Here is a 144179-nt window from a genome sequence, read left to right as displayed (position 1 = left end):
GGAACTCCACACTGTTTTCCAGAGTGGCTGCACCAGTTTGCATTCCCACCAAAAGTGCAAGAGGGTTCCCGTTTCTCCACATCCTCTCCAGCATCTATAGTCTCCTGATTTGTTCATTTTGGCCACTCTGACTGGCGTGAGGTGATATCTGAGTGCACAATACATTAAAATTAATTCAAAATGGATCGAACACTTGAATATAAGCCTTGAACCCATAAAACTCCTAGAAGAAAGCATAGTCAGTGAGCTCCTGACATAGATGGTGATGATTTCATGAATCTGACACCAACAACAAAAGCAACAAAAGAAAAACAAACAAGTTGGACTACATTAAACTAAAAAGCTTTTGCACAGCAAAGGAAACCACCAACAAAATGAAAAAGCAACCTACTGAAATGGGAGAAAATATTTGCAAATCATATATCTGATAAGGGGCTAATATCCAAAATATATAAAGAATTCATACTACTCAATAAAAAAAAACAATCCAATTAAAAATGGGCAGAAGATTTGAACAGACATTTTTCTAAAGAAGGTATACAAATGGCCAACAGGTACATGAAAAAATGCTCAGCATCATTAATCACCAGAGAAATGCAAATCAAAACCACAATGAGATAACACCTCAGACCTACTAGAATGGCTACTATCAAAAAGACTAGAAATAGCAAGTGTTGGCAAGGATGTGGAAAAAAGGGAACCCTTGTGCACTGTTAGTGGGAATGTAAATTGGTGTAGGCACTATGGAAAATGGTGTGGTGTTCCTCAAAAAATCAAAAACAGAACTACCATATTATCTAATAATTTCACTTATGGGTACTTATCTACAGAAAACTAGAACACTAACTCAAAAGATATATGCATCCCCATGTTCATTGCAACACTATTTGCAGTAAACAAGGTAACAAAAACAACCTATATGTCCACTGATGGATGAATGGATAAAGAATTTGTGGTTTATATACACAATGGAGTACTACGTGGCAATGAGAAAGAATGAAATATGGCCCTTTGTAGCACATGGATGGAACTGGAGAGTGTTATGCTAAGTGAAATAAGCCATACAGAGAAAGACAGATACCATATGGTTTCAATCTTATGTGGATCCCGAGAAGCTTAACAGAAACCCATGGGGGAGGGGAAGGGAAAAAAAAAGAGGTTAGAGTGGGAGAGAGCCAAAGCATAAGAGACTCTTAAAAACTGAGAACAAACTGAGGGTTGATGGGGGGTGAGAGGAAGGGGAGGGTGGGTGATGGGTATTGCGGAGGGCATCTTTTGGGATGAGCACTGGGTGTTGTATGGAAACCAATATGACAATAAACTTCATATATTGAAAAAAAAAAGAATTTGTGGTATAGATATAAAATGGAATATTATTCAGCCATAAAATGAATGAAATATTGCCATTTGAGACAATGTGGATGGATATGTAGGGCATTATGCTAAGTGAAATAAGTCTAACAGAGAAAGACAAATACTATATGATTTCACATATATGTGGAATCTTAAAAAAATTTTTTTCAATTAAGCTCACAGATACAGACAAAAAATTGGTGGTTTCTAGAGGCAGGGCATTGGACATAGGAGAAATGGGTGAACTGTTTTGTTTTGGCTTAGTTTAGTTTAGTTCAGTTTAGCTTTAGTTTAGTTTAGTTTAGTTTAAATAAATTACATAAAAAATAAAAAATAAATAAAAGTTAAATCTTTGTGTTTCAAAGCTACTAAGCCACCTGCATCTCTATGGAAAATAACACTTTTTTTGGCTGTGTAGCCAAGAAAAGTAGTAGTATAAACAATACACCATTTAAGGGTTTAATGATGCTATCAAGGACAAGAATAGGATTCAAGAAAGATATTTTTATTTAGTTTTGAAAAAATTCTAGATGTAAGTAAAGGTTTTAAATATGCAAATATTTTGCTTCCTCAAGTTTACATCTTAAATATATACTAACTCTATCTTCTCTCTATCTCACTGCCACCACCTGGACCCAGACCCTAATCATTGCCCAACACCACCAACCAATAACCTAATTGCTTACCCAGTTTCTGGTCTGACCCCTCTGTTAACATTCTTCCACAAAACAATTTTTGTAGAAGTGCAAATCCTCCCCTTCTTAGGGCCTCCAATGTCTCTAAAATGCTATGATAGTCTTCAGCACATGGGACATCATACTGCTCCCTAGCCACTATCTGTCCAATCCCATACCTCTGTCGTTCTCCTCAAATCATAGGCTCCCGATTCCCCTGAGAGTGCAGTCATAGCCAACTAGCTCAGTCTCCATGCCCTTGCAAGCCCTCTGCATTAAGGCATCTCTACTGAATTTGATGCATTTCAGCTCACACATTGCCTCCTGGGCATTGCCTTCCCTCACCTGCAAACAGAATTCATTAGTCCCTTCTTTGTGTCACTGTGGGACTCATATTGACCTCTATAGCACTCATGCCCCTATATTGTGGTTGTTTACTTCTGCATCCTTCAGGATCTGGCATATAGAGGGGCTGAAGGCATGTTTAATGGATAAATTAATACATTAAATTCTCTGAATTTAGCCTAAGGCAGGAAGTGGTGAAAAATAATCTCAGTTGAGCAATCAGTCCACCTTAAGGACACGACTAATTCTGCAGGCAGTACAACTTTTAGGAGTATCTTGCTGTGCTTAACTCAGGAGTGTTAGCATTCAGGGAACCTGTATGAGGCCCCCAGCATTTCTGAATGGAAACAACATCCTGAGGAAGTGAATCCATTTGGGAACATTCTGATGCTTTGTTCTTTCCAGTTTTTACACATCATTGTGTATTCATGCAACAGAAATGCACCAGATAAGGAAAGCCGAGAGCAGGTTGACTTATCAAGGGGTGGAAACATGTTAGAACTTCATGACAACACATAAGATAGAATTTCAGGGGCACCTGGGTGGCTCAGTCGGTTAAGCATCCAACTTCCGCTCAGGTCATGATCTCACAGTTTGTGAGTTTGAGCCCCACATCATGCTCTGTGCTAACAGCTTGGAGCCTGCTTCAGATTCTGTGTCTCCCTCTCTCTGCCCTTCCCCAGCTTGCTCTCTGTCTCTCTCTCTGTCTCTCTCTGTCTCTCTCTCTCTGTCTCTCTCTCTCTCTCTCTTAAATAAATAATAAATAAATAAGAATTTCCAGAGTAACTTTGTATATAGAAGATCTATGCAGGCTCAATGAATTCCTCAGCTCTGCTCATGGGTATGCAAAATAAATTTTCTATACATATTCAATAAGAGGCTAAGTGATTAAACACATAGACTCTAGAGACAGACCAACCTGAGTTCCAGTCCTACTTTTACCACCTGCTGAATATATGACTTTTGATATGCAACTTCTCTAAGCCTCCATTTTTTCCCTCCTTGAAACATGGTTGTTATGAGTATTAACAAAGTGCAGGTAAGACATTAAGCATGGGGTCAGACATACTGGATATGATCAAAATATTAAAAGCAGTGATAGACATTAAGCTGAATTTTTCTTTTCTGAACAAGTCACTGATTTGAAATATGTCTCCAGATAAATGCACCATGCCTCAGTGTCACATGTATGACCAATACTAATGAAATGTTAAGAAAATAATCCCTTCTTATGAGTTGCAGTTAATTTGCCTCAGTCAATGGAATCATGTGAGTAGAATCCATTGGGTCACCTAAGTGATTGACATGCTAATTTTCCTATGTCCTGATTATCTGCTGTTACATACAAATATTGCCCACAAACCTTAAATGCATATTACTAAAGGAAAGAAGCCAGTCTAAAAAGGCTATATACTGTATGATCTTAACTACATGATGCTCTGGAAAAGGCAAAACCATGGTGACAGTAAAAAGTTCAGTGGTTGGGGCACCTGAATGGCTCAGCTGGTGAAGCCATTTGATTTGACTCTTGATTTTGGCTCAGGTCATGATCTCATTGTTCCTGAGTTCAAGCCCCATGTTGGGCTCCGCACTGACAGCACAGAGCCTGCTTGGGATTCTCTCTTTCTCTCTCTCTCTGCCACACCCCTCTCTCTCTCTCTCTCTCAAAAATAATAATAAACTTAAAAATTTTAGTGGTTGCCAGGGGTAAGAGGGTGGGGTTGGAAAGATAAATGAACGGAGCACAGAGAATTTCAGAGAATAAAATTATTCTGGATGATACTGTAATGGCAAACACATGACATTATGCATTTGTGAAAACCCATAAAATGTACACCACCAAGAGTGAATCCTAACGTAAACTATGGACCTTTGTTAATAATAATGTACCAATATTGATCCACCAATTGTAACAAATGTAGCACACTAATACAAAATGTAAATAATAGAAGAAACAGTGTGCAGAAGAGAGCAGGTATGTGAGAACTCCTCTCTGATCAATTTTTCATTAAAGCTAAAACTGCTCCTAAAAAATGAAGTCTAGAGGCACCTGGGTGGCTCAGTCAGTTATGCTTCTGATTCGTGATTTTGGCCCAGGATCGTGGGATCTAGCCATCAGGCTACATGCTGAGAATGGAACCTGCTAAAAATTCTCTCTCTGTCTCTCTTCCCGTCTGCCATTCTCCCCCACTCACACTTGCTCTTTCTTTCTCTCCCTCTCTCTGTAAAAAAATAAAATGAAATCTTATTTTAAAAAAAAAACAGAAAGAAAAAATGAAGTCTATTAATAATAACAAAAACTGCCCCAAAACTTAGTGGAAGCCGATTTTCTAAGAAAAGCCAAATGGTTTTCCCTTTTCAATATAAGAAATGGCAAAGTGTTTGTGGCCATCTTCAATTGACGATAGCAAGTTGGTTCATGTCTCTAGAAAGTAAGATAATCTACTTGAGAAGAAGGTAAAAAGATAGTTTCCATTCACAAATCTGAACAAAGCAGATTTCCCAGGATGCTTTGTAAAACGTCTGAAATGACATTTAAGAACCACTGCTGTAATCCAGACACACAACGTACAAAATGAAGGTTGATCAACATGCTCAGAAAATTAATTTGCTGGGAAACTAGAGGAAATGTCATTGTTTCCAAATAATTAACAGGACCAGGGGTTTAAATTAATGAAAATTCTGAATTATGGTCTCACAAAAGTCCAGTATTGTTATTTTTGAACAAAAGCAGTCATTACACTAGGATAACAGTATTTCTTACCAAGTCTTTAAATGCCACAGAGAATGTCTTTCCTGTAGACACTCCTGGAAAGGGACTGGTGGGCCCCTCCCCTGGCCTCAGGACGGAGAGTAGTTCCAGTGCTTCCAGTCACCACAAGGGCCTGGGAGTCTTGGAGAGGTGCCAGTGGCTTGGACGTCCTAGTGCATTGTTCCTCTCTGGGGTCCTGCTGGCTCCCTGCTGGCTCCACTGAGAACTGTGCTCATTGCCCTCCCTTTGTATCCCCAGCCTCAGGGGGTCTTTCTTCCAGTATTACCCTCCTGCTCTTGGACAGCGCATTTGCTTGTCTCCTCAATCCTTTCTTCTCTAATGACTTACATTCTTGAGTGCACAAAATCCAGAGATATTCCTAGACCATTTTTTCTTTCTCACCTGGCATTGCTTTCTCCAAAGCAGTGAAGACACCCAGACAGGTATCTGCCAGAGTTGAGGACAAGAGAGAGAAACACAAATGTCAGAGGGGAGAAACCTATAAATTAATTAGTCAAGAATGTTACACCTCCATGCACAGTTCTATAGCAAGACAGCCACAATGAGCCAGGACTCTATCATGACCGGATGAGAAGCTCATTATTTCCAAACTCTGGGAATATGCTATCAGGGAGGCGTGATTGAGAGAACAGATCATAAAGGATAGATTTGCTAATGCCCCTCTCCTAAACGATATACAAACCAAGCAGAGTGGTGAAGACTTCGGGTAGAATTTGAGGGGAGTTTGGAATATCTCATGAAGTAAAATTCAGCATCATGAAAAATAGACAAGTGAGGATGAACTAGAGGCTGAGAAAATCCGTTGGCTAGAGAAATAATGAGATCACAGGATTGGGGGAGAACCAGAATGTGCTGACCAACATGGAGGTCATTTCCGAATTGACACATGTGCTGACGCACTCTCAAGAGGAGGATGGGGAGAGGGAAAGAGGAAGAAGGCAGGGACACAGGAGGAGAGGACAAGGCAGAAAAGGAGGAAAAGAAGGACAGGAGAGAAGGAGGCATAAGAGGCTGGCAAGATAGCCAAATGCTCGATGTAATAGTTGGAGGAATTCTGGCAAATACTGCAACATGAGATAGACAGTAGGAAGTAAGGTCCAGTCCAAAAGGAGCCTCCTTTCTCTTGACTATAGTGGCCAGGAGTACATAGACACCCATTATAAAACGGCTGGGGTTTCAGTGATTGGGGCTATAGGACAAGTTAGCTGTAAGGTGAGTGACAGGGTGACCCAGCCATGCTGATTGAATTACATGAGACCAAGGCAACTTAGAAAAACCCAGGTCATTCGCATCAAATAGTGAGCTCTGCACCTACAGTGGCTCCCTAACTTTATTACAACAGACTCAATACAGTGAGAGCTGACTGGTAGAGGGAGAAGAGGAAGGACCAGAAATCACACCATAGGCCTATTTTTGGAAAGACAACCTTTTCTTATCCTTTTTCTGGATGGTAGCAGCCAATTTTATCTTAGCAAACTACTCATCCAACATGGATGAGACCCCTTACCAGTATCTGAGAAGTCAGCCAGCTGCAAAAAATTATTTAATAAGCAAAAATTTTATATTTAGTACATGAGCTACCTGCAAATGGATTTCAACTGTTTTGAGCATTTTATTGCTATTAGGCAGGCAGACTATTCTACCAGAGGTGCACTATTAACATAGCCTTTATCCTTCAAGAGAACAAAAATAAACTTTACTTAATTCTTGCAACCCAAATTGCAAATTTCATAATCTACATGCTTTTCTTCCTTTTTGTAATATTTCTGTTTGAAAGATATGCACCTATGACCTGTATCACAGAGCAATAACCACAAATGTCACATAGACATACTATATGCTTTGAAAATATGACGAATTGGTGCCAAATGGTATGTGTCACTAGCTGAAAGGGTTTTGCCTCTAAAGCACAGTTATTCGAGTTCTGAAATTATTTCCATCTGAGGAAGGTTTGGGGGCCTAATATGACAGGAGGGGATAGGGTCAGCAGTAATCTGATCTCCAAAAAAATTGTCACAATTATCACCTATGCTGGTGGTCTTGGCCCAGATTCAAACTGACCAGGAGCAAAGAAAGAATGCCCTTCTCTTTCTTGTTCTTGGAGCATGGCTATGGTAACTCCTGGGCCCTCCATAGTTAGCAAAGTATGAAAGGCATGCTAATTGTAGGTGAGGTGAGTACAGGACTTGAAGACACAGAAGACATTCACCTAAAAGGCCAATACATTTAAAAGGCCACAATAGGCCAAAATGAACAAATCAGGAGACTATAGATGCTGGAGAGGATGTGGAGAAACGGGAACCCTCTTGCACTGTTGGTGGGAATGCAAACTGGTGCAGCCACTCTGGAAAACAGTGTGGAGGTTCCTCAAAAAATTAAAAACAGACCTACCCTATGACCCAGCAGTAGCACTGCTAGGAATTTACCCAAGGGATACAGGAGTACTGATGCATAGGGGCACTTTTACCCCAATGTTTATAGCAGCACTCTCAACAATAGCCAAATTATGGAAAGAGCCTAAATGTCCATCAACTGATGAATGGATAAAGAAATTGTGGTTTATATACACAATGGAGTACTACGTGGCAATGAGAAAGAATGAAATATGGCCTTTGTAGCAACGTGAATGGAACTGGAGAGTGTGATGCTAAGTGAAATAAGCCATACAGAGAAAGACAGATACCATATGGTTTCACTCTTATGTGGATCCTGAGAAACTTAACAGAAACCCATGGGGGAGGGGAAGGGAAAAAAAAAAGAGGTTAGAGTGGGAGAGAGCCAAAGCATAAGAGACTCTTAAAAACTGAGAACAAACTGAGGGTTGATGGGGAGTGGGAGGAAGGGGAGGGTGGGTGATGGGTATTGAGGAGGGCATCTTTTGGGATGAGCACTGGGTGTTGTATGGAAACCAATTTGACAATAAATTTCAAAAAAAAAAAAAAACAAAAAATGAAAAATAAAAAAAAAATGAAAGGCCACAATAGCAGGCAGAATTCCAAGATGGCCCCATGATTTCCATTCTCTAGTGTGCAGACAACCTTCTCTCAGTCACTGGATAGACTAACCTAGATACTGCTGTGAAGGGATTTTACAGATGTAATTAATTAAGCTCCCAAATCAGCTGACCTTAAGATAGATTATCCAACAGGCCTGACCTAATCACATGAGCTCTTTAAATCTGGATGGAGAGGTCAGAGATTCAAAGCATGAGAAGGATTTGATGCACCATCACTGACTTGAAGATACAAGGAAGGCAGGTGACCTCTTAGAGCGTAAGAGTAACCCCAGCTGACAGCAAGCGGGAAACAAGAACCTCGGCCCTATAACCATGGGAACTGAATTCTGCCAACAGTGAGAATGAGCTTGGAAACATTTGTTTTCTACAAAACCTCCAGATGAGAAATAAGACAGGCCCACCCCTTGACTTAAGCCTTCACCTGAGAGAGAAGCCAGCCAGGTCAATGCTGGACTTCTGATCCACAGAAACCATGGCGTAATAAATGTGTGTTGCTTTAAATCACTCAGTTTGTGTTGTTATTCCACAGTAGAAAACACATCGAGCCACCTTTGTGTCTTTCTATATTTGTCTGTCTCCTTCTGTCTCACTTATTCTCCTTCTCCATCTATGACACACTAAGCCAGACAAGTGAGAATAATTCATCTGTCTAGATCTAAAAGAGGAAAGTCCTTTATGCAAGTAAAGTGAAAGTAATATTTCTATTACGAGATTTTGGCATGTAGAGTTTTGTCTTAAGAAAAACAAAACAGCTTGATGACTGCATAAAATGTGGATAGGTCATCCCAGTGATATGCTGGTTCTCTGCCATGGCGCCCAGCAGCCCTCAGCTTCTCAGAGTCAGGAAAGCAGGGCCAGGATGAGGGGGTGATGAGTGAGGTGCTCATTGGGTGCAAAATTTAAGGGGGTGCCAGAAATATCAGTCATTGAGATGGAAAACATTTTTAATTGCAGTGAAACACACATAGCATAAAATATACCTCTTAATCATGCTTAAGTATGTGCTTCAGTGGCAACATACATGAGCAACCATCACCACTATCCATCTCCAGAACGCTTTTCATTTTGCAAAACTGTAACTCTATACCCACACTATAGTAACTTCCCAGATAAATCACATTTTAATACGGTATTTTTTGTTAGACTTCATTCCTTAGAGCAGTTTTAGTTTCACAGCAAAATTAAGAGGAAAGTACAGAGATTTCCCACATGTCCGCATCCCTACACATGCACAGACTTCCCCACTATTAAGATCCCCACCAGTGGTACAGTTGTCATAATTGATGATTCTACACTGACACATCATCAGCACCCCAAATCGCAGCTTACATTAGGGTTCACTCTTGGCTGCTGTACATTCTTCCAGCTTAGACACACGAATGATGACATGTATCTACCGATATAGTTTTTTTGTTAATGTTTTTTAACATTTATACATTTTTGAGAGACCAAGAAAGCGTGAGCAGGGGAGGAGCAGAGACAGAGGGAGACACAGAATCTGAAGCAGGCTCCAGGCTCTGAGCCATCAGCACAGAGCCCGATGCGGGGCTCGAACTCAGGAACTGGGAGATCATGACCTGAGCCAAAGTCGGATGTTTAAGCAACTGAGTCACCCAGGCGCCCCTCTACCAGTGTAGTTCTTAACAGAGTAGTGTCGCTGTCCTTAAAAATCCTCTGTGCTCTGCCATTTCACCCCTCCCTCCCCTGCAACCCTGGCAAGAACTCATCTTTTTACTGTCTCTACCTCTTTGCCTTTTCCAGGATGTCATATAGTTGGAATCATATAGTACTGGCTTTTTTCACTCAGTAACATGCATTTAAGCTTCCTTAAAACTAGTGCAAAACAAATCCAGGATGAACAAAATATCAGAATTTAAAGACCAGATCAGTACTAGTGGCCACCCCAACCGGCTTGACACTTGAACTCAGTCTGTGGTCCCATCACATAAGGGATTCTGTCCTCTCATACAATTGGGACATTTTCGTTCAACCACTTGCTGCCAATATTTTTGCTTATTTTGAGAAAATCATCTACGTGAATTATAAGCCAGAATAGACTGGAAATGGAGTCGGCAGTTGCGTGCCCCGCCAACAGTCAGAGCATTGCCGCTCGCCACACCCCCCCCTCCCCTGCCGGACATTTCTGGGAAGTTCCTAGGTGGTGGGTGGTGTAGATTACAGCTGAGAAATTAGTTCAGATCCTGCAAATAAATAAGAGGGATGAAGAATCAGCATGGAGCATATGTCCCCGGCTTCCAGCTCAAGCCCATCACTGTTTCCAGCGCTTTTACTGGCATGACTTCAAAATAACCCCTTTCTGAATTTCAGCAGAAAAGTGCTTTCAGCAATGAGAGAATTACTTTGTGAGTGGGGAAAGGCAAAGCATGTCCCCTCACAAGCCCTCTCCCCGCCCAAAGAGTGCCGTCAGGTTGGGGTGGAGCAGCTGCAGGTGCTGGCCAGTGCTGGTCCCTCCTTAAATGAGGGGCTCGGGGGTGAGCCCTCCTGGGTGGTGGCCACAGACCCTGACACCACTGCACCGCGTGGTGTGTGATTCACTGGGCTACACGTCTCCAAAGGAGTCCAAGCTCACTGCAGTGAATAAGAAGAAAAGATGAAATTTCTTTCGAGCCTGGTCCAGGAAAGCCATCAGAACGTGCCATTTCTGATATTCCTCTGATGGAAGACAGCCTCTAGGCTTCTCAGGAGCTAGCGAGTGACTTGGCCACTGTTGATTTCTAAATAGAATATTCCTGAATAGATTCGGTCCGACAGCAATTGCACTGGAGGTGGAGAAACTTAGGTGTTGCGACAGGGTAGGATCAGGGAAAGGTGATCAGCTTTAAAGTTACTCAAAAGCCCTTCTGGATACAGTCCCCTTGCCTGGCTCCTGGCAAAGCAGGTCGATCTACCAAATGCTCTTTCCTCCCCAGAAGATTGAAAGGCGTTCTGTCCTGCTCCCAGAAGAGAATGTTCCTGAACAGATCAAGGGAAACCCATGGGCTCACAGAAAAGAAGTGCTCACTATCTTAGGTTTATTCTTCTCTGCCTACTATGAATATGGCAGTTTTCATTGTTATAAAGATATAAAGAATTTTCATTGTTAATCTCCAGGAAATGGCTCTTAGCTTCTAGAGCAGAAGCCACTTTAATTTTTAAGGATCTATAAAACAATGGCTGAAACTCTTGTCTCTTCACAACTTCTAGGAATCTTGCACAGGAGAGCAAGATCCACACCCTTCTCTAGAGTTGGAAGCTACTTCAAGCCATTGCGCAGAGGCAATGTCCTTACAAAAAAAGGAAAGGCAGGCTGGAGTGAGGGCCAAATCCCTGTTCTTGGGGATTTTCTCTGTGTTCTTTACCTCAACCTCGTACCTGCTTCAGAGAGAGGATTCAGTTTGTGATTTCCTTGATGAGGAAACAGGTTCTCAGACAATGTAAGGCACTTTCAAAGTCAAACAACTCCTGCCCTTCCTGCTGTGCCTGGAGCCCCTGGAGAGCTGGATTTTGCAGGAGTGAGGGTGGCATGTGCAGTGGGAGTGTTAAAGGGACTTTAACCCTTTTGTGTTTGTGAATGAAGTCAAGTCAGGCTGTGCATTCTTCCCCAGTAGTCTAAGAATTTCTTTTGAGAAATAAAATATTTTATGTTATGCTTTTTGATAGCCTGTGTGGGATAAAGTTCAAAGAGAAAGTTAGGCTTTACTGTTATTTTCCCAGAAATGGTCATTCTGTGATTTTCAGGATCCAAATCCAACTGGCCTTCCTTGAAAGAGAGTGAGGGCCTCAAGCACCAGTGGCTGCCACAACCCCCCTCCCCACCTTGTGAAGCACCAGGTGGCTCCATGTGACCGAATCCAGCAGGTAGAATGTTCCCCTGCTCAACAAGCTCTCTCTGTGCTCCCAGGCATGGGCAATGAGAGATGGGGCACTGTGTCTCCTTTGATGCACATGCAAAATGAGATTCAGAGAGGTTAGCAGATTCCCCCAGTACTTGGACTTTGGCCCCAGTGGCCTGATGGCAGGTTTCCATGGCAGAGAGTGGTACAGTAGGAACAGGTCACCTGTCATCTAATGGGGCCACCAGGGGGCTGGTTGAATGAGAGACCTGGGATCCCCTGGGTCTCTGTCCAAGGCCTGGCCAAGGCAAATTCTTCTTTCCTGCTTTCCAAAGAAAGGTTGAGTGCCACTTCCCTGATTTTACCATGTGACTTAAGGCTGAGGTGGGGGTCCCAAGGAGGCTGTAAAATTAGACCCTTCTGACAAGTTGAATATGATGTACTCACATTTTCTCAAGGTGAAAACTCACACCCAGGAGGCAGCGGTGGCAGTCTTTACCCCTGGAAATTCTATGAATGTTGAAGTACGAAATGCAATGAATATATACCATGGTGTCTTTTTGTTTGATAAAAAAAAAAGGCAAAAATAAATCTCAGCTCCAAACTACTCCAGCAATATAGGACTTCTCTGAAACAATCTCCAAAAAAGCATCCCCCTCACCACCAAGATCATTTCTCTTCCTGATCATGAATTGCAAAGAAAGAAGCAAATAGGAGAAAGAAGAGGGAAGCATTTCAGATTGTACAGATGGGTTTCTGGTTCAGCCTTTTTAACAAGGAAGTCCATACAAAAACAAACAAAACAAAATGCAAATTAAAATGCAACCTTGAGAGCTGTGTGTTTATTCTAAATTTGTCACGATTTGCATTACTGTTTGATATGGCTTTGCAACATCCTGAGGCTCTAATTGTGACTTTCTTTTTTCCCAGTTAGATTTTCTGCTCTTTTGAAGTTAGGAAATGTCAGTGGTTTCTTTCAAGCATCTTTGGGCAAGATTTTTTTTTTTTTTTTTTTTTTTTTTTTAGCGTCAGAGCAGGAAAGGGCCATTCAGCTTATCTTGTTCACTTCCTGAAATCCAAACAAGCTCTCAGAAAACCACATCTCACCCTATCCATTCAGCAAGAGTCTCTGCACTTGGACAGGATATTTCAGAGCCATTTCAACCTTATAAAAACTTTTAGAACTGGTTTGAAAAGTCTCCAAAGATTTTGAAAATAACTTAGAAAGTTTGAGACTAAAATTGGTGTGGTTATTTCTCTCCTAAGGAAATGATTCAGAAAAATCCTTTCTTTCCTCAGAGAATTCCATTCCAGTTGGCTGTCCAAAGCCCTCCAGTGGACTGATGGCTAATATTTTCAAACTCTTGTCTTAATTCTATTCAGCCATCCAGTGGAGGATGCCTCAAGCTATTCTTGTAACACCCCTCATCCTGACTGAGAAATGGGTTTTGAGATTTGCATGTGATAGAAATGAAGCATTTTGAATGAATCTACTTGCCCTTATCCAGTAGTATCTATCCAGTAGTATCTATTTGCAAAAAAAAAAAAAAAAAAAAAAAAAAGACTCATTTGCAGAACATAGGGGTTTTCACTATACAAGAACTCCCCCCCAAAAAAAAAAAAAAACCCACAAAAGATATGAATTCCAGTGCAAACTCTGCATCTTATTTTGCCAAAAAAAGATTTAAAACTGCCTGTTCTTAAAAAACAGTTACAGGGAGGGTCAGTGGTCAGTACAAATCAACTAAATTTCCAAACACAGCGCCACCTCTTGGCCAATAATCTGTAGTCCTCCTATTTTAATGTGGAATCAAATTACTCCTATTTTAATGTAAAAAAGCAGAAATGTCAAGTAAAATATATTACTAAGGACCAGAAGCAAGCAATGTCCAACCTTCTCAATTGAAATAACAAAGCTCCTTATAATGTACCTGGAGTGGTCTTGGGAACATGACAGCATGGGTTTGTGTGAGTGAGCTCTTAATGCCGTGGCTATTATGGCTACAATTGACTTTAAATGGTGGTGTCTCTGAATAAAAGCAGTTACTCCCAGGGGCCCATGAGGGTTATGTGTGTTTAGGGCTGGCCACCAGGAATCTGTTCGTTGTTATCAATGCAGACAGTAAATGTATTCATCCATCAACCCCAGATGCTCATGTGGAAGCCCTAAACTAACACTCATCAGAGGAGCCAGGCTGGGCTCAGGCCACAGAATGAGCCCAGCCATAGAATGCAAGTTATTATTTTTTTTAAGTTCCATTATCACACCACAAGATTTGTAATCATATTTCATTGTGAGAGTTAAAAATAAAATCCAGTCCCCAAAATCACAACATTCAATTCTATTAAAACATGATTGCTTGCTATTTTTAAACTAATCCCAGTGACATCATATACATCCAGCTTCTTTGATAAAAGAGAGACAATTCATGAGTGAATCATCAAGATAGATTTTGCTTATCCTTTTAAGCAGCACATTTTTATTTTTAATCATAACCATTTTGGTTACATTTTTTCCCAAAACATATCACAAACTTCCCAGCCTTCTTAATAACTGAGTATTTTCATTGTGGTAAAATATACACAACATAATTTGCCATTCTACCCATTTTAAGTGCAGTTCACTTTTAAGTGCACAGTATTTAAATAGTGTGAAATATATCCAAAAGGGTGTGCAACCATCACCACCACCCATAAGAACCAATTATTTTTAACATAAATGAACCTTGTTTTGATGATTCTGACATCATATAAATATCCAGCATTATTCTGTGTTGTAATATTACTCACGGGGACAAATGAAGGGTTTATGGTTGTTTACCCCATATATTAGACAACCTCCAGTTGCTAAAGTATTGAGGCCTTGAGATAGCATTTTAATTGCTTTCGTTTTTGTTGTTCTTTGTCTTTTCCCATTGGGGTGCGAACCGTCATTTGCTTGTGACACCCACTCTTCCTTAACTTTCTGCGGGGAAAGCCAATAATCACACTTGGTAACTGCTACATACACATCCTGTGAATGGACTTCATGGTGTGCATTTTTGTGCTTTGGAAAACATTTTTGTTTCTCTCAGGTTCTTAACTTTGTCTTAGATTGCATGATTGACATATATCTGACCTGTAAATAAGGAAAGACCCTTATTCTTGTGAATCTTGGTTGCCTGAAGCTCCCCTTCACATCAAAAGGCAAAATGCAATAATAACATCTGGAAGCCTAGTCCCCACTGTGAAAGCAAAAGAGAAAATTCAATTAAGGAGACAGAAAAATTTAAGCAAAACTCCCTTTTAGGTTATTATCATTTCCTGCCATAGAAATAAAAGACAGATTCTGCCTATATTTGCCCTCAATTTGTCTTGACCATACATTTTTACTTATGGAATTGTTCCTCCTAAATATAGTAAGAAAAGAAATAAACTTTGGCCAAAATCTGAAAATTTAGAGCAACCAGAAATCAGGCAACTCTGGTAAGGATAAATCAGGTGGGAAGGTGATGTTTCCAAATACCTATTTCCTTTCTGCTTCAGTATGTGCTGGGTAGATGAATAAGTACTTTCTCTGAAAGTATCTGCTACAGTTTTGTTTTTGTTTTTGTTTTTGTTTTGTTTTTGTTTTTTTCAGTTAAATCAGTGGTTCTCACCTGTTGGTGATTTTTCCCCCAGAGACATTTGGCAAGGTCTGGAGACATTTTTGGTTGTCACAGCTGGGGAGGAGATGCTACTGGCACCCAGTGGGTAGAGGCCAGGGAGGCTGCTAGACATTCTACGGTGCACAGGAGAGTTCCCATAGCACAGAATTATTCAGTCCCAGTATCAATAGTGCTGAGGCTGAGAGCCCTGAATTAAGCAAATCAGAACATAATAGAAGAGATGGTTGCCACAGGGAAAGGCCACAGAGAGGAAAGCAGTAACTATAAGTAGGTCACATAAATGCTGCACGTGTCATGAAATATTTGTGGGTTCCTAAAAATTGATTTTTAAACCTGGAGGACTATTGATTATTTGAGTTTGATCCTACAAAATGTGATAATCCTCCTAAGAAGTAGAAGCTGTCCGGGCCCCTGGGTGGCTCAGTTGGTTAGGCTACCAACTTCAGCTCAGGTCATGATCTCACAGTCTGTGGATTCGAGCCCCACATTGGGCTCTGTGCTGACAGCTCAGAGCCTGGATCCTGCTTCAGATTCTGTGTCTCCCTCTCTCTCTGCCCCTCCTCCACTCACAATGTCTCTCTTTCTCTCTCAAAAATTAATAAACATTAAGCAAAACACACACACACTTTAGTTAGAAGAAGAAGAAGAAGAAGAAGAAGAAGAAGAGAAGAAGAAGAAGACGTCAGGATGAGCCAACCTGAGCATTTGGAGAATTGTTATAATTGTATCTGCCTCTAAAGGGAGAGGACAGAAGTTGCCTCAGGTCTGGAAAAGGGACCTGACTCTAGCTTAATCTATGTGATTCTCAGAAGAAACATAATATTTAATAATAATTGAAGAAATGCTCAAACCCCTCATAATTAGGAAAATGCAAGTTAAGAAAATGGAATGCCCTCTTTCACCCTTCAAATAGCTACACTTTAAAAGTATGACAATATAGACTTTTGTTCCTTCTACTTCTATATTGTTATGCATATTTCACTAAGAGCGTGTACTTATATATTACCAAAACAATCATAATTTTTATTTAAAGAATCAAATTCATTTCACAAATATAAAATGACAGGACAAACTATATTTATTTTGTGGCCTATTTGAAGGCATTTTTTGGATGGAATTAACATTTAAATCAATAAATTTTGAGTAAAGCAGATTGTCCTCCATAATATGGATTGTGCCTATAATGTGGGTGGGCCTCATCCAATCAGTTGAAAGTCTAAGAAAAAGACTGACCTCCCTCAAGGAAGAGGGAATTCTGTCAGCCTTTGGACTTGCACTGCAACTTTTCCTTGGGTCTCCAGCCTACTGATGTACCCTGCAAATTTTGGACTTGCCAGCCTCAAAATCAGGTGAGTCAATTCCCTAAAATAATTCCCTCCCTCTTTCTCTCAATAAATATATTGAGATATATTCTATGTAACTATAGATATATCTGTATAGGTACAGATAGACATATAGAGAGTTGCTTTACACACACACACACACACACACACACACACACATCCTATTGGTTCTGTTTCTCTGAAGAACCATAACACTAACTAGTTTATAAGAAAAAAGTTTGAAGACAATTTAAATTCCCAACATTATTGGAGTCAATAGATTAAAAGCACCATATTCGTATAATGGAATTAAAAATATTCATTAAAATGAATAATTATGTTTATGTCTTTCCACTTGAACAGCTCTTGAACACAAAATGTTGAATATACAAAATAGTCTTCAGATGCCACTAATGTAAATTGTAAAAATATGAAACTACTATCCTTTTATTATGGAAAATATAAGTGTAATGAAAATATAAAAAATGTGATTGGGGAGGATATACATAAAATTACTGAGTTGTGGGTCTGTGGAGGGAGAGGATGAGGGAAGGCATCCCTGATGTGACAAGAAATGGGACTGCGAAGGGCTCAAAGAAAACTCCCATTTCATTAGTAATGTTTAGGGGGGTTTGGGTTTATTTTTTTTTTGTTTGAGAGACAGAGACAGAGTGTGAGCATCAGAGAGAGAGGGACAGAGGATCCAAAGAGGAAGTGGGCTCTGTGCTGACAGCAACAAGCCCAATGCAGGGTCTGAACTCATGAACCATGAGATCATGACCTGAGCCAAATTCAGACGCTCAACTGACTAGCCACCTAGGCATCCCATGTTTAGTTTTTTTAATAAAAAATACCTGGGGCATATGAAAAGATGTTAGATGGTGCTTGTAGGGTTTGAATTATGCCCACACACACAAGAGATAGAGATTGAGAGAGAGAGAGAGAGAGAGAGAAAGTAAAGAACATCCACCCATAACCTATTAATGTGACATTCTTTGGAAAGAAATCTTTGCAGATGTAATTGAGTTAAAGATCTTGAGATGAGATCATCCCAGAGCAGGGTGGGTCCTAAATCTAATGACAAGTTCTTACCATCACAGACTTCAATTCTGCTTCCAAAATTCTGGAACTATTATCCAAAAATATGTTGATATATCTGAAATACATACATCAGGTAAAAGTATGAAGATTAGATCTAATTAGCACAGCAGCACCTAACCAGTTCTTGTCCTTCTTGAGGTGGTACAACACTCTAATTCCAGCACTAGAATATGGTCTTAAAAGCTTCCCACCTGCCCTCTGGCCCTCTCTTCCTCACCTTGGCAATCTTGGGAGCCATGTGCTCCAGATGGCAGAGTGACAAGATGTAAGCCTGGATCCTTGCACAACTTTGGGAAGAGATCTGCCTTGAAAGCCGCGTGATCTGGATTTTGATAAGCACAAAGCAAACTTCGATTGAGTTACTAAGACCTTGGGGTTAGCTTCTGCAGCACGAGCAGTTTTCCCAACAAATACAAGCCCCAGAAGCATCAATCTCATTATTTAGTCTTTGACCTCCTTGAACAACCGCATTTACAGATCCTTCCATCACTATTATTCCATTAATTATTATGGCTCACTTAGTTCTTTTTTGGATTATTAAACCATTAGTAAACATGCATTAAAATATATGTATAGCCTGTCCCACTGGGATTTCATAAATGCCATTTAATAGCCAAATACTTTACCTCCCGCCCCATCTGACTCTGAAGAGCATATTGTAATTAGAACACTATTTGCACAATAATAAAAACAAAGCAGCTTTATGGATTGTGCTGGATACCCAATGTGGTTAAGCCATTCAACTTTGAGTTCTGACAGGCTCAGATTGTTTGTTTAGACCCTTTTCAAAAAGAAAGAGATACGCCATGTGCTATAGAAGGTGTGTATGTGCGCATATGTTTGTTACCAATTAAGCCTTGCTTAGTCTTCGTTCTTCCTGACCAAAAATTGGCATTTTCTATAGATCTCTCTCACACAAGGTGTCTCACATGTGATAGAGATGTGACTTAAGGAAGCAGTGAAATGTAGTGAACACAGGCTTTGAAGTTCAGGAGACCTGGGTTCAAATTCTGACATTTACCAGCTATGTATGCTTGAGCAACTCACTCAACTTCTTGATTTCCTCATGAAGAAAAGGGCTAACAGTATTGCCTTGTGGCATTTGTCATGAGTTTTAAAAATCCTTAACAGAGGGGAGCCTGGGTGGCTCAATCAGCTAAGCCTCCGACTTCAGCTCAGGTCATTAATGATCTCCCAGTTAGTGAGTTCGAGTCCCGCATCAGGTCTGTGCGGACAGCAGAGTGGAGCTACTTCAGATTCGTGTCTCTCTGTCCACTTGCCGCACTACCTCTCTCGCTCTCAAAAAAAAAAATATAAACTCAAAAACAAAACAAACAAAAAAAACCCTTAACAGAGAGCTTGTCCAGTCTAAGCCCAGGTTGAATGGTATCTTTTACTGTAGCCTACTGTCCAGAGGAAATTCCCAAAGGTCCCTTGCCTGGAAGATCAAGGAAGAATACAGGAGGTACCCATTGTGATCTCCACCACCATGTCCATGGAATCCTGCCCCTAGAGGCAGAAGGTGTAATATTACCTATCTTAGAAGCAGACCAAGATGCAGCCTGGTGGCTGAGGGTCCTACTCTTGGTTTCCACTCAGGTCATGATCTCTGGGTGGGTTCAAGCCCCGAGTTAGGCTCCACTCAGATGGTGTGGATTCTCTCTCTCTTGCTCTCGCTCTCTCTGCCCCTCCCTCACTCGTGAGTGTGCGCTCTCTCTCTCTCTCTCTCTCTCAAAAATAAATAAACTTAAAAAAAGAGAAGACGCTGACCAAGTTGACATTGGGGGAATTTGAGGACACCGTTAGGAGCTGATGAAGCACAGGCATTAGAACCAAGCCTTTACAGAGGTGGAGGAGCAGACACCAGGGGTTGGGGGGTGAGGAAATTCTGCAGCCAGGAAGGCACTCCCCTTGACAAAAAACAGAGGCCCACCCAGTTAGACAAATCTGAAGACCAAAAGCCACCTGCTTTGACTCAATTCATTGTGTTGTGACCAATTTTCAAGTAGGAATAGCCTGGGTATTGACAAACTTGTCTTAAAATTAAAGCAAAAGACAGATGTCTTGAAGGATACTTATTAAAATGTTTCTTCTGGTCATCCTTGGATGGTGGTACTTGAGGTGATTTCTCACACTTTATTTTACAAAACCTATAAAGCCATTTTCAATAAGAACAGCAACAACAACAATAAACATAGTGGGAATGAGGAAGAGGTACCCAGGTTCTAAGTTAAAGAACTAACTTCAGGGGCGCCTGGGTGGCGCAGTCGGTTAAGCGTCCGACTTCACCATCTCGCGGTCAGTGAGTTCGAGCCCGCGTCAGGCTCTGGGCTGATGGCTCAGAGCCTGGAGCCTGTTTCCGATTCTGTGTCTCCCTCTCTGCCCCTCCCCGTTCATGCTCTGTCTCTCTCTGTCCCAAAAATAATAAACGTTGAAAAAAAATTTAAAAAATAATAATAATAAAGAACTAACTTCAAATCCCAAATCTACCACCACCAGCTGGAACCTTGAGTGAATCACATAGAACTACCGAGGGCCTCAGTTTCCACATCTGCATGATGGGGATAATGGTATCTACCTCCTAGGATTCTTTGAAGCTTAAAGTAGGTAAGTTATGATATGCGAAACATCTAGAATAGGGCTCAGAAAGCAGTAATTTTTTTTATTTTAACACTGTAAAACAACTTGTTTGGGTCAAGTCATTTTTCATGGAAGGTGTTGACTTTATTGGAAACTGACCATCCCCTTCATCACAATTTTCCACAGGAAAGTCAGAGAAGGGGGACTTTCTACCTCACTTCTTAATGCCTCCAAGACACTGGCAGAGGGAGAAAGGGAAAGGGAAGGGGACTGTGAAAAGCACAGCTGTTGAAATCAGAGGATAATGTCAGTATCCACCCATTCAGATTTTAGCTATCACAGCCAAACTGAGATTCAGCCCCTAGAGAAGGTGTTTGAAGCCACAGCAACTCTGCAGACCCCCACCCATGCGACCTCACCCCAGGCCTGGCCATCTAGCCCACAGTGTACCAAGCCAGAGGCAGCAATGACTCAAACCCATCTCCATTTAACTTGGCATCCTGGAGCTTTTGAACAGGTTACACAAATGTGTGTGACAAAAATAGGCCAGCATGCCCTGCTCTGCCAGGGGCTCATTGTTGAGGGATGATGTTGGGGAGAGTCGAAACCAGGAACCCAGGCTCAGCACAGGACCCTCTACCTCTACAGTGGGCGTCCTCTCTTTGTTCTTTACTTGTTCCTCTTCTCCATTCGTTGTAATCCATCTTTTTCCAAAAGTTGGCAGGTTAGCTGGAGACAAATCCCCTGGTCAGCTTTTCTGTCTTTTCCATCTTTAGTTTAGATTTCTCCTGAGAGCTGGTAATCCACTCTCGGCTCATCAATAACTTCATCAGCAAATCCTTCCAGATCTTCCTCGCCTCCTTCCCCTACTCAGCTAAGCCGAGAATATGACCTGGCTGCCCTGGGGGTTCCAGCCTCTCCATCTTCCCATATCCTTCCTCCCAGGGCCTCAATCTTTCTCTCCTTGTTTGCATCCTATGCTCACCATTTACCACTGCAATGAACATGCAGTTGTTTTACCGTGACATCAACCAGTTAGGGACTTTTCCCAGGACTTACAATTCTGTAGCAGAGAGGGATTTTCTATCCGAAGCAGAATGTTGGTCTTGTTTTAAACATAACAATAATCTGAGGCGTGCCAGGGTGGCTCAGTACGTTGAGCATCTGATTCTTGATTTCAGCTCGGGTCATGGGATTGAGTCCCGAGTCAGGCTCCGAGGTAAGGGTGGAGCTTGCTTGGGTTTCTCTTCCTCTCTCTCTCTCTCTCTCACACACAATCTCTCTCTCTCTCTCTCTCTCTCTCCCTCTGCCCCTCTCCCCCACTCATGTGCACTCTCTGTATTTAAAATAAAAAAAAAAATACATTAAAAGATAAATAAATAAAAAATAACAATAAACTGAAAGAACAAGTTACTCTAAAGGTTTGGCCCAAGGCAGTCATGTCCAGAGAAGCATTTTTCCTATCTATTAATTTGTTCCCTTTCCTTAACCAAATGTGCACACTGCTGTCGGGCCTTGTGACAATAGCTTGTGACCTTCCTCCAAGGGAATGTGTACTTAAAAAGGATCTCCTCTCTGCCCCTCTGGGCTGTGGCTTCTCAAACCACCCTCCACGCCCAAAGGCAGGGTGCTGTAAGAAGGTGAAGAGTAAGCCGGAGGAGACTCGCCTGACCCAGGTCTTACCCACAGCCTGACGCCACAGTCTGCTACACTCTGAACTGTCAGAAGAGCAGCTCGGGTGCCTCTCTCCTCTCAGCCGGCAGGAACACTTGTAGGATAAAGGCAACATCTTTGAGGGTTCTGTGTGGACATGCTCGCTCACTTCTCTGGATGCACATGCATCCGGTTTTTCTTAGGAAGCCAGCAAAGTATAGCAATGGGACCTGGTCAGTCTGAGAGCTGCAGGGCTTTGCCCCGTTCTGGTATTTATCTCACTGGCCATGTGACCCTGAATATCTGACCTTCAATTTCCTCTGTAGAATGGTGAACACAATGCCTACTTTGCTAGAATGTTGGGAGAACTGCTTAAAACAAAATAGGTACCAACCAGCATATTTGATGAACCAAGAGTCTTAAAATAAGCATGTGCTCAGGCTGTCCTAGAGATGCACAGTCACCTGCCAGCTCTTGCCATTTTGCTGTGGCCCTTGCACTCCATGAGCCGTGTCATTTGTATCAAGGTTCTTTATTTTTGTTGCCATCTCATCAAACCCTCCTGTCTGAGTTGCCCCATTAATGATGTCCCCCTTTCCAATGTCCCGGTACAAGATATTTTATCGTTTCTTTCAGCTATTCTTACACCAAGGCTCCATCTGTAACCTCAGCCCTGTTCAGAGTGCTCCTCAAGGCTCAGCAGTTCCCAGAGTCTGCTCCCAGCGTCCCTGGTCCCAACTCAGGGAGTTCATCTGCATCAGTTCCCTAAACAATGAGAAGCACATTTAGCTCCCTGCAGATTGAGGCAGATTGAGCTGGGCTCTTCCGTTGTCAGTCACAGTGCTGGACTGACAACAAGGACTGATTCAGGCCCAGCAGGTCTTGGCTTGGAATGTTTTGATTGCTAATGTCCAAAGTTGGTCTTCACTCTTTTATGGGAACAAATTCATGCATGCGCCCCAGTGGATAGAGCTGTTTTCCCTGCTTGCTGTGGACACGTGTCACCCTGCTGCTGACCTCCGGCCCCCCATCCCCTGGCCAGTGCCTTTGCCACCAGGGCCCTACTGTCAACAGATTTCTTTCCAGATGTTCACCTGCGTGCCTCTATCAGACCATCTTACACTTTGCAGGGGTTGCTCTCCTTGCTCGTTAATGCTTCTGAGAGCTTTCTCTGAAGCAGGGGGTGGGAGGGGAGAATCTGCGGAGAAACGGCGCTTTATAAATCAAAAAATAATAATGGAGTGTATGCTAAGCACTGGAGGCTGGAGGAAGGTCTGGCAACCCCAGAGGGCGCGGGAGCAAAGGGGCGAGCGACTAGTGAATGACGACACTGCCCTCTGGTGGCCAGTCTGAGCTAGAACCCGGAAAGTGACTGCAATCTCTGGAGCAAGCCCGGCTGGGTTTCCACACAATGCAGATGAGTTTTCCCACTAACCCCGTAGATACCAAACCATAATTGTACAATGAAAAGAATTCCCCAGGAAACATTAAATCCAGGAGGAAGCATAGTAGAAAAACCTCATTTTTGTACTGTTTCAATTTGTGTGTGTGTGTTTTGGTTTTTTTTTTGTCCCCAGATAGTAGAACTTCTGAGTAGTTCAGAGCTCACCAAAGAAGCCCAAACTTTCTAGGGTATTTTAAAACGTTGCTTTTCATAAACAAAATATTTAAGCCATTTCTATCACTGTTGTTGAGGGTTACTACTGACCAAAAACGCTTGTGAAACCCCCTAAAAAGAATGGAAGTTTGTACCTCTTTCGCATTAAGTAAAAATGCCAGTTTTCATGTTTAATTTATTCAGACTCTGAACTTCATATATAATATAAACTCAGAATTTAGCTTCTCTCCAAGCCAGAAACCTGGCTTCTGCACTCATCCACATACTGCTTGAGAATGGCATGCTTGAAGTTGAACATATAAGCCAAGTTTGATGAAGTTGTCTTTAACAGGGCATTTCATTAAAATTTCAATCACTTGCTGTAAATATCTCCAGTCTAGACTGAGGAAAACGCTGTAGCATACTTGGAAGTTGGGGTGGAGTATTGTAGTCCAGGAAGGCATATTCCTTTTGGTATTTCCACCCCTGGCTGTGTAATCTCAAAACTTTGACTCTATTTCTTCATAACTGAAAGATCCTAGTGTTTTCATTCTACCCCATAATTGTGTGGAAAAGAGGTTAATATGATAGTTTTTATAAAGCACTTTGAACCCCAAGGGAACAGCTTTATGAAAGTTACCTTCAGTGAAGTAGAAAAAAATAGACTTACATTTAGATATGGATCCAAATTTGGAAGTTCTCAGAAGATTATAGATCAAATCTACCCCTCCCCCAAATGATGTAAACTTTGGGCAAACATTAAACTGGTTTTGTGTGTTTATGTTATGGTACTTGAGTGCCTGATGAATAGAAATATTGGTCTGAAGAAAGTGTTGTTTTCTAATAGAGTTATAAGTATCACAGTTAGGAAAACTGAAACCCAAACAAATACACAAAGAAATCATAAGCAAAGGCCTTAACCTGTGCTCTGCAAACTGGGCACTACTCCCACCTTGGATCCTACAGAATACTTACCAGAGGCCCTACCCATATGAAGAAAGATAGATCACGGTGATTAAAGGTTGGAGTGACTCTATGAAGCAGAGGAACAGTAGTAGCAGGGTACCCCAGTTCAGTGGGAAATGATCTCCACATTGGGAGCTCATCTTTCACTAGTTTTCAAGCTGCATTCTTTAAAAAAAAATTGTGGTAAATACACCAACATAAGATTTATCATCTTAAGCATTTTTAAGTGTACGGTCCAATGGCATTAAGTACATTCACATTGCTGTGCAACTATTACCACTATCCAACCACAGAATCCTTTTCATCTTGCAAATCTGAAGCTCTGTACCTATCAAACAAGCCTTTTCAGCCCCTGGCAGCCACCGTTCTCCTTCCTGTTTCTACTCTAGGAAACTCATCCAGTATTTGCCCTTTTGTGACTGGCTTATTTCACTTAGCTTGATGTCCTCAAAGTTCATCCATTGTCTGGCATGTGTCAGAATTACCTTTTTAAGCCTGAGTAACATTCCGTATGTGTATACACCACGTTTTCATCTGTCAGTGGACACTGGAGTGCTTTCACTTTTTGGCTATTGTGAATAATGCTGCTATGAGCATGACTTACAAATATCTCTTCAAGTCCTTGCTTTCAATTCTTTTGGGTGTATACCTCAAAGTGGAATTGCTAGATCATCTAGAAATACTATATTTAATTTATTTTCCATAAGAGCTGCACCATCTCCCATTCCCACCAACAGTGCACGAGGGCTCCAATTTCTCTGCCTCCTTGCCAACACTTATTTTCTGGTTTTTTGACAGAAGCCATCGTGATGGGCATATGAGGTGATAGAGCTACCTTCTTTTGGTTAGTGTGATAATTACAATCTCTGGGAGTTTTACAGAAAGATGATTTATTTTCATTTCTTAGACAAGAATAATTTAGTTAGTCAAGATCTACTCAGCACAGTCTTATAACAGGGCCTAGCCTCCATGGGGATTCTCCATTTCTCCTGGCCCACCCATCCCCCAATCTCTTAACCCTGCCCACCTAACCATACAGTAAGAATTGGTGGAGGGAGGGAAGGAGGATACCCAAGACTTGAGGAAACTTGGAGCCCATGTGACCCAGTGCCTGGGTGGCATCCGGAGGGCAGCAGCCTCCAGACAAGACCTCACAACTACCTCACACAGCCCAGACACCCTAAACTCATTAGTCTTGAGGTCCAGTGTCCGGTAGCCGCCTGGTTGGCTGGAGCTGTATGCTGATGTGCAACCACACAGTGGTTTCCAAGGGAGCCTGGGAAAAGGGCTGGACCCCAGATTATAAGGGAACAAGACCTTGATAGACAAAAATGACCAAGTGGGAAGCCGCTGTGGCCCTGACCAGGTCTGGGAATGAGTTGGGATGGAAAGTCATCTAAATATAGCCTGTTTATAGCCAGTGATCTGACTTCCTCAGGCACTGCTTATATGACAGTGGTGACTATAGCACAATTATTCTAAACTGGTCATTTTTATCACTGACTTTTTATTTGTACTTGAACTGATTTTATTGTAGGTAGCAGAGAATTATAACCCCAGACTATTGCTGTGGTTAGAAGATATGCACAGCTTCTCTGGAAAGCTTGATGTTGAGCCTGTTTTGGTGTTTGAATATTTAAAACAAGATAAAAATAATACGAAGGGATCACATCTTTTTTCACATCTCAACATTCATCTTACTTACTTAGTTTCCTACAGAAAAATCCATATTAACTCCTTACTGTGCAAAGAGTTGCAAATATAAACTTCAGTTATGGGTCCCGCTCGAGGGGCTGTGAATGAGAACTCCAGGACCAAGGATCCTGTAAGCATGGGAACTGTCTTCTTAGGGACAGTGTGGAATTCCAGATGTGGTTAGAGCTTCCCCATCTGTAAGCCATAAGAGTGGACTCAGTAAAAACCGCCTGAGTAATAAACTGAGTAATGTTACTCTGTAAAAAACCAAGTTACTCAGTAAAAAAAAACAAAAAAAAAATCCCATTCCTTCTGGCAGTGAGTAGTCCCCAACCTTGCTACATATGAGAATCGCTTGGGGAGATTTTGGAGAGCTCAGTGCCCAGGCTGCATCCCAGACAGACTGGATGGGATGGGAACCACCAGGTGGGACCTGGGAAGCATCTGTTAGCTGACTCTTGCATGCACATGAGGTACACGATCACTGCCCGGCAAATGCATGGCACCTGGCACTCCAGGGCTGATCTGATATGCAGCGGGAACAGCAACAAGACATTTCAAAAGGAAATAATGGATCAAAGATTCTTTGATTAGGTGCAGTGAGCAGCTGACCTCTGAAGAGAATTGTGACTTTTTAGGCAGTGTGAAAGTAAAGAAAAACACAAAACACATCAACAAACAACTGACACCATTACAAAGTAGAGACGTGTGAGCCCCCTTTCACCCAAATACTTCCTTCCCTCACACACTCATTAAAAATCCTCTTAAGGTATGGATTTAAATAATTTTTTTTTACATTTATTTATTTTTGAGAGACAGAGCACAAGTTGGGGAGGGGCAGAGATAGAAGGAGACACAGAATCCAAAGCAGGCTCCAGGCTCCAAACTGTCAGCACAGAACCCAATGCGGAGCTCAAACACACAAACTGCGAGATCATGACCTGAGCGGAAGTCCAACGCTTAACCAACTGAGCCACCCAGGCGCCCCTTAAGGTATGGATTTAATCAATTCTCTCCGTAGAGTAAATGTGGAAAACCAAAAGGATGCCCTTGGCTGGAGCACTCAACTTGATCCCTCCTCCCACAACCCCTAACACACAGGCACACATGTGCATCTAGACATACTTGCAAATACACATACCCACACATGCTCACACACACAAACACGCATGCATGTACGCATGACCACACCCACACGTGCAAACTAATCACTATTTTATGAATCTCCATGTTTATTCGAATCTTAGAAGATTAGGAAGTTCTTCTGCCTTTTAAAAATCTCTTTCCCAGGGCTTCTGGGTTGCTCAGTAGGTTAAGTGTCTGACTCTTGGTTTCAATTCAGGTCATGATCTCACGGCTCGTGGGTTCAAGCCCTGCATCAGGCTCTGTGCTGACAGCCCAGAGCCTGGAGCCTCCTTCAGATTCTGTGTCTCCCTCTCTCTGTTCCTCCCCGATGCATCCTCTATCTCTCTCTCCTTCAAAATAAATAAACATTTAAAAAATAGTTAAAAAGAAAACTTTCCCTAAAATTTGCTAATTCCCAGAGCCCATCTCCTACACTGCTCCTAAAATTAAATCTATACATCCTTTTGATTTTAGGGAATTTCATTTTTAAAAATAGTGAAATAGACGAGTTATAGAATTAACAAGCACAGGAGATAACAGAGAATCAAAAAATATAGAAAATTATGGAGCCATGGTTCCAACGCTCCTAATTGCCTTTTCTAGGAGATCTGGAACATTCTATCTCTAACTTCTATATGTTTTTCCCAGTGGCTGGCCAGAGAAGCCCAAGAGCTTCAGGTCTTTGCTTTTATTCCTGAGGGTAAAACCCACACCTCACCCCCACCACCATCCTCCTCCAACACTTATCCCTAAGTCCTGAAGGATTCCCCGTCACTAGATCCCCTTTATAGAATCTCTGCCAGCAGGCATATAGTAGGCATTTTCTCCCACTGGGTTCTAAGCGCTAAGTTCAAAGACCACCTCTCCCAGAGCAGAAAGTATTTGGGGCATCAAGGAACAAGGAAGGGAAAATTGAGTGACATGGGGTCTTTGCCACCTGCTCCCTAGACCCTGAGAAGATAAATGGAAGGCTTCCTTCCTGCAAACCCCAAATGGGCCAAGCTGATGGAGGAGAATACTTCACAGCAAAATAACTTTCAGCACTTACTAATTAAGCATGTGACATTGCCATTTATTAAATCTAGTAGAAATGGTTAGAAGTACAAGAGCTAAAAAGAACAAAACACTTGGCAAATGTTGAATTGCTGATGTCAGCTATTAATGTCAAAATATGACAAAATATTGTCAAAATGTGCCACTAGCCTGCCAAAATTTCAGGTTGCTAATGTATCTGCAAGGTCCTTTAATAACAGTTGTTCCAAACATTTGAGAGCATGTGGCCTAGTAGAGAATGCACAATTCTAGGAAGCCTCACTTCCAATTCTGCCAGAAGAAACTTAGGTTGTTCATGCAGCCACTATAGGCCTCAGATTCATTTGGAAATGAGTGGTAATAACATCTGCCTTAGGCTTGGTGCATCCCCTAAGAATATCTGAGCACTTGTTGAATAGCAACACTATCTGGACTATACTCACATAACAATGTGCTCAACATTATTATCCATCAAGGAAATGCAAATGTGAACCACACTGAGATAGCACTATGCTCCCACTGAAATGGCTGAAGTAAATAAGGTTGAGCACACCACAAGTTTGTGAGGATAGGGAGCATCTAGAACTTTATACACCACTAGCGGGGGTGCAAAGTGGTACAACCATTTTGAAACCCATGTGGCAGTTATGGTACTTCCATATGACCCAGCAATCCCATGCCTGGGTATTTACCCAAGGAGATGAATCACATGTCCACAAAGACTCAAATGCCAACATTCACAGCAGCATTATTCAGATAACAAAGACCTGGAACAACTTAAATACCCTTCAGTTGCTAAAAAAATAAATAAAAAGTCTGGAATATCCATAGGATAAAAATTACTGAGCAATCGAAAGGAACAAAATACTAACCCAAGGAGAAACATGAAAGGATCACAAAACATTCTGCTAAATGAAGAAAGTTGACTTCTTTCCCCAAAAATATATTATTTGATTCCATGGATATGAAAGTGTACAAAAGGCAAAACTATAGTGACATAAGGTATCAGTAGTTGTCAGGGGTTGGGATCAGGAGAGGGGATTAAATGTAAGGAGACACAAGGACATTTTGGGGGTAATAGAAATGTTCCATATCTTATTATGGTGATGGCTGCTATATGAAAGTACCAAATTCATCATACTGTAGTCTACAGTGTGTATGATGTATGCAGTGTGTGCACTTAAAATGCTTGAATTTTATTGTATGTAAATAATGCCTCATTTAAGCTAGAAAAAAATTAAGTCTTCCATGCAACATCCATTTTAATACTATCATTACAGCATTATCCTTGGGGCAAGCAAGTGTTTGCATGGCCAGTATCACCCACTTGTGGGGCAGATGGCCGAGGTTAGGGATCAGCCTTGGTTCAACTCTACCACCTCTGCACATTCTAAGGGGATAACTGTTTATTTCACTGGCCCACAGGGCAATTACATTGTGAGAACTTTCTGTTTTCAGCAGGAGAACCAAACAAGTGCAGGAGTAAGTGTGCCGCCCTTTGGGACAGGGTTCAGGGACCAGATGCTGCTGGCACAGAGGTTTCCAGATGCTCCATGCTGTTCTCAAAAAGCTCTGACCTCTACGTGGGGTGGAGGAGCCTTACAGGGAGAGTGCAGGCTGCACAAAAGGGGCAGGTCCTGGGGGCACCTGGGTGGCTCATTCAGTTAAGCAACTGACTTCAACTCAGGTCATGATCTTATGGTTTGTGAGCTCAAGCCTGAGCCCCGCATCGGGCTCCCTGCTGTTAGCACAGAGTCGGCTTTGGATCCTCTGTCCCCCACTCTCTCTCTCTGCCCCTCCCCCCCTTTCTCTCAAAAATAAATATTTAAAAAATGTGTGTGTGTGGAGGGGGGTAAGTCCTGATAAGAAAGAATCCTGGAGGAGGTTTCAAATCCAATGCAGGAACATGTAGTAGGGAAAAGCATTCCTGAGAAGCAGCATACAGGCTCCTGTTGTGTAGAAACCAAATACAATTCATTCAAAAAACCGAAAGCAATTCATTCAAGTAACCAAATAGATTGTTTATTTAAATAAACTGACCTTCTCTTCCACTTATTGAGTAGTGGAGAATTAGTTGTAATGACCTAGCCAACTAATTGGTCATTTTGTTCCCGTGTAGACTTAACTTAAGGACATTAGGGATGACAGCTGTTAGTTTGAGTTATTTTGAAAGCAGAACCTGAGAGGCGCTGGTGGTTCAGTCATGTTAAACATCTGACTTTGGCTCAGGTCATGATCTCACAGTTTGTGAGTTTCAAGCCCGTGTCAGACTCTGCACTGACAACTAGAAGCCTGGAACCTACTTCAGATTCTGTCTCCCTCTCTCTGCCCCTCCCCTGCTCTCTCCCAGAGAGATTCGTCTCTTGCTCTCTCTCTCTTTCTCTCTCAAATAAATAAATAAATAAACATTAAAAAAGAAGAAGAAGAAGAAGAAGAAGACAAGCAAGCAGAGCCTGAGACAGAGTTGGATGCAGGTATTTTATAGAGAAATAGTCAGCAGAGTGAAGGATGGAGAGAGGAAGACCAAAAGAGAAGAAAAGTCCATCAAGACTGTGTTACTGAACTGGCTAATGCAGTGGGGAAACTGGGCTCAACTCCCCTGGGGTTCTGAGGAACTGGGAAGAATGTGCCCTAGCATCCTCTCTCCAAAGGACAGAAGTTGGGGATTTCTCATGGACTTCCATCTCCCATAGGTGGAAGGTCCCCAGGGGGATTTTGCTCCAGGGCTGTGTGTACCTAGACAAAGCCACTTTCTGTGGTTTAGGAAGAGTCCTGCAGCTGAAAAGGAGCAAGCCAGCTGGAGCATACATTTGCACAGACTTGGAACTGCCCACTGCAGTTGCACTGAATTTAGGTGAGTTGCGGGATGTGGTGCCAGACAGTAAAAGTGTGGGGCAGACAGCTCACTCTGTGAGATGTGTTGGGTGATCCTTCAGTGCTGTTCAGTGGCTGGAAGGTGAATATGCAGAGGTTTTCAAGCCGCCATTGGCCTTCTGATCCTATGACCCTATAAAAGGTATGGGTGTCCCTGACTGGAAGAACTGGAGATGCAAGATTGTTACCATGTGCCCTTCATCCTAAAACTTAGACTAATCATCACAAAAAGCAAACATGTAGACAAGGTTTAATGGTTTCACTTTAATGGCATCCAATTCCTCCAAGGCAGCCAGGGGCACACTTCCTGTCCCGAGCCTTGCACTTGCAGTGAAAGCTCCAGATCTAAATGGAAGACAAGATGCACTGGAGGTAATCTGATATTCTAGCCTTATTCCTGAAGTAAGTGGACAGAATATGCACATGTGGTAATAAGAGCTCCAGGGGTGACCAGATACTTGCCAAATGACCTGGGGGATTCTCTGTGCTTTTTGAACTTTTCTTTGGAGATAAGGGATAATGAGCAGGTTTCTGCCATTTTTGAAATATCAACTGTATGTGCTCTGCCTTTTCTATGGAGGTCACTTTACCCTAAGCTTTGAGGAATGTCTCAATTCTCCAAAAAGCTTAGATCCTGAACAAACTCTTGTCCTACCAAAAGAGGAGAACCAATCCCCAAGCAGCTCAAAGATGGGGAAATCAGAAGGCAAGAGAAGTGATTTCAGATAAGCTCTTAATAACGAAACCTTTTATTAGCAATGGTGTTTCCCTATATCACAAATTCCCAGGACCTGGCTAAACACTTTGGGTAACTGAGAGGCCAGCCTATCCCCAGAGTATTTTTACACTCAATAAAAAGAGCTGCACTAATTTAAACAGTTCAGAACGGCTGACAAATATGAACAAAGCTCTAGACTAAAGAGTAAAATGTAAAGGAGCATTTTCATTTTGAGTGGCCAGATTGACTTTAAAACAGAAATAACAGATAAGAGCATCCATAAATCAAGCTCATAGACACATTACAATGAAATAATTATCTGGTAAATACTGACCTAGCCTAAGAAAAAGTCTGGGATATCAGATTATCCGAAATGTGCTTCTGTGTTTTCCACTTAGATTTATGTCTATTCATGGCAGGTGCTGTAAACAGCATGCAGGAAACTCTAAGTGTGTGTGTGTATTTTTAAACAAATTTCTATCTTAAGCCAACTCTTCTGTACCCTGATGTTTTAATATGAATTCCATGATCATTTAGTTTAACCTTTGTTAAATGTTTCCCTGAGGCTAAAACACTACATGTATATGTATGTGTGTGTATGTAAGTGTGTGTGAATTCAATAGAGAATAGAAAATAATGCCAAAAAAAAAGAAAGAAAAGAATGCCAGTGAAGATAGGCATAAAGAGAGTTTCCTTATGATACCATAGTGCTACATATGTTCTGACTACCTTTATGACCACAGCTAGTATCGCTGCAATCATATGTGTCCAAGCACCATTTCTTCTCAGTAACCCCAAAGAAGAAGATGCATTTTCACAAGGGAGAGAAATTTCAAAAGTTTTCCAGATGGGCTCTCTTACAATGTTTCTCCCCTAACCCAATGACTTGGTGCCATCCTCACCAGACCAATATCCATGTAGCCAGGACATGCTTATGAACTGGCATTAGAGACAATGTGATAGACTATTTCACTGATGCTTTTGGTTTAGAAAGACCATAGGGTAAACTCCAGCCTGGCCACTGAATGACCTTCAACAAGTTACCTAACTGTAGAAGACAGTTATATGGAAAATCAGTATTATAGCAGGACACATTTCACACTGACTACTATGGAGATTAAATTAGATAATGAGGGTAAATCTCTTGCACAGTCCGGCACAAATATCTGCTCAATTAATAATGATAGCTATCAACATGGTATGCCAGGTAACTTTCATACACGTAAGCACCAATGCTTGAAAACCTCCTTGATCTGTCTCTGTCTTAGAGCCAGTCTGCTTCTTTGGGCAGCATATTGGAAACCTTATTTACTTTATTTTATTTTACTTTATTTATTTTATTTAATTATTTTCATCTTTATTTATTTTTGAGAGAGAGAGACAGTGTGTGAGCAGGGGAGAAGCAGAGACAGAGGGAGTCACAGAATGTGAAGCAGGCTCCAGGCTCTGAGCTGCCAGCACAGAGCCTGACGCGGGGCTCAAACCCACAAAACCATGAGATCATGACCTGAGCCAAAGTCGGACGCTTAACCGACTGAGCCACCAGGCGCCCTGGAACTTCGTTTTAAAATAGCACATGACAGCATAAAACTTAGTAACCCTAATATTCCATGGATTATATCCAGGAAGCATAGCTATGAGGGAGTTATGCAGTTTTGCCTGAAAGAATATCCCATGGAATGATCCTATATACAATGCTATCAGGAGACTGCTGGATATTTTATTTTACAACACAAGCTGAGAAGCTTCTAATTTGTATCACAAACCTCTTTGGGGTTATGGCTAAAGCAGCAGATAGGGAAATTATTAATATTACGTGCCTATATTGGAAAAGAAGGAATATTTCAAATCAATGACTTAAGCTTCCTTCTCAAGAAATTGGGGGCAGAGGGAAGCAAACTGAACCCAAAGTAAAGAAAAGAAAGAAAATGATGAAGATAATAAAAGAAATAAATGAAATAGAAAATAGAAAATGAATAGAGAAAACCAATGAAACAAAAGCTGGTTCTTTGAGAGATCAATAAAATTGATAAACATCAAGTCAGTATGATCAGAAAAAAAAGAAAGAAGACACAAATCAAGAATGAGAAAGGTAAAATCATCATAGATTCCAAAGATGTTAAAAGGATCATAGGGAATATTATTACAACTTTATGCCAACAAAATTAGATGAATAGGCAAATTCTTTGAAAAACATTAACTTCCAACATTAACTCAGGAAGAAATAAAAACTCTGAATAGTCCTATATCTATTACAGAAATTGAATTGAATTTGAAGTTAAAACCTTCTCACAAAGAAAAACTCCAAGAAAGATGCTTCATTGGTGAATTCTACCAAATATTTAAGTAATATTTTATACAACTCTTCAGAATATAGAAATGAAGAAATTCCACCCAGTTTGTTCTATGAAGCCAGAATCTCTCTGAAGCCAAAAGACATTATAACAAAACTAAAGAATAATAATTCTCATAAACATATATGCAAAAATTCTAAATAAAGGTTTAAGTTTTTTATTTGAAACAGACAGACAGTGGGGGAAAGACATAGAAAGAGAGAGAGAGAGAGAGAGAGAGAGAGAGAGAATCCAAGCAGGCTCCATGCTGTCAATGCAGAGCCCAGCATGGGCTCAAACTTACGAACTGTGAGGTTATGACCAGAGCCAAAACCAGAGTTGGGCGCTTAACTGACTGAGCTACCCAAGTGCCCCTAAATAATGTTTTAACAAATTAATTCCAAGAATATTACAAGGATAATGAATTATGACCAAGTTGGGTTTTATTTGGGGAATGCATATTTGGCTAATAAATGGATCAGTGTAATTCACCTATTAATAATCTAAAAAGGAAAAGCCACATGATCATATAAATACTTGAAAGTATTTAACAAATCCAATATTCCATTCTTGATGAAAACTCTTATAAAACTAGTAGTAGAAGGAAACTTTCTTAACCTGATAAAAGGGTATATATGAAGAACTTACACCTATCATTACACTTAATATTGAAAACTTGAATGCTTTTTTTCCTAAGACCAGGAACTAGACAATGTTGTCTGCTCTCACCACTTCTATTGAATATTGTACTAGAGGTTTAGCCAGTACAATAAGATATGAAAAGAAATAAAAGATACCCAGATTGGATAGGAAGAAGTAAAATTATTTTTATTTGCAGACAGCATGATTGGTCATGCAGAAAATTCATGGATAATACAAAAATCTATGATAATTGTTGAGTTCACTAAGGTTGCAGGATATAAGATCAATATGCAAAATCAATTTTATTTTTAGAGTAGCAATAAACAATCAGAAACTAAATATTTACAAATGCATTTACAATAGCTTCAAGAAACATGAAATACTTAGGGATAAAATCTGACAAGAGTGAGACCTGAACACTGAAAACCATAAAACATTGATAAAAGAAATTAAAGAAGATATAATTACATGCATAAATACACTATATTCGTGTGTTAGAAGACTCAGTGTTTTTTTTTATTTTTAATGTTATTTATTTTTGAGAGAGAGAGAATGAGAGAGGGAGCATGAGCAGGGAAGGGAAAGAGAGAGGGGGGAAACAGAAAATCTCAAGCAGGCTCTGCACTGACAGCAGGAAGCCCAACATGGGGCTCACAAACCCTAATATCATGACCTGAACTGAAGTCAGGCACTTAACTGACTGAGCCACCCAGGTGCCCGGCTTAGTGTTATTTAAGATGTCCAATTCTCTCCAAGTTAATTTATAGGTTCAGTGAAATTTCAATTAAAATCCAAGTGGAATTTCTTTGTAGAAATTAACAAACACATTAAAAATTCTTGTGGAAATGTAAAGAATCCAGAATAACCAAAACAATTTGAGAAAGAAAAAAAAGGACAAATAATACCCAATTTTTGTACTTAATTATAAAACTCCAGTGATCAAAATAACATGGTCTTGAACTCAAGATAGACAAATAGATCAACGAGACAGAATAGAGTCCAAACTACACATATATGTTCATCTGACTTAAGAAAAGACATAAAGTCAGTCCAATGCAAAAGGGATTTTTCCTCCAACAAATAGTGCGGGAACAATTGATATCCATAGGCAATCAAACAAACTTACCCATCCTTGCACCATATGCAAAAATTAACCCCAAAGGCATTATTAACCTAATGAAAAGTTTAAAATAATAAAACTTACAGAAGAAAATAAAAAAGAAAATCTTTGTGACTTTGGGTTAGACAAAGATATATGGATATGACATTAGAAGAATGATCTATATAAGAACAAATTGATGACTACAAAATAAAATTTCTGCCATTTGAAAGACACTGTCAAGAGAATAAAAAGGCAAGTCATAGACTAAGATAAAATATTTGCAAATTGTATACTGACTGAGGACCTGCATTCAAATATACAATAACTCACAAAACTCAATGATAAGAAGACAATGACCTAATAAAAAGGGGCAAGAAATCTAATCAGATACTTCACCAAAGATATACAGATGGAACTTAAAGTGGCTAAAATTAAAAGGTCTAGCCATACCAAGCCTTAGCAAAGATGTAGAGGAACTGGTGAGAATGTCAAATGGCATAATTATGCAAAAAACAGTTGGTAGTTTCTTAGTAAGTTAAATATTCTTCTGCCATATGATTCAGCCATTCTACTCCAAGGTAGACACACATACACACACACACACACACACACACACATCACTCACACACACTCACACACACACACAAAGAAATTTGATGTCCATTGAAAAGGCTTGTACAGTACATGAGTGTTCATAGCAGCTTTATTTGTAATAGGCAAAATTTGGATATAACCCAAATGATTATCACAGATGACTGCACAAAATGGATTAGTGCTCACAATACAAATAATGAACTATTCATATAACATGGATGAATCTTAAAGTAATTGGGTTGCATGAAAAAATCCAGACAAAATGACATATACTATATTTAATGGAATTCTAAAAAATGCAAACTAATTAGCCTTTAGATATGTTAGAAAAACAGATCAAAGTTTGTATTGGAATTTGGGAGTGAGATATAAGGGGCAGGAAAGAAGTCCAACAAAAAGGCATGAGGAAATTTTGAAGAGTGATGGCTATGCTAATTATCTGATTATGGTGATAGTTTCACAGGTATAGGGCATATGTCAAAACTTATCAAAGTGTATACACTTTAGTTTTGTGGAATTGTTGTATGTTATTATATATCAATAAATCTGCTAAAATTATGAGTATATTAGCTATTTTCTATACTAATTGCCTATATATACTTTTTCAATGAAGAATGTGTATATGATTTTGTAACTGTCCTCTTTTTATTTGATTTATATTTATTAAAGTCTAATTTACATGTCTTGAGTCTAACAATGAAAATTAAGGCCTGTATTTTAATGTTTTGTTTCTATTTCATTTATTAGTAATTTTTCATTGAACTTCACAAAAGTACCAATTTTGAAATGGATTGAAAATCAGGGCGCCTGGGTGGCTCAGTGGGTTGAGTGTCCTGACTTCGGCTCAGGTCATGATTTCCCAGTCTGTGAGTTCGAGCCCCACGTCGGGCTCTGTGCTGACAGCTTGGAGCCTGGAGCCTGCTTCGGATTCTGTGTCCTCCCTCTCTCTCTCTGCTCCTCCCCTGCTCATGCTCTGTCTCTCTCTGTCTCAGAAATTTAAAAAAAGTGTTGAAATGGATTGAAATTAAACTAATAATCTAAACACCTGGTGTTTCTTGACCTGTAGATTGAGAAACACTTCTCTGGCATAATTCCTGTCTATTAATCAGGATAAGATCACATGGTCATGCCCTAACAGTAAGACAGTCCTGGGAAAGAAAGGAGAGCTACCAACTTTTGTCACATCTGAGGTCACAATATCAAAATGTGTATAGCCCAGAATGGTGGAATAGGGACCTCTGGAAATCCCTGCTCCATTAAAAACATGAAACAAAACAATAAAACAAAACAAAACTGAGCAAAAATGTCCAAATCACCTTTTTAGAACTCTAGAAATTAATCAAAGGTTTACAACAATCTGAGGAATATTTATTCAAGATGGATGAATATCATAATTACAGTTAGCTTTACAACATTTTAACTTGCCCTATTTTTGTTGCCTCCTCCCAAGTTCGGTGGTAGTCTTGAAAATCAGCAGCTTAAGCAGTCATTAGGGAGTGTATGCTAGTTTGGAAATTCCCCAAAAAGTTTCATCCTGAGAGCATTGTATATAGACCTGTGTGACAGCTTCCTGAGAATCCCCATTTTCAAGGCTTGTTTATTTAAACTGACTCAGATCTTGTTCAGTGGGAAAAGTTCTATCCCAAGGGCATGTGTCAAAAACAACCAATGAGAATTGTTTAAAATCTCAGTTGCCTCAGTCGGCATTACCAGTTGGGACAATCAGAGACTGGCCAAAAACTTAAAAGAAAGACCTGGAGAATGAGATATTCATGGGAGTTTGGGGAAACTCTGACATATTGCTGGGAATTTAGAAAGCCATGCACATGTGCAGGGCTATGTGCATGCCCAGGAAAGAACTGAGAAGACTCTAATCTATCAACCTCTGACTGACTTTGAGCCCTGTGCAAAGCAGGAAATGAAGACTAAGGCAGAGTTCTAAACTTCTGTTGCATTAAAGAAGTGCCCCAACACACAGAGAGAGTCCATCAGCTTTATGTTGGAATCACGTATAAAAATCACTATCTAATTATGAACTCATCACTAAGCTTACATTGAATAGAGACTTCAGCAGCCACTTCATAACAGGGAATACAGATTTTATAAAATTAGTCCAAGAATGTGACTAAACAAGATCATCATCATCAACAACAACAATAATAACAAAGCAACAATGGCAAAGCACAGGGAGAGAAGAATCTGATTTCCAGAGTAACTACATTATGTTATTTAAAATGTCCAATTTTGGGGGCTCAGTCAGTGAAGCATCCAACTTCAGTTCAGGTCATGATCTCACTGTTAGTGAGTTCAAGCCCAAGCCCATGTTGGGCTCCGGGCTGACAGCTCAGAGCCTGGAGCCTGCTTCAGATTCTTGTCTCCCTTTCTCTGCCCTCTACCCACCCCCCCAAAAAAAATAAACACTAAAAATTTTTAAAATAATTAAAAATGAAATGTCCAATTTTCAAACAAAAAATCATGAGACACTGAAAGAAAAAGGGAAGTATGGCACATATAAAGGAAAAAAAGTAATCAATAGAAATTTTCTGAATTTCTGAAAAGCAAAATTTTAGAGCTTACTAAAAATTCTTTTAATAGCTATCACAAATTTATACAAAGAATTAAAGGAAATCATGTTTAAAGAATTAAAGGAACATATGAAAGTAATGACTCACCAAGCAGAGAATATCAACAAGAGACATCAAAAGAGATGGAAATTATGTTTAAAAAATTAGTAATTCTATGGTTAAAAAGTTACAACTGAAGTGAATATTTCACTAGAAGGGCTCAATAGCAGATTTAATTTGTAGAAGAAAGAATCAGTAAAAGTGAAAATAGATTAATTTCATTATCTAAGTTTGTGACAAAAAAATGAAGAAAAATGAGCAGAGTTTCAGATACCTGTGGGATACCATTAAGCATGCATCATATACTCAGTGGGAGACCCAGAGGGGGAGAGATGAGACAGAGAAAGGGGAGGGGGGGGGGAGAAAAAAATATATTTGAAGGAATAATGACCAAACACTTCCCAAATTTGATGAAAAACATCAAGATGCTCAACAGACTTCAGGTAGAGTAAACTAAAAGAAGTCCACACCTAGAAACAGAGTCCAACTTCTAAAAGACAAAGAATCTTGACAACAGCAAGAGAAATCAACTTTTTGTGTACAAATGATCCTCAATAAGTTCAGCTGACTTCTGGTCAGAACCATAGAGGACAGAAAAGCAATTCCAAGATAAACAAAAATTGAGAGAATATGTTTATAGCTAACCTTCCCTACAAGAAATAGTAAAGGAAATCCATGTGTATGTCAATAAAGTAAAATACATATCTCAATAAAGTAATTTAGATAATAATATGAATCATTTAGGCTGAAATGTACAACAGAGAGTAACTTAAGTCCGTATGAAGAGAGAAAGAGCACCAGTAGAGGAACATAGGTAAATATAACATCTTTGTCTGACCTAAAAGACACTACTGCATAGAGCAATAATTATAAAACTGTGTTGATGGCAAGATAATATATAAAGATATAATTTGTATGATAATAAGAGCACAAAGAAGGAAGAAAGAATAGGGTTATTTTGTAGAAAATCTTTATATATTACTTAACTTAAGTTGGTATTAATACAAAGTAGATTGTTTTAACTTAACATGTTAATTGTAATCCCCAGGAAAATCTCTAAGAAAATAACTAAAAAACATAGTTAAAAAAAAAAACAAGAGAATTAAAATGGCACACTAGAAAATACTTTTTAACACAAAATAAAAGAATGAAAGAGGAATAGAGGGGAAGAAAGACATGACCTATAGAAAACAAATAGCCTAAAGACATGCATAAATCCTACTTGATCAATAGTTACATTAAATGCAACTGGGTTAAATACTCCAATTAAAAAGCAGATACTGGCAGAATTAATTTTTTTTAAGCCACAACATAACTACATAGTACCTACAAGTGACAAACATTGGGTTCAAAGTTAGTTTGCATGGAAAAAGATAGACCAGGAGAGCTGGAGTGGCTATGCTAATATCACATTATACAGACTTTAAGGCAAAAAATATTACCAGCAACAAAGAAAGACACTGTTTAAATGAAAAAAGAGACAATTCATCAGGAAGTCAAAAATTATAAACATATGTGCCTAAGAATAGAGTCCCAAAATACATGAAGCATAAACTTACAAAATTGAAAGGAGAAATAGATAATTCACAGTAACAGTTGGAGAGTTCAATATCCCCCTTTTAGTAATGAATAGATCAAAATGGAAAGAGAAGAATTGAGAATGTGTGAACCAACTACACCTAACAAACACATATAGAACACCTGTTACTGAACTGGGCCCTTGGGCTCTCTAAACAATGGAAATTGACAAGAGGCCGAACAGGAGTTCCAGGCAAGGCTTTATTGGGGCTTATGCTCAAGCACAAGAGAGAGAGCACAGAGGAAAAGTCCTTCAGGCTGGCCCCCAAGGAGAGGTGGGGGAGAGCTTTAAAGAGGCCCAGGTGGGAAAAGGGTGACATTTAAGCATGAAGAGGTGGAGATTTCGTGGCTCCTGTGCACTTAAACGTCGTGCTTCTTCATGTGTCGCGTGTGTAACCGGCAGGTTAATCTCCACCCTTGGGTACGATTTTTAGTATTGTAACAAGGGTACAAGTCAGGGAAAGGCCAGTGCGGGGGGGCCATCTTGGCATAGACCGGTTTCATCCTGTCTTCTCCAGTCTTCATAGTAGAGTCCCTCCTTTCACTAAGTCCCTCCTGCTTCCTCATTCCTGCAAGATACACTACCCAGGAGGCATAGAGCATTAGCTTTACTTTTTATGAGGACAGCCAAGGAATCCTGTATTTTGCAGTTAGAATTGAAGAGACCTTAGTCCAGTCTCTGCTCTGTCTCACACCCAATCACAGCAAAATATACACTCTATACTAATTGTATAGAATGCCCACAGAACATTCTCTAAGATAGACCATAAGTTAGGTCATAAAACAAGTCCTCAATAAATTTCTAAGAAGTAAATTATACAAACTATGTTCTCTGATCACAATGGCATTAAATTAGGAATCAGTAACAGAAATTTGGGAAACTCACAAATATGTGGAAATTAAGAAACAAACTCCTAAATGACCATAAGTCAAGAAGAAATCACAAATAAAATCAGAAAATACTTTATGATGAATGAAATTAAAACACAACATACCAAATCTTGGGGATCCAGGAAAAGCAGTGCTTATACCTAACTTATATAACTGTTAACATTTACATTACAGGTGGGTCTGGTCACTATCACAGAAGTAACTTGAGAGTTACACCTATCCAATTGTACCAGCATATCTTAAAACCATTTTAGAAATTTTATGGAATAATTTCTAGGGTACCTATTATGGTTTTTAAAAAAATATCTTCAATGATAGCAATTCTTTGAATTTAAAGGTATTACATAATTTTTGAAAACAGAAGTCATATTAGTGACTAAATTGAGTGGTGAGGCTAAAGATTCCATTGTTGGTCTAAAGAAGTGATACTATTTTGATGAAGGCATTTTCAAAACAGGACAGTGGGTGGTTCCTGAAGAGGAATTCCAAACATGCATGAAGCAAAAAAAAAAAAAAAAAGGAAAAAAGAAAGATTGGAATAAATGCATAACTATAGAGGACGACTGTTTTGAGTACAACAGTTATTTAAATGTATGCTTTAGGGCACATTTCTAACATAAGTGTCCTCAGTGCCTCATTACTTGAAGTATCTCACCACTTCCAAGTGGTTATCATTATATCTGCCCCTGTTTTGTTGGTTCCAAGAGAAATTAGAAATGGTGAATAGACAAATATTGGCCTAGGAGTTTGGTCTTCTAAGTTAAGTTTGTATTGACTAAATGAGTTCCTATTTGATTTTAATTTGATTTTTCCATTGTTTTGACAATTGAACATGTGTTCACGAGTCTAGAGATATGTGCACATGTGGAGATATACCCATACAGAACACAATAGACTATCTTTAAAGCCAGAAAGTCTGTGTGCTATATATACCCATCTTTATAAACCTATTTTTTTATTTCCCTAGCTGTCTCTGTAGGCTACCAATACCACATAGTAACTGCCAATAACTAATAAAAATAACTATTAAGTTATATGCAATATAAACTACTATATAAAGGCTAAACAGTAAACACTATTTACAGCTTACTATGAGAAAATGGAAACCTCATTGTGCCAATATGAACAAGATCTCCTCTTATCCTGTAATTCAAAGGCTATTACTTTGAAAATTATGAGTCCCAATTGATTGCCATACTAGAAACAATTATTATCTGATCTGTTCTTCTTTATAGTATTAGTAATGCCCTATATTCTAAAGGACCTTAATCAAACATTCAGTGTTTTAAGAAATATCTGGATGTTAGCCAAATTTGTAAGATAGCACAAGCTAGAGCAAAAGAGGTGGTGAGAGGGACATAAGGAAAGTGAAAGCTATTGCAGAAAAACTGACTAGAACCGTGGAATCTGATTATAGGGAGCTTAGAAGGTAGCTTGGCAGGGGAACAAAGCCGTGTTTCACCTTGGAAAGCCGTGAGGCACTGCACATGACAAAAGCTGCTAATTATGAATGATAAGATTTAGGACAAATAGGAAGCTTTTAGGCGAAAGGATTTTTTAAAAATTCTGTTAAAGTGTGTATAAAAGCAAACCATACATTGTCTTTTGAAACCTTTGGGAAACTTCATAATTTTTAAAATGTAAAGTTCACTTTTATTAAACATATGGGTAAGTTTGAAATTATTCAGAATATTAAAATTAATTTGAAAATAATTAAAATTCAGAAAAACCTCAGGTGTACATCCAAGTTCTGGGCATATTAACATGTTATAAAAATTGCTCAGGCAATTTACAGTGAACAGGTGTGTGAAGTAATTGACAGGGGAAAAAGTTCAGACATTAATTAGCAAGAATTATGAATATCCTTGTTGAATTGTTTTCTCTCCATTGACATATTTTTAAGCATATGTGTAGAGGAAATTTTTTTCATTATGAATACGCATGGAAAATGAACTCTTACTTATTCATAATACTCAATGCTTTTGCCATTAATTGCTTGATGAGACATGGAAGGAACACAAAAAGAAAAATGCTCTAAACCAAAAGAAAAATGTTATAAATATTTTGAAAGTTTATTCAGTCTTGCTAATAATGTTGAAATGTCTACTTCCAAATCCAACAAAATAAGGATTCATGCACTCAAAGAGTATCTCTGTTGAAACTTGGAGAGAAAAGAATAATTATGCCAAAAATAGGACCCAAGTCCTACCTTAAGAAGCTTCCAGGAGGAGGGAAGCCAGAACAGAAAAGCAGAATGTTAGAAAATAATATGAGAACTACCATGAGAAACATAGAGGATGGGCTAAGGACTCTGCCCTGGAGAAGGAAGGATGGTAGGATTTGGCTTTGAATCAGGTAGTCAAGATTAGAGGCAAACATTGTACTATTTTTTAATGTTTTTATTCATTTGTGAGAGACAGAACATGAGTGGGGGAGGGAGAGAGAAAGAGGAAGACACAGAATCTGAAGCAGGCTCCAGGCTTGAGCTGTCAGCACAGAGCCTGACACAGGGCTCGAACTCACAAACCACGACCTGAGCCAAAGTCAGACACTTAACCCACTGAGCCACACAGGTGCCCCATAGGGACAAACATTTTAGACAGAGATGGGGTTGTGTAAAGCTGCAGATTTCTAAGGAAGCCTATTGTGCTGGTGCTGTCCAGACACTGTAGGACAGTATGGTAACAAACACCTGGAAGGTGGGAGAGGCTTTGGAAGCAAGTCATGGCAAGAAGCTGGGAAGACTCTGGGGAGAGTGTGAATTTGAAAGCTTGAAGAGCCTGCAAGAGTGTTTCATGAAATCCTAATGACCTTTGAGATGCTTGTGAGTGACGGCTTGAGGAGGAAAGTGAAGAAAATGTTATTTGAAACTGGAGGAAAATGATCTTTTTATATAGTGGCAGAAATTTAGCAACACTATCACTTGATATAGTAAGTAGAAAACTTATGGAATGAACTGTGTGATCTTAGCTAAGGAGATTTCCAGATACTGTTGAGAGTACTTCTTGGTTTCTTCTTGCTGCTTATGATAAATGTGAGAAAAGAAAGGTAACTAAAGAAGGGACTTCTAAACAAAGAAGAACTTAAAAATTTCAGCCTCTCCAGAAAATAAATGGTACTACAATTAAGAAATGGCTGGGGCATGGGACTCTTGATCTCAGGGTTGTGAGTTCAAGCACCATGTTGGGTGTAGAGATCACTTTAAAAAAATAAAATCTGAAAGAAAGAAGAAAGAAGGAAAGAAAGAAAGAGAAAGAAAGAAAGAAAGAAAGAAAGAAAGAAAGAAAGAAAGAAAGAAAGGAAGAAAGGGAAAGAAAGGAAGAGGAAAGAAAAAGATCAAATCCAGGACACTCTGAAGAAAACATGGTCCAATCATGAAGCCAAATGTTTAAAATCCTCTGTTAAGACCTCAGAAATATTGAAGACAGTACATCAGAGAATCATTCAGTCAAATAATAGGGCTTTTAAGAAGCTTGAGAGTGTTCCTCAAAAGGCTCAGCAGAAGTCCAAGGCAGAGAAGAGTGATTCTCGAAGAGATCTGTGGGGGTGGTTTTTTCTAATGGAGTCAATCCCAATAAAAATTCACAGGTGACCTATACAATTTTTAAAAGATTCACGTCACCAGGTGCACCACCAGCTTGGACTAGATGGGCAGAGGGAGCACAAAGAGGTAAGGGATTTGAATTCTCAAACTTCTCTGGGCAGGAACTAGGTTGAGGAACCATCTAATAGTCGGCTTATGGGGGAGAAGACTTCTGCCTTCACTTATCTTTACCTATTGGAAGCTTGTAAGAGTTCCCAAGAAGATCCCGATAGCTGTGGTGACTAGGTTTAAGTTGTGACGGCTTAGGTCTGTCCCAGCATGAAGCATGAGACTGACAGGGCACTGAACATTTTCTTCACTTTCATGACACTGTGCACATAGTGTTCATGTGATGGGGTCTCCAGGTACTTGGAGAGCTGGCCTCTTGAGGGAAGCCTGGAGGCAGCACTTGGCAGGAGCAGCTGTTTCAGGGTGGGCTAGAGCAGCAGCAGGGAGGTACCCTCCGGTGGTGTCCTGCCAGGAGAGGCCACTCTCCCTGACATACCATTTCTAAACTTGTGTAAGAATACTTTAGAAGTTTCTACAAATAACTGGGTGAGTTTGAGGGGGTTCAGAGGACCTAAGCTCTGCAGTTGAGGCCATGAGCCAACTAAATACAGATTAGTACCTTTCATGAGACTCTATTTGTACCTGCAACAATGCCTGTGGAACATAAATTAAAAGCTCTTGGAGAAGCCCTGTAGGAGGAGCAGGAGAAATAAGTTACTGAAGGAGGAGCATCAGGAACCACTTATCCTCCTGATGGGTGTGGATCATGAGGTGGGGTTGGTGTCCCCTTTCAGAGCAAGGAGTGCTCAAACGAAAAGATGAAGTAGGTTTCAGTGCCCTCCCTTTGTGCAGGAAGTGAGGGAGATTGACCCACTCAGTTTACTTCAGGAGAGGGCAAGGAGAGGTGGGAATATGATTGGTTCCTATCTCTGAGTCCCAGGCCCTGAAACTCTAGCACTGAGGATTTATTTTTGTAAAAGGGTGGAGATGTCCATTGGGACCTATATTGTTCCAATATTGGAGGGTAAAGGAAAACTGTATCTCTACTCATACCATTTCTGATACTGAACGTGTGGAGGTTTTCCTCATATTAAACAATTCTAGCACAAACTACTTGGAGTTTGCACATACCTCACAGGTTAAAGCTCAGTCCCACAAGACTGCCCCTAGTTCAGGGGCCAATCACAGGTGATGAGTCCCCAGGTTACCCCCCACTTCTGTATGACATGACTACAAATCTAAGCTCCCTGTGACCCCTTCCTAAGACTCAATAATTTGCTACAATGGTTCACAGAATCCAGGGGAAAACTTCACTCACTATTACCAATTTATTATAAAGGGCATTATAAAGGATACAAATGAACAGCCAGATGAGAAGGTCCATAGGGCAAGGTCCAGAAGGGTCATAAGCACAGAAACTTCTGTCCCTCTGGAGTTTGGGGTAAACCACTCCCCTGGCACATGGATGTGTTCTTGTTCACCAGCTCAGAAACTCTCCAAACCTCTTTGTGTGGGGTTTTTATAGACGTTCCATTATATAGGCATGATAGATAAAATCATTGGCCGTTGGTGATTAACTCAGTCCCCAGCTCCTTTCCCCTCCCTGGAGGTGGAGAGAGGAGGCTGGAAGTTCCAACCTTCAATCACCTGGCTGGTTCCTCTGGCAACCGACCCCATCCTCCAAGAATGACCTCAGTGGCCATAAACTCAGGTATGGTTAGAAGGGGCTGATCATGAATAACAAAAGATACTCACTCTTCTCATCCTTGCTACTCAGGAAATTCCAAGGGTTTTAGGAGCTCTGTGCCAGGAACCAGGGATAAGACCAAATATATATTTATTAAAATATCACAATATCACAAATGATCAATGAGGTTTCCCCACTTTGGGGAAGAAGTCAGAATACCTCACCTAGAGGTCAGAGTGGGGAAAAACCTGAGGCTCATTCTAAAGAGAGGGATAGGATTGTTTTGTGTGAGACAATAGAAAATTCAGTGGGTCTGTCTCAAGCCAGGTAAAGGTGGGCGGTTTTGTTGACACTGAGTATCTCAGTGTTGATCACTGCTGGGCTAACATGTGAATGTTGACATGGGTGTGAATGTCATCCTCAGGCACAAAGGCATGCTTGATGCTGAAGAGTCTCAGCAGCATTTCCAGCCAATGCTGCCCCCAGAAAGCAATGTGGCTGCTGATGACTGGGTGGCCATTATATACTGAAATATTTCAGTGGCAGATTTTCTGAAGCAGGTGCCTTACAAGCATCTGAGGAATATTCACTAAGATACATTAAAGGGATTGAATTGCTAATTGCCTTAATTTATTAAACAGTGTTCTGATACTAGACACTTTACATATATCTTAGTCAATGTTTTCTATTCATAGGGAACAAAAATCCTAATCTTTGTGGGTACATTGCAATCACCATGTTTTCAACTGGGAGAGTTGTTTTCTCCACCTTGGGGCTGGCCAGTGTCCAAATGGATCTGGAGCCCCAAATAAATAGCATGGCATCATTCTTTAAGGTATAATGTCATGGGACTTTTAACGTGTCAGAACTTGTCATAAAAAAGAGTTTGTATTGCATTTACCAAGTCCACTTATTTGAATAATTTAGCTCATCAACCAAAGGATAAATAAAGTCCATGTTTATTTGTCAATATAATACATATATATGACTGTTATACATCTTATAAGGCAAAGAAATACAGCTGAATTAACTATGTTCAGAAATAAAAAATATACATGACAAATGCAGTCACCACATTGTGAATCCATTTTTATTTCTTATCTACACTACTAAACTTCATCGAAAGGACTCACTGACATCTATCGGATGGGACAAGTACAAAATACATACAATTCAAGATCGGAACACTCAGGTATTAGATGTTCTCTGCTCTCTTGAATAAGTAGTGGTTGAGTTATAAGCCTTCATGGAAGGTGAAACTACACACATAAAGATCACTTATGGAAAGTACACCTGACTGAAATGTATCTAGGAGACATACATAGACCTTCAAATGTGAGAAACTGTTGACTTCGTGCAAGGCAAGGAAGTTGCCTTCATCTGGAATTGAGCATCTGATAGTCTGATAGTCCAGCTTCAAGTTTCCTTTAGGACAGCAAGCCATTTGCCTTTTGGAAATATAATTTTCATCCCAAAAAGGCTTCAGGGGAGCATTATGATGGATAAGAAGATGGACTTGATTCTAACTGAAGAAAAAGAGAAAGAAGTAAAAAAAAAAAATCAAAACAAAGCAAAAGCAAAATAGGGAGCATCACAGCTATTGAGAAGTGAGCCATGCAGCCTAGACCCATGCTGAACTTGCCAGCGGATAGAGAGCTGAACTGAGTTCACTGGGCATGCCTGCTCAGACCCTTGCTTGCCCTCTTGCCTCACTTGCACAGATAAACTTTCCAAATGAGATTCCCTCAGCTGGCCTGTAATCCTAACTAAGCAAGCACATGTAGGCATCCTGACACCATTTGCCTAATGCCTAGGGTGGGGGTACTGGGAGCAGAAGGAAGAATAAAGGAATGAAATAAAGAATAAGACCCTCATTTCCCTAATATCAAATACATATTTAGATTTTAAAACAAGAAAAAATTCTACTCTAGTTTCCATAAAAATAGTGAAAATGTAATAATTCACATATCTTTCAAAACACATTCACATCCAAGTATGCCACAACATAGCAGCATGCCTATTTACATTTTTGAGGAAAGAAAGCAAAATAATGTCAAGTCAGACAAAAAGTAACTAAGAAACAAACATGAGAATTACCCAATTTTGACTTGGAAATCTTTCCCCAAGGTAGTTCAGGTGAGAATCCATTTCAGATGCTTTTATGTAACAAATTAGGGCATGAGCTCTTTTCTCCCTGATTTTTTGAAATAGCAACAGGTTGTGGGTAAGTGTTGGTGTCTTACAAATTACAAAAGGGGCATGCTTTTTCTTTAATCCTTTGTGAGGTTTGTTTCTCTCTAGGCAGTGGGAAGTGCCACATCAGTGCTTTAATTTCCTCTATTTTCTAAAGCAATGGCTACTGCCTAATGCGAGTGAGTGAAGCCATAACGTCCATTAAGTGGGTGGGGGAGAAGTACAGCCTATCAATCCTAATGACTTCTTGGAAAAATTGATCACAATAGCCCAAGTCTCGCCAGACTCAGGTTCTCTGTCCATGCTTGCATCTGGTTTGATTCCTCTGCTGTGCAAAGCCCCCTTTCCCATCAAAGTGGCAATCTACCAAGTTACCAGTGCTTGCTGAGCAGCCACACATGGGTGTGGAGGGAGGGAACAGGATGAGCAGGAGACCGAAAATCTCCCATTTCACTGTAACTGTAGACTGTAATAATCAACTCTGCGATGCAAACTATCCTCAGCTCTCATATAAAAGGCACCCCGCTGGCACGGGGATACCTCCCCATCCAAATGTGGAAATTCAACTCCAAATTCAAAGGAGATTCGTTTTTAAAGTAGAGTCTCCTTTCTAAACCTCTTTTTAAAAAAAATCACACCCACTGACTGCAGGGTCATTAGTGGATTAATTTGTCAAAGAAATCGTTCCTTCATTTGGCCTAAGCTGCCTGTCCCACGTGTGTTGGGGTCTGGTGAAAGCTTCTCTGCCAGCGTGAGTCAGGATGAGAGTTGGATGCAAAAGATCTCCTGCTCTATCTGGTAGAGATTCCACACCACAGGACAGAAAACGCCCTTCCATGAGGGGTTTCAAATCAGACCCTTGCGTCTTATTTAGCATTTGAGTGAATGCCAGCTCTCTGTGGTCTGAGTATTAATGCATGCACTGACTTGTATTTTTCCAGCCTCAATGAATACCATCAGCTAAAGATAGCACAGTAATATAACACTTCAGTCACAAGGCTTTGTTGTGTTTGTGTGTGTGTGTGTGTGTGTGTGTGTGTGTACGTGTTTGTTTGTTTTTTTTAAGGAAACCAAATTAACCATTTTAAGCACAGTCACATAACAGGAACAGGAGAAAACCAACCTTGGATAAATGCATAGGCCAAAGGAAAAAGAAATGCATCATAATGTAAGAGCAAAGCTAGAAAGGAGTCAGTTTTATAGCTAGCATGACCACTAAATTGGCATATGGTCCTAACTAAATTACACATTTTCTTCTGTCTCTACTTCCCTTTTACCTTACACATGAGAATAAGAACATTGCACATTTAGTTATTCATGGGCATGCTATAAGCATCCACTAGGTGCATATGAGCAATAATGGAGAAAAGTCAATGCCAGTTAAAACTGCCCTCACTAACATGGCCATCAAGTCATTCTTATTTCATGTCACTGCTATTGTGACTACCAGAGCCTAGAATGATTTACAGCTAAAAAAAGACATTATTATAGCTGATCTCAACACAGGAGTTATTTGGAAATGGGAAATATGAGGAAAACTTAAGAGGCTGAATAGTGAGCTTGATGATGGATGTGTAATAGGAATTTAGTGTGGCTTTGCGTGGCCTCCTCTTCGTAAAGAAATGATGCACATGTTTCACCCTTGAGAGGCCCGATGCCCTTCTGTGCTGTATACGGTCAGGCTCATGTCCATTATTAAATATCTGTAATGAAATGCCACATGAGCTCCGGAGCAAGAAGAAGTTTCCAACTGGAAGTTATTCTCATATCCAAAGAGTGAGCAGCAGTGTTCCCCTCACCGTTGATTTCTGGATGTTCTTTCTTCACAACCACTGAGCCATGTGAGACTCCACGTAGGTGAGATTACCGGTCTTCAGAAATGCTGGAATTTACCCAGAAGCCTGAGTGCTATTTCCCAAGTGATTGCAACACTGGAAGCAAAGCACTGTCCTTCCTTGGCATGCACACGGCCCATGTCTCATTGGTAATGGCAGCATGAGGAAAGTTCTTGTGACTATCAACATTTTTCCAAAAGGTTGTAATTCCAAAGACTAACCATAAACAGATACTCTTGCTCCACCTGTGAAAACTAGAGCATTTCATGCAGCAAATGTACAATCAGAAGACAGCAGGGAGTGTCTTGTGAAATGCACGTCACGCATTTGAAAGTAGAATCAGCTACTCAGAAGAAACTGATGAACTTGGAGAAAGTTCAGGATATATGGAAGATATACGTCTGATGCCTCTGCCTCGGGATTCAAAAACAGTTTGTGTTCCAGAAAGTAAATTATTTATCAGTTGGATTCACCTGATTTCAGACCAAATAAAATAATAGAGTCTGAGAAACTAAATGCTCAAGGGTGTAAGACAGAATTTTTTCTGGCGATATGATGGCCCCCTTTGAAGGCATAGTTTAAGGACTGGAAGCAGTTTCTCTCCCTCTAAATGTATCCTCCAGATTTAAATGTCTCAAATAAATGTCCGGTATGATTGCTACTAATAAAACTGAGAAAGAGAAGAATAATGTACCCCCTGCCCAGTGTCTAAAATCAAAAATTAAAAATTGAAAACTCAAGATGGCAGGGAAGCATCTTTCCCGTTGTGCACTACCATGGGGTCTGGGGAGTTGAGGAAAGGGATGCAGGGCTTGTCTGCACCCCCTGGGACCACAGGACTAGGTGTCCCCCTTAACTGGGTGCTCAGAGTTCAAGTGCAGCGGCTCCACCGCCCCCCCAGGGCCACCCGTCATCACAGGGGTCAAGGCATCAGAACTGCTGATTTTTCCAAAAATCTTCTCAAAGCAGCAGCAACCACAGCAGTTTTCCTGCAAAGCAAACAAAATATGACTCTTGTTAATTCAGCAGGGCTTTTAAAATTGTAATTAGTTGGTTGTGCGCCTTAGGAAAACCACACATGATTTTTTTATAATGTATGTGTGCATGTGAGAGAAAAAAAGAAATCCCTTGCAGGATTCCACTGCTTACCCGAGTTGGGTTTTTTTTTTTTTTCAGTTTATGCAAGATATTTTCGTACTATTTGCAAGATCGAAGGACAAGGCCTCTTTGTTTCATGTGAGGCACAGCCAGCTCCCCAGCTGCTACCACACCATCCATTCTGTCAGCCTGACCCCGCATCAAAGTAAGGCCACAGATTGCGCGTGGGAAAGATTTTCATTTGCTTTATGACCACGTTTGACATAGGCCCGCACAGGGTTTGCTGCCCTACATCAAACTCTGAGAAGGTGTCCTAAATTCATAGTTCACGGGTTAGCAAAAGATGGAACGGAAACACAAAACGAAATGCCACCAGGTTGATTTTCAGAGTATTTCCTCAATGCATCAAAAAACCTCTAACAAATTGCAGGAGATTTATATGCCTCAATCGACATGATGGATCCTGCCTTATTCACAGGGCCTGGAAGTCATTCTTTTTCCACAGAAATAATCTTCAACCACCAGATTTTAAAAATCAATATTATCACAAAGTTGGTTTTACTCACTAGTAAAGCTTGCCAAAAACCCCATCTTATCCTGGCAGGAAATACTATAAAAAATGACTTAAAAAAATTCTTCTCAAATGAGGCTGCTCTCAGAGTTAATGTCTTAAGCTTACATTTTAATTTGAAAAAAAAAAAAGAGTAAAAAAAGTAAACTGGGAGGCACCCACATCCCATGGACCTTAAACAATGCTTCCCAGGCCTGCAGTGCAACCAAGTTGAAATTCTGTGGCCCACTGGAGCTGAGGTCCCCAGAGAGGAAGGCAGCCAGCCCAAGGGACCGTCTGGAGGCAGACCTGACCACGCTCAAAGGTCTCATCAAGCAATTCAACAAAGAGAGTAGCTAACTGTGCCAGTGTCATCAGCTCCAATGTTTTGTCCTCCACATAACTGTCACTGCTTGGGCTGCTACTGGCCTACATTGCCTTGGATTCAAAGGACCAACGTGGCATGGAAGGATTCTACTGCCTCCCACTACCATTTCCTCCTCTTTCTCTCCCTGCCAGCCCCTGGTGACAGGCATGCCTTGCAGTGCAACCTCCAGTCACCCAATGAATTCATTCCTACCAGGCCTCAAAAGTGACTCCAGTGCTTAGGGTGGGAAGGCAGTTTGTGGCAAACCCTTGAGGTTTGTGGTCACCGGAGACAAAATTGCTGGGGGATGGAAGGAGGGAGAGTTCCCCGCAGACTCTGGTGCCCACCACTCACGGGTGAAGGCCAGGCTGTACCTCAGTGAGCCTGACCACCCAGGCCTGGGAGCAGGGAGCGTCCTTCCTTTCTCCACATTATCACAAGGCGCACAGCTACCTTCTACTCTTCCAAAAACTTTACCGTCCTTGCTATCTTTGACCCATGATAGTGGCCTTTGTAAGTAGGAAGCACAGGCCTTCCTGCTGATGTTTCATAGATTTCTACATAAGTGGTAGACTGGGAAGGAATGACCCTTACACCAAAGGCTGAGTGCTTTCCTAACTCTGGCCTGGGACTTTTATTATGATATACTGACTTATTTCTACCCGATCTTATTCTACAAAAGATTTCAAGGCAGCTTGCAAGAATATAGAGTCAAACAGACAAACAAAAACCTCAGGACCAGAGTAAATACAAATGAGAATAAAAGAGTAAGACCAGCAGGCAAGAATGCAGACTCACAAGTCATCAGTCCTACACATTTGTTAAAATTGAGCAGTAACAGTGGCCATGGACTTACTGCCCCAAGTGAGAGAACTGGCTTGCTGGAGGGTAAATGGCCCCCCAACAAGGACATATATGTTGAGATTTCTAAAAGTTCTCTGTAATAAGTACAAGGCTTTAGGCTTCTCCTTTAGGGCATAAATTAAGCTAGCTTTTGATTCAATCAAAAGTATTCATGTGTAAATCCATCTCTTAATAATTCTGACAAAATTCTAAGCAGGGTACAGGCTGTGTATGAAGTGGTATGGTTCCTCCAGCTCCAAGACTGGGCCAATACCAGGAAGCAGTTCAGGAAGGAAAAACAAGCATGGGCTTTAAATTCAGGGACACCTGAGAAGTCATGCTGTACCATTTACATGACTTTGGGGGAGTTATTTAGTGTGTGGGTCTCGAGACTGGTTTCCCCATCAACACAAAAAAGGTATTACTTCTTCTGATCCCAATTGTAAGGACTACCAGAGATGGTTTTGTTCAATTACTGGCACCTACTGAGATAATTATCAAGTACCTACTATGTGCCAGGCCCTGGTATCCAGGCTTTGCATGGATTATCTTGTTGGAGCCACTCAACAAGCATAGGAAGTAAGACTATCCCCAACCCACAAAACAGGAAATTGAGGTTTCTGTGCTAGAAAATGGCAGAGCCAGGCTGCACACACAGCAGTCCAAAATTGGAGCCCTCCCCCTCAGCAGAAACACTGCCCTGCTTCCCACATAGTCAGTGCAACACATTTGGTTTCTTTCTTGCTACTCCCTCTTAAGGCTTGCACAACATCTCTTCAGAAAGACCTGAGACCAACCTTTCAAATGGGCACCTTCCATGGACTATTTGGTCACAAGGTCCTTCGCATTAGAGCAGCAATTCTTCTTCTTCTAGGGAAATCACAAGACATTTGAAGAAGAATTAGAACTTTAGAATTAGAACATATATATATATATATATTAATATATTATATATAATTTCATTCCTTACTTCTGATATGAAACACCTGAAGAGTCAATAACTTCCTACTGGTTGAAAATGCTCTTCAAGAGATGTTCTAGAAGCCTAAACTGTTCATGACCCTCCAACAGACACATTGAACCACCTTCAGGGACCAGCTTGAGCATTCCCCACTTTCCCCTGTCATCACTACCTTTCCTCTCAGAGTCAGAAACAAAGAGCTGAGCACCTAATGACACTTCATTTTTATGTGTGTGTTTGGTCAAAACTCCCTTCCACAAATATTCATGTTGACAAAGCTTGAAGGTCAAGACTGAGACCAGATGAGGACAAAAATGAGTCAGATACAACTTTTGCTTCCTCCAAAAGTTTTCAAGCATTATTTAAGTGCCACAAGAGAGGTTCAAGAAGACAAAAAAAAGCACCTCCAGTTTGGGGGTTGAGAAGAACCATCTTAAAGGAGGTGGCATTTAAAGTAGGTCTCAGGCACTCACTAGGATTTGGGCTGATCTGGAAGCAGTAGCAAAGACAGGATGGGACACCTGATATCAGGGCATTTCAGAGCAGGCTGGACAGTTGGGTGTGTTAGTTTGGTGTGCACGATAGGGAATACTGGAAGAATTTATGGTGTGGGAGTAATATGATCAGAGTTGTCATTAATGAAATAATGATTTGGTGAATTAGAAAAGAGATGGGTAGATATGGAATATCAGCCCCTACAGTATTTTATTAGTTCAACATATTGGAAAAAGGGCAAGAGCTGAGGTTGTAACACTGGGATTGGGAAGGAAAGGTAGAGGCTTATTAGTTCTGGCAGAAAAGAAACAATGTCATATTTGTTCATTTTTCTTTCCTCCAGGCCCAACACATTTATTAAGCCTGCAGTAGGTGCTTGATGGGTTCTAATAGATTTGTAATTTGGGAATGCTTTGTTCCACTCAAGCTGAGAGCTGTTTCTGATGGAAGGTGGTTTATGTATGGATGGTTGGCAATGTAAGAGCATAATACAGAAGGCAGAGAGCTACAGGGCTTTAATTCCTAAGGAAAAATCCTTTTTAAATTTACTGACTGATTATAAGCATGTTTAGTGGTTAATAAATTGTAAGTTTTTATTTTTAAGCATGAAACAATTAAAAGAGATAAATAAAAGTTTATAAAAGGCTTTTAAAATATAGTTTCAATTTGAATAGTAAATAGTTTGGGGTAAGAGTTAAATGTTCAACATAAAGTTACATTCTGATTTTATAAAACATATCAGAACCAAGATTATTCCAAAAATGAATCTTCTGGAAAAATCTAGTCTCAATATTTCTTTAAAAATAAAATACACTAAGCTTGAATACTGGCTTTCAAGAACACCAAAAATGTACTGTACAGGAAGAGTTCTGGAAATATCATCAGGCCTCCTTTGCCCAGAAGCCCATTATCCAGCAGGATAGTAGAGTAGTGAAGCTCTGCCCAGGTTCCAGAGCCTGCCTGTCTACACTGGGGAGCTAGCTCCATCACTTCCTCCTGGTGAGATCCTGGACAAGTACCCCTGTCTTCGGTTTCTTTACCTATATGAGGATAATAACAACACCTGTTTCAGAAAACTGGTATGTGGATTAAACGAATTATTTTTTGTGAATCAGTGAGAACAGTGCCTGGCACAGTGCCATATAATTATAACTTTAATGATAACTGACTAGATTTATACAGTGGAATTTGTAATTTTTTTTTTCAAATCTCCATCGCTCTTGAAATATCAATTTACCTAGGTACCAACAGTTGGATAGAATAACAAAAAGGTGATTTTTGCTGTTGTTATATGGTTTAAAAAATATTTTAAGCACTTTTTAAACTGTATAATGTCATTAATTATCTGTTGTGGTTTCCATATTGTCCTACCACGTCAAAGTGTTATTTGGACACCAATAAGCTTGGATAAAAATACATTGGTGGAAAATTGGCCCAAAATAGGTTGGTAACCCTAATAAGCAGTTTATGTAGTCTGGGTGAGGTACCAACTAGGTAAAAAGTCTATTTTTACTTGACATCAGTACCAATTATCAAGGAAAGGTATATTCAGACACAAATAAAACTCAGTACTGATGCTGAATTTAGAAGTAAAGTTAATTTCAATAAAAACTGGATGTGGAAAAAATGAGTACCTGAAGCATAGTCATTCCACTATGGTCACTGAAAAAGCTCCATTCCAAAACCCTGAGGAGTAGGGAGGATGGGGTGCAGAGATGGAGGAAATGAAAGTGTATCAAACGCATATGACTCCAGGGCATGACGGCAGCTATCTTAACCATGCTTACGTCAGACCTTCCCTGATAAGGCCCGAAGGCACACATTGCTTCTTGCCTCTCCCTACATCTTGGCCAGGTAAACATCCTAAATGTTTAGTTGAGTTACTTAAATGTTACACTTTTGCTTCTGTGTTGTTTGTATAATCCACAAGGATGTGGGTGGAGAAAGTCTGGAGGAGGCTGTTGTAGTAATTCAGATGAGGGGTGTCATGGGCCAGGATAACAAACGGGATGAACAAGGTTAGACAGATTCTAGAAGTAATTAGGGAAAATAATGTACAGAACTTGGATATAAATCAAATATGAGATGGGAGGATTGAGGGACAGGAAGGAAACAACAAAAATGCCCTCAGGTTTGGTTTAGGTCATTCAGTGGGGGGCCATTCTGGGAGAATGGTGGAGGAAGAAGTGAGATGGAAAAGATGAGATCAGTTTAGGACGGAGGAGATCCAAGTGGAAATGTCAAGTGGATATATGCATCTGAAGCTTAGGGAAGGAATCTGTGCCAAAGGGACAGATGAGTTCTTGGACATAAATAGGAATTAAGGCAATAAGTAGATTAGGAATCTTATTGTATGAAGTTATCACAGAGTGTGGGCTCAATTTTTGTCAACAAGTACTTAGGAAAAAAAGGGAAAAAAGAGACAAACCTGGAAACAGATTCTTAACTATAGAGATCCAACTGAGGGTTGCTGGAAAGGAGATGGGTAGGGGGAAGGGTTAAATGAATGATGGGAATTAAGGAGGGCACTTGGGATGAGCACGGGCTGTTATATGTAAGTGATGAATCACTAAACTCTACTCCTGAAACTAATATTCCACTGTATGTTAACTAACTGGAATTTAAATAGAAACTTGAGGAGAAAAAAGATTAAAAACAACAACAACAACACACCAGTACTTAGGTCATCTTCATTCAGTCTTTGGTAAGAGTCTCCTTCACATAGATTTACATTGCTCTCTGGATCAACCTGAGTAGAACAGTTTTTTGGTTCCCAGAGCATACTGAACCAGGTAAACACAAAAGTTAAAAATCTGAGTTCTGAATTAAGGAGGACTATTTATCCTGAATATACACTAACATGTATTTTCCAAAACATTATTTGATTATATATTCTAGACTATGTATATAAGTATGTGTGCATAGTACAGTGATGTAATTTATTTTATAATAAGTATAATGATTGAATAATAAACACAATAGTTATGCTGAAAGTAATACTCTCCTAAACATCATATTTGACAAAACACAAACTGCTTAATAAAAGCATTTTAAGCAATTCAACACTAGCCCAAGATTTGAAGGCTGTGAAAAATGGAATGAGACAGAAACCCATATAAGGCTGGGATGCTTCTAGCCTCTGATTATCCAAAGATTGAGGTCAGTTAGAAAAGGAGAGGAAAAGCAACAAACCTTGGTTACCTGTGAAATGAGTCTGGAGTGGAGCTTGTGGTCTGACAGCCAGGGGTGCTTGAGAGCCTCACTTGCACTTATTCTCCAACTAAAGGGAGATTCAGAAGGCTGTTAGCAGAGATATACCAAATGAGGCCTGAATCTGCCATTCAACTTCAGCTCTGGCCATTCCCTTTGGGAGACCAGATGGCCAAACGTCAAATTCACAGGCAATTCTACTTTATCTGGAACTATCATTGATGATTGTAGGTTACCATCAAACCAGTCAGGGTAACAACAGTGGTTAGACAAGTGAGACAAATCATTCAAAATTCTTGTTATTAACTGAACATCTACTTTCAAATACAAGTAACCATTTTTCATGCAATGTTTGAGCTTCATGGATTGAATTTCTATCAGTCAATGGAAGAATAAATGTATACATACTACTACAAGAGCAAAATGCTACAAGGATTCTTGATAATTGCAAGAGCAATTTATATGTTAAAACTTTTGAATAATATGTAGCACTAATTTTTGAATTAAGACATTTTAAAGACTTAAATAGATAATATAAGTACTGAGACAGTACATTAAGATACCTTTACAAAGAAACTATATCCTTTTGAGACAGCAAACATTTATACAGCTTAAAAAAATAACATGAGAAAGAATTATAGAGATTATATTATATTCTAATTCTAAATTTGGTAAACTTGTGTGCTAATGTTTATCACATTAAACTAAATAACCTTTCAACATAAAAACTACAAGAGAGTGTAACAATCTGGAGTCTACTTCTGAAATTGTATCAAGAAAATAATTTCAAGCAGTCATGGAGCTTCAGTTTGTAGATTGCTTCAATAAAATTGTTTCATCAGGTAACAAATATTTAAGTATAAGATTTGAAGAGATGATAAATCTTTACCATGAAGGAAAGTTTAATAACTTGGTGAGAGCGTCACCATTGGCAGGACCCGAAGCAGGCAGATGTAATGTTTCTTAAAACTCTTGACCTCTACCAACCTCAGAGGGAAGTGCTATTTTGTTGAATATTATACATTTTCAGTATTGGACCCCCAGAAGCATTCCAATAGCTGATAGTGCCCAAAAAATTATTATTTCTGCACTGTAATGTCAAACTTGTTAAAGTTAACTATTAAAAAGTTAACAATAACACACTACTAATAATTAAATTCTTAATACATTTCAAGTTTATTTTTGTACATGGAAATGTATTCTATGAGAGTGGTATCAGGTGTTGGCCTTAGTTTCATCCAATAATAATCAGCCAGTTGTCATTCTGCCCAAATGTGCAGTTGTCCCTCCCATGGTATTAATGTGACCCTCAGACTGAAGGAGGGGGCAGGACATGGTGCTGGAGGCCAAAAGGCCTCGCTCTGACTCTGCACTGCACTAGCTGTGTGATTGCTTCACTGCTCTCAGCCTCAATTTCCTCATTTAATCCAGAGGATTAAATCAGTAACACATAAAAATATATCTGTAAAATAGATTCTTAGTAAATGTGGATCTTAGCCACCAAAAACTTGACAGAGTTGACACCTTCTATCTGTTCACTGCCTGGTGTTCAGTCATCTACAAATAATAATATTAACAACAGCTTTGTGCCTTTCCATTAAAGATAAAACCAATGTATTTTCATTACCCCTGTCCTCATACTGACACCACCAGCCTGGCTAAGTTCTCCTTATCCTTTAGGACTCAGTCCTGACCCTTTTCAATATACTCTAACTTTGCATTAACTGCATTGGGTTATATCTTTTTTAAAAATACCTATCTCTTAGATCATGTGTTACCTAAAGGCAGGGACTGGACTTTATACATGTGTTCTCAATGCCCCAGACACATTTCCTGGCGGATTATATATAAAATGCCTCCTTTGTGTCAGGCACTTTTCCAGACCCAATGCCCATGATACTTCTTTAATCCCCTCTCCCCAAATACACCCTCCTATCTGTTCATGGTCATGTTTATTAATAACTTAAAAGCAGTAGAGATAACAAAACAAGGAAACAAGTATTGTTGGCTTTGAAAATCTTAAATACTATTTACTAGTATATATTTTCGATACAAAACCATCTGGGGGCACCTGAGTGGCTCAGTTAAGCATCTCACTCATGATTTTGGCTCAGGTCATGATCTCATCATTTGCGAGTTCAAGCCCCACATCGGGCTCAACGCTGACAGTGCAGAGCCTGATTGGGATTCTCTCTCTCTCTCTCTCTCTCTCTCTCTCTCTCTGCCCCTGCTGTGCTCTTTCTCTCTCCCTCTTTCAAAATAAATAAAATAAACTTAAAAAAATCTGAAAGAGTGTTTTTGACTAGTTAATCACAATGTCCTTCCCCAACCATAATTCTAAAATGCAAGCACCTATATTTCAAAATCACTCTTCTTCATCCTCTGAATTTTGAATTAATGTGGTTTGAGCATGACAGAAAATATGAGGCCATGTTATATATCACAGTTAAATGTACAGCCTTAGGGGAAGGTTGACATGACTATCAGTTCTGCCAATTACTGGCCATATGATCTTAGGAAAACTACTTAGAGTCTTATCCATAAAACAGTAATAACAATTCCAGCATCTTGGAGATGGATGGAGGTTAAAAAACATGTCTAGGGGCACCTGGGTGGCTCAGTTAGTCAAGCATCCGACCCTTGATTTTGGCTCAGGTCATGATCTCACGGACATGGGATCAAGCCCTTTCTTGGGCTTTGCACTGACAGTAAAGAGCCTGACTGGGATTCTCTCTCTCTTCTCTCTCTCTGACCTTTCCCCATGTTCTCTCTCTCTCTCTCTCTCTCTCTCTCTCAAAATAAATAAATAAATAAACTTTAAAAAAAAAAAGGCATGTCTATAAAGCACTTGGCACAGTCTGGCCCACAGTAGGTTCTCAAATGAAATGATAGTTAAGTGTTCACCTACACAGAGCCAGATACATGCTTTGTGGATGTGAAAGGGGTTATGGAAATAACTTATTCCAAACCCTTCATTTTGAGGCCTAGCAAGAGCCCCTAATTGCTACAGCCTCACTGAAAAAGGCAGAAGGAGGGAAGTTTTTGTAGCCCCTTTCAAGCCTCAGGACCAAACCAGTCCCAGACCTCAGTAAATGAGATTAAGAGCATCAAATTCCTTCCATTTACAACTTTGCACAGGCATCAGAGATGTCACTAAGGGAATTCAGGGATTATCTCACATGAATTGTGGTGGCATGTGCTTCCCTATTATCCCTCCTTCTTCCAGAGCCCGGAACAAACTTGGATTACCTCTTCTCCTTAATCAGAAGCTTGGAGATAAACTCTCTGGCTTCCTCTGAGATGTCCTGAAATTCTTCATCCTGTAAGTCCCACCTGCAGGCCAGGATGTTGTTCAGGGTCTCAGCATCATTGTCACCCAGGAAGGGGGACAATCCACTCAGTCTGTAAGACACAGGATCCAGAGTGGGCATTGTTTAAATAGCTTCAAATCCTTTACAGATAGTTGCTTTTTTGGGCTCTGTCATTTAAAACTGAGAGAAGGCAAATAACCTGATAATTAAACATAATTCTGTAATGTATTTTTGCAATCAAGAAAATGCTTACTCCCCCCACCCCAGCTCCTAATTCAACACCTGCAGCAATGGAGTCAGCAGCTACACTGAAATATGAATCTCTAAGGACAGCACAACTTCCTTTTTAAAGCATTTACAGCTGCTAAAGTCTGCCACACACTCAGAGGGCAAACACCAGAGCGTCACCCCCGAGGAATAAGGCTAGCATTAGTCATTTAGGAAATCAGGACACACGTTGTTTTTTAATGTTTTTTAATTACTTTTATGGCATTAGGTGGTGTCCTAAGAGCTAAAGTGATTACAAGTAGACATACATTTACTTTCTCAGGTGATGTTCAGGAAAAGAATTTATTCCTTTCACCCACAGGATCCACAGAGCCTAGAAAGTGACTCAATATGGCACGATGCTATTTACTTTTAAAAGACCTAATTTAAGGTTTTTATTCATATTTGTGAGTGTCAGAGAGACTGGAGAACTGCTTACAGCATATAGGCAATGACGCCCACACTCCACATGTCAGTGGGAAAGGAAACAAAATCATAGTTCACAACTTCAGGAGCAAGAAATTCTGGGGTTCCAAAATTCACCTTCAGCTTCTCTCTGGGTTTGTATCTAGAATTTAGGAAACAAAGTGAAGGGATGGAGAAGGTCAATCAAAAGTCAACAATCATAGAAACTGAAAAGATGCAGTCTGTTAGACAAAATAACTTCAGCCAAACAGCAAATTTAAAATACACAGACTTTAGGGGCGCCTGGGTGGCGCAGTCGGTTAAGCGTCCGACTTCAGCCAGGTCACGATCTCGCGGTCCGTGAGTTCGAGCCCCGCGTCGGGCTCTGGGCTGATGGCTCAGAGCCTGGAGCCTGTTTCCGATTCTATGTCTCCCTCTCTCTCTGCCCCTCCCCCGTTCATGCTCTGTCTCTCTCTGTCACAAAAATAAATAAACGTTGAAAAAAATAAAATAAAATAAAATACACAGACTTTAAAGGAAATCACATATTTAAGAAATAGTGTTAAAAAATTGTAAAAAAAAAATTCCAGTAGTTTAAGAGTAATGATTCATACTCTAAAGCCTTAATAATCTAAAACAGTGGTGGGAAAAGCCAGTCAGAATAATTAGAACACCTGAATTATAACAAAAGGAAAACTGATAAAATCTTTGACATGTCAATGGCTTGAATAAGCCCATATTAATGAATAAATGAAATGCAATAATTTACAATCATTTTATATTCAACATTAATGTGCTGAAGTTTACGTAAACTCTTTGTTCACGTAGAAGCTTATGTATACCAGAAACTTTTGCCATCTTGTGTACACTACCTATTTTTTAAAGTAAATCTTCTCTTTACAGATAGAACAATTATAAAAGACTAAGAGAAAATTACAAATTCTAAATTAATGTCTTCAAATTTAATAACTTTACTGTATTAGATTTTAAGTTTTTTATATTTTTTTCTTAGATGCACTGTAGAAACCTCTAAATATTCCAATTCCAAAATCAGCAAGGTAAGGCTGGGATATAATTTTTGTTAAGTTAATTCCAAATAACAGTATAAAACCAAGAGGTATATCAGATTTATCTTGCAAAGAAAGGGCATCCATCATGCTCCCTACCTTCATTCATGTACCTATGTCCAAATACACATACCTTCTGGCCAATCCAAAATCAATAATTTTTATTTGTTTAGCATCCCGATTCACACACAGGATATTCTCAGGCTGCCAGGAGAAAGAGACACATTAGCAATGAAAACAACCATCATTCACTCAAATTGTCCTCGAACCACAACTAAAAATACAACGATGCTCAGGAAAAACATATCAGGCCTTTCACTTTGGGGCTGGCTTGTCTGTGTGGGTATTTTCTCCTTTAATTATGTGGTGGATGAGGTTGTGGGTACCCTGCCAACCTTGCATTACCCTGCCTGTCCCTCTCCCTGGTTCTGCAGTTTACCATAATGTGTGAGTTCAGTCAGAGGCCTCCTTGAGGAAAGAAAGACAAGGGGGCTGCTTCAGTACCTTTCAAATGGACTGGTGGAGGCTGTCTCAGACTTGACATCTGCCCCCCTAAAATTATTAAGTATGAATTTCCCCTTCTTGGAGGAATATCTTTCCCAAGGATTTATGAGTTCCAGGAGAAATGGCCTGATTCATTTAAACAGCCACACTGAGTATGCAATATAACGTGAACGCTCCTGACCTCCAGAATTTCCCTTTGTGCTTACTCTTTGAGAAAGTCATGTGTAAGAAAAAGGCTTCCCCCCCATTCATTCTTCATTCTCAGCAATTCCAGAGTTTTGCTGAGTTTTTTCTCAATGCCTAAACCCTTGACTAAGTGTTCCCTTGGAGTTTGACTCTGGATAGACTTTGCTCTGCCAATCCAACTGTCTTGGGTGAAGAGGGAGAAGCGTAGATAGTAGCACTACATGGAACTCAGCGTTTATAGAATGTCTTACAAGTGTGTCTGTATTTGTTAAGTCTGGAAAACTGAGGTCTCAGAAAAATAAGGAATTTCATTTAAAGTCAAGGTCAGCCAGGGTGCCTGGGAAGCTCAGTCAGTTAAGCATCTGATTTCAGCTCAGTTCCTGATCTCATGGTTCATCAGTTCAAGCCCACATCAGGCTCTGTGCTGACAATGTGGAACCTGCTTAGGATTCTCTCTCTCTCTGCCCCTCCTGTGCTCCTTCTCTCTCTTTCTCTCTTTCTCAAACTAAATAAACTTCTAAAAAATTAAAAAAGTAATAAAGTCAAGGTCATCCATAAAAAAAGAAATAAAGTGTTCAAAGAATTGCCTGGAACTCTCAAGGTCTAATTCCAATTCTTTCCTAAGAGCTGGGGTGCATTAGCTGAGTTGCTGAATCCCCCAGATCCTATGTCCTTTTAGGTGGCATCACAGCTGTCCCTCCCCTGTTTGTCTGGGTGGAGAGTAGGTTCAAATGAGATCAGAAACTAAGCACTTTATGAAATGATGTAGTAGTGTCTCCTTATCAATATTCAATGGTCCGTTTGGTTGACATAATGTCTTTGGAGGCCCTTTTCTAGAATATCTCTAAAACTGATGTCTATAAGTAAAAGCTATTTATAGAGAATGGATGCTACATAAGAACATTTGGTTTCATGCTCAAATAACTGATCAATCATGTATAAAGCTGTTCAGTTGTCAAAGAATACTGTGACATAAAAATATGTTTGCTGAATGTAAAGAAACAGTTTTGAGGATACTTCAAAAAGTTAAATTTTTTCTAATTATTAAATTAAAGCATATTCATTGAATGAGATTTGTGAAACACAGAAAAATATAAAGAAGACCATTTTTAAGTCACCTTTAATCTCTCCTCCATGGTAACAAGAATTCTTAATATTTTTGGCCATTTTCCTTCCAAGGAGACTTCTGCAAGGGATGAGCGGTCCTTAATGACCCACCCAGCTTTTGCCTTTACTATTATCTTTACCTACAAGCCATAATTAAAATTGCCCATTGCAAGTCCTCAATCAATGTTATGAAGCCACATACAGAGCTGTTTGACTTATGATAGGTCAAGTCCTAGTTTCAGTTGCCAATCAAATCCCTTTAGGGATATATGCAGAATATCTACACTCATTGAAAATGCTTCGTGAAAATACACATTACAGAACTCAGTTTGTAGCCAAGGGCTTTGCTAATGATTTTTAACCTATGATATTGTCTTATAGACCACTTCCTCCTGCCCTGTGAATAGGAGAGGTAGTGCACATAAATCAAGACAGTGAGGGAAGCCAAATTATAAGAAGAGAGGACCATGGAAGCCGACTTAAGGAAGTTAGATTTGTTTAGCTCTACAATCCCCTATGACTTGCAATAGATGGTATGTTCTATAGAATATGTATTTTATATCATGGTCATGTTGTGCAAACAGGGAAATGAGAAAATGATTGAGCCACACAAGAAGAAGCAAACTTATGATACTTAGCCCCAATATTAGAACTGATCAGAGTTATTGAGCTTGGGTCTTTCACTGGTTGTAACTATGTATAGTCCAATTCTAGGCACTTCATAATAGGAGAGAGATCAAAAGGGAAGGGTCATTAAATAAAAGAAGAAAGGAAGGTGGCTTGGCTCCCTGCTGCTCACATAGGCTCCCCACTATGTCCATCATAATGCCACCAGCCTTCTCTGCTCCTTAGCGTTTTAGCTCTACCCTTCTGGCTGCCCTGTATCCCACTCTGCCATAGGTTTCAACCCAGTGCTCTACCATGCCCACAAGAAAACAAATCCCTAATGTTCAGAACCTCCTAAAAATTTGTGAGACTGCTAGGGATGCTTGGGGAGATAGAAAGTTTGGCTACCACTAGTGAATTCTGAGTTAGCTAAAATCCTCCCACCTACTTATTCTAAAAATGAGAGGGACACAACAAGGGACCCTGTTGTGGGACCATGGTGGTGGTGGTGGTGGTTTTAGTTCTAAACTTTTAGGGAAAGCATCTCCCATATGGATTCCTTTAACACAAGCAAGTTATAAGAATCTGGATAATAGTCCCTAAAGATGCAGACATGAAAATATTAGGGGGTGACAAAAGTTGGAAATGAGGAGATGATATTAAGAATCCAGATTTTTATTAATTCCCAAACATAACACTTCATACCAGCATGGATTTCCCAAGCTGGTATATAGTATCTGACAGGGCCCACTGATCCAGAGGAGGAAGGGGAGGGAGGGGTTTACATTTCATACCATACAAAATATGTTCTACCTTCAGATCCAAATGGAGAATGTACATCTGATGCATGTGTCTTATGCCCTCACATATTTGCTTGATGAACAGGATGGTGTCAAACTCGGTCAGATTGTAGTTGTCATCGATGATGCGATCAAACAGCTCCCCTCCATCCACGCTGAAGAGGAAAGAGGAACAAAGTCCCGAGTCATGAGTCCTACAGCCATTTCTTATAGTGGCAGCCCGGTGTTTAAGCTCCCATAACTCTTCCAAGGAATGTGTGCACAGAGTGATTTCTTCACCTCTGTCACTCTCTCAGTTAGATGATGCTTAGGCTGAAGACCTTAACTTTAGCTATCATCAATTTCACAACTAGAAAGTCTTAAGGTCTCTGTCATCCAGTGGCTGCAGCTCTGGGGTGAGTCCACATCTGCCATTCTTTAACACATAGAAGATAAAGAAGACTCTACAAAGGCAGGGAGAGGAATCCCAAATACCAAACGAAGGTCAAACAGGGTCTTCTCAGACTAATTTCAGTGTTAAAGTGTTTCTATGTGCTTCTGATGCTGGACTTTTTATTATCCAAAATTTCTACTGTACAATGATAAAGAAACCCCAAGCAGAGGAAAGAATGAACCGAATCACAATACTAATTCAGCGTTAGTTAAAGCTACTCATTTTCTAACTAAATACCTATTAATTTCCTATAAAAGTGATTTAAATGAAACTATCTTAACCCTAATTATTAAGAATTTGATGTGAACTTTGCATTAATGATTAAGTTGAAAATAAAATGTAGGTCAAAGGTCATGTTCCTCCATGTTAACCAGAATAATATTTAAGCTGGATATTTGACAGTATAACTTCGATATAAAACTACATCTATGCTGTCATTCTACTTCATCTCAGTAAAGTCACACATGGAGATGTGTATTCCTAAGTAATTTTCCTTCTGAAACTGATGCAATTGTCTAATACACACCAATCAGAATCAGAGGTGCACCAAGCATGGATCTAATGACTTCTGAAGCAGGAAAGAGCTACAGCCGCATAGTCATGGGTTCTGTGGGATGATCTGGATGGGTGCATGCATTGGTTCAGGGGAGGGAGGGGCAAGGAGAACACTCACTACTCCATGACCAGCACAATGTCATTCTTAGACTCAAAGGCATCATAGAGCTGAATGAGGTTCACATGATCCAGCTGGTTCATGATGTTGATCTCGTTCTTTACTTCATCCTAAGAAGAAGGAAAGGTGCTTTAGTGAGGCGAAGATGAGGGTAAGGAGAGATCCATGTTGCACGGCCTTTACCTTATCCTTTGTGCCTCTGGTCTTGATGATCTTAGCTGCCAGCTTCAGACCTGTTGCTTTCTCTTCACACTTGTGTACCTGGCCAAAGCGCCCCCTGCCAGAGAAGAGCACGTGTATAGCATGAGGTAGGGCCAAGTGGAAGATGGGGTTGTCAGGGCATTTCTCCTTTGGGGTTTGAATGAGCAAACCTATTAGTGCATCTACTGTAGCCAATAAACTTCTAAAACAATGTCAACGTGTGTCTATCGGTCATGGTCATTGAATCTGCTGAGGGGTTTCCCGGTCCTACCCAGAACTATTGAGGCAAGAATACAGGGTGAGGCCCCAGAATCTATATTTTCACAACGTTCCTTGCGTGATTCAAATGCCCCCTAAAATTTGACAACTTGTGTTATAGAAAAAAATAGAATCTTTCTGAATACATATGAATGTAATAAGCTAGGCTTTGTAAGCATATGAATAATACAGGCTATAGGCGAGGATTGTAAAATTATTCTTGGAAACTGCATATAAATAAAATAATAACAATATTGCATATAGATAAATATAATAAAAATTCATATTGCATAATCACCTATAAAATGTTCAACAGTTTAGCTTGGATATAAATTTATATATACTATGAAAGACAGCTTCTTACAAATGTGATCACATACAGAAATACACAATCATTAACAATTTTAAAATGTGACTTCTTGGATTGTCTGGGTGGCTCAGTCAGTTAAGCATCTGACTCTGGATTTTGGCTCAGGTCATGATCTCATGGTTCGTGAGATCGAGCCTCACATCGGGCTCTGTGCTGACAGTGTGGAGCCTGCTTAGGATTCTCTCTCCCTCTCTCTGTCCCTCCCCCTCTCACATGCACACGTGCTTTCTCTCTCTCCCTCTCTCTCTCAAAATAAATAAACATTTTTTTAAATTTGACTTCTTGCTTTGATTCCTGAGTTAGTAAAATAGAGCACAGGTGCCTGCTTGTGCAATGTGGCTATCATGGCAGGGTAGAAAGGGGAAGCTTCCTGAACAACACTGTGAACCTAAGGTCCACCACAGTCCTGGAGAACTGCAGAGGTGAGGGTGGTGGCAATAACTGACAAGGCAGGGTGGTGACTACCACCACATCCCACTCAACTTAGCCACACACCTGTGCAGAAACAGATGGGTCTTAGAGAATGACATTACTGTAAACAAAACCAAGTGATGACTTTAATTCCAACTACTTTTCCAGATGCAGTCTCTTTAATGGAGCACATAAACACAGCCCCAGGCACCTCACATATGGCTACTGATTAAGAAAATGCCTTGGGAATTGTTGCAAAGCCTCTTCTGCAAAAAACTTTTCTCCTTCAGAGAAACAGTTGCTGGCTTGCCATTAATGTCCCTGAAGACCGAAATGAGCTGCCATGTGGAGTAATGCTAAAGACTCCCATGGCACCTATTCACATGTTAGAATTCCCTTTCCTCTCTCTGCCCTCCCTCACAGTCTTGAGGGGCGTTCTCTCTAATCAACAGGCTGAGGAGTAAAACATTCAGGTGGTTCCCCATGGTGGAGGGCAGAAAAAATATGGAACAGAAAGAGGAAGAAGGGACTTCACAAATATTGACCACACCCCCACTGACCGATGCAGAAACATGCACGATAGTTGCTATGCATATTTTCCATGTGTTGGTAAGGAAATTTGGGGCCTATTAGTAAAAATGGTCTGCTTCCTCTTGCTATTTCACATAGATATGCTGACGGCAGTAAACTTTATACTTTAGACTTTAAATGACAAAACATCAAAGGGGGGTTGTGATTGACATCGAAGAGGAATATCTCCTAGGAATAAACTTGGTCTCTGATGGGCTTTACTCTTTCTTCCTTCTTCAGGGAGAGAGTGTACATTTAGATGTCCTTCAAATAAATTCTTCAGTGAGGGAAGTAATCAGTTGAAGTGGATAATAATAATTAATCCAGTAAAAACCTAAATGGAAAACCAACAACAGTGATAAAAAAGATATATGCCACAAGAAATACACTGTGTTCACTCATTTCTACATTTAGTGTCTCCGTTTTCAAGTTTTGGACAGCTTCTAAACCTTCTGGTGACTCACATGGGGTTTGTCCCACTTTCAGACATTACAACATGGGAAGTAAAGCAGATAATAAATGTGGAGTTTAGTCACTGTCCCCACATCAATCTTTCTGACATCAGTGGCGATTTTCAGAAATGGTTAAAATCTCTTAAAATGTTTGTTTATGATGTTTCTGGTTCTCAGGTCAAGACTAGCAAACACTTTATGAAATCTTCAGGATCTGTCTCTTTGAAAACGCTCTTCTTTTGTTGAAAGAGGATTAAATTGAGCATTACTTACCCTCCTAAAATTTCAGTTCTGCTCACAGTGTAAAAACTGTTGACTGCTGCTTGCTTGGCTGTCACAATACGGTGATTAAAGGGGGCAGGAGGAGCTGGGACATCATCTAGAAGATAAGAGGAAAAGAAGGGCCACTTGTTAAGCAGTCAGACCTCTTTCCAGCACCACGATTGGGTCTTAGAATAAAATGTTGCAAAGGGCGCCTGGATGGCTCAGTTGGTTAAGTGCCTCCCTTCAGCTCAGGTCATGATCTCATGGTTCATGGATTTGAACCCCACATCGGGTTCAGTGCGTCAGCTCAGAGACTAGAGCCTGTTTCCAATTCTGTGTCTCCCTCTCTCTCTCTCTCTGCCCCTTCCTCACTCTGCCTCTCAGAAATGAATAAATGTTTTAAAAAATTAGAATAAAATGTTGCTCATTTAATAATAAAATAAATGATCCATTTATTTTATTCCTAATAATCCTGAGAATATATGCTTTTATTTCATATTATGATCTGTAATTCATGTAGGTGATACCTGACATCTTTGAGAAAGAATGTCAGGACCACAAAACTATGGTTTATACCATCTTCAGGACAACTTTTAGAAATGTCACAGTAGTTGAAAATCTCCAACTGCAATATGGTTCACATAGGTGATCCTCCCAAGCCCAAAATGAAAATTCGAACATGAGAAACTGAGCCACGAAAAAAAAGGCACCATTGATAATATCCATTATTTTGATTAAAGCAAAGAGAGAAAGATGAAAAGTCTTTTTTTTCATGTCATTGAAATGTTTGATATTATTATATATTACTTTCCAAAATATTTTAACCTTTATTTAAGGTACATTAAAAGCACAAAGATGAATTTTTCTTGGCTGGAAATAAAAGAACCAGTAAAGCTGGCTAAGGACGTATTATACAGCTCTCAAATTTCCCCTAAGTGTTTAAACTCTAGTCCACACCCCGATTGGTTCTAAAACACATACTCAGTAATATTGCAGTATTCTTTCTACTTTTCCATGGCTTGCTTTCCGTGAACCTATTCATTTCCCCATTTATTACTTATTTAAGCGTCTACCACAGGCAGCTTCTTACATGCACACAAAGGATAAAAAGGGAGGTGAGTAAATAATAACTTTGCCTTCAGAACTTTAAATTTATTCAACATATAATTCTCGAGCACTTATCTTGTGCTAGGCACTCTGCCAAGTGTTAATATTTTTAAAAATTCAGATAATAGAAGTCTCCAGGAAACTGACTTGATATAGACATTCATCTCTCACATCGTAAAAATGCTGGAAACTAAAGAAGTCATGAAAGAATTCTCTTGGTGGCATTCATCTCTTCAGACAAAAAAAAAAAAAGGTGATTGAGTTACAAACACAAATGGCATCAGTATGGCATTATGTCTCCTTCAGGCTGTTAGGCTAAGTGAAATTTAGTTGGAAATGCTTGCTGGAAAAAGGTTAAGAAGCTTCAAAAGACTGAAACAAAAGCCATTTCCTACCCAATGGGGTCACCAGATCTTGCTGTCTGGAGGTCTTAATTCCAGCAGATTCCAGGGGGTTGCCTTGTAAGCTCCCCTGGGCTTGTCTGGTTTCCTGTGTCCTAAATGCATGTCCTTCACCTGTACTCGCTACATCTATTCTGCTCTTTTTGTTGTCCTCTTTGATGAAGCACTCCTCCGTCACCCGCCGCTTGCTGCTGCCAATATGCTCTGCTTGCTCAGCATTCTGGAAAATGGGTGCTATTGCTGAATTTTCCAGGATTCGTGATGTAGAAATGGCTTTTACATTGCTGATACACCTGGAAAATAAAATCCAGCTGCAGCTCTCAAAGATTCAAGGAGATAACTTTCAGATGGTCAAAATTCTTAGAACTAAAGCTTCCTTAACAGGGTGTTTTGGTGAAGGGTCATAAGCTTCATGATAGAGAGTTGGCTGTTTCAGCATTTGGGATAAAATAGAGCAGTATGCTTCCCCATCAAACTAAGCAGCACAAGAACAGGTATAGATAACTACGATCCCAGAAACTCTTCCTGATGACCTCATTGTGCCCCGCAAGTTGTCCACTGGCCCTTTACAAGAGTAGTCATTTTATGAATACCTAGCTAATTCGATCTTCATTTTTTTCACTTCCTTTTCTTATAGAAGAGAGAAATTACTAAATTAAAGTATAATAAAGGATGCAATCATCTCTCTGAATATTAACAGAGAGATGTAAACCTTTATTGATGAAAGAATTGAACTAATTTCAGTTTTTTAACAGCTCCAGACCTTACCAAGCACATCTTTGCAGTGATGGATTTTCTTAATAAACAATAGTCTTTATGTTTAATTCTTACAAAATTAGATTTTTCTCCATAATTAGGTGTCAAATACGTTATTAATAAATGAAATAAAAATTATATTGTAATTCCCTAAAAAACTCACATATAATTTGGACACTGTCCAGATAGATTCTGTGATCCATTATAACACAGAGTAGTTGATTATAATTGGCTGAATAATTCTGCATTTATATGTGAAACTTTGCAGTTGAGGAAGAGTCATTCAATAATCTACTTCTTACTCAATCCTCAAAATATTCTAGAAAACAGACAATTTATCATCTATAATGGGGTGGGTAAACTTTTTAAGAATTAGCTTTTTAACTTACAGATAAATCTGATCACTATTCAATTCCTGATCTTAGAAAGGATGTGCTCCATATTGCTGAAAATAAGAACTTTTTATTTGATCTCTAGAAAATATTGATTGATAAAAATCATTATCTTTGCCTATCAGTTGGTAGGAGAAAACAATAAAAATGTCTGAAAATTTCATGGGCAAGAAGAAAAAGTAATAGCAAGAGAACATGGCCAAGAAAAACCCACAGAAGCTGGGAAACCGTTTTCTAAACCATTGCTTTAAAAACTCACTTCAGTTATTCTTTTGATATGGCCTTAAGTTTCAACAGCACATAGATCTACCAAAAACATCAGTTGTAGGTGTGTGATGCTTTAAGCCCTACCTTTCATAGAATTGATCACCATTAGTTTTATCAACATACTGCTTTTTATTTGAACACTTGTCCAACACTGTTTCATTTGCAATTGCTGGTCCTCCTTTTTTCTCAAGTTCTCTTTCACTAGTGTCTTCCTTAGAACGAAGCCCATTTTTCTCTCCTTTGAACACTGGAAGTTCATTTTTATCCACAGAGGCTTGTTTATCATCTCCAGCACTAATCTTTTCTTGTCTGTTCAGTCTCTCTGTGCTTGAAATGTCTCTTGTGTCTATATTTTCTCTTGACTCTATGGAATTTCTTAGGGCAAAATCTTCTACCTCGTCTTGAGGTCTTTCTGTATGAAATGTGACAAAACTTCTCTGAGCTAGAGAGGCATTGGTCTTCTCAGAATTTTTCTTGTTGAGTTTATTAACCTTTTCCTTCTCAGAGGAGAGCTGGTTCTTCTGGGAAGATCTCTCTAAAAGCCACAAAATATTTTAATGGAGGACGCATGTGATCAGTATAATTTTGTCTCCACAAAATGGCATTTCTATTCATGTTTCTTTTTATCAGAAGATATAAGCTTTTGAAAAGCAAAGTGGAAGTGAACATGACCAATTGACTGACAGCTGGGTTCCCAAAGATTTTCTAGTTAGTAATTAGTAGGACCCAAAGCCAATCAGATAAAGATATTCAAACAGCACTTCTCCCGACAAAGGGCTTTATGAACATGTGACTCCCTCTGAATAAGAAGAATGACAACAGGACTGTCATACCAGAGCTTTCTTGATCCATAAATATCTAGTCTTCTAAAGATGTTACCTGTGAGGGCCAATGTCCTTTTGCCTTTGACAGGTGCCGTTTCCTTCAGCCCAGGGTGTGACTGTGCCTTCTCCTTACCCTGTAGATACACAATTGAGTAATTGAAGTCACATATTAATTACATCAGGGTTTCTCAACCTCAGCACAACTGACACATGGGGTGGGTAATTCTTGGTCGTGGAAAATGTTATGAGAATTATAGAATGTTTAGCAGCATCTCTGTCCTCTACCCACCAGATGACGATGATACCTTCCCTCCCAGCTATAATATCCAAAAATGTCTCCAGAAATTGCTAGTGTCCCCCAGGACAAAATCATCCCAGACTGAAAACCACTGTATTACATGATTCAAATACAGAAAAAAAAACCCACTAAAATTAATAGTAATTTAGAGAGCAGGACAGTCTGAATTAATGAAACCCTTCATTTCATGTATAGACTACAATATTTGGAAACAAATGGACTCACTATTTTGAAAAAAAATTCTGTTAAACTCTGGCATTGTTTGTAAAAGAAGGCCCATCTTTATGAATAGATTAAAGGATGTTGATAATGTATGTATCACTTGTGACCTCTGCTTGTATTGTCTTGATATGGTTCACATATAAATCAAATGAAAATGAGAGGATATATCTGAATAGGTTTTATAAACCAGAAAGCAGAAGACTAAAGTAAGTAAGCTTTCATAAATGAGCTTTCACACTGCTTAAAACAGATGGCCCCTTTCCTAAGCAGATAAACATCCTTCTCAGAGTCCTGGCTTCTCTGAATTTGCTTAGCAAACTTTTCTTAAATGCCATATAAAAGGTAAATATTAGCCCCATCCACCCAAATAATCACAAAATTCTGAAGTTATGCAATGTAAATTAATGAAATTGTATGAATGCCCAAAGAATCAGTCTTCTTTTCTTTGGAAAGAGCAAAATTTGCCTTCGGGTGACTTGCAAGCATGAAACGCTGTGTAAGCGTAGCTTGGAGTCTTCAAGACAAACTGCAAATGTACTTTTAAATAATCCAAGGGGCAATACCATAGGTTCAGAGCATTTCCATTTTTCATATAGAGACCTGGAAACACAGAGATATGTTTAGTAAATCTGTGTAAAACCAAAATTAGAGATGAGAACCTCGGAGTCTGTAACTTCTTTTAAGTGAAAGTGCAGGAAAAATGTTCTTCCACTTGCTCAGGCAAAGCCAGTTGCTCTCTTCTCTGCACACAGCACTCAGTTTATGTGCCCATCCCAGAATCACTTCCAACACTTTTAAACATTTTTTTTTCCTGTCAGTTTCCCACTAGCTTGTGGGCCTTAAATGGGCAAAAAGACTGATTCATCTTTGAGTCCTTGGCACTTAGCCCAGACACTGAAATATAGTGATTGATGGTGATGATGGTGGTGGTGATGATGTCGATGATGATGATGGTGGTAGTGATGATGTCGATGATGATGATAGTGGTGGTGATGATGATGATGATGATGACGACAATGATAATGATAGTGGTGATGATTTTGATGATGATGATGGCTAATATACACTAAGCCCTGTCTTCATACTAGGCATATTTCTAAGCATGTTATTAACTCTGTTGATTCTCATAGCAACCCTTTGGGATAGAGACACTATTAGCCTCATTTTATAATGATATTGGGTAATTTCTGAGGGTTATATAGTTCAGAAATGATTTAACCAAGATTATTAATCAGTTGTCTACTTCATTCTGTGCTCTTTCATTTTTTTTAATTTTTTTAATGTTTATTTATTTTTGAGAGAGAAAGAAAGAGACAAAGCATGAGTGGGGGAGGGGAATAAAGATGGAGACACAGAATCTGAAGCAGGCTCCAGGCTCTGAGCTGTCAGCACAGAGCCCAACATGGAGCTCAAACTCAGAAGCCGTGAGATCATGACCTGAGCCAAAGTCGGCCACTTAGCCAACTGTATTCTGTGCTCTTTCTTAATTACTACATTGTACTGTCACTTATTAAAAAAAGATAGAAGATTATAGGCAAGATACGTTGTATTTACTGAATATGTATCACACAGCACATACCACAAGAGATAAGAAAGAAGATTAAGAGACAAGGGTGTAAAATTGAAAGAAATTAGTAGAGTGAAGAAATAAATATTTGTCAGTCAAAAGATTAGAATTAACATAAAAGAGAGGCAAGAGAGAGATAGAATTTAAGTCCAACTTAGAAAATAAGTCAATTGGTCAAATAAGGTAGTTTAACAACTATCTTATCTGTGTTTAAGATATTGTATAATTTGGTCTTTTAGTGTCTTTCGGTGTTTCTCTTTTGAAATGAAAACTCCTGGTGGATAAGCATTGTGCTTCTGAATTTATTCTTAATGACATGAACATAGGTAGACTTAATAGTGAAAACTGGTATGTATCAATCAATTTCAGTTCATCAAAATATGTAAAATTGAGAATTTGATGGTAAGACTCCATGGAGTGCCAAATCGATGAACATGTGCCTCTAAGGTCATCAAAGTGTTGGTGGCAAATGACCACCAGTTGTGCCAACATTCTTTGGGTGGAGCAGTCTGAGGTGACCAACAGGAGAAGCTGTCGATTCTGAGGAATATTAGAAACTAGCTTCCAAATGAGGCTGTTATTTTTCTTTGTCAATTACATATCACATATGTTTTACCATTTAAATAAGGTAAGAAGGTCTTTATTCATTGCCATAGGCTATTATATTTTCATTTCTCTATGTAATACTGACATCTAGAGGAACTTTGAACTGAAGCGTTTCCAAAACACAGAGGTTGTATTTCTCCTTTTCTGTTTCTGGGCAGCAACTTCAGTACAAAGAATTTTCACTTTGTGTTTCCCTATTACACACAGAAGTTGCTAAAATAGGAAGCACAAGTCTGTAGATACAACTTATTCAAAGATGAACATATTTTCTACTGATGAGAGAGGACATAACAGTGCTATCAAGCATGATATTTCTGTAAGGATTAATATCACCCTCTGTTAATGGATAAAAATCGTATCAGAGACTACGTTCCTCTGCTAAAATCACACTGATTACCAAGATGAGCAAGAGGGCCTCATTTCACACAAATTCACTTATTCCTTCACTTAATAAATACTTCTATATCTGCATATGGATTCCTTTTATAATAATCCATCGATGCATTTAGAATGACATAGGGAATGGGGCGCCTGGGTGGCGCAGTCGGTTAAGCGTCCGACTTCAGCCAGGTCACGATCTCGCGGTCCACGAGTTCGAGCCCCACGTCGGGCTCTGGGCTGATGGCTCTGAGCCTGGAGCCTGTTTCCGATTCTGTCTTCCTCTCTCTCTGCCCCTCCCCCGTTCATGCTCTGTCTCTCTCTGTCCCAAAAATAAATAAACGTTGAAAAAAAAATAGAATGACATAGGGAAGAAAGGGGACCCAAAATGGGCAAGTATTAAAAACGTAGTTTTGCTCTCTCCACTCTGTACGGTTTTCTAGGCTGGTGTCCTGAGTGCAGAGTATGTACCCAGAGTGCATCCAAAATAGTCTTCAGGGAATGTAAAGGAAACGTTAGAACTCATTTCTATTTGTTTTCCATTCTTTTAAAATTTATACTTTAAATATTTTTTAAAACGTGTTAATAAAATTGAACATATATATAATTTATAAGTATCAGTAATATATGTAAATATAAATGTAAATATATGTATAAATGTATAAATAGGTATATATGCACAAATGTATAAATGTATAAATATATTTTATATGTATATAAATATATTTATATAAATTTATTATTTATATACATATAAAATATATGTATAATACATATAAATACATAAAATACATATAAATATATATGTATAAATGTATAAATAAATGTAAATATATTTATATTTATATGTAAATATAAATGTAAATCAGTAATATATTAAATTTACTCATAAAAATAAATATACATGTACTGCTTATCAATGTACATAATTTATAAATAAACCTATTGGGATACGCTTAAATTTATGTTACTGATAACAGTGCAAAATCAAAATAATTTGGAGACCATTTACCAGATAACACTATTCCTTACATTCTGATTTCCTGAAATATGTGTTTTATTTTATTTTTTTAATTTTTTTAATGTTTATTTATTTTTGACAGAGTGAGAGACAGAGAGAGAGAGAGAGAGAGAGAGAGAGAGCATGAGCGGGGCAGGGGCAGAGAGAGAGGGAGGCACAGAATCTGAAGCAAGCTCCAGGCTCTGAGCTGTCAGCACAGAGCCCAATGCGGGGCTCGAACTCACAGACTGCAAGATCATGACCTGGGCCGAAGTCGGACGCTCAACCGATTCAGCCACCCAGGCGCCCCTTGAAATATGTGTTTTAGAGAAGAATTATTCTTTTTTTTAATTTTTTCTATTTTTTTATTTTTTCAATATATGAAATTTATTGTCAAATTGGTTTCCATACAACACCCAGTGCTCATCCCAAAAGGTGCCCTCCTCAATACCCATCACCCACCCTCCCCTCCCTCCCACCCCCCATCAACCCTCAGTTTGTTCTCAGTTTTTAAGAGTCTCTTATGCTTTGGCTCTCTCCCCCTCTAACCTCTTTTTTTTTTTTCCTTCCCCTCCCCCATGGGTTTCTGTTAAGTTTCTCAGGATCCATATAAGAGTGAAAACATATGGTATCTGTCTTTCTCTGTATGACTTATTTCACTTAGCATCACACTCTCCAGTTCCATCCACGTTGCTACAAAGGGCCATATTTCATTCTTTCTCATTGCCACGTAGTACTCCATTGTGTATATAAACCACAATTTCTTTATCCGTTCATCAGTTGATGGACATTTAGGCTCTTTCCATAATTTGGCTATTGTTGAGAGTGCTGCTATAAACCTTGGGGTACAAGTGCCCCTATGCATCAGTATTCCTGTATCCCTTGGGTAAATTCTTAGCAGTGCTATTGCTGGGTCATAGGGTAGGTCTATTTTTAATTTTCTGAGGAACTCCACACTGTTTTCCAGAGTGGCTGCACCAATTTGCATTCCCACCAACAGTGCAAGAGGGTTCCCATTTCTCCACATCCTCTCCAGCATCTATAGTCTCCTGATTTGTTCATTTTGGCCACTCTGACTGGCGTGAGGTGATATCTGAGTGTGGTTTTGATTTGTATTTCCCTGATGAGGAGCGACGTTGAGCATCTTTTCATGTGCCTGTTGGCCATCCAGATGTCTTCTTTCGAGAAGTGTCTATTCATGTTTTCTGCCCATTTTAGAGAAGAATTATTCTAATGAGCAGGTACAAGGACAAGTACATAACTAGAATGATCAGTTCATTTCTTGCAAACTACTTTCTAGAGGTCAAGATTCATTGCTTAATGACCATTTTCACAATTTTGACCAATTGTATGCACTTTGTACTCTTGTCTTCATGCAGTTTCACTGACTGCCATAGAATCAAGAGCTGAGCAGGAAGGCAACATCCACCTAGAAGCATGTGCCCACCTACCTGGGTACACTCCCAGGTGCAGGGTCCTTCACTCCCGCCGCGGACCACAAGCCTGTCCCAGTTGTACCCTACAACTCTCCCTCCCCTCAAAGTTGTGGGAAACCAAAAGGAAAATTAGTTCACGTGAACAACTTTGCCTCATTCTTCTTCCATTTCCATTCAATAAAAATCAACTTTAAATAATCTTTCTGAGGGGCGCCTTGGTGGCTCAGTCAGTTAAGCATCCAACTCTTGATCCTCAGCTCAGGTCTTGATCTCAGGGTCATGAGTTCAAGCCCCATATGGGGCTCTGCACTGGGCATAAAGCCTACTTTAAAAAAAAATCCAGGGCACCTGAGTGGCTCAGTTGGGTAAGCGACCCACTCTTGATTCTGGCTCAGGTCATGATCTCATGGTTCCTGAGTTCAAGCCCCACATCAGGTTCTGTGCTGGCAGTGCAGACCCTGCTTGGGATTCTCTACCTCTCTCTCTGTATCTCTGCCCCCCACCACTTGTTCTCTCACTCTCTCTCTTGCAAAATAAATAAACTAAAAAAATAAAAATAAAAAGATCTTTTTTAAAAATCTATCCTAAAGTGGATTTAACTTTAAAAGAACAGAAAGGCGAAATAGCTGTAGCCTCCTCTGGACGTCCACAATGCAGTGATCATTTTCCAGGTTACTGTATGTCACTTGACAGGCCTGTCCCCCTACTGGGGCATGGACCCTTCTCTTCACATTTTTTCCCCCAGCACCACACGGGGATCAGATTCTGAATATGCTTGGTGAACCCATGTGCAGTAAAGGAAAGAAGTGCCTGCAGGACCAGTGTACCCTCAGTCTGAGAACATTGTTTAATCAGGCTGCGTCACTGAAAAGCCTGACTACCCTAGGCACCATCTGAAATGCATCCCTGTCACTGATACTCATATCCTTTTGCATCACTTAACTGATGGTGAGTGATATCCACAGCCCTGCATTTGGGGATTACGGTTGCCATGGAAAACTGTTTTCTTAACATCACAATGGCACATGACTACACTAACTGCATACCCTGAGCTGAGGGCTTTTCATCTCACTGCTTGTGGAGATGCTGAGATGAACACTTTTTGGTAATTTTAACCTAATGCCTAGAAATACAAAAACAAAATTTTAACAATTTATAATGACTTTGTTAAACTTTTTTTAAGTTTATTTATTTATTTTGAGAGAGAGAGAGAGAGAGAGGAGGGGCAGAGAGAGAGAGAGAGAGAGGGAGAGAGAGAATCCCAAGCAGGCTCTGCCCTATGCGGGTCTCGAACTCACAAACAGTGAGATCAAGACCTGAGCTGAAACCAAGAGTCAGATGCTTAACTGACTGAGCCACCCAGGTACCCCAACTTTGTTAAACTTTGATCAGGTTCATTATCAGGGAGAGGAAAAAAAAACAGAGACAAAAAGAAATACAAAGGAACGTTCATAGGAAATATCAAAACTACATATCCTTGCTTGAGTATGGAAGATAATTTTAAAGTTCATTTGTAAAATAAATCTATTTCTTTTCATCTTCAGGGCATGCTCAAATTCTTGCACTAAATGAGAAAACTCCCTAAAGTCCCTGACTGATTAAAGGAATGTTAACAAAGCAGTAACCTGTTTCATGGTCCATAGGGACTGGCATGGAATAAGGCAGGACAGGATCCAATTGACTGAATCCAGGAAGGGAAAGTGTTAACCTCAGCCTCAGAACCTCCCTGTGCTATTGAGAACATCAGAGATAATCAAATAGTCACCTGAGAAAATAACCCTGCCAGGAAAATTAAAGTCTTCTGATGTATCCACTGACATGGGCAGTGCTTCATTCAGAAATCGAGTAAATAAAATTCCTCGAAGATATATATCCTGAAATTAAAGATTCATTCAGGAAAGTCTAATTGGGCCATCTTTTCAGTTGAAGATACATGGGTTATTTTACTTTATGATCTGTTGAGCAGTACTATATTAAAAAAAAAAAAGTGTGCTACCACATTTAACTGTCTCCTCTAACAGGAAAAGACTGAATAGGGAATAGCAATGGTCAAATGAACTGTATGAAGTTATTCTTTATCGACTACAGACTTCCCTTAATTTAAATACACTTTCAGGTTTTCTTATTCCAATAACCCCCTTGTTCTGGAAAGACCATGCGGGCCTTATGTTCAGTCCTGAACAAGTGTACAAAGACCAGCAGGTCAGGGAGTGGCAGACCCCTAATATTTGCCCCGCCATCTCAGCGGCCAGGCTATGGATGGAGCTACAAATCAGTAAAAAAAATAAAAAATAAAAAATAAAATAAAAAAATAAAAATAAAAAAAAATGGCTCTCTTCCATTCTATTCAGCCTGCCTCTGTCAATTTTAGAAGAACCAGTTCAAACAAGTTAAGAATCTTCACCTAAATATTTAGTCACATTAAGCACTTTGATCAAATAGATCGTGCTTCTTCCTCATTTTATGTCTGATGGATAAGCTTACCAAAAACATCTTATAAATAGACTCATGTTTTTTTTTTAATTTCCCTTTCATTGCCAACTTTCTGTCCTCCCCAGACAGAAAATGCTGAGCCCTCTGACTTAAAACTGCTCATTTTTCCCAAACTACCAACATGACTTTGGCTGGCCACACATGCCATCCCCCACCTTCCAGGCCCAACCCCTCCTTTGCTCTTACAAGGTCAAAACTTTGAGGGAATTAGGTGTTTGAAAATATTTGATGCCTGGGTCCTGCCCCTATAGAGGGGGTAGGGATGGACACTTGGGTTTTTTAATATCCTCCCCTGCCCCAGCCCCACAATCACAGACACACCCCCCAGTGACTCCAACGTTCTGCAGGTGTTGGGAGCCATTGCCTCTGTGTACTCCAGCCCAGCTCCCCTCTGGGTTATTTTTTTTCTCCTGAGTCCTTCTTGCCACCCAGGCTGCTGTGCCACAGTTTTGAATGATAGTAATAACCCTGGAGATGTGTTCCTCTAACTCCCAGATCCTCCCACCCACCAGCAATGGTCTTTGATCCTCTCCCCCACGGATTATCCAGCAAACCACTGCCTCTTCCTTGCCGACCACCCAGGGACACATGTGTGGAAATTAACCTCAGGTAGACTGCCCCGGAGACCACAAAACCTCCCCTCCCAAAGTGATATCAGGGGCATCCAGGGAGGGCAAGCAAAAAAACAAAACAAAAAAAAAAAAAAAAAGCCAGCATTTCCAACCACATCTGAAATCCTCTGCCTTGCTTCCTGGTCAGAGTTTAGTAATTGAAAGTGATTTAATTCCTCCACCAAAACGGAGGTGAGCAGAAGAGGAGAGGACTTGGGTTAAGTGGAGAATCACCACTTCACAGGGTGTAGAATTATTTATACCACTTTACACAAAAGCATATCTGAAACCATAAATGGTGGCATACCTCTGCCTTCTTGGGATTCTGCCACCAGAAAAGCAAGCACCTGAGCATTTCAAAAACTGTGCAGCGAGGTTCCTAAGAAAGTGCAACAGTGTGTGTGTGCGTGTGTGTGTGCGTGTGCGCGCACCTACGCGTGAGAGACACAGAAAGAGAATAACCAATTTGAAATCCAGGTAAAAATGGGATTATAGCTCCTTGATAGTCATTTGATTAAAACGAGTCTTACTAAGTTTCCTCTTTTATATAAACTCCACAAGACTCAACCTTGGAATGTTTTCACATGAAGTTTACAGTGTTTTTTCATCACCTAATAAAACTCTTCTATTTCTTCCTGCCGCAGACAGTTTTACAAGCATTCATTTCACATGGTGTTCTCAGTGTGCTTTTTAATTTTTATTTTAGGTTCACTTTTATCACTCCATCTCCTGTCTCCTGCTCTGAGTAAGCAATCTACGTTTTTGTGCAGCCTCTGGCCACAGGCTGGCTCATGGAGGTGTGTCTGCTGGCAGAGGCTCCCAGGAGCTCAGTGCTCCTCAGGTGAGGTGATGTGTGGTCCCGCGGGTTGTTAGGGAAGTTCAGCGATCTGAACTTAGATTCGCGGAGCAAAATATTTTACCTCCTCGTAGTTTGCCTTTCCATATCTTGCCCCTCACGGCAAATTTGGCAAGCACATTACAAAGTGGCTTTAAAAAGCTGTCTCTGAAAAGCAATGAGAAGCTGCAAACCTCTTAAAAAGTCTCTGAATTTGGGGCGCCTGGGTGGCGCAGTCGGTTAAGCGTCCGACTTCAGCCAGGTCACGATCTCGCGGTCCACGAGTTCGAGCCCCGCGTCGGGCTCTGGGCTGATGGCTCAGAGCCTGGAGCCTGTTTCCGATTCTGTGTCTCCCTCTCTCTCTGTCCCTCCCCCGTTCATGCTCTGTCTCTCTCTGTCCCAAAAATAAATAAACGTTGAAAAAAAAAATTAAAAAAAAAAAGTCTCTGAATTTGGGATATGTAATCCAAATTCAGTAGCTATAAACTAAGCAGCCATGACTATCCCCAAACATTTCGTCTAGTCCGTCCCACTCAAAGTAGGTCCACGCACAACAGCAACATGGGAGCTTTCCAGAAATGGAGCTGCTCAGCCCCTCCCTCCATTTATCCAATTAGAACCTGTGCTTCACCACTCCCCAGGTGATTTCCATGCACGTTCAAATTTGAAAAGCGTTGGCCCAGGTAGCATCCTTAATGACTTTGTGGCATCCTTAATGACTTGGAAGAAATATTTCACAAAATATTCATCATGGCCGCTTGTATTTGAATCTTGCCTCCATCCACCAAAAGACAATGTCATACTTGGTTAAGCTCTCGAGGGAGGATCATGGAGACAGCAGGAAGGAGCCAACAAACACTCAGCTGGTCTTGAGGGCAGTGGCCAGCAGAAGTCCAGGACTGTGTAGAATATCAGTGGGCTTTGGGGTGCCTGGGTGGCTCAATCGGTTAAGCCTCCAACTTCAGCTCAGGTCATGATCTCACAGTTCATGAGTTCAATTCCCTCCTCAGGCTCTCTGCTGTCAACACTGCTTCAGATCCTCTGTCCCCCTCACACTCTGCCCTCTCCCACTTGTGCTGTCTCTCTCAAAAATAAACATTAAAAAATATTTTTAAAAAAAGAATATCAGCTTTGAAGAAGGTCCAGAATATTGACACTGACCCAGGAGTCCTGGCAGGGACTCAGAAGAGTATGCAAGGCTTGATATCATGTGTCTAGAATGTTCCACTAACCTCTGGGGTCTCTGCCAAACTTAGGCCTCACAGAAAAGCAGCATTAAGGTGTAAAGGTTCTGTTATGGGCTGTTTGTGTCCCTCCTAAATTCATATATTGAAGCCCTAACTTCCGGTAGCATAGTGTTAGGAGGCGGAGCCTTTAGGTAATAATTAGGTATAGATGATGTCATGAGGGTAGAATCTCTATGATGAAACCAGTGTCTTTAACATTTATTTATTTTTGGGACAGAGAGAGACAGAGCATGAACGGGGGAGGGGCAGAGAGAGAGGGAGACACAGAATCGGAAACAGGCTCCAGGCTCTGAGCCATCAGCCCAGAGCCCGACGCGGGGCTCGAACTCACGGACCGCGAGATCGTGACCTGGCTGAAGTCGGACGCTTAACCGACTGCGCCACCCAGGCGCCCCTGAAACCAGTGTCTTTAGAAGGAGAGGATGAGACTAGGGCCTTCCTCTGTCTCTCTGCCATGGGAGGATACAGGAAGAATGCAGCTATCTGCAAGACAGGGAGAGGGTTCTCATCAGAACGAGACCATGCTGGCATCCTGATCTCACACTTGTAGTCTCTAAAACTGTGAGAAAGAAATTGCTGTGTAAGTCACACAGTCTGCAGTATTTTCTTACAATCACCTGAACTAAGAAAGGTACAAAGGTAAACTCTAGAGAATCAGGAATATATTCTGATCAGCTCCAAAATGAGAAGAACACAGTAAGAATTATTAATAGAAGTGCTAATAACTTGGTTGCTGTAAAGGGGACTATCAACTTTAAAAGGAACATAAGTAATTTTATTTAGCCCTGTTCTTGCAAAAGAAAGATAGTACATAACCTCTGATACCATCTTAAACCCTCAATTTATGCAGAACATAAACACCTTACTGAACTCTTCATGTTTTATCTCATTCTTTTGTTTTATTATGTACATATAGGAGAATATTCAGCTGGCACACTGGTACCACACCAGTTATTAAAATAGGGAAATACTTCCATACTGGTTGGTAAATAGTGGGTGTCCTGAGACCTCCAGGAGCCCCCTCTCCCAACTCCTGACATAACCACCCTCAGGACCCTCATGCAATAACTTGAGGGTCAATATTTGGCATGGCAGAGACCTTCAGTTCTCCATCCATCCATTCCAGTGCAGTCTGATCTGAAAGGTAAGTGACCATGGACTCCCAGGTATGAAATTCAGTTCTACACCAATGAACATGAATATAAAATGAGAGCACTTGACCATAATAGTAGACTCATAGCCATGTAATTTTTAATATTGGATTAAAAACTTTTAAAATTATCTGTGCTACCCCTGAAAGCTAATTATTAGTAGGAATTGAAAATGTGCCTTGACACTCAAGGATAAAGCAATGGCTGATGAGTCAAAAGAGGTAGGGGAGTCTCTACCAACAACAGCTTTGCCCACCTTAGACCTTGGGACAGTGGTCCTGAAGTTTACAAATCTCCTGCCCCAGAGATTCTTAGTCAATAGGTCTGGGCTGGAGCCCAAGACCATTTTTCATAAGCTTTGGATGTCGTTCTATTGTAAGTGCTCCAGGGTTCATACTTTCAGAAATGTATGAAATTCTTACTTGTTATGCAAGCCCCTACCTTAAGAAGTTTCCCTTTGTGAATTCTTCCTTGAAACACTCTGGTCCCACATCCTTCTACCAAAAGAAGAGTCTATCTTTCTTCCACCTTTATTAACCATGCATCCGTCAGGTATTTATCATACTGTGTTGGCATTATTTGTTTGCAAGCCTGACTCTGCCTGGATATCTTGGTATCTCTGGCATCTAACTCAGCATATGGCAAACACTAATTGATACACTGGTTGATTAGAAAGTAGGGGTAGGGGCTGATGCTGGGCAATATTTACTGAGCATCTCAACCAATTATATAAAATGTTTCCTTAAGGGGTGCTATAGCACACCCTTTATGATATCTTCCTCAGTATCAGACTTTGTTGTCTCACCCTCAGGCTCCTGTGGCACCTAGAAGTTCCCACTTTCATGTAGAGAAACTTGTTGGCCTGAACCTCTAGGAGAAAGCTTAGAGTCTTCTTAGACCTTTGAGTAAAGTTTTAAAGGTTTGTTTTACCAGTAACATCTGAGTCTCCACCCTCAGTGTAGGTTATTGATGTAATTTACCATTTGATTACCTTCTCAATAAATATCTTATAGCTAATAACAATCAGAACATGTACTATAAACATTCATTTCTTAAAGCATATATTTAAGATCCATTATTCATAAAACTACAACTATAACTTTTTAAATATGCTTTAACACATTAGCACACAGAGACACTTGAATACATTTTTTAAAAAAAGATTTTATTATTTTTAAGTAATCTCTACAAGCAACGTGGGGCTCGAACTTAACAACCCTGAGATCAAGAATGGTACGCTGTACTGACTGAGCCAGCCAAGTGCCCCAGGAGACACTTAATGAATACTTTTGATGCTAGAAATGAAAAAAGGTTAGATATTGTTATTGCCACATTTTACTTCATTATGATTATGGAACTTAATTTTGCCACAAGACAAGAGTAAGCAGTAGCTATTTCCTTTGACATGTCTGATTGAACTTGTTTGTATATCACCTAACTCAACATTAAAATAGGTGTTAAATAAATGCCTTTGCATTTTACAACTGAAGCCTTCACAATATTTCTAATGGTGATTAAGTAGCGGGTCTAATTATACATCACATCCATTACTCTAATGTTCCTTTAGCTCTAAAGCTCTATGATGCCACAGAATCAAGAACAAAGCTTGGCACAGTTAAAGAGCACTCTCTGAAGCTTCACATGCTGGCAAGAGACTGCTTCTCAGGTGCTTTTCCAAGTAGCTTCACTCTCAGCATCTATTTTCTGTTGTGATGATGATTTAGTAATAGCCAGTGTCTTTATGGCAGATCATGGAAAAAAAAGTAATGTGTTTGTTTGGTTTGCGCTGTTTATTTAGGTCTCCAATTCTCCAATTCTCTCCCAAAGCAGGTGAGGGCTTTGCTTCAACCACAGTAGTCATGGTCAACATGGAAGGAGTTCTCTTGGGGATTTTATCAACAAACTTTCCAATTTGCCTTACTAACAAGGAGAAGGCAGTGTGATGGGAGTAGTGCCCCAGTTCTGCTGTGTCTTCTTAAGCACTGCTCCGAGGTAGTAACAAGGGATGTGGGGGATGGGTTTGTAAGACAAGCCCCTCCAGTTCCCTTTCAAATTCATGGTCTCAGGCAGCTTTGGTAGTGTTTAAATAGGGACCTTCATTTGCTGATTCATATAAGAACGATATTCTTATTCTCAAAGGCAAGAGATTGCTATTTCAATAAACAAAGGCAAAACAAAGCAAAAAAAAAAAAAAAGGCAGGTTTTTTTGTTGTGGAAATCAGTTATTTATTAGCCATGATGGCTAATGGCAGGACGGAAAGGAATCTGAAAGACCACCTTAGATTTTACATCACAGATTTAAATTATATTTTAGAAAGAAATTAATGGAACGAGTTTGCCTCACAATCCAGTGGGTTAGATACATAACTGTTTCATATTCCCAGTCACACAATTCACCACACACACAAAAAAAGACAATATTCTAAGTGTTCCAAATAAGACAACAAAATAGAAAACTTACTAAATCATAAAATCCATTTTGAATTTGGCGAGACCTTAAAGAGCATTGTGGTATGTGTTATGGATACCTAACTCACAGAGACAGGAAGTCATGAAGGGAGAGCTGTCACACACACCCTACTCATTGCAGCTTACATAGTCCAGCAGGAAGAAGGAAGATTTCCTCTCAACCTGGCAACTGCCCTCACCTGCAGCCAATAAGAGGCCACCTCCACTCCTAAACTTTCTCCTCTCTATAAAAGGACACTCCTCCTGTGTTCTCTGTATTTACAATGAACTTGGAAAAACCACTCTCCAAACTGGAAATGAATCTCTGTCCTGATATTGGAGCTACACTTTAGATGTTCAACCTCACTACCATTATTTTTTTCATGTTCTTTTATTTATTTTTATTTATATTTTAGTTAGTTAATATACAGGGCAATATTGGCTTCAGAAGTAAAATTCAGTGATTCACAACTTCACCACCATTAAACAGCCCCTACCTCAGAGTACTAAAACAGTTCAAATAGTGAAGGTCTCCAATAAACCTCAACAGGTTTCCTTCTGCTTAGACCCTCAAAGATATACCACCTTTCCTCCTTAGTTCCTCCACCATATTGATTTATTTGGGCCAAGATTTTTTAAAAAATATATCATGCTAGAAGTTCTTTCTCCTGAAAAGGAGAAATAGTTCTAGAATTTCAGAGCAGCAACCAAAATAGCCAACTAGGTAAATCCCATGACCCTCAGTATCTTTTATTTGCTCTGACCCTGATGGCCCTTAGAACTAATTCCAAGAACAGTAACCATTTGTCCCCTTTGGATGAGCTACCACCCTCCTTATGGGTAAATCCTCAGCTGATATTGACAGAATCCAGTGTACCTCCTACTAAGATCCAAATAGATCCCTCAAAAGCTCTCCCCATAATTTATTAATAAAGAGGCCTCTCAAGACATTAAGCAATAATAAAAGACCATAAGGGTCAGAGCCCCATTATCCCCTGTACCTATCCTTGCAACACTTGTATTTTACCTGTGAAGAAACCAAAGGGCCATAGATAGAGGCTTGTCCAGGGCTTCCAAGCTATAAACATTATTATAATCCCTCACCATTCTATTGTCCCCAACTCTCACACTTTATTAACCCCCAACCCTACTGAGAGCAATTTTTTTTTCATGACTGATTTATGTAGTGCTTTCTTTAGTGTTGCAGTAGATAAAGCTAGTCAATATCTTCTTGCTTTTACTTGGGAAGGATAGCAAAGCTACTGAGCAGTAATGCCAGGGTTTCACGGAAAGTCCTTCTTATTTCTCACAAACATTAAAGGCTGATATCAAGTTCCCTGGAGGCTCCACTTTAATACAATATGTGGATGACTTCTCTGCTTCTCTTTCCAAGCCTCCTCACAAGAAGATAGCATCTATGTGCTAAAACTCCTAGCCAAAAAGGGATACACCATCTCTAAGGAGACATTACAATTTGTTCAAACTCAAGTTCAATATTTAGGACATCTAATCTCAGAACAAGGACTTCATTTGGATCCAGACAATTTTCATGGCATCCTGAACTTCCCAAAGCCTCAAACCAAATGTCAACTGTGAGGTTTTCTTGAATTGACAGATTATTATTGCAACTGTATCCCAAACTTCTCCTTATGGCCCAACCTTTATACACCTGACCCTATCATCTAGGAAGATCCAGATGACATAACTTTCCAATGTCAAAAGAAAGTTTAATAAAGCCCCTTGCTCTTGAACATCCAAATTATCAGCTCCCTTTCTTCCTTTTTGCATACAAAAAAGAAAGGAATGCCTGAAGCCTGGGCATATGCCCTCCCCATGCCTCCCAGCTTCACCTGCTACTTACTGTCTTTTTTTGTGAAGGCCACTGAGAAAACAGTCTTTGCATCCCCTTTAACCACTTCTGTGCTGTGAGAGCTCTCCTTACCTTTCGTCACACTCAGTTTCTTTCTATAGGCTATCTCACCTCCTATGAAATTCTACTGTGTACCGCCCCTTATGTTACTTTTGCTTGTTGTAATAACCTTAACCCTGACACTCTTCTCACCTCCTCTACCAATTAAACCACACATAACTGCTTAATACTGACAGATCACCTTCTTGCCCATATGATGACTTACAGGAAACTTCTTTGGATAACGGTTGACTTTTCATTGTTCACTGATGGTTCTTAGTTAAAAGATGAAAATGGCAAATACTGTGTTGGGTATGCAACATCAACTCCTTCTGAAGTAACTGAAGCAGCACCCTTGCCTTTGGCTACTTCAGCCTAACAAGGAACTACAATCACACAGATGGGTCTATGTTCCAGCCAAAGGCAAAACTGCCAGCATTTACACCAACAGTATATATGCCTTTGGAGTGGCTCCCAATTTTGGAATGTTATGGAAACAATGTGGCTTCTTTACTTCCAGTGAAGATAAAATTAAAAGCAGCCCTTACATTCAGGAATTACTGGATGTCATACTCTTACCTGCTGCTTTGGCTATTATTAAAATCCTGGAGCATTATAAACTTGACTTTCTGGAAGCTAAAGGAAAACATCTCACTGACATTTCCATTTAAAAATGCTATCCTCAAAGGGTCTAGAAGTCAAATCTCTGTCATGGTGCAAAGGAACTCACGTCCAGAGGATAATCTGGAGAAACTGACTAGACACACCCAACAGTAAAACAAGATTGGCAATCAAATGGTTGTTAGTATGATAAGAAGAGAAACTTCTGGTTTGGACCAAGTACAAACCTGGCCCTACCAGAAATTCTAAAGTTCCCACTATTGACCAACATGCATTGAACCACTGGTATAAAGATAAAATGATGTTCATAAGTTAATAGTTGTAGGGAAATACCAACAAGACTACAAAAAGTACCTACTTTGCTTTCCCCACCTGCCAAAAATACAATCCAGGGAAACCTGTCGACACTATTCCTAGGCACTTTAAATTGCCTAATGGGTCATTTGAATTTTGGCAAATGGACTTTATTCAGCTACCCCTACCTCATGGATACAAATATGTCTTGGTAATGATTTGTATGTCTTCCCACTGGCCAAAGCCCTTCCATGTAGACTAGCTACTATTTTTCTTCAGTAGCTAAAATCCTATTAGAATACAACCATCCCTACGTGGGGAATGCCTCTTGAGCTCCATAGCAACTGAAGAACCCATTCTATTGGTCAAATATTATGGCAAGTCTGTGCCGTTTGGCCAGTTCTATAGCATTTTCACTGTGTTTACCATCCTCAGTCTTCAAGGCTAGTCAAATGAACCAAAATAAATTAAAAATTTTATGGAAACCCTCCAAATACCTTGGCCAAAAGTATTGCCATTGGGTCTTCTAAATCTCAGATCCACTCCCTTTAACTCATAAACTCTCACCCTTTGAGACAAATACTGGGTTCCTGATGCATCTAGCTTCTCCCTTTTCTGATCTGCACGTAATAAAGGAGACATGTGTTACTGTTGCAAAGCTCTAATTACATCCCTTAAAAATAATCATACTCTAGTAGGGCAATCTTTTCACAGCGCACTCCCAGGAGACAAAGACATCAAACACCACACTCTGCAACCTAGGAATTTTGCTTATAGGAAGAGACATCTCAAAAAACCTCTTTTCAAGCACACTGGAAAGGCCCTTACCAAGTGTTACTAACCATGCCACCAAACTGCAAGGAGTTGACTCTTGGATCAATGTTCTTCATCTAAAGAAAGCCCCTGACTAGAACTACACACCAACTGGTGACCTCAAATTAAAGATTTCCAGGAACTTAAGCAGACAGCTTTCCCAAGATGACAGGATCAGGCCTGTTCTCCTTTCTGCTTTTTCTCACCTTGTTTTCTCTTTCTCTGTCCTGGAAAGACATTTCCCTTGCTTTCATTTCCCAATCCATCGCAGAAGGAGGAAACTTTTCTGATTGTTCGGAAAACCCTGATCTGGCCATGACAGACGTGATCCTTTAGTCTTCCCCATAGCAAACTTTTCCTTCATTCCCAATGTGACCTCTAATAATACTTGCACCCCTCCAGGTGTTTCTCACTGAGTCAAACCTCAACAACCACGTTCTCCTATGCCTTGCTTTGACCTCTCCCCATTATAACTCCCAATGCAACTAACTGTACCTATTCCACCCATACAGTTTCCCATTCTCCCTAATACCTCAGGTCTGTGTGCAGTAGCAAAAGAACTTCCCTCTGTACAGCCATCAAGAATAAAGTCCACATAACAGAACGGTTTCTCCTCAATTATTCCCCAAACACCACTGACCCTTGACTTGGAAGAACCAATCAAGTAATTCCAAGTAATGGCACTATTAGTAATCAGCCCCCAATAGGAATTTTATGTGCACCACATGGTTTAATCGTTGCGTGTGGTGAATTGGCCTCTAAATGGGCCTGTGAATGTACTGGAAGATTTGATTCTAACTGTTCCTGTGGCCATCCACAATAAATTGGAAGCCTCCCATGGTCCTCCATTGGTCTTTTCCATTAAGCTTTTATCACCACCTCAAATGGGAATTCATAGGACATATACATGACTCTGTATTTGCCTCCTTTGGAAGGGCACTTATCCCTTCTGTGCATGTTCACGCCAATGAACAAATAATTAGAAATCTCTTTCTGGAATTGGGAAAACTTACTTATTCTACCACTATGGCAATAACGGGCCAACAATGATCACTTAGCTCATAAGTCAAAGTAGTTTTAAACAATTGCATAGCACTTGATTACCTACTTGCTGAACAGGGAGGCATTTGTGTGATAACAAACATGGCCTGTTGCACATGGATAAATTCCTTCAATTACATAATATTAGAGGAACAAGCACATTGGCCACAAAAAATTCCACCTGATGATATGGTGCTTTGATCTCTTTAGCTGGCTTGGGCTTCTGGTTTAGGACTATAATACAAGCTGGGGTCACTATTCTGCTCCTCATCTTATTTTGTATAAACATTGTTAAAGCTTTGTACCTGTTGCCTGTTGAACCTTTGTAGTAACAAAGTACCCAATACCGTGATGCTGACTCAGTGCTTCCAGATGATCCCCAACACTTACAACTTTGATAAGATGTAGACCTTGGATGGGAAATGCCAGAAAGCTCTCCCTCCCCACCCTTGCTTGCTTTCAAAATACGGCCTCAGTGTCTTCCAGTCTATGTACTTTCCTTCCAGCACGGGATGTGACATCTGGAAAAGGTCCTTCCTGGCACCAAGGGACAAAAACGATTCCAATAAAGAATAGATGATCCAGAGAAAGATCTTTATCAAAAGGGGGAAATATGAAAATGTGTTAAGGAAAACCTAACTCAAAATTGGAGCCAGGAAGCCTGTAAGGGGGTAGTTCTCATGCTCATGGCACTTGTCACAGCTTGCAAAATCCAGCAAGATGAAGACTTCCTCTCCACGAGCAATAGCAAGCTGCCCTCACCTCCAGCCAATGAAGGGCCACCACTTCAATTGCCTGCAACCAATGAAAAGTTGCCACTACTTTAAACTCATCTTTCTCCAATGAACTTTTGTTCAAAACAACCCCTTCCTAACTTCCTCCTTTCCTCTATGAAGAGACACTTTTCTCCTTTGTTCTCTGGACTTGTCTATGGTTTGCCACAGTTTGCTTGTCCTGAATTGCAATTCTTCTGCTTTTCCCAAATAAACTAGATTTTGCTGGCTGAATCCTTTACCTTTCCCTTTTAAAAGATTGACAGCATGTAGCCCAGTCAGCTCAACTAGAGATGAGAAATGAGATTCTACCCAATTTCACCTAATTATAGGAGATTTTAATAACGTTAAAATGTTTCTGCTAAAAGGAAAAGTTGTTGATATTACTGGTGATTTTTTCCACAACACCTTCATCCTTAAAAATGTAGAGGTGGCTCAGTTGGCTAAGCGAGTCTGACTTTGGCTCTGTTCATGATCTCGCAGTTCGTGAGTTCAAACCCTGTGTCAGGCTCTGTGCTGGCAGCTGGGAGCCTGGAACCTGCTTCAGATTCTGCATCTTCTGCCCTCTCTGCCCCTCCCCCACTCGTGCTCTGTCTCTCGCTCTCTCTCTCTCCAAAATAAACATTAAAAAAAAATTGGGCGGGGGAGGGGGGAACCCCTGAGTGGCTCAGTCAGTTAAGCGTCCGACTTCAGCCCAGGTCATGATCTCATGGTTCATGAGTTCAAACCGTCCGACTTCAGCCCAGGTCATGATCTCATGGTTCATGAGTTCAAACCTTGTGATGGGTTCTGTGCTGACAGTTTGAGCCTGGAGCCTGCTTTGGATTCTGTGTCTCCCTCTCTCTTCCCTTCCCCCACTCATGCTCTGTCTTTCAAAAATGAATAAACCTTAAAAAAAATTAAAATTTTTTTAAATGTAAAAGGACATTGTGGCACACAGTCTCAGTCTTTATTTTCTCTCATTAAAAATCTACCACCACCAATAAATTTTTTGAATGTACACATAGTCTCAGCATTTCATTTGTTGTTGCATACCAGTTTTCTATGATGTTTAAAAGTAGTAGGCAACTATAGATTATGTTAGGTATTGGCATAAGCATTAATCTATGTTTTCTTATTAGACTGTTATCATAAGAAGTACATAGTTAGGTCAAGTAAGTTTTAAAGTGACTACTTTTGTCTGGAGGAAAAAAATCCCTGTCAAATAAGACATAATGATGGATGGGATTAAGAAAACTCTTCAGCCTTAGACTAGACATCCCCTGAGAATAGGGAGCGGCCATTCTTTACTTTCCTTGGCTTGTGAAGAGTCCCTCTTGGAATTCTGTGTGAGGGGAGAGGTGAGCACTATCATGCACACCATATATTTCCATAGGAAGCAAAAAACAATTGCAGACTTGCTCTTCTACCTTCCTGGAGACTGTAGGCTAGACTACACCCAGATAGCAATAAATAAATAAACGCCTATGATGAGGTGACAGCTGGTCTCTACGGCAGAAATGCATAATCAGTGTTGGAAAGTTCAAGTGTGGGTATTCCAAGAACAGGATTAAAGTCTGTTTTCAGTTAGGAACCTCATATAAAAGTGTGCTCCATCTGTGTTTACTACATGCAGCTGCACCTCTCTCCAAGGGCGTAATGAACTTTTTCTTCTTTGTGAACACTGACTTACACTCAAATGTAACAACCTTAAGTAATTATCACTAGGAAAATACTTGTGTGAGACAACATAGACCAATACATGTGTGCTCTTCCCCCATTTATTGAAAGGTACTGCATACTTCATATTCATGCGCCCAGCTATTTAATCAGATTCCAGAAAATAAATCTAAACTGTGAAATGAGAAACTGCTAAGAGAAAAAAAAAATAGAAGTAACTTTTTCCAACTATTCTGATCATATCTCATTATGTTCATGTATTAAAATTTAGGCAATAGTCTAAATATACTTGAATTTCACATTTAATGAGATCAGTTCAATTTGGCACTTAACAATCACTATAAAAATTTTCATTTTGATTTAGTTCAGTTACAAGCAATATAGTTTTCAAACTGACCTCATTACTGGTGGAATACATTTACACAAATATATAATGTACCAGCAAAATCGGTCAACTCTGAACATGAAAAGTTCTTCACATGCTATTACTTTGCTGTTGTTCATTTTCTGTTCACTCCCACAAAATTACTCATATTGGCACCAATTTCTCCTATCTAACAGAGAAGTAGTGTTATTTAAAAATAAGTAAGTTCCAGGTAGATGTTATAATAGCATTAAGTACATTTTATGAATTTTACTTATAGAATCACCTCAAAATTTTCTCTACTAAAAGTTGTTACAATAAATGTCAGTCAGATTCAGTTTTTCCTTTGAATTTTAAAGAGAATTAACCAGAGGAGAATTACAACTCTATGAAAATCTACATTCTATAAAATGGAGACTCACCTGCAAAAAATCCTCAATTCAAAATCCTAAAATGTGTATTTTTTTCAAGTGGTTAAATAACTAAGACTAGTTTATTATATAATAATGAAATAATTTTAATTAAATAGCATACCATTCATATACAGTTCATAATCATCCATATTTTTATTAAATATTGTTTCCATCAATAGTGATTTAACCAAATTAATGTCTGCAGAGTATACATAGCCTTTCCCCCTAAATGATCTAATATCTTTATTAAAACTTAAAAATAGGAATTGTGATAGAATTAATCCTACCCTAATATCTAAATAATGTTTTATTTTTATAATTAACAATGTTAGAATAAGTTCCCTTCCTAAGTTCAAGTTCTAATCAAACAACACCAGCTCCAAACTAGAACCTGAAAAAGTTGACAGTGAATATATAAACATACTTGTGCTTAGAAATAATAGAAGTGTATGCTTACAATTGATATTGCTGAATGAAAACTCCATTTTTAAAAATTCGCCTTTAAGCATTATATTTTGCTACATTCTCCTTCAATGATTTTATGGATCATTTTTCAGACAATATGAAAGAGTTGACTTCTACTTATCATTTAACTTCAAAAACTTGCCATATAATGTAGGCTTCATTGTCATAAATTTTGGCTATGGGGAAAAAAAAATCATGGCTCACCCTTCCATTTCCTCTGCTAACACAACAGAAGCAATTATCCAATCTCAAAAAGTATCCTTGCTTTGACTTAAGCCATTAGTCTCATTAGCCTTAGGGAGCTCAGGGGTAAATTGGCTACTCCTCACCCACTTAGGGATTCTGGCAGCTCTCAGCTCCTCACAGGGGTTGTTGTTTTGTTTATGCCCAGGACTATATGTTCCAGTCCACTTAATCTTTTGGCTTGTTACTTTGTACTCCAACTCATAACCACAAGTTCTGATTTCCTCCCCACATGGTTCCCTCAGCGCTGCAGTCTTTATATTATAGGAAGGCCTGGGTTCACCTTCTGGCTTCTACACCTCTGTATATTTTCCTGCATAGCACATAACCTTGAAAACACTATCTGGTTTCTTTCTAAATGAGCAACTCTCATATGGCACTTTTAAAAATATCTTAAAACTTTAATATCTCTTGGTAAGCCATGTACCTATCAGGTTTCTGATGGTTCCTGTTCTCTTAGAAGAAAGATCCTTTGGTTTCTTCAGCTTAGACCTACTCCCATTAACCGTACTTATTATTTATGCATAATCAGAAACTGATATCTGTGTGACATTTTTTCCCACTTTGGCCATCATAACACTCTTACCAGTCTTTTCGTCTACTGGTATATTTGACATCTAAAATAAAAGCTGCCCTAAGGAATAGCAGAGAGGTCCAGGCAGCCTAGCAGTTCTTACTTTACCCCAAGCCTATGGATCCACAGCCCACTTGAAACAGAGGTAAATTATACACTTGTAAGTCATGGGAACAAGGTTCAAAACTGAAACACATATTATAGGGCAGTGACCCTCTATCCTAGCTGCATAATAGAATTACCTGGAGAGTCTTTGAAAAATAGCAATACTGGTTTTTCATGCCAGACTAATTGTATCCAAAACTCTGGAGGGAGGCCCACACTTTGGTATTTTCTAAAGGCTTACAGTTGTCCAATTTAGCAAATGAAAACATAGGTGCCCAGTTAAATTTAAATTTCAGATAAAAAACAAATACTTTTTTTAGTATAAGTATGACCCATACAATATTCTTATACTAGAAAAAATCATTATTTATCTGAAATTCTATTTTAACTTGTACCTTGTGTATTTTCTCTGGCAACCTATGTGACTGTAATGAGCAGTCAAGAGTTGGGAACAATTGTCCTAGGGTTAGCTTTCTAGGGTGCTATCCCTCTAATTTGCCATGTTTGTCTTGGTGGAAAGTGAATTCTGTTGCCCCATTCAAGACTCATCTTTCAGATTTGGTTAACTATGGTTTAATTTACCACACTTTAGTAGTATGTGTTGCAGACATGCTAGGATTTGACAACAGAGAAATAAACAAGATACTGTCCCTGTCCTCAAAAGACCATTCCAGAGGTGAAATCAAACCTTCCATACTTGAACCTATATTTGATTAAAATAAGAAATAAATTTTTTAAAAATATTTACCTAAATAGTAATTGTGTTGACATTTCTGTTTATAAGAAAAGTCCATTTGGAGCAAGACTTACAGGAAAACGATTCTTTAGAGTTATCAAAAGTACATTCTTAAAAATGAACTTTTAAACACTGGTTTAAAGTTTCCCTCATCTATAGGTTTTCTGGCACTGATAGCCAATTCCAGTGTTAAATGATGCCTTCCTTCTCCAGGCTGCTTTCAGCTTTGGTGCTGTTACAAGCTCTCAAGCCATGCAGTTCCTTAGAAGATTTGAAGCACATTTTTAGTATTTTTTAAAATTGGTGTTTAAAATGTTGAACAGGATGAGATCAAGAGACAAAGAGCCAAGTATTTTGTAATAGCATCACAGCTGGTATCTTACAGCATGACAAATAATTTGTTACCGACAATGTCCAAGGTATGGAAATCTGCAAGCCTTTTATTTTCCAAATCAGAGTGGTAAATTTATTCTCATATCTTGCACTAATTCATCTCCAGGTGTGTGTTCTTGAGTGGGACAGATAGGCTGGACTTGCGGCCAGTCTGCTGGACTATGTGTAACTGCACACAAGCATGTACACGGGTCTAAGACAGGACCCGTCACCCTCCATGTGAGCCACAGCAGAGAACATGCTGAAAGCCACAGGTCTACATTGGTATCGGTCTGTTCATTCACACATATGGAGTATTGTTTTGTAATTAACCACAACTTCAGCCAGCTCTTCTGTTACCCAGTTTACATGCTTCTGAATTTCCCACAAGACATGGCAAGAAACTCAATTGCAGAAATTTATCTATATCATGGCATTCCCACACCAGCTAGTAACTCAGGAGAAAAAGGAATAAAACGAGTTTAGCATGACATTTTTTTGATGAATGCAAGTTACAGATTTTCATTAGTGTTTTGATATGTTGGCAAACCCCTACCTTTACCCCCAGATGGTACTATATACCAAATATTCTTAACTACCAGTTACTCCCAAATGTTTCGTTAATTTCTCTTCCATATGTCTCAGTATAGATGAAATAAAATGAGAGGGAAGAGTCTCTTTTTATTTTCAAACTGTGTGTTAGTATGATGCAGGAGGAAAATTTTCTGGTTGTCATGCATGAGATTTTCTGGGGGGGGGGGTGCTCAGCCCCATGGAATGAACATAATTGGGTATGAATAAACTTTAACAGGGTGGTATTCTCTGAGAAGCTATGAGGTGAAAAAATGCATCTGAGACAGGCATTCAACATGTAACATTATCCACTAATTAAAAACAGTTTTTAAGTAATGCTTAAAGTTGAGTATCTTTGGTTTAAAAAAAAAATAAGCAAATTTTAAGGTATTTAATTTTAAAGTAAGCTCTGAGGATTTTGTTACACAGAGCAAGATACTAACATACTTGTTTCTCACACTAACTAATGCTCTTCTGTCCACAGTATCCTTGACAAAAGGTGCTTCTGTACCAATATAATTAATAAAAACAAAGATTATATATTATGAATGGGAATATGCATCAGAATACATATCAGAATTGGCCAGTATGAACTAAGTTTTTCTCATCTTTTTTTTTAATTTCTTTCAAATGTTTGTTTATTTTTGAGAGAGAGACAGAGTGAGTGGGCGAGGGGCAGAGAAAGAGGGAGACACAGAGTCCAAGGTAGGCTCTAGGCTCTGAGCCGTTAGCAGAGGGCCCAATACAGGGCTCAAACTCACAACCCGCGAGATCATGACCTGAGCTGAAGTCAGATGCTTAACCAACTGAGCCACCCAGGCACACCATATCTTTTCTTTTAAAGCAGAAGAGGGACTGCTGTTAACTGATTTATTTAAAGAAACCATCACCATATTCTCATCTAATACTCACCGTAATCTAAAACCATCAAGCACTGATATTACTCTCACTGTAACAACAGCTTCATCATGTTCTGGGGCTCATATTCATCAGAGGCCACCTGAGCTGATGGATGACCTCTGTGGAGAGAAGTCTTAAGTCTCAGCTGGTCCCCTTTTGTCCATCAATGGTGTTCACCTGCTGTGTTCATAAGTATCCATGTGCTCTCTCTGACACGTAGGTCTCATTGGTCTCAAGTTGGCAAATTCCAGAAGAGGGACCATTTATGCGTAGGCTTGCATATTTGCAAATAGCCTGATGAGCTCCGCCCAGACCTGTGTGTCTACTTCAAGCCATTTAAAATCCAGTAGGAAGCCACCAGTTAGTCAAAGCATATCATCAGTGATATAAAATTTCAAGCGATCTCTGACTTGAGCTAAGCAGAACAACAAAAACCTAGAATATTCATTAGTCTAGGATATTCATATTTTGAGAAGTTGATTTTAATGATCACGAAAATCATAAGCAATGGTTTCAAACTTAATTTAAGCAGAATTAACCAAACCTGATTTCTAAGGGTTTCGAGGAGTACTAAGTGGTGCCCTGAGGTGAAAAAGGCCCCACTGAGGTATGCTTGTCTTCATGGAGTCAGATTTCTACTCCCTTAACACCAAGACTTTATGGCAAAAGGGCCAGATATAAGCTACTCTGCCACTGCTCAACAGAGTACCTTGCTTCAAGTCATAAACAGTCCTGAAGAAAGCAAGCTATTCAAATCCATGAAATTTTAACTCCTAGATGAGGTCATCTCCATCAAAATCGATTATTGATCTATAGCCAGGATGCTGGGTTCTAGTCCCATTTCTGCTCACCAACTGTGTGCCCTGAGGAAGGCATTTAATATCTCAAAGACCATGTTTCTCTCTGCCAAATGGGCTTACTTTCTACTTTCTAGATCCAAAGATTACTGTGAGACTAAGATACAGTGACAAATGTGTAATTGTTTTTGGAAAAAGAAAAGCAACAAAAACACTAACTCAATTTAGTCTTCCTCAAACAAGCATTTTCAAGTGTCTGCACAAACTGTGTTTGCTCTGAATCCTCTCTCTACTGCCAAAGGGGAAGTTTCTGTGTGTCTCTACATCTAGTCTGTCACCACTGCTGAAATAGAAGGAGTGTCCATGCATGACCCTGACACTTGGAAGAACACTCTTCCTTTTACATAAGAGTTCGTACAAAGCTGCCACTGGCATTATGTTAGAGAGGGGGAGTTCCCCACCCCAAGAGTCAGGACAAGCTTTAACTGTCAGGAATCCCCTGGGGAGGTCATCAAGGACCAGCACAGCCAGGTGGTGCAGGGTTTCCCAGCCAGTACCTTTTAAAGGTCGTATTCCATATTTAGGCCCAAGGATAGGCTGGCAAATGTGCCCTGAGCTACAACTCAATAGAGAACTTTGTGTGTCTTCAAAAGAAAAATAAGTCACTGCCACTCCCACCTGAACCTAGAATAAAGAATGATTTTTTTTCGAGTGAAAAGTAATAAAAGCCAAAACCACCATGAGATACCACTCATCAGGATGGCTACTATCAAAAACAAAAATGGACAAACAAAAACCAGTGTTGGTGAGAATGTGGAGAAATTGGAACCTTTGGGCCCTGTTGGTAGAAATGTAAAATGGTGCAGCTGTTGTGGAAAATGGTGTAGCAGTTTCTCAAAAAATAAACATAGAATTACCATATGATCCAGCAATTCCATTTCTGGGTATATACCAAAATAATTAAAAGCAAAGACTCAAAGAGATATTTGTATATTCATGTTCTCAGCGGCATTATTCACAATAGCCAAAAGGTGGAAGCAATTCAAGGATCCATTTACAGATGAATAGATAAACAAAGCATGGTCTATGCAGACAATGGGAATATTGTTCAGCCTTAAAAAGGAAGGAAATTCTGACAGAGGCTACAACATGGATGAACCTTGAAAACTTGCTCAGTGAAATGAGCCCATCACAAAAGGACAAATAGTGTATGGTTCCACATATACAAGGTACCTAGAAGAGTCAGATTCATAGAAACAGAAAATAGAAGGGTGGTTACTGGGAGCTGGAGGACGGGGAAATGGGGAGTTAGTGTTTCATGGGTTCAAAAGTTTCAGTTTTGCAAGATGAAAAAGTTCTGGAGGGGCGCCTGGGTGACTCAGTCGGTTAAGCATCCGACTTCAGCTCAGGTCATGATCTCACAGTTCATGAGTTCAAGCCCCGTGTCAGGCTCTGTGCTGACAGTTCGGAGCCTGGGGCCTGCTTCAGATTCTGTGTCTCCCTCTCTCTCTGCTCCTCCCCCAGTCATGCTCTGTCTGTCTCTCCTTCAAAAATAAATAAAAACATTAAAAAAAATTTTTTTAAGTTCTGGAGATGGATGGTGGTGATAGTGGCACAACAATGTAAATGTACTTAAAAGCCACAGAGCTGTACCCTTGAAAATGGTTAAGGTAGTATATTTTATATTTTACCATTATTTTTTTTAATCATAAAAGCTAATATATGTTCTGCTGTTTGGGAATTTTCTGAAAAAAAGTAGGCTAACCAGACAATTGTGGACAGAGAAAAGGGCTATTAAGGCTGTAAAGGCATGTTAAGGTGTCCTGGCTCCATTAGAGGTCCGAGCCCAGGAGAGTTTATCTGCTCAAGGAAAAGGAGTATATCCCTACTGGGCATCTGTCAAAGCTTTCTGCTGAGCTAGTCCTGCGTCAAGCTCCCAGTCTATAGTTAAGGATCAAGATCACAAATACATTGTTCTTCTCTGGTTCACCTTTGCAGAAATTCATGTTCTCTTTCCATTTCTGCAAGAGGTACATGTTTGCACCGTATGGAAAATGAAGGTGTTTTCCCTGCCAGAGAAGGAGATGTTTGCACAGTAGAAGAACTCAGAGCATGTGTGAAACTAAAGTTCCTTGGCAAATCCAAGATTTATGGAAACTTTTCTCTACTAGCCAGGAGCCCATGGTTTGTAATGCACACCCACTGCCCAGGCTCCCATGACTGACTCCTGCCGCCATGAATTTTAGAGACTTCACACTCTGCTCAAAGGTCTCAGTTCCCCAGCTCCATTTCTAAACAAAGAAACAAACAAAAACCCCTCTAGTAAATGCTTCTTTGTAAATGCAGAATAACAGAAATGAAAGGGTTCTAAGTAAGCACTGTTAAGTGGATTGCTTAAGCTAGATAATTATCTTTTTCCATATTTCTTTTCTTCTTTCCCAAAGGATTTGAGGTCATTACCACGTAGTTAGAACATTTTAAAAGTTGGATTTGGTGTTATGGTCAATAATTTTAAATGACAACAGATTTTTTTTTATTTTTTATTTATTATTTTTGAGAGAGTAAGCGGGGAAGGGGCGAAGGGACGTTGGGGAAGAGAGGATCTGAAGCGGCTTCTGTGCTGACAGCAGACTGCCCAATGAGGGGCTCAAATTCATGAACTATGAGATCTTGATCTGGGCCAAAGCCAGATGCTCAACCCACTGAGCCACCCAGGTGCCCCAAATGACAACAGTTTTTATGGAAACTAAGTCTGTGGATGCCTTTTCAAGGCATCATAATCAAAATATCATGAATCACCTCTTCTTTGGTTTTTCTTTTTTTTTTAAGTTGAAAATAGACTTGTACATACTAGCAAGGATGTGTCTAAGCATGATCCTTTTTGGATAAATCTTTAAAGCATTTGCATATGTGCTGAAATGTGCATAAAAACTTCTAGAAGAAAGCACAAGAAATGACTAACAGTGTTAACTGCATAGACAGAAACATGAATTGGGCCCACAGAGTAATCTCTGTCCATTTTAGAGTTTTCTGTACAGTTTGAATTTGTTATCCCAAGCTAGCATGCGTACACATATATATTCATTCATTCAAGATAAAATGTTGGGTATGCTCAGAGGAATAAGACAGAGCCCCTGACAGAAAACTCTTTATAACCTAGTAAGGGACACTGATAATAAGTACATTATTAAATAATTATCATGTATGTGCTATAATTGTTTAAGAGCCTGGGCTCAGGGGTGCCTGAGTGGCTCAGTTGGTTAAGCAATCGACTTCGGCTCAAGATCTCACCGTCTGTGAGTTCAAGCCCCGCATCCGGCTCTGTGCTGACAGCTTGGAGCCTGGAGCCTGCTTCGGATTCTGTGTCTCCCTCTCTCTTTCCCCTCCCCCGTCCATGCTCTGTCTCTCTCTGTCTCAAAAATAAAATAAAACATTAAAAAAATTTTAAAAAAAAGAACCTGGGTTCAAATTCTGACTTGGCCATTTTCTAGCTATGTGATTTTGGGTAAACTACTTAATCTTTCTGTGCCTCAGTTTTCATCTGGAATAGGATAATAATAGTCGCTACTTCATCAAGTTTTTATGAGCATTAAATGAATGAGCATATGTAAAGCACTTAGGACAGTGCTGGGCTTATGGTAAGCTCTCAATAAACTCCTAATATTATTATGGGAAAGATGCAAGATAGGCAATACACCAACCAGCACAGTGAAAAGAGGAACTTCTTCTGCCTGGGTCCTGGGTACCAAGGTTTTGAAGTGAAGATGCTGCTTAAATGAGGCCCTAAAAGATAAATAGGTTTTTGCCAGGGGAATAGGAGGAAAAGAACATCTTGGGGAAAGAGAACAGTGTGAGAAAGGGCAGGGAGGTGTGGCTGCCTGGACAGCAGCCCAAAATAGGCAATTTGAACTCCTGAACTTTCCTTCCAGGAGTGTCTCAAGGAAATGAAAAAGAAAGGGCAACTTTGTTCGTTTTTAAAGTCCAGTACGTAATATGTGTAAAGTCTGACCCTTCATATGGCATTTCAGACTCACTTGTTAAATTGCTTTTTTATAGTCTTCTTGGTAGAAGTTCACACCTGATCAAACATCTGTAAATTAACTAGTATAAAAAATGAAAATCGTGAAATATAAAGCAGATACCTATGCAGACCTCCAGAGCACAGATACGCAGGATAGAACGGGCCTCACACCTCTGCAATCCAATTTACACCTGCTTCTGGGGTCGAGTCATTTGAGACACACTGTTTGGTATTGGGAAACAGACCCCTGACAGGTCCACCTCAGCACCCACTAAGTGGTATTCAAGGCAGAGGTCCAGCACATCACACTCCCCCAGTTGTCCCCAACTCTGAGTTTGGACCATGGCCTTGCACTCCTCAACTCAAAATCACATTGACTGGGCACCTACGTGTGCAAGACTCTGCACTAAGGGGTTTCTTAATATCTCAGTCAATCCTCACAAGGAGCCTCTGGGAAAACATTTCTGATTTCCTTCTTGGAGGGGAAAACTGAGCTTCTGAGAAGTTAAGCAATTTTCCCAAGTTCCTGGCCAATAGTTAGGATTTGTATCCATGCCTTCTTAATCTACATTCAGTGCTCTTTTCGCTATCTGCTGCCGCCTCGGAGAAATGCCCTAAGCTCAGCATGCCAAGATGTCATAGAATTAAAGAGAGTTAGAGATGGAAGAAATCCTGGACATCTAGCCCACACACTGAGAACTCCCTTGCTGCCCATGATTCCAGATGCACTCTCAGCATTGTCTACAGCCTGTGTCATAGATTGCCCAGGCAACATCCCTCTCCCATCTTCTAACAGAGACTTGTGCTCTTAGATAATGTGCTGCATTCTTCAACCTCCTTTGGGGTAGCCACTGAGATATAAGCATAAAAGAATAAAAATCTTGCAAGAAATTTTTTTTGCCATTCCATTGTCCTTCTTTCCTCAAGCTTCAAGAAAAGCAGATATCATGTCAGGAGCTCCAGCAACCACTTTGGGACCATGAAGGAAAGGCCAGAGAATTTCAGAGATCTTGGCTATAAACCAACACATATGGGCTTCTTTATCATGAAGGTCTAAATCTTTATGTGTTTAATCCACCATAGCTAGAGCTGTGTTTCTAAAAACTACATAAAATTCCTGTGATATAGTGGCTAAAAATTAGCATGAACTGAATGCGTGACTATTGTTCAAATGTTTGTTTATACTGGTGTGGTTGGTAAAATTCAGACTTACTTGAAAGAATCGCTGAATAAAAATAGCTTTCAGTCATGTATTTTCTCAACAGGAAATAACAGAAGTATAGTTGCTATTATGAGTCTGTGAACTTTTTTCTTTTACATTAATAAGGTTGGAAGTCACTAATCTCATTAGGCCTTAAAGTGACTTTGTAAGGCTACTTGGCATTCTCTTTGCACCATTCCACCAGCATCACTTTGGATTGGTATTGCAGACAGATCTTACTAGTAAGGAGTGAGCAAAAGTGGGAAGTTAATTTTGAGCAAAAGTCTTGGGGCTTCTTAGGGAAAGCCAGAACTCCTCACAAAGAAGACTCTTCAAAGGGCAGGAAGTGCAGCTAAATCTTGGGTTATATCCTAGAGTCACACCCATCCACAAGGGAGAAAACACTCTAGTCAATTTTGTTCATAAAAATCAGCACATTGAATGTTCATCATTGAAGAATGAAAGAAGGGAGGGAGGGAGGAAGCAAAGAAAGGAGGAAAGGGAAAGGAGAGAGGGTGGAAGGAAGAAAGAAAAGAAAGAATAGAGGGAGGAAAGAAAAGACCAATGGGTAGTATTAAAAAGAAATAAAAGAATACTCTGTGAACTGGAAGACTGAGGCACAATTTCCCCATCTTTTATAATAGTCCCTGAGAGTATGAAAAGAAGGCCACCGTTTCACAGGTAAAATTGTGAATTTGAAAGCAATTAAATATAGTAATTTTTCCCACCTAGCTACAGAATTGAATGTGCCAAATAATTAAGTATTAATTGACTGTGAAAATGCATGGCATTTTATAGCCCTTAAATTTCTTGCCTGTGTTTAGTGATTTATTAATTATAAATGACATGTTATATTTCACAGTTTGTCTTTCTGTTATTTTCATTAGAGTAAGTTCTTAACAATTCCAGGTTCAGGTACCTGGGAAGTCTATTAAAAAAAAAAGTATGAAGTTTGTTTAAAAAGAAGTGCACATTTAATCCAGTTCTTTTAATTCAGTAATACAAATTAATAGCTAATAAAGTATGGTTCAAGTACATGCATATCAGATTCACATCAACAAGCAGCATTTGTAATCAGAAGAACTAGTTTGTCTTTCCACATGTAAGTTCTAATAATATCTTTGAATATTTTCTCTCTTACCTAGGTTGCTAATCTACAATCTTGTTTACACTAATTTTTTAAATCAAATCCTCTCTCTGCCAAGTAGAACAAAAGTAAACTTTAACCAAGTCCATTATCACCAATTATTGGTTAGCAAAGTTTGACTACATGAGGTTTTACTGTGTAACTGACTATATGACAGTGCTGTCATATTTAATGAAAATTTGGGTTATTTTTGAACTAGTAACCCCTTATTAGAATAAGAAGTGAAATCACTGCTAATATACCTGAAAATATATCAATAGGACCTTTCCAGTTCAAAACTCACCTTTTCAACATACTCTTTCCTAAACTCCACACTCTGCTCCTTCCTTAAACTCCATTAAAATAACAGTAAAGGGATTTGTGAAATGACAAATACACAAACACACAGTAAAAAAAAAAAAAAAAAAGAAAGCTAACACTGATAGAATTTTGGAAGCTGGAGGCATAAGCAGGAGAGCTGAATCTTAAGACAAAAGAGGAAAACATTGAGAAGTATCTTAAATTGTCCCACAAAATCCCATAACATCACCTGGAATGCTTCACATATATTGATCTCTAAGTCCTATTCCCAAAGATTATGGTGTAATTGGTCTGGCATGTGGCCTAGATTTTGGAAGTTTTTCAGATTTCCTAGGTGATTCTAATATGCAGACAAGTTTTGGGATCCCTGCCCTAACATGAAAAACAGAGATTTAAAACTAATGAAACAAAGCAATTAGAGGAAACAGAGATTATGCAGAGAAAAAAATTTCCTAAAAAACTCACCAATATCCTCAGAGAAATAACAGATGTATAAAATCTATGTAACAAGAACAGGATTCATAAAAAAGAAACACTCAGAATTAAAAAGAGTTCTTGGAAATTAATACCATACAGGAGACAAGAAAATTTTTAAAAAGTTTCCACAATAAGGAAGTAATGTTGAAAGCAGAGCAGCCATGTACCAAAAAAAAATAAATAAAAACGTTGAAGAAAAAAAAATTAAAAAAAAAAGAAAGCAGAGCAGCCAGATATATAAAATAAAAATGAAAGGAAAAGATAAGAAATTTAGAAGCCTAGACTAGGAGATCCAACATTCAAATAATAGGATCTCCAGAACAAGAACAAAGAAACATGAAATTGTCCAAGAAAGTTTCCAAGATTGAAAGATGTAAGAGTCCAGCAAATATCCTGCACAGTGGATGAATAACATGTACAAGGTCTATCATTATGAAATTTCTGAATATCAGGGACAAATAGAGAGTCTCACAGATGCTAGAGAGAAAAATATATGCCTCATATAAAATATCAGAATTCTGAACTTGGACATTTCCATAGAAATATGAAAGCTAGAAGACAAACTACCAATGCCTTCCAAATCCTGAAAAGAAATTATTTCTAATCTAGAATTATATGCCAGATAAACTATTATCCAAGTGCTTATGTAAAATAAGGCATTTTCAGACATGTAAGATCTCAAAAATATTACATCCCTCCATCACTTCTCAGGAAACTACTAGAAGATGTGTTCTATCTAAAAGTCATAAAACAAGAAAGAAAAACAAAGCATAACTACCAGATGATACCCAATATAAGAGACAGGATCTCTCTACACTGATGGGGAGTAGAAATCCTAGGATATCAACTGTTCTTCAGGTTTAGAGGGCAACCAGTGTAGAATGGATTAAAGTTCAGATTGATCAGAAGTCTCTGGGAGAAATTCCTTTAAGAAGATAAAATTGATAGGATAACTAATATATATGAAGATTTGTAGAAAAGGTTTAGAAAGTTAAGTTTGGTTTTGATACATAATACATTTTTTTAAATAAGCAAATTTTTAAATCAAGGCAACCAATAACTCCAGGAAAAAGAAAAGGCTGAGCAAGAAATGAAAATACACAATGAAGCTCTACATTTCTCTGTCATGAATAGAATTTTCAAAATCACAATAATTGAAACACTGAAATTTTATTTAACCAAAAATTATAATTATATTGGGAGAAAAGGTGTGTGTGTGTGTGTGTGTGTGTGTGTGTGTGTTGTGTGTGTGTGTGTGTTGGAAGTGGGAGACGAAAGAGACTTAATCCTTGTCTTTCTACAGCATTCAATGAAAGAAGTCTAACTATGAAATGAAAAAATAACATATACATGTTATTTAGACATATGAAAGTAAGTAACAAAAGAATCAACTAAAACAAATGAAAATGCTTACCTCTGATGAGGAGGAAATGGGGACAATAATGGTAAGGACTGCTGTTTCTCACCAAAAACATTATATAACTTTATGACTTATGGGAATGTATAATAAATATTTTAAAATATACGAAAAATATGAAGATTTTATGTAAAAATATTCTATGTATCTTATATATAAAACATTTTAACTCTGAGTGAGCCACCCCAGTTTTAGCATGACAACTTGACACCCTGTTATATAACCTTAATAATTCACTTTTACATTTAATAATTCACATTTTTTTCAATGATATACCAACTCCTATTTTTACTTCTCTAATTAAAAAAATAAAAGTTATGTGATATCTGATAATTCTTAAGATGACAAAGTAAAGTTTTAAATGTAAGCTTTCTCATCTCTGTGGAGTGTCAAAAAGAGCATATATTAAAGCTTGAAGTGAATTTGCTCAAGCAATTCAGCATTCAAATATTTGGAAGTACAAAAGATGCAAAGATCTCAATAAAATTGGATGACTGCCCTCATCCTGGGCTATCTTGAGGTTTTCTTTCTCACTGGCACTCTACAGTTTGCATTTTTTTTATTTAGAATCAATTTTCCATAGTTCTTCATTCATGGCTTAGTCAAAACACCTCATAAAGTGTGGAATTTTTGCATCCTCAAGAAGAGCTCAAATAGAAGTGGTTGGGCTATGGGTGACTCTGGCTCCAGACATATCTGGCTAGACAGACACCTTTTGTTAAGTTGTTAGCATTCAGGGGAACCTGGCTATTTCTGGGCCTTTCTACACAAAGTTAATTTTGACATTCCTGATATTCTTTACACTGGCTCTCTGCTCATTTTAAAGATGACTTTATCCTACTTTAGTCTCCCTGTAGCCAAGAATGATGCTTCTCCTTCTCACCTAACACCTGTGCTGGTGAGCTAGACACAGAAGGGACCAAACCCCCGGATCCTGATGTTCCTGCTCCTAAGGGTCCAGTGGGGGGTTGTTTTCTGTTAGGATTATGTTAAGGAAAAACAACAGAAATCCCAGAAGGTTTGGATTTATAGGAGCTATGAAGGGGTGCTCTGACTTTGAACCAGCTGAGAAGAAACCAAGCAGAAAGACATTTATAGATACTTAGTCACCCTGTGCTGAGGAACAAAAGTGTGAAGGATCACTGAGAGCCATAAGGGAAATTATGGAGGAAAGAATAAAGTTTTTTTTTTCTTTTGCCAAGTAAACTCACACGACAGAAATCCATCCTTTAGACCTTTATGGTCAGTTGCTAAGTAATACAAGACATTTTAACCCACTCCACAGTTCATTATTTTCTGGAGATCTGGAAGGAATCCATTTCATGGAGTGAACACATATAGAACAATCTGGTCTGCCTAACTTTCTAAGTACTGTATGTAGCACAGCACCAGAGAAATGAAAAATTCGTTAATATCTTGATGATGATAAAGACTAACAGGGAAATATCCTCATGGAGAATCCTCATATTCTATTAAGAAACATAATTTTTCAAGTTAAAGTTCATGACAACTCAAGCTTACTAAAACTATATATAAAATTTTAAATATACTGTGTAGCTAAGTGAGATATTGGACTTAACATCTTTTGAATTAAATCTTGATATGCAAAGTACTTTTAAAAATAATCTCATGTGTACTGGGGGAATATAAATCAGAATTCAACATATCTCAGGATTCAATATTTTAAAAAATCAAAGAGTTTTATACTTTGTGACTGTGTCTCATTCAAACCCTTTTTATAATATCACTGACAAATGTTTGTACAGCTACAGGTTCATGATTTCATGATCATGTTGCAGGATGGAATGACCTCAGTGTTTGGAAGGTCTACCCTTACATACCATGGTCAACATTTCTGGTCTCATCTTCAAGACACTGACATAGAGTTTACCAAGTAGCAAACAATGGCCATGGGTGCTGGGCTGCCTTCTTTTGGCTGACTTCTTATCCTTATTGGTTGCACATACTACCAAATGTTTCAAAGAGTTAAGGGGCACTAAAGCATTTCTAAAAAGACTAGGAAAAAAATCAGCATCTCCAGTGTATTTAGGAAACGTATCTTTTAAAAGTCCAAAAATGGTACTGAGGCTCTACAACTATAGAATTGCAGAAAAGTACAATGTTTCAAGTTACAGACAGCTGTAATAAAAAGCAGAGAAGATGTAGGAGGTGAGAGGAAGGAAGGAGCTCTGGGCACACAAAGCCATAGCCATTTGCCAGGAAATAGTTGCAAGTGTTTCAAGACTGTAGGTGAGTGGTTTTCGTGAAACCAGATCTCAGTGTTAGGTGTCTGCTTAAGTAAATTCCATCCTCAGTGCACTCTCCTAGCCACTGAGAAAATACTTGCTCCAACTTAGAGGACACAAAAGCCCTATGCAGAATTGTAAGGATATTACAACAGATGAGAAAGCACATTGAAAAGTAGGAGTGAGTAGCTCAAAGGAACCCGAGACCAAAGTAGACCTCACACCCCTGGCTTTTCTTTACTATATAATTAACCAAATGATAACTCAAGCAAAAACAAAATTCTATGTAAATATCTTAAAACTGGATTATTACCTTACAGCAGGAAAGACCAATTTTGTGGTATATGATACTTGGGAATTATAAATATGTGTCAGATTCTGTTACCTGAAATGTGGCTCTAGTGAAGTCCACTGTGTGGTTTCAGAGAGCATAGATGCAGGCAGATGGGTGGAACCCCAAGGACAAGAAGAATTCGGCAATCTTTATTAATCTTAAAGAACTGGCCCCATTAACTAAATCAAAGGCAATTGCTGCTACTCTTTAAAACAAAATACAGTAGATCCAGTGTTCTGCCTCAAACACAAAAACTTTGTATTCTACTACTCCAAGAGTCTAGACACAAAGAAGGAGCAAGACACCGGGAAGCCCTTTTGGGGTAAAAATGGAAATTGAGAAGAGTGGGGAGCATGTCAGGGAAAGAGGCTGCCCTAGAGCTGGTGGGGAGGCACTAGAAAGTTCCTCTTCTCCTTCAGAGTCTCAGGGACACAACCTACACTATAAGTAGGTGGGAAGCCCCCCAAGGACAGGCATTTTTTCATAGAAAACAAAAGTCAGTGTTTCTAAAACTTTAGAATACCTAAGAATCACTAGATTCTTAAACATAAGGGTCAGAAATTTTGATTTCACATGTCTGGGATAGAGCTCAGAAATTAAAAAAAAAAAAGTGACCTGGTTGCTTCATATCTTCTTCTCCTTTTTTGTCCTTGTTGTTGTTGTTGCTATTATTATTATCCAGCATTTACTGAGGACTCAACAATGGCCTGACACTGCCCTTGTTCAAGCCACCTCAACCTTTTAAATGTTCATTTTTCTTCCATTCCACACACAAGTAAACTGAGGCACAGAAAAGTTAAGTCATGACTCCAAGGCAACTTGGGTAGTAATTAGCAGAGCTGATACCTCTATTTTTAAAAGTTACCCAAGTGCCACAGTTCAAAACACAAAGTCCTAGCAAGTGGCATCAGACAGTGGGGGGCAAATCCTGCTGCAACATGCTTTGTTTCTTCCTATTTGTTTCAAGGTTGTTTTTCGTAGGTAAGACACAGGTGGTGCAATGAAATCTTACTCTTTTCTGTACAGTGGGAGGTTTGTACCTTTCCCCTCTCACACCTGTATTTTCTTGATCTTCAATTAGTTGAGCCCCCACCTTCCAATCAGTAGACTCTCTGGCTTCCTCCGCCCATACACACCCAGTTCCAATGAGAGAGAAATGGAGAACATTCGCAGTGCACATAGTTGCAGGTTACTGCCCCTCTGCCTTCTGTAGCTGCCTCCCCATTGGGCTAGTACAGTGCCCAGCATGACAATCAAGTCATTGCTGGTCCCCCATTGGTGCCTTCAAGCAATGGGTCCTCGGTGCCCCCACACCCTCCTGTGGTCCAGTCCACCAACTGCCCTCACACCTGGGCTCTCCAGGCTCCAGGGCCTTCTGTTCACAGCCACAGTCACAAAGCACATCATGTGTAGCCTTACTTACGGGCCACACCCCATGACTGTGCAAATAAAAGTACAGGAAGCCCAGAGAAATTTGAATTTCAGATAAGCAATGAGTAACTTTGGGGTATAAGTATGTCTCAAATATCGCATGAACATACTTATACTAAAAATGATGCATTGTTTATCTGAAATTCAAATTTCACTGGGGGCCTGAACTTTATTTGGCAACCCTACCCCAGCCTCTGCCTACAGCAGTGGGCCAGACCCCCTCAAGGAGAGGTTCTCTTTCGGCCTCCTTGGATAATTTCCAGACTGGAGATTTCAGGTCATCAGATGTGTTTTAATAACTTTGGTGAGAAAAGCAAAGGTCTCATTTTGTTTCTTTCTAGGAGGCTCCTCCTCAAGGACATTTCTCAGCATTTACCCACCAAGACCATTGGGAGAGAAGTTTTTGACCGACTACAAAGGAACTCGTTGAAACCTATCCTAGAGGCAGTGGTTTCTGTGATTTTTTTTTTATTATTTACATAACCCAGAAGGGGTTACTCAAGCAATTCTCCCAGCAGGACCACTGGGCCCAAGACAACTTTTTACCTCCATCCAGATGGAGATGCATTTGGCAAATGCTAACTTTTCTTCTCCCTAAAGTACTGCCTTACCAGGAAACCCACTAAGCTTTTGCAAATGCATGATTTAGATTCTCAAGAATGAACTCTTAGCAGTTCAACAAGAATGAATGGACAGCAGACTAAGAACAGGTTCTACATTCCAGCAAGACATCCACGTTCAGTGAGTGGTTCACACACCGAACAAAGTTGCCCTTGGAGGAGGCAAATGGACTGAAAGCCAGTGTGTTCCCTTGGCTGAGCCTAAGGAAGAGATGCCTTTTTCTTCTCTCATAAGTGAGGTCACATGACCAAGATGTCAGCTCAAGGGGCACATAGAAGAATGTTCCTGCAAATCTACTGCCCTAGAGGGAACACTTGTTAAAATTTTGCACACAGGTACTTTTCCAGCTTGGAGTGACTGCCTGTTTGAGGAGAATTGCCCAGCATAGGGGTAGAAAGAAGGAGAAAACATGGATAGGAGGCAAGTCTCAAAAACCCAGTTTTGCTTAGTTGCAACATTGAATAAAGGACTCCAAATAGCCACAGGAGCAAGTCCTTATGTGGTTAAAGGCTCTGGCGTTTGCTTAAGAGCCTAATTTTCAGTCCACATTCTCTTACTCAGCACTTTTAATCAAAATAATCAGTCCAGTGTCTGAGGAGGAGCAGGGAATGAATAGGGCAGTGTAAGAATCCCTTGTTGCTAATGAAATATTTAAAAATCCAGGACAGGGATGGCCTGTACTATTTAAGACAGAGGAGACTCTTACCATGCCCCTCCATACCCTGTTTTTTTTATTTGCAAGAGGAAAAAAATAGAATTTATGCACCTTAAAAAAATATGAAGTGAAAAATTATCCATTAGCACAGCAAAGACCTATTTCCAGGAAACAGGTTTTAAAAGAAAATTCTTGACGTCCTGAGGTTAAAACCAGGAGGTGTCATGACTTTGAAAGTGAACGATGAAAGAGCCACTGTGTCCAGGTGCAGTGCAGGCTTGCCTCGTTTCATCTGTTAAGGGAGGCTGGTTAAATCCCTGGTTGTGGTCCAAAAATATCCTGGCAGTTAGCATCTTACATTAAAATTTATAAACCACGAAAGACCTTTTCTTAAAGAAAAGTTAATTCAGACTGGATAGCCTGGAAAAAAAAAGCATTTAAAAGGGGTAGTCATCAGAAGTGGTTATATGGAAAACTAGAGGTAAGTAATGCTTTTTACTCCTCTAAAACATACTAAAAATATAGCAATAGTAATTTCAGAAGGAAGGGAAATGGCACCAAGTATAATTTCATTTCTAAGAAGTCCCAGGAATGAGCCCTGGAACTGCCAGAATTAACTTTTAGGGGTGACAAAATAATGGTAGGGATATTAGCAGGAAATCAGACTTGTCAAATGGATGGAAACAGGCTACCCTCTGGTATCTCCACTCAAGCCAGCTAAGAGGTTCTACTCTAAGATCTTGGTTAGGCAGGTCTGGAAGGGCACTCAGCCTTTCCCCTCCAACTCTTTCTGCTATGCCTCCTTCTTTAATTCACCTTTATTGACCACCTCCTGTGTGCTGCCCTGCTCTATGTATGCTTGCTTATCCTACAGGTGCAAACTGAAAAGCACCACACGCTCAAAGAGACCTTCATGAATTACCTACAGATTAGGTAAAATCCCCCATCTGTGCTTCTCTCCACCCTCAGCACTCTTTTTAATGGCCTGACTTCCCTGTGAGATTGTGGGAGTGGAGGGGAGACTTTCTTTTACTCACCATATAGCTACACTCTCCATCACCTGCCCAACACCCACCCATTGGGGTGCCCAGTGAAGACTGGCAAAATGAATAAACTCCAAGCTCTGTGATTCCAGTTTCATAGGCCTATTTTATCTGTTTTCATTCCAAAAGGACTTGGAGATTCAGCTACTGAGTTGGAGTTTTAAGGGGGATTGGTAAAGTAGAGAAAGTGACAGCAAGGGGAGGGTAATCATAACAATACATTGCCATGACATGGTCCCTTCCACGTGGTAGTGAGCTTGTCAACAGGGAATCTGACCCATGGCCTGTGGGTGACTCCATCTCTGCACAAACCCAAGTGAGGGGAGAGAAAGCCCTAAACAACAGCCCCCTGCAGGTTCATCCAGCAAGAGGTCAGCCTAGACCAGCCTGCTGGCTCCACTTGGAGAATTACAGTCCCCAAGCACCATGCATGGATTTCCCAATCTTGTTTTCTTCCTGATTCATATAATCAGACATTTCAACCCCAACTAAATGATCAGCTTCTACAGTAACAGTAACAACAACATTAACATTAGCTACCACTTAGTGAGTACTCACATATCAGGCATAGTGCTAAGTGTTTCATACACAGTCCCTACATATTCTGCATGGCAGCCAGCATGAGAGCAATATTATTAACCCCATATTTCAAATACCTACTCAGCAAGCTACAGGAATTGATAGAGGTCCAACAGCTAATCATGATGGGTACTGTAAATCCCATTTCTTTGGCCTCCTCTATAGATCCTAGCAGGTATCTGGGCACTTGGGAAGCATTTCATAAATCTTTTCCAGTTGGCCTGAGCAGAACGGTACATTTCCTTACATTTCTGGTGACAGTAGTTCCCACGTGGGCCCACACACAGCCAGAATCCATCTGAGCTGGACTCTGGTCTTGACAGAGTTTATTGGACAGCTCCACAGTGACCCTAGGAATGCTGTTCTGTGCCAGGCCATGTGGAGTGAACCCTGAAGCTGCTGGAGCTTTGGGAAGAGGTGGAATCAACATTCTGGGAGGTGGGTGGAACCTTTACTGCTAATGCCTTAAAACTGAAAATCTAGAGGGTTTTGCAGGAATGGCCAAAGGGACTGCACTGGTGCTTTATTTCTGCTGAGAGTGACCTCACACTGAAGAAGGTTTGAGCTTCACTCCACCTGACCTTGGCTGTTCCTCCCAAACATTCTTTCACATGCAACCTTCCTTGACCCTCTGTCCCCAACTGCTCTCTTGATCTATTTGTGGATATGTTTAGGGCTAATAACCCTGGGGTTGAATTTCATTCAGTGTCTCAAGTACATTCAAAGAAGGCTTGCTTTATTATAATTATTTAGACAGGGACAGGTCCCTCTACCAGCTTGCACATCATGCAAAACGATTCTCAATTCTTCTTTAAACCTTTTATTATATCTTTCTTCTTTTCACATTATTTTTAATCTGTTCATTTTATCCTGAATGAATCCTCTTTTGCTACCTTAACTACCTATTGCATCTTCTACCAAACTGTGAAGAAGCCAGACTTCTCTCTTCTCTCACTGGATATGAGAGAACCAAATTTTTAATCCTACAAAATATTTTTTATCTTAGTCTTGATGTGACTAATATAAAGACATAAGAGTTATGGTGGAATGGTAATACATATGTAAATTATATATATATTTTCCATGAATTCATAATCCCCAGAGACCAAGATACCTGAGAGACTTAACAAGCAACAGAGGGGTCAAGAAACTCAATAATATCAGCTGACATTTATGTAACATTGATTCAGAGCAAAAATCAACTGTATGTATAATTTCCAGCTTATTCTATAGAAATGGAAACTCAAGTGGTCACAACACTAACTTAAGAGGTAGGGATGATGAGTACTCAAGCTAGATATTTCTTTTTTTTATTTCATCTTTAGATAGAGTGAGCATGAGTTGGGGGGAGGGGCAGAAGAAGAGAGAGAGAGAATCTTAAACAGGCTCCACACTCAGCATGGAGCCCAATACAGGGCTCAATCCCACAACCCTGGGATCATGATCAAAGCCAAAATCAAGAGTCAGATGCTCAACCCACTGAGCCACCCAGGCATCTCTAGATATTTCAAAGTTTAGTATCTTTTTATGGTCTAACCAACCCACAGCAATGACACAACATCACCTTCTTTGTTGCCACTTGGCATTTCCTGATATAAACAAATTTAGGAATTAAAGAAGGGAAGTGAGCTGGATATTAATCAAATGGCTTCCCTAGAACAGTGCTAACCACACTTCTTACAAGAATCCCCTGGAGGGTTATTAGAAACACAGATTCCCAAGCTCCACTCATGGAGATTCTGGCCCAATAGTTTTAGGGGGGCTAGGCATCTGTCCATTCACCAAGAATCCTAGGTGATTCCCATCTTCAAAAGAGTTAGAGAAATGCTGCCTTCAAACAGTGGTTGTCATCCCAGATAAACAAATATCAGAGAGTTACATAACATGCTCAGAGTCAAGGTCACTTATCTAACATGAATGGCAAAGCCCAGATGGACCGACAAACTCCAGATACCAATGACCTTTTCACTTGACCCTGAGAGCTTCTGAACCGTAAGCTATCCTAAAACTGGCAACAGCAGAAGGGGATGGATCCAGTCACTCCACACCACACGTGCTCATGGTTACGTGCTAGAAAGCACCTGCAGAAGTAACTCAGTTATCAGATAGATTCTCACGGATTAGTCCTTTACTCAGCACATATGTGGCTTTCAATTATACTGCCTGCTGCTTTGCCGACAAGAGCAGACTAAGGAATTTCCATGACGCAGAGTCTCATCAGAGGGCTACAACCTCTCAAATGGGCAAGGAACTTGATGTCCACACCCGTCTCTGAGAGGACCAATGTGACCTTCACAGGGAAGGCAGACCATGCCTGGCACTTCACATGCTCTCTCACCCAGCTAATCTCACTGGACAGAGTGCAAGTTTTGTGTTTTGTCTGCCTGGGAAATCAAATGGAAAGAACTATTATTAGACATATTTATTTTATCAAGGAAAATATGCTCTTAAGATGTTCAGGAAAGGATATTGCCTGGTTCCCAAGAAACAGCCGGAGAGACCCCTTGGAGGATACACACATATACACATGTGTCCTGAATAGATATGCATGTATGCATATGTAACATACATATCTGCTACCTAGGTAAACATATACTCATAAGTGCAATAGTAAATGTTTATTTCAGCAATTTTTTACAGTAAACTTTAATTAACCCTTCATTTTTCAATTGCAGGAGGTAACGAATATTCTAGTGCTTCTCAAACTTTGATGTGTATGTGCATGTGCATCCAGAGACCTTAGTAAAATGGAGATTCCTATTCAGTAGGTGCAAGTTGGCTCTAACAGTCTGCATCCTAACAAGTTCCCTGGAGATGCTGATGAGTCATGGATCACGTTTTAGGTAATAAGATTCTGGTTTGTGGTGAATGACTATCTTCATCAGACATAAAATAGCACAACTGTCAAAGGTTAGAATATATAAAATAAATGAAAACAATAAAAATAAAAACTATATTCACGGGCGCCTAGGTGGCTCAGTCGGTTAAGTCAGGTCATAATCTCACAGTTCGTGGGTTTGAGCCCTGAGTCCGGCTCTGTGCTGACAGTTCAGAGCATGGAGCCTGCTTTGGCTTCTGTGTCTCCCTCTCTCACTTCCCCTCCTCTATTCTTGCTCTGTCTCTCTCTGCCTCTCAAAAATAAATAAGCGTTAAAAAATATTTTTAATTTATTTTAAAAACTATATTCAAATTAACTTTTTTGGATAATTAATTCCAAAATGGGCTTCAGAATCTATGAAATGTCCCTTGGATATAATTATACACAATTTTCACCCAATTTTATTAGAACAATTTCAGAGTACAAGTTGATAGACACTTTCAACTTGAGAGAAAGAGGTGGCAGATAGCCTTCTTCTCCAGAAGGAGGCAGCAAGCACCAGAACTCCTGGTATTCTCTTATCTCAGACATTCTGATCTGTGGGTAATGAAGAATGCTGCAGTACATCAGATCATGCTGACCTCTCAAAATTGGTTCTGCCAGTCTAGAAATGATTAAAATTCCATTCAAACACATCCTCTTAGATCTTTTTGAGAAAATGTCCAACACCAATATTATTCCAAATATTCTGCAATTTGGAGGTTGACTCTACTCATTACTTTGTTTAAATATTTGAAATAAGGATATTAATAATTATCTTCACTTCTAAGGCTTAAAATATGAAATTGTTCCTAAAATGTGTTGGTAATAACTAGAGCACAAATGAAAATGGACGTGCATCACACAGTTGCTATGAAGGATACAAAGAAATCTAAGGAATGATCCCCACAGGCAAGGAGCCCCAGCTTTTTTACAAGCAGAGACCCAACCTATGAAATAATTATTGCCAGAAAAGACACCAAAAATATCCACACAAATGGCACAGGTTGTGATGTAGTCAGTGCATACTTGGTGGGGGTGGGGAGGAAGCAAGATGTCAGATAAGAATCAATTGTGGGAGGATTTGAATCTAACCTTGAAGGACACGAAGGATTTCAAAAGGCATAGAAGAGAAAGAATGAGGCAAGGTGTGGTGAAAATAAAGAAGTGGGAACAGATATTAAATATGGAGGCCACATCTCTGTGCCAGGCACCAAACCATTTGCTAACAGATTAGCTAATTTAATCCTCCCAATTATTCTGCAAGGTTGGCATTCCGACCCATTTTGATGAACCAAGGACAGAGATTCAGGTTAAATAACTACGGTCACACAGCTGGTAAGGGGTCCCACAGGGATTTGAATCGGGGCCTATTTGATACCAGAGTCAATAATGAATTGTCTCTAAACCAGTATTCCCCAAGGTACATCTTAGGGCACCCTAAAACATGAACGTGAGTCAGGAAACAGAAGAGTTCAGTGGTCAGATCAATTTTGAAAGCTCTTAGGATAAATTAGAATGCTAATGTTTCAGATATGACCTAACATTTATTGAATGCGTCCCATGTGCCTGGTTAAAATGGTTTTGTTGTTTTAACAAGGGACTGCTCAGAGCCTTTAATACTGTAGGTGCATCTGAGAATTTCCAACATTATGTGTTGGGGAATAATACTAATAAGCCCACAGAAGATGATATGATCATGCAAACACAGTATTAAAATAGAATGATTGGAAATAGATTGATAGGCTTCAATTAGAAGTCATTACCTTCTGGTGCACAAGATTAAGAGTTAGATATTGTTCCTGGTGACTTTCCATTCTTCCCTTTATCCCCTTTATCCCCCCAATAACTTCACTGTAATATACAGCTCTGTTCGTAAACTGTGTGGCCTTCTGAGCTTGGGACCAGGGATGGTCTCAGGGTTGAAGACTGGACAGGTGGAGAATGCAGCTTGTCCTGTGGTATCGGACAGCTAGGTAAGACAGTTATAGTCACTCACCATTTGAAGTATCAAGAGACAAGGGTGCTGGACAGCACACCAGTAGAGTCTCTCCTGCCCCTTTTGTCATAGGGGTGATAGTACTTGTTGTAATTTGAGAGTTTGTAAATCTTTGTAAATTGTATCTGTGTCAGGCTTGACGGAGTCACACATTGCCTGTCTCCTGTGGCATACTGAGTAATGTGTCCAATCAAATAAATGGGCTCTGTCTTCGCTCATGTCCTAGTAAGCCCATGTTACTAAATCCTTCTGTATGTCAAATACAGTTGACCCTAGAACAATGTGGGGTTGGGGCTGCTGATGCCCTGACAACTGAAAATCCACATATAACTTTTAACTCTACAAAAAATTAACTACCAATAGACTACAGTTGACCAGAAGCCTTACCAATAATATAAACAGCCAATTAACACATATTTTGTATATTATGTACTATATTCTTACAATAAAGTAAGCTAATTTAGTTTATGATTTTCCAACCTTACTATATGTTTGAGAGAATAATACTTCCAATGTATTCTCTCTCCCAGCTTCCACTGTGTTCATGAACCAACGCCTGACAATGGCTGACTGCAGCCACAAGACAGTTTCTTCTGATCATAGGATCAGAAGGATTAGCCTCAAGTGCTGTTAACGTCACTGCACTGCCGCAGTGACTTTTGCAACTTCTCTCCACTGGAGGCCACTGTTACATCACAGTTCCAGAAAAAAAGCCTGACTCATGCAAAAGAAAGTGGATCGTTTTTTATCCATCAAGTCTGACTGTGTTTGCATAAATAGAACAAGCAAAACAGTCATCAAATGTGAACTATATTTCAGATAATGTGAAGATAATACAAACTGCCCTTAGAAAATTCATCAGAGACCATTTGTTTTCAAATACTTCATGTTTAATTTTTTAAAAATTAATTCCAGTTAAATTTTCTACAAATATAATTTTCCTTTTCATATTATTGGGAAAGCTAACCCATCCACGGGATATCATGGTATATAGTTGCATAACTTTGGGCAAGTACCTGACGTCATTAAGCCTCAATTTACTTTTCTCTAAAACAGAGGTAACAATTATACTAAATCCATTGGGCCACTGAGATTTAACTGAGATGCTCTATGACAAGTGCTTAACACAGTGCCTGGGACACAATAAACATAACATAAATGGTAGCACTCATTATTATTATCCATACAGCCAAACAGGGTAGTGCCTATAAGCCTTAAATGAGTCCTTATTTATTTGTAAACAGCTTAGAACAGGGTCTGGCACACATGTAAGGGCCACTTTCATACTTGTTAAATAAAATAAGTAAGTAAATAAATAGACCCAAGTTAAAGTATAAATCCTAAATTGGCAAATGCAAACACAGCCTTAAGAATGGAGAAACTAGGGGCGCCTGGGTGGCTTGGTCTGTTAAGCATCCGGTTTCAACTCAGGTCATGATTTTGCAGTGCATGAGTTCAAGCCCCACATCGGGCTCTGTGCTGACAGCTCAGAGACTGGATCCTGCCTTGGATTCTGTGCCTCCCTCTATCTCTGCCTCTCCCCCACTCACACTCTCTCAAAAATAAATAGACATTTAAAAATATTTTTAAAAAGAATGGAGAAACTTACCTATGTTATCATATTAATTCAACATACCTATTCTAGAAGGTTGGGAAGAAAGTAAGACCTAACACAGGTCACCATTCATGTTTAAATTTCCAAATAGCTAGAGATTTCCAAGTGGTCTAAGGAAGATCCTAATATCTCTAATATGTGGAGTTCAGACTGAACAGAAAAGAGCCCTTTGCAACCTAAATGCATATCTTATGAATGATCTTGTTTCATCAGTTTCTGCCTCTTTTTGATACCATCAACCATCAGTAAGTGAAGCTATGTGTGTCTTTGAGTTTCAGGTATCTTCCCTCCAAACCAGAACCATATCCTGCAACGATTTGGGGACAGTCCCCACAGAATCAACAGGGTGTCTTCATGCAGTAGAAACTCAGTGATTCTTTTTTTTTTTAATTTTTTTAACGTTTATTTATTTTTGAGACAGAGAGAGACGGAGCATGAACGGGGAAGGGGCAGAGAGAGAGGGAGACACAGAATCGGAAGCAGGCTCCAGGCTCTGAGCCATCAGCCCAGAGCCCGACGCGGGGCTCGAACTCATGGACCGCGAGATCGTGACGTGAGCTGAAGTCGGACGCTTAACCAACTGAGCCACCCAGGCGCCCCTCAGCAATTCTTTATTGAGTAAAGTAAAACAGTATATACGCACGAAGATCTAAATGACTTTGATACAGGCTGATTAAATACATTTACATTCCTGTTTCATCAAGTACATTTTTAAGGAAGACTGGCTCTTTACAAAACAAAACAAAAAATTCAAGTGTCTGGTGGTGAAAAATGCTATGATTACTGGGACACTTTTGTGCCACTGCCTTATTTTGTGCTGAGGTGCTAGCATTTTTACCCACCACAGCCTTTTCATCATCAGTGCAAATGTCAATGCAGTGAAAAAGGCACAAATATTCAAGTTATTATGAAAATAGTTTTGAACTTGCAGACCTCTGAAAGAGTCTTAGGGACCCTAGGGAGGCCCAGGAATTTCACTTTGAGAACTGCTGGCCTAGTGGATGATGTTCCAGTGAAAGACAGTGCCAAACAGTGTAGACTCATCATGTGTTCCATCCCCTTGCTTCTCTTCCTTGGGCACCGTGGCTTCTAGGACCTTCCTTAGGGGACAGGCTGGAATGGGGGGATGAGCACTTTCTGAAGCCACACCTGAGACACTTTCTAAAGCCCTCTCCAGAGAACTGAAGGGACTTGAGTGATTCAGGGACATGCAAAGGCCTCTGGCAGAGTCTAGGAGACTCAGAAACTCCAAATAAAATATTCAGCTCTTATTTCCTCCTCTCTTCTTGTGTCTAAGGGAGCTCAAAATCCCTTTCAGAATCTGGAACCATCCTGTAGACCAAATATATGCTAGAGACAAAGATATCCAACCTGGAAGTGGGCCCCAAGAATGACAGATGCTCTGGAATTGAGAAGACAGCAATTCTTGCCAGAAGTTGCTTATTATGGCCCACATATAAGAACTCTGCAGTTAAAAATCCCAGTGGTATACCTGCAGGCTGGCACTCCAAAAACAGCAGAGCAAAACTCAACTTAGAATTGAATGGCTGGATGTGGGAAATACTATTATAACACTTGTATATTGCACAGAAGGTAGAGTCATTTCTTTTTTTTTTATTTTTTTTTACATTTATTTATTTTTGAGAGACAGAGTGAGACAGAGCACGAGCAGAGGAGGGGCAGAGAGAGGAGACACAGAATATGAAGTAAGCTACAGGCTCTGAACAAGCATTCAGCACAAAGCCCGATGTGGGGCTTGAACTCACAAACCATGAGATCATGACCTGAGCCGAAGTCGGATGCTTAACTGACTGAGCCACCCAGGCGCCCCAAAGTAGAGTCATTTCTTAAGGACACAAGAAAAAAAACACTTAGAAATTAACATCTTGTCTCTATAATTCATCTTGGTACTCACCCCTCACCCCAATTAGGTTCAGATAAGCCCTAAACCTTATATAAAGTGGAACAACAGGAAAAGTTTACAACCCTGTTCACTGCTTACACTTAGAATGCCCAATTCTAGAAGCTAGAGGTCTAGTAGACAAATCAGAGGTTGGGCTCACACACCACTCATTCTAGCTTGCTCACTGCCTTGTTTTAGAATTTCCTGACACCTGGCCACTGACAGGAGCATTAAACCTGCTCTGTCACAACCTGAATCTTCTTTATTATTATTCTTATTATTATTTTCACATTTATTCCTTTTTGAGAGACAGAGCATGAGCGGGAGTGGGGCAGAGAGAGGGAGACACAGAATCCAAAGCAGGCTCCAGGCTCTGAGCTGTCAGCACAAAGCCCGACATGGGGCTCAAACCCACGAACCCTGAAATCATGACCTGAGCCAAAGTCCAATGCTTGACTGAGCCACCCAGGTGCCCCACAACCTGAGTCTTCTAATTGGGCTCCTTGCTGCTCAGATTCCTGGCTCCTGAGCTGAAGCTTTGGGAGAATTGTTCATAGAGGGAGAGCCTGAGGCACTGGAAAATTAAGAAGCAGGATGCTCCTGCCTAGAAAGAGGTGGCGCCAAGACAAGATGCCAGCAGGCCTGGCTGATGGCCAGCCATCCTTCGAGGCAGGCCTGCAGGACTCGACACGCTGCCTTGCTCTGGGCCGGCTGACCCGGGTAGCTGCTGTGCTGTGTCCACGTTGGAAATGGCCAAGACGGAACCTTAGCAGCAACCATGCAAAGTGCTGCCCACCCTCTCTGAAAAAAAGCTGTCTCAAATAAAACAAAATGTGTAAAGAGCAGCATGGAAAACACAGTTGGAAGGTAATTCTGGTTTTAAGAAAGAATTGGCCCTCCACGTACTGAATCTTGGGCAAGTCCATTTTACCTCACTTAGACTTTGAGTCCCCCTTTCAAAGAAGGATTTGGATGAGCTGACTGCCAAGATCCCTTAAGAACTATGTTTCTAGGTCCCTAATCTTTGAGACACTGACTCCATACTAGAGCACAGGTCTGTAGTGTCCCATTCATTATGGAAATACCACAATAACCTGCACTCATTAGAACCCTCAAGTAGGCAGAGCCAGGATTGTGCTGGTATCCAAATGAGCACGAATCACGTCCACGCAATCAATGGACTAGCAAATCAGACACTTTTCCTGAAGTCAAAGTTGTAAGTGAGGTTGAAGCATTGTGTGGGATGTCCCCTGAGAACCAACAATCACCTACGTGCGTGCAACTGAAAGTGCTAGGATTTTAGTCACCCCATGTGACAGCTCTTGACCAGTGGGGATGGCCCAGTGCATCAATGCTCCCCACGCCCCAGTCCTACCAGTGGGCAGCTCTGAGGTCATCCAGCCCGTCAGTGGTCAGCTTGTCAATGTGAACTTTTTAGGTCTTCTTTCCTTATCTATTTCACACTCTCCAGGCCCCTACACTTAGTTGCTGAAGTCAATTCCAAAAATAAACCATCTATCTACATGCTCTTGTCTTAGCTCTGCTTTCTGATGGGATCTCAAGACTGACAATGTGGAGAACATGGGTCCAAGCACAGAAAAAATGCTACATAAACTTTACCTATTACCAATTCTCTGTGTATCCACTATCTAAAGGAAAGACTTTGGATTTCTCTTCTCTCCATGCTGTCCACTCATTACCAGTTTCCCTGGTCTTTGTTATTGTTACTGCATGCTGGGCAGAAAATGAGAAATAGAGTAGAAAGTACAAAGTGGCACAGGGCAAAGATGTGGAAATAGCTTCTTGAGTCCAGGTGTCCAGAGACTGACTTGGGATCATGTCATTGCTAGGGATTTGGGGTGATTTAAGGTTGTAAACTAACAAACCATTTTTTAAAGTTTATCTGTGTGCATTATTGTATATCTGAATATCTAAACCATAATTTCACTCTAAAATTTTTGCTAAACATTTTAAATGATTTGATATTGTGAACATATTAATTGATAGGGGTTAAAGTAGTATGCAGATATGGCAAAACCCATGAAGGTGTATGTGAAAAACTGAAGTCCTGGAAACACTAATAGATAAATATGCTTTTTACAGGTATAGTGTTTTAGATAAATGGATAAGGACATATTCTGATCAATTATATTTAGGAATTTCTCTATCAATATGTTACGCATTTTCTTAGGAACATAGACTTGATTTGCAATATTTATATTTTTTACTATATTGCTATAACTTTTAGAGAAAATAAGATTTTTTTCTCATATTACACCAAATAACATAAAACTATCATAATTTTAATTATTCTGAGAACCTGAAATGACACAAACAATATGAATCATCTGTGTGTTTGGTCCAGGACACCCAGAATTTTACATGGGCAAGTATCTGTACCTAATGTGTTGGAAAAAAAACTTTCAACTATTTTATGTTCTGAATGGAGGCAGAGTACATTAACATCACAAATAGGATTCTCTGATGCCCCTATAAAAGGCAGTTTCTAGAACTTCTGTGTTTGTAGAAATTTCTAAGACAATAGGTTGTCCACATTTCTAAATAACCATTAGCAATGCAGAAAAAAAGTAAGAGGATATATTATAAAATCTGACTTAAAAGACATTTTCTTTACAGTTCAAAAGTTACAAAAACTTTGAAATACATACCCATAACACTCCCAATTAGCCCATATATCTTATTGACCTTGTCATTTGGGAAATACTACGAGGGCTACTTTCTCAGAGCTTGGGTGAATAACTCATTCTTTTCCATATTGAAGATGAAAGCCCTCATGGTATTTCCCATAGGAATCTGTTAAGCAGCCAAAAATGAGTAATGTTTGGACAACAGTGACCAAGTCTGAAAACGCAAACCTAACAGTGCTATTAGGTCAGAACTAAAGAGACTTACAATGTTTTATGATGTCTTACTTTAAAAAAAAAAGTCTATTCCTGTCTATCCATCTTTCTCCCATCTCTTTTACCTTGTCCTCAACTAAGATATATCAGATAATAAACTATTCCAAAGTTTGGCAATTCCTCTGAAAGTGAACTTAATGGTCCCGGAAATACTTACTGTGTCAGGGTCCCACGGAAAAAGGCTCAGGGCCATTATGAAAGCCTGACACCTGGTGCTCTGCATCCTCCAAGCCCACAGAGTACTGAGTTGGTGGTTTCTTATTGAATAAATAAATATAAAGAAGGCATTTGCATACAGGTATACGGATATATTGCCCAACTCCCCTGGAGACATTTTTTTTTAACTATAAATCATGCGTTCATAATGAGGGAGTAAAAATTGGTTGTTTAGGTAGGGCGAAAAAAAACCTTATTCTTTTTATGTATAAAACAGGTTGACCTATAATATGTAAACAGGTAACAGTGTACCTGTGTGGTTCAGATTTCATGGGAAGGGTTCCACCAGGGGGAGAAAAGTCTGAAATCTCTGCAAAAGGAGTAGATGGTAATGAAACAAAGCTGAGAGACGCCACTATAAGTCCCCTTCCTATGATTCAGGCTGGTTTCTACATTATCTTCCAAACTGTTTTACACTGAATTGAAAATAACGTATCTTATGCTAATTGACAGAAGAATTACATCCGTGGAAAAAGCTGTTTCCCCAGATACAGATACCCTCTCTTGGGAAGTGCTAAAATCCTTAGAATCTGAATTATTTCTCTTCTTTCAGAATTGTACTATTCTCCTGGCTGAATTCCATTCCTGGAATAGCTGCGGCATCACGTGAAAGGCATTATCGGGCAACAGTTCAAAAGAAAGAGCATATAGACTGTGCTAGCTAGCTCTCCCAGGGGAGGTGGTCACTCTTCAGATGCTGGTTTTGCCATAGACATGATGAGGGGGATGGAAGTTTTGCTTTTGTGTTATTTTATTTTCGTTATTAAGTCATATAATAGTAGGGTAATGAAGAGATGTTGACATTATTCAGCTCTCAAAACAAAAATAGATCACCAACTTTAATTTGCGCCAGGAATGGCTGCTTTGAGGTTCCCCGAAAGTTGGGGCAAGTGTTTGGAATGTTGAAATGTGCCACATGCCACTATTATTATCCCAACCCCTCCTAAGGCAGTAGTAGTCTCAGGCAAGGATTAAGACGGGACATGCATTCCGTCTCCTCTGGCAAGCACCACTCCCTGGTTGGAAATAGAACAGTAAATAGAACAGCAAAATGAATCTGTCGTAGTTAAAAGTGATGTTACTACCTGTGTGTCCTCAAGAGCAGGAGACTGTCTGTGACCTCCCCGTGTCATCATGGACCGGAACACACGCCAGAGTAGGGAAGATGAGATAAGGCACACACTACCTACAATCCAGATGTCTTTTCTTCTAAGTGCTAAGTCCATTCTCTGGGAGCAGCTATAGAAGTCACTTGGCTTATATGTTCCTTCCCTCCCCTGATCTAGCATAAGCACGTTTCCAAGCACATGCTTATTACATGCTCTGTTCTGAGGAGTAGGCGTTGCCGAATTGCAGAAGGTTCTTGCAGGGTCCTGCGATACGTGTTTCCAGTTACGTGATCAACAGATAATCTGCCTCTTTAAAAGGAAAAATATGATGACCTGTGTGACAGATCTGAAACAGGTGCAGGGGCAGAGAGAGACCCGCTGGTGACAGTTGACACCAACTCGAATTCTCTTGTCCCCAGTTCAAGGACGATTAGCACCACAGAAACTGGCATCTGCCTTGATGGCTGGGCTACTGCCAAGGAGCTTTCTCCTGCCCTTACGGGCGAGGAGCAAAGAGATGGGGGTGGGGAAATGCAACCTTAAAAATCACAAAACCTCCACCCTCAGCTATGTTATTTTGATATCTAAGTAATTCATTATGAACACTACTGATGGTATAATTTCACAGTGGTTAGTCAGGAAATGCCACCTGCTATTTAGCACACCAACTGCAATCAAAATAGGGAGATCCACACTTTGCTCCCACCCACTCTATCCTCTTCACATCCTGTCAATAAACATTTTATTTTGTTTGTTCTTTGGAGCATTTGCACCAGGCATTTAAACATTCTGCCTCTGCTAGGGTTATCCTTATTTTCTACCCCCACATCTTTGCCTTCCTCTCCTGGTTGGGACAAAGCCTTTCAGATGGAGGATTGGAACCAGGGTTATTCAGGAGGGTAGGGGCAAACCAAAGGACCAGGATGTGAGCATAGATGATCTCAGGCATAAAAAGTAGGTATGTGTACAATAAATAGGGGCAGGCAAAGGGAGACAGACAGAACCAAATGGAAGAGTGGAACTCTGCTTGGTGGGCCCTTTTGTCTTTTATTAAACAAATAAAGTCTGTGTGTGTGTGTGTGTGTGTGTGTGTGCGCACACACACACACACACACACACACTGAACAGTAAATTATATCTTAGGGAAATATAGCAGGGGCTATTTATATGGGTAACAGAGAACTCACAAAAGAAGAAAACTTGAATTTGATTACATATAATCAAATTATATGTAATCAAATTTGATTACAAATAATCAAATTACTAATAATACTAATTAGAGTTATGGGAGTCATTTATCATTCGTGAGTTCATGTTATATACACAATAGCTAGTAAGCTCATCACTCATTTTTTTGTTTTACTTAAACAGACTTATTATGGCATATCTGCTAAAAGTTTTTAAAATTCAGGGGCGTCTGGGTGGCTCAGTCAGTTGAGCGTCCAACTTCAGCTCAGGTCATGATCTCACAGCTGGTGAGTTCGAGCCCCACGTCGGGTTCTGTGCTGACAGCTCAGAGCCTGGAGCCTGCTTCAGATTCTGTGTCTCCCTCTCTCTCTGCCCCTAACCCACTCACATTCTGTCTCTGTCTCTCTCAAAAATAAATAAACATTAAAAAAATTTTAAATAAACAAATAAAAGTTTTTAAAATTCTACATTATCTAAGTGATTTTGAACACCCTCTAGAACATAATACGAGAAAAGTCATTAGAAAACAGAATAAGAAGGGAAGTAGAAAAATAAAGTGAACAAAACATAGTAGAAAAGTAGAAGATGTGGTACTTAACAACTTCAACAAAAAATAGAGGAAAAGAAAGAAGATAGTCAAAATTAGTCTAGTGGAGGAAAAATAAGTGAAATAGAAAAACCTGGTTAAGTGCAAGAAAAGAGAATGAACCTGAGCTTAACCAACCTAGACTAAGGAGTAAAGACTCTTCTAGAAAGAAATTGCATCTCAAGCCTTTAAAACAAAGCTCCCACTTCACTAGAGTATCTGAAATTCAGAGTGAATTCTTTTTAATGCACCACAGTGAAGTTTTCTACTATGATCAGCAATGCTAAGCTTCTCAAAAAGAGAAAGGATAAAAGAAAATAGGTCTTCTCCACTTATGGAAAATTACGACAGGCATTTTTTATATAGTCCCTGGAGAGAAAAGACTGCTATTGCGAAGATTTACTGAGGCTGCAGCAGAAGATGGAGACATGTCAATCTAGCTCTGTCTACATACCTGCAGACATCTGAGCTGCTCGAATGCCCTTCTCCACCCACCCACTGCCAAAACCTGCTCCTGACCCTGGCACCCACTGACTGGGCAAGCCAGAGCCCTCCAACACTGCAGCCTTGGCAGCCACAGAAAGAAGAAGAGCTCTGTGTCTCCCATTCGTATCCCATCCCTCCTCCACAAGGCAAGAGAGAGAGGCAGGCAAATTTATTGCTGACATCTCTGGGCTCTCAGCCACTTACAAAGAAGAAACTGAATGGGACATAGGGAGCAACCAGTCATTCCTTTCCACCTTCTGAACAGCATCCACTGCAGAAGCAAAGCCAGGAGGCCCACATCACATGGGATATCAGAATAGGTGCGAAAGATGTTCTTTTAGGGTTTCTGAAAAGCAACATTCTCAGTCTTGTCCTCAAAAATATCCTAAAATATTTAATTTTCAAATCATGTGATATCTAATATTCTGGAGCAGTTTATCATGAAAACAATTCTTCCTAACAATGTTTCTGTTCCAGCTTAGCACCATCTCACTCTTTAAAGATATTTCCTAGGGGCGCCTGGGTGGCGCAGTCGGTTAAGCGTCCGACTTCAGCCAGGTCACGATCTCGCGGTCCGTGAGTTCGAGCCCCGCGTCGGGCTCTGGGCTGATGGCTCAGAGCCTGGAGCCTGTTTCCGATTCTGTGTCTCCCTCTCTCTCTGCCCCTCCCCTGTTCATGCTCTCTCTCTGTCCCAAAAATAAATAAACGTTGGAAAAAAAAAAAGATATTTCCTACCTGTAAAAATTATAGCACAGAACCCAGAGAAAAACAGTACTAGAAAAAATAATCAACTTCTTATAAACTATTACCGGTAGTTGGTTATTTCAAAGTTATCCAAGATTGTTTTGTCTTCTCTGTCCTACCAAAATTAATGAGCATAAAAAAGAATGCTTCTGTTTAATTATTTGTGTTTTAACAGCCCTAAGGAGGAAGTTCTTCATATGCGGCTTCAATTTTGTTTGCGGAAATTTCTTTTTGGTGTATACTGAACAAGATATTAACTCATAGGGAAAGTGGAGGTCTCAGAAAACCTAAGCTTCAACCCAACTCATTTCTTCTCTCTGGCACATTCTATAATTCCATATTCACTGACAATGAAAAGACTCGTCTGCCCTGTATACCTAACAGCCCTATTCATTGTCCATGGCACAGTTAGAAATGTCCTTCCTACTCGAACAGTGCTTTTCAGAACAGTAGCTGAACAAAGAAGGATGTTTCCCAATCCTGCCTAATAAGAATCACCTGCTCTGGTTTTTAAAAATAATCATTCCTAGCCTTCAATCAGAATGCAGAATTCACCTCTATAGATCTGTTCATTCTACAGACATTTTGGGGACCTATTCTGTGCTAGTTACCAGGACAGTAACTAAGAGTCCAAGTATGAGTGATTCAAGGTCTCGACCTTGAAGAGTGGTGTCTAGAGAAAAGCGACAGACGTTCAGAACAATTGCATGTACTAGAATAAGACACAGACAACATGCTGAGAGGCCAATGCTGGGCCAGGAGCTGCACTTCCATGGACCCATGAGTGGCAATTACTGAGTCAAGGTAGAGAGCAGATTGTTGCTGGAATGCATTTCTAGAATGCTTACCATGGTGACAGATACTGTGCTACATGCTTTATATACATTATCACACGTAACTTCCTCAACAGACATCATCCCATTACTCTGATGAGGCAGCCTCTTCTTGATCACCAAAGATCAAGCAGCCCAAATCAGGCTCAGAGCCTCATTGTGCACAAATGAGGACACAGGCATAACCTTCAGGGAAGGCTTGCTTGTCCCCATCTCTGACTGTCACTGTCAACAGCTATGTCACCTATACTGTGAGGAGCTCATGGTCTTAAGGAAATTAGAAACTTCTTCTGCAGAGTGGTTGTGCCCCTCATAATGCTTCTCTGAATTTCATGCCCAAAGCAATCCTTTTAAATGATCCTTTTCAAGAAAGATGTGTTTCCATAAGTTCAATTTCAAAATATCAAAGCCACTAACCACAACGAGGAGTATCCAGCTAGTAGAGATGCATATTCAAAGGCCTCTCAACTATTTACCAAACTCAGTCATATAATCTACAACACATTATCTTCAGTGAAACAAAATGAAAATTTCTTACCCATAAATGTTCGTTAATTCTTCACACAAGTAACAAAAATAAAATTTGTTACTGATTCATGTAAGCATAGATAAAGTAGCACTGATACTTTTTACAAGACGAAATTAGCACGTAATTACCTCATTCTTTCCAGATCTTGAATCCTGTTCACTAGAACTTTCTTCCAGAAAACATTTCACTTTCTCAACCTTTTCCATGCAGTGGAAAAAGGCCATTTTCTCCAGTTTGTTACTGTTATAACATGTGTTGATTTCTTCCAGCCTCTTCACTTTTAACATCTTGGTGGTGAGACCGATTAAGTTACTGTCTGGAGTGTGGTTTTCATCTCCCTCTGTCTCTGATTTGTAAATTAAGACGCAATCATGAGCTTTGAGAGTGCCTTCCTCTTGACTGTAGAAAGAAAGAAAGAAAGAAAGAAAGAAAGAAAGAAAGAAAGAAAGAAAGAAGAGAAACAAAAGTTCTCATCAGTTATTCACATATTTGACTTTTGGGGAAAATGACCAGTGAGAATTTTTTTTTTTAATTTTTTTTTCAACGTTTTTTATTTATTTTTGGGACAGAGAGAGACAGAGCATGAACGGGGGAGGGGCAGAGAGAGAGGGAGACACAGCATCAGAAACAGGCTCCAGGCTCCGAGCCATCAGCCCAGAGCCTGACGCGGGGCTCGAACTCCCGGACTGCGAGATCGTGACCTGGCTGAAGTCGGACGCTTAACCGACTGCGCCACCCAGGCGCCCCTTTTTCTTTTTTTTTTTTTTTTTTTTTTTTAATTTTCAGTGAGAATTTTGAAGTCCCTTCTATTTAAACTGGAGAGGAGATCAAAAATTAGGAAGAGAAATGCTAATGTTAATATCAAATTTCAAATGCTAGAACTTAGAAAGAAAAAAAGGATTTTCCCCCACCTTTTCCTATAGAAGCAAACAGTAAGAAGCAAACTTCATTTTCACTGGGTGACTAAATATTTCCCTCATTGCATAAAATAAGATTTATATCAAGTGACCAGGTTAAATATAGAATATAAAGTTTCACTGAGGTTAATTGGTATTGCAGCCCACCCCTGAGAGGGAAGGGCTTCTTCCTGTGGGAGGATTCTCACGTGTTCCCTGGGAATTTTGTCCCCTTCTGGGGAGTGATCTCCACCAAATGAGCCATTTCCAGAGCTGTTCTCTGCCTACACCAGAAATGTTTGGTGTTTATTTTAAAAAAGAAATTTCCTGGGGCACCTGGTTGGCTCAGTTGGTTAAGCGTTGAAGTCCAACTCTTGATTTCGGCTCAGGTCATGATCTCACAGTTCATGAGACGGAGCCCCTCCTGGCATGGTGACAGCAAGGAGCCTGTTGGGATTCTCTTTCTCTCTCCCTCTCTCTCCGCTCCTCCCCCTGACCCTAAATAAATAAATAAATAAATAAATAATTAAAAAAAATAAATTTCCTTGCAGCCCTCTCACGCAGATAACATAGATAGATATCCAGATAGCTTTCTTTGCATTGTCATTAACTGCTAGTTATCAAGAAGTTCAAATCCTTGTGCTTTCCTTGAAATACTTTCATTACAAATTAAGTAGTTCACCTAGTACTGCTCTGATACTACAGATCTACACTTAGGTATGTGTCCACACACTTGATAGTGGGGGACTTGGGGAGAAAGATTGATTTGAATTTACTGCTGGTACCCCACTGCTGACTGCTGAGGCCCCCTGCTGGAGATGTTCTGAAAATTGCTTCCAGCTTTTGCTCCAATTAACATCATCTGCACTTATCTCCACAAGACTTCATTTTTTATTTTCTCAACTCATATAGTAAAACTCATACATACCTTGAGTTCCAAATTATTAAAAATAGATGCTCTACAAAATTCTACTTCACTACACAAACACCTTACTTCAAACATTAAAATGTGAATAGTATCAACCAGAGTTCAATACTACCTAGATCAATAGTAGCATTCCTTCAAATTGCCCTGAAACAAAAGTCATTAAAATAAGGAGAAAGATACATAGTTATTTCTAAGGCAAACTATGACTTAAATATAATATATAATTGCAGATGGTACCCACATTGGATCAGGAAGCCACATAAAATTAACATATTAAAAAGAAAACAGGTCCAAGATATAATAATTTTGCAAAGAAATATTAAATGCTAAATACATGGAGTTTGGAAATATTAAATGCTAAATAACATACAACTTGTTATTTAAGGCAATGTAGAAATAGAAGTAAGTGTGAGAGGTTATAACAATGTTTTAGAATAGAGTAATTACCATTTATAGGAGGACATCCTAGGGTTTGGACCACTTCAAGTGCAGAGTATGATTTCCGGCAGATAACGGGAAGTTTCTCAGAGTTCAGAAAGACTACAAAGTTCTCTGGTAAAGGTCTTTATTCTCAGTCAGTATAAGTCTTCTGAAAAGACAAGCGTCCACTCTGAAAGGAAGTATCCTCTCTCTCAAATGCCACTTTGAGCCCCTGTTTAAACTAATATGGTCCTTGATGTCATGTTGCTCAGCTGTTGCCTTCTTAGTCAGATGGGGAAGAACATTAATTTTAGACACTAGGCTTTTCAAGGCCAATGGCTCCATTTCAGAGGTCAGGTAAGGAGAGGATGTACTGGGAACAGTGGATGAAATATCACCTTCACCTTTTCTTCTCATCAGTGCGGTAATACTCTCAGAATTACCAAGCTGCATTTGCCTTTGGCCCTGTTCTTCTGCCCCTTTTAGACTCATGATGATTTAAGTGCTCATTCCCAGCCAAGAAGATTCTGGGTGTGAGAATCCCACAGCCACCTTTGTTTGCCCATGTGACACTTTAAACATACACAACTAGAATATGAGAGATCTTTTGAAACCTTGACTGCTTAAAAAAACAAAACTAGTAATACAGACAATCACACAATTCATCAAGACCTGGAAACTTTTCACCTCTTTGGAGGCTTAGCTGATCCCTCCACTCCTCACCCCAACACCAGCCTCTAGTGCTCTCTTACTTTTCCAAAAGAAAAAAAGTTATTATTCTTAATTCAGATCCATGTGTTCCATAATATAAAAATATATGTTTCCATTTTGAGTAGCATATAAAAATTATAGCAAAATCTTTATAAAGTAAAACTTAGGTGTTTTTCTAGGATTGGAGAACTATCCTTTAGGAGGAGTAACTAAGCAAAATTAGACATTTTTTAAAGATAGATTATTTAATAAGGTGGTTATAAAAAGACAACAGATTTGAGGTTATCAATTTTTCCCAGAATAAATTGTGAAAAAGTGATAAACTGATAAAATGACAAATCTCCTGCCAAAGAAAACAACACATGTGGCCTTCTGCTGATTTGACTGTAATTTTCACCTAGACCATCCAAACAACAGGATCAGATTTTCCATCCCCTCTGTCCCAGCAAACCAGCCACAGGCTCCAATGAACCAGAAAACAACAAAATCTTCACCTTTGCTTTTTTTTCTCAATAAGTTGTTTTATTTTAGAGTAGTTTTAGATCTACAGAAAAGGTAAAAAGTGAAAATATAGTACAGAAAGTTTCCTAATGCCCTGTACCCAATTTCCCCTATTTTTAACACCTACACCGGTCACAATTAGTGAACTAATGCTGATATTAAACTCCACACTTCACTAAGAGTCTATGAGGGTTTTTTTTTTCCCTAATGTCCCTTTTCTGTGCAAGAATCTCATCCAGGATTTCAGATTCCATTTAGAACCACTAGAATTTGTGATGAATTGGGTCTGGGGTGTGAAAGAAAAAGGATATAGACAAGGGTGACTTTCCAAATTTTTTGCTGAGTATTTGAAGGAGGGAGTTGACATTAACTGAGATGGAAGAGGATGTGAGAGGGAGCAACTTTTCTTGGGTGGGCAGGGGGGAGGAATCAGGAGCTCAGTTTTTGATACGTCCATTGGACATTCAAGTTGAATAAGTTGTGAAATAGAAATCTAGACTTCAGGGAAGAAGTCCAGATTGGAGATAAAAATTTGGAAGTCATCACATGTAAATAGTTCCATGCACAATATGTACTGAATGAATATTTGTTGATTAATTACTAGAGGGAAGCTTTTTACTTGTGTCTATTTGTTATAAAAAAGAAAAACCAATTAAAATAATCCATGCTACTTGCCTTCTAAAATTAGATGACAGTAGTCCACTTATGCTATGTCATACTGTCTCCAGCTTCTGATAGCACAGAGGACAAGCAACCTGGTATAATACTTGACCACCAAAACAGAACAAAACAAGACAAAAAACCAGGTAATATATGCATGTCCATTATGACCTATCTGCCTAGTCTTAGCACCCTAAGTCCATACCCATAAAATAATTGGAATCTCTTAAAGATACTCCTATGCTTGAGAAAGTTCACAGTAAGGCTATCAGCAGATTCAGTGATACGTTTCCTGGATAGCCCTGATATTTTGAAGATATAAACCCTTAAAAAAAAAAAACCAACCTCAGAAAAACCATATTCCACAGAGTCATGGGAACTGCAATTCTTTTCAAGGGACATTTTCATTAACTAGCAAGAAACTATACTATCAGAAAAGCCACACAAAGCCACACAAAGTCACACAATGACTATGTTCTGGTTGGCATTCAAACAAGGCTAGATAATGCTTATCACTTCTATTTGTACACAGCATTATGAATATTTCCAGAACAACAAAGCCTCTTGAACATGTATCCATAAAAGTGGAACAATCTTCACAAATACCAAAATGCAAACAAAAGACTTCCCTGTTATCCACATAACTATTGAATTTTCTTCCTTTCAAAAACCACCATTGAGAATGACCCATAAAAGCAAAAATGGATAAGTTGCACTTCATTGAAATTCAAAATTTGCTCTTCAAAAGGCAGCATAGGAAAATGAAAAGACAAATTACAGACCTAGATAAAATACTGTGAAGTCACACATTTGATAAAGGACTTGCATCCTGAATATACAACAAACTCTTACAAATCAACAATATAATAACAATCCAATTGTTTAAAATGGACAACTGATTGGAAAGACATCTCATCAAAGAAGATATATAAATGAATGGTTACAAAGCACACAAAAAAAATGCTCAAAGTCAGTCATTAAGGAGATGCAAATTAAAATCACAATGAAAACATTTTACACCCACTAGAAGAGCTATAATTAAAAAGACAGACAAGAGTAAATGTTAGCAAGGATTTGGAGTGCCCAGTACCCTCATCATACATGTTGGTGGGAAAGTAAAGTGGTACAGGTGTTTTGGAAAACAGTTTAGCAGTTTCTTTAAAAAATTATCTCCCATGTGACCTTACAATTCTTTTTCTGGGTATCTACCCAAGAGAAATGAAAACAGGCACACTCAAGGCTTTGCTCATGAATGTTCATAGCAGCAGTATTCACAACAGCCAAAAATCGGCAGCTACCCAAATATCCATCAAACTGGTCCAATGAATAGAAAGAGATGATGTGATACATCCATTCAAATGGAATACTACTCAATAATAAAAAGGAATGAAGTACCAATCCCTGCTACAATATGGATAAACAAAAATATTGTACTAAGCAAAAAAAGCCAGAAATGAAGGCCACATACTATATAGTTTCATTTGTTTGAAATGTCCAGAGAAGACAAATCTAGACACAAAAAGTAGATTAGTAGTTGCCTGGGTCTGAAAGCAGGAACAGGGATTAACTGTAAGCAAAATCTTATTGGGGCGATAAAAATGTTAAAAAAAAAAAAACACTGTTCTGTGGTGGTAGTTGTCCAACTCATGAAGCTTCCTAAAACATGGCTGGGTTGTATACTTAGAGTGGGTAAATGTTATATGCAAGTTATACTTCAATAAATTAATTTAGAAAAAAGAAAGCCTAGTAATACGATAAATAAAAAGTAAACTTGTTCAAAGAAAAAAGAACAAAGCACTGCTGAACATTTATGGTAACCAAGCTTTTCCAGGTGACTGGAATCCAATTATACCCAAACTTGTTGGGTTATCTGGAGCCAAAGAAAGGGAAAGGGGAATGGTGAGTGGGGAAAAGTCAAGACTCTTACTCTTCTGGGATGAACACCACATAATGCATGGTTTTGTAATTAATAGAAAAATCAATGGCAATTTAAAACTAAATTCTATCTCATTTTATCTCAGAATACTTGAAAGGCTAATGATGTTAGAGAACATCACGATGTATTTACAACCCAGTTTGATATTAGGCCCTTAATATTTCCAAGTGACAGTGAATAAGTAGCTAAATTCTGTGCACTAAAAAATAAGAGGGTTTAAAAAAACTAGATAAAAATATAAATGGAGCCATTTAAAAATTAATCTCCTCCAAAATATTAAGTAATGTTTTAGTTCATTACTTCTGTAATGGTTTCACAATTTGTTCATCTAGTTATATCCTTTTTTTACTTTCATATAAAATGTAAATGCACGTCACTGAGTAAATATACTGTGGATAAAATAATATGTGTGAAATTCAATAGGAACAAAGTACATTGTGAAAATACTATTCATAAATAAATTTCCAAGGCTGACATGACTTTCATATAATTTTTGTTAAATATTTTTCCCTTTCTCTGACTTATTTATTAAAACTTAAAATTCTCTACAGAGAATTTACATGACTAGAACAATGAATCTCCATATACCCTTCACAGAGATTCACTAAATGTTACACTTAATGTACTATATTTGCTGTGTCTCTTTTCTGAGAGTAAGTTACAGACCACATGAACCTTTATCCCTAAATACATTAGCATATGTCTCCTGAGAATAAAGACACTTTCTCACATAACGGGATCCATTCACAAATTACACAGCACATTTAGCTGGCATGTCTTTTTAGTCTACTTTTATATATTCAAGAAACAATCATGCAGTCTTTTTTTGTTTTTTAACCCTTCATGACATTGACATTTTTGGAGACTCCAGAACACTTTCTTCACAAAATATCTCTCAATTTGAATTGCCTCATTGTTTCTTCATGTTTGAAACTGAGCAAACCATTGAGCACGAAAACCACACAAGTGATGTGTCTTTCTCAGAACGTCACAACAGGCGGTACATGGTGCAGCTTGTAGTATGATCGGTTGTGTTAAATTTGGTGGTCTGATTAAGGCGGCATCTGCCAGTTTTCTCCAATGTAAACTTACCCTTTTTCTTTTTGTAATTAATAAGTAACTCTGAAAATTTATGGATATCCTATTCTCCAATAGTCTATCATCCTAAGAGTTTAGTGTTTACTCTTGCCTATATCAATTATTCCCACAGGAATTATTAAGTGGTGATTTTCTAATTCTATCGTTTCTTCTACATTTATTACTTGGTATTCACCAAGAGAACAGCTCCCCAACTCTATCCTGGTCCCCTTTGCTTATTAGTATCACCATGAACTTGTGGATTTTTAAAAATGAATATATGTCCCCTATATTATTCATTTTGATGCTCAAAGTTTTCCAGATTTGGTCCATTCAGGGCACATCTGAGTGAGGTCCTTGTACTTCTGACATGCCACCATTATTTTTTGAGTATTTGCTTACTTTCTGGCATAACAAGTTGTTCAAAGCTCACATTGTATATTTCCAACTCTATTTCTATAATCTGCCATTTCTCAAAGGAGTCCTGGTTCCTTTTAGAGAATGGTATTTAGAAATTAAGAGAAAGACAATGGGAATGTTCTTTGATACTGGGATGTCATTGCTTCTAGCTGGTTCAGGGACAGAGCTAGGAAACATAACTTTTTAAAAATCATGAGTTCATACCTGTATATTTCTAATTCCAACTCAACACTATAGGATTCTTTCTTCCCCTTCCCTCATTCCCTATATGTATCTCCCTCTCATTATTTGGCCCTGAAAATGAAAAAACACAATAAAATGCTTGCTACAAGGTAAAATTCATGCTACTGTGTGACTGTCTATTCTAAACAATGAGGGCAAGTCTAAGAGTGTTCACACCCAATTTTTAAAAACTCCATTCTACAGCATGAATCATCATTTTCTTAGTTTTTGGAATTGGAGGAAGGGTATATTTATGTTTACATTCTTGGGAATGCTTTTCTGCCTTCTAAATTAGAAGTGAATTTCAGGAGCTAGAAGAAGCTTATGATAGTAACAGGGCATGAAATTACAGAAGTGCAAAGCCCAAGTCATGCTCTTCTGACCAAATGTTGGCCTGCTTTTCCCAAGAGGGTAAGGTTCAGGCAAGGAATTTTCCATAGGGAAAAATACTTCAGTACAGAGGGTACTAGTGGCTGATGGGGAGATGGCTGAAAACTTCACATACTTTTAGGGATGTGTTATTTCCTGTTAAAAATAAAACTTGTATTTTTAGGTAGAAAATAGATAGCTATTATGTAATGGTTCATAACAGGTTCTTAGATTTTATGTTATATGCTCAAAAGCATTGAATTTGTGTGTGTGTGTGTGTGTGTCTGTGTGTGTGTATGTGTGTGTGTGTGTGTGTGTGCAAAAGGACCATAGCAGCTGGCAAAATGGTAAAATGGCATTATACAGAAACATTTTCTGGGTGGGCATAGAAGGATGAATACCCTCATATACTTCTGATTGGAATGGAAATTGCTATAATCCTTATGGAAGGTAATTTGGCCATATCCTCTGACTCACAATTGCATTCCTAAGAATTTTGCCCCAAAGAAATAGAGTTGTAAACAAAAAAAATCTTTGAAATCATCCATGATGATGACATTATTTATTATATTTCAAACCCTAAAAGAGAAGTACAAGTTGGTTAAGTAGATATGGTACTTCCATGAGAAAGAATATTATGCTTTCATTAAGTCACATGTAGAAGAATGTTTAACAATATGAGAAAAGATGAATGCGAAGGGAGGAGGGGGCAGATTATAAAATAGTATATGAATGAGATTCCAGTCTTGACTAAAAAAAGATACTCTATAAATATATAGATGAATGCTAATACAGATAGACACAGTTTGGAAAAATGGGTAAGGTTGCTACACCCAAATATTAACAATGGTTATCTCTAGAGTAGGGATGAGAATTAGGTTTACACTTTTCAAGAATTGCAAGTTTTTCTAAAAACATATATTTTCTTTTTAATCTGAAAAAAATTCTATTAAAATAATAAATGCCATAGTAAAGAGACATCCTAGTGGGTAAAGCTTGTGCTTTGAAAACAGCTTAGGCTTGCATTTGAGATTTACTTGCTGTGTGAACTCAGAAAAATTGCTCTGTTTTCCTGAAGCCAGGTTTTTTTCATCTGTTAAATGAAAATAACATTTACCTTACAGGGTCACTTAGATATAAGAAATGAGATAAAAATAGCTGATGCATCAGAGAGACTTGATAAAATATCAGCCTTTATCGTTATCATTGGTAATATCATTGTTATTAATATTACCAAATCTCATTTAAAAATAAAAGATATCAATTGAAAAACTTGAAGTTTAAAGTCTAAGGAAGAAAAATACTCCCAAGTATCTCAATTTTCTTAACCACAGTATAAGATCACTTACTGTTACTGTATGCCAGGGCCTTTTCAGCCTATGGCTACAAACTTGAAATATATTTTTCATTCATTGGAATACACACATTTAGAAAGTACATACAACTATACATACAGCTAAGAAATAATTATAAACCACCACCAAAACTAGAATATTACCAGCATCCCCAAATCCCATTCCTTTGTCCTCTTTCTTGAATTAACCACTAATTTGAGTTTTTTATAATTATTTCTTTGATTTTCTTTGTAGTTTTGCCACTTACATATGCACACTAAATACATCGTTTTGTTTTGCCAGTTTGGGATTTGTATGTAAATGTATTCATACTCTTTGTATCTTTTCGTCAGTTAAAGCTTTCTGTGATTCGTCATATTATTGAGGATAGCTGTCTTTGTCATTTTTCATTGTTGTGCAATATATCAGGGTATAAATACTATAAAATTTATACACGTACCCTACTAATGATGAACATTTTGGATATTTTCGGTGTGGGACTTGTATGAATATTATTATGTATACATGATGTATATGTATATTTTCAATGTATACACCAGCATAAACTCCTGCCAACACTATAAGAATGTTTCTGTTGCTCCAAATCTTTAACAATAACTCTTTTTTAAATTGTTTTAAATATATTTATTTTTGAGAGAGAGAGAGAGAGAGAGAGAGAGAGAGAGAGAGAGATGAACCGAGACAGAAAGTGAGCTAGGGAGGAACAGAGAGAGAGAGGGAGACACAGAATCCGAAGCAGACTCCAGGCTCT

At 39.5% G+C, this 144179-nt stretch overlaps 1 protein-coding gene and 1 long non-coding RNA gene across 4 annotated transcripts; both read right to left on the bottom strand.

The window, feature by feature from the left end:
- Positions 1-48284: 48284 nt before the first annotated feature.
- Positions 48285-136411, bottom strand: MYLK4 (myosin light chain kinase family member 4). 3 transcript variants are annotated; one of them, XM_030314961.1, is made up of 15 exons: positions 136205-136411; positions 134062-134332; positions 74587-74665; positions 73792-74242; positions 72287-72585; positions 70794-70899; positions 68442-68535; positions 68259-68368; positions 67166-67307; positions 64083-64153; positions 62917-63045; positions 62149-62301; positions 58882-58969; positions 55031-55103; positions 48285-52364 (listed from the first exon to the last, which is right to left on the bottom strand). In XM_030314961.1, the coding sequence occupies exons 1-14, from the start codon at positions 136219-136221 to the stop codon at positions 55056-55058; spliced, it is 2058 nt and encodes a 685-aa protein (XP_030170821.1). In that variant the 5' UTR covers positions 136222-136411; the 3' UTR covers positions 48285-52364; positions 55031-55055. The 3 variants fall into 3 exon arrangements, with proteins under 3 accessions (XP_030170821.1, XP_030170823.1, XP_030170824.1); XM_030314963.1 differs by having other exon boundaries at positions 58891-58969; XM_030314964.1 differs by lacking the exons at positions 72287-72585; positions 73792-74242.
- On the bottom strand, positions 123845-125174 carry LOC115513662. Its single transcript, XR_003968781.1, has 3 exons — positions 125134-125174; positions 124515-124518; positions 123845-123902 (listed from the first exon to the last, which is right to left on the bottom strand). It is a non-coding gene; the product is annotated as an uncharacterized LOC115513662 (long non-coding RNA).
- Positions 136412-144179: the final 7768 nt, after the last annotated feature.

Source organism: Lynx canadensis, chromosome B2 (assembly GCF_007474595.2).
Source record: "Lynx canadensis isolate LIC74 chromosome B2, mLynCan4.pri.v2, whole genome shotgun sequence".
NCBI classification, from domain to species: Eukaryota; Metazoa; Chordata; class Mammalia; order Carnivora; family Felidae; genus Lynx; species Lynx canadensis.
This window is presented reverse-complemented; position numbering and strand designations above follow the sequence as displayed.

Bases quoted from the DNA above. Each gene is read 5' to 3' on its own strand.
- MYLK4 (XM_030314961.1), bottom strand. The intron at 63,046-64,082 runs GTATGTGTATTT...CCTAAATTCTAG, and splicing joins GATTTTGGATTGGCCAGAAG to ATACAAACCCAGAGAGAAGC. The intron at 62,302-62,916 runs GTAAGCAGTTCT...TGTGTCTTACAG, and splicing joins GGCGTCATTGCCTATATGCT to ACTGAGTGGATTGTCCCCCT.